The following is a 141,385-nucleotide window of genomic DNA, read 5'->3' as shown; positions in this document are numbered from 1 at the left end:
CATTGTTATCCTTTCAGGTTCTCCTGAAGAAGCTTGAGTCAGCCAAGCCTACAAGAGGCATAAGGCGGTCAGAGCAGCTGGCAGACTACCAGCGACACCTTGTCCTGAAAGCCATTTGTGGCCAGTCTGTGTGTCCACCACAAAGACAAGGAGCTGTACGTGCAAGACGCCCTCCGGTAGGTGATATACACTTGCACAATTTTAAACAGTTGATGTACCCTAAACACTTTAACGATATGGTGATCAGAAAACCTTATTTTATATGCACCACAGAATTATGACCAAGATGTTCCTGCTGATCCCTGCATCTAATATTTTAGATATGTCAAATGTATTAGTAAACTGGTGGCAGAAAGACATGGTTTCATTATTTCTCAAATATTGTATGAACTTTCTGGTCACGTTAGAAAGAGTTAGAATGTAATCAGAAAATATCTTTTTTTGAAACCAGGAGGTTCCAGATGTTGCAGTTCTGCCAGCCACCACCTCCAGAGAAGTTTCCTCCACCAATGACATACAGCAAGACATCCAAGTCTAATAAAGTGATGGCAGCCAAACCCGCCTGGTGTTGAAAACATCTGTTTTCACATGAATAATGCAGTAGAAACTAGTTTTTATATAATGAAAAAGACGTACACTCCTTCAACGACTACCACCCGGTTGCACTCATCCCCATCCTGATGAAGTGCTTTGAGCAGCTAAGTCATGAGTCACGTCAACTCCCTCCTCACCTACTCTGGACCCCTACCAGTTTTCATATCGGACCAACCGCTGCACCAATAATGCAGTCTCAATCAATCAGGTTTTATTTATATAGCGCTTAATCACGGCAACAGACATTTCAAAGCACTTTAACAGACAGAGAAACCCAACTGAACCCTAAGCATAAGCGACAGTGACGGGGAAAAGCTGGCAGACTACCAGCGACACCTTGTTCTGAAAGCCATTTGTGGCCAGTCTGTGTGTCCACCACAAAGACAAGGAGCTGTACGTGCAAGACACTCCCGGGTACGTGATATACACTTGCACAATTTTTAAACAGTTGATGATGCGTGGGTTCTCTCCGGGTTTTCTGGCTTCCTCGCACCTCCAAAAGCATGTACTGTACTTCAGGTTGATTGGCTGGTCCCAAATTGCCCGTAGGAGTGAGTGTGTGTGTGTGCATGGTTGTCTGTCTTTGTGTGTGGCTCCGCGGTGCACTGGGGTCATGCCCAGAGTGTCCCCCGTCTCACGCCTTATGCCAGCTGAGATAGGCTCCAATTCCCCGTGACCCGCTACGGCGGATAAAGCAGCAGAAAATGAATGAATGAATGAATGAATGAATGTACCCTAAACAATTTACGATATGACAATCAGAAAACCTCTTTTTATATATACCACAGAATTATGACCAAGATGTTCCTGTTGATGCCTGCATCTAATATACTGTATTAGATATGTCAAATGTATTAGTAAACTGGTAGCAGAAAGACATGGTTTCATCATTTCTCAAATATTGCATGAACTTTCTGGTCACATTACAAAGAGTTAGAATGTAATCAGAAAATATCATTTTTTGACACTAGGAGGTTCCAGATGTTGCAGTTCTGCCAGCCACCACCTCCAGAGAAATTTCTTCCACATGTGACATACAGCAAGTCATCCAGCCCCGAGAGACTGATAGGCCTCTATGGCATGGCACTTGCAATCCCGAAGGCCCTCGATAATTGCCTCATCAGCAGGACCCCTCTGAGCGACAGACTGTTGTTGACCCACTTTTTCCACCAACACGGCAAGATGTCAGTAATTGTTGCCTATGCCTCCACTGATGTCACTGATGAGGATGTGAAGGATGCCTTCTTTGACCAACTCCACCAGGCTGTTGGCCAAGCCCCACCACACGACATCCCCTTTATTCTCACTGACACCAATGCCACTCTTTCCAGCAGTGATCGGTCCACAGGCTCACCTGCACAACTTTTGCTGACAGGCTCACAAACAACGATGGTCTCCGCCTTTTCCTTCTCTGCCACCACAACAACCTCTGTGTTGCTGACACCTGATTTCCCCGGAAACTGATCCATCACTGGACATGGTACAGCCCAGATGGCAGAACCAGGAAAGTCCTGGACAACATCATCTCACAACGCTGGAAGTGGTTTAACACCAACTGCTGTGTGTACAGAGGAGCAGAGCTTGGTAACACTGACCACCGCCTGCCGGTGGCCCAGCTTAAGTTACAGCTGTGAGCCAACCAGCACACCAAGACTCAACCTCGCCTGGACTCCTGGCTACTCAATCCGCTGCACCTTTGATGCTCTGGCCACTGACAAAGAGACAGACTGGCAGACTGTCAAGGGTACCGGCGAGTGAGCCTCCAGCGCAATGTAGCCATAGCTGAAGACAGCTATGGCCACATAGCTGTCCTCAGAAGCTGAACACCTAGAGTCCGCTGAACACCTAGAGTCCGCAAGCAGAAGCTGAACACCTAGAGTCCGCGGCCAATAGCAACGACATGAGCTGTGTCTTCACCCTGCTGCGCCAAGCCCCTAATGGCACTGATGGCAGCATCATAGCAACTGAAGCAAACTGCCTCGCGCGCTGGAAAGACCTATCACACCCGAGGAAATCAGAGCCGCTGTGAAAAAAATTAACAACAGGAAAGCCCCCGAAATCGATGCAGTAACAGCTGAGATGCTAAAATTTGATGTTGATAGTATTATTAAGTGGCTCACCCACACGTTTAACCATGTATGTGAGACAGAGAGGTTTCCCAGCGACCTACCGTTCTGGAAACGCAAGGGTGACAGGCTAGTCTGCAGCACCAACAGACGCATTACAATTCTCTCCTTGTTGCTCACCCAGCTCTCCCAGCCATCAGAAGCTGCTGCTGTCTCCAGCAGGCTGGCTTCATGCCTAACCACTCCACAACAGATGGTATCTCCGCCCTCCGTTCGCCTGCTCATAAAGAAGACCTATGAATTCATATAAAGATCGCCATCTATACATTGGGTTCATAGATCTGAAGGCTGCCTTTGACACCATCTGCCATACCTCACTCTGGAGTATCCTACAGACCCTCAGAGCACCACTCAAGATCTTTACCCTGCTCAAGCTGCTCTACAGCAACGCACAGAGCTGTCCATATCAACGGCAGAGACTCCAAGTAGTTTTCCATCTCCAGTGGGGTTCGCCAGGGCTGCATGGCTGCTCCTGACCTTTTCAACTGCATCGTTGACCATCTGATGCCCAGTGTCTGAGTGAGTCCCCGGAATGTCCCTCGGCAACTACCACCTGACTGATCTGGAGTATGCTCAAGACCCCATCCTGCTCAGCACACCCTACAGCCAGCTGAGAGACACTCTGGGCATATATAGTGAAGAGTCAGAGAAGCTTGACCTCCAAGTGAGCTGGACCAAAACCAAGTTTATGCATGTCGGTGACGGACCAGATCCACCTCCCTTGCAGCTCAGTAATGACATTGTAGAGCCTGTCAAGAGCTTTGTGTATCTGGGGTCCATAGTGACACACAATGGGGACCTTAAACCAGAGATTTTCCGCAGAAGAGCCTGGCAGCATCAGCTATACATTCTCACTGGAAACCATCTAGCGACACCAGACCATCTCTTGCAAGACGAAGATCCAAATTTACAACTCTGCTTTACTTTCCATCCTGCTCTATGACTTGGAAACATGGCCCTTCAACAAGATCCTGACTTTCAGTATAGATGGCTTTGATAGCAGGGCTCTCAGAACTATCGAAAACATCAAGTGGTCCCAGCGGGTTTCTAACAAAGTGCTTAGAGCCTGCACGTGCCAACCCAGAGCATTTTCCCAGGCTGCGCAACGTCGCACCCGCTGGTTTGGCCATGTCCTCCACCTTCCTGATCATCCAACAAGAGCCATTCTTCAGTTTGACCCGAAGACCCCAGACTGGAAACGACCTCGAGGCAAGCCCCGCACCCGATGGCTCGATCATCATTTCAGGCAACCTCCAACAACAGGGAGTCGCTGTGGAACAGCTGGCACAAGACCGCCAGCGCTGGACAAAACTGTCTCATCTGGTTGGACCAATGCACGGGGACTGGACGCCCCGTCCCGCAAGAGCCTTACTGACTGACTGACTGACTGACTGACTGACTGACTGACTAATGATAGAGTACTGTTCATAGACTTCAGTTCAGAATTTAACACCACCATCCCCCAGCAGCTCATCCACAAACTGGACCAGCTTCGACTCAACACCTCACTGTGCAGCTGGCTGCTGGACTTCCTGACAGGGAGACCACAGGCAGTACGGATCAGCAACAAGACATTGAGCACCATCATCCTGAACATGGGGCCCCCCCAAGGATGCGTGCTGAGCTCCTTACTCGTCACCCTGCTGACCCAGAGTCACGCAGCTCTAAGCTGTTCATTTAGTTTACGGATGACACAACTGTGGTGGGTCACACATTACAGGAGTGAGGTGAGCAACTTGGCAAGGTGGTGCAGAACCAACAACTTCTCATTGATCGTGTAAAAGACTAAGGAGATCATTGTTGACTTCAGGAGAGAAAACACAGCACGCTCCTCTCAACATCAATGCTGTGAAGAGGATGAGCAGCAAAAAGTTTCTGGGTGTGTGCATCTCAAAGGATCCATACTGGACCAAAAACACAGCATCACCGGTCAAGAATGTGCATGCAACAACGTCTCTAATTCCTGCGTTAACTGACAAGGGCCATCATATCTACATTTTACAGAGGCATTATCGAGAGCATCCTGACCAGTAACATCGCAGTGTGATACGACTCTTGTGCCTCCTCCTGTCACAGGCCCTCCAGCGTGTCATGATAACGGCGGAAAGGATTGTCTGTTTGTCTCTCCCCTCCCTCCAGGACATCTACATCACCCATTCAATCGCAAAGCACTAAGCATTGCGGGTGACCACACACACCTGTCCCACAACCTCTTCACCCTACAGCCTTCATGGAGGATACTGAAGAGTATAAGGACCAGGACCAGCCGGCTGTGCAACAGCTTCTTCCACTACTCTGTCAGTAAGCGACACACTCTACCCTGAAGGTGGCAGGGAGGCTCTCCCCTCCCTGCCACCTTTACCCCCCCCTTCCCCCGCATTCACAAACTATGGTGTGAAACATCAAACAAATTGTCTGTCACTATGCCAATTAGTGTTTACTTCACATGCTATTTGCAGTCTCGTCTGCTGTTTACACTAAAACACTCAGGCTCCAAAGAAATAGCCTCCTTTGTGCAATTATGTAAATAAGGGCTAAATTAGGGCTGTTGTTTTTTTCTTATTTTGTTCACTATGTAAATCATAACTAGGGGCAACCCAGGGAAATTCCACGATAAAACAATATCAGACTACATACCAAACATGAAAACAATTGTATTGGTATTATAAACCAAGCCCACCCAATGTAGTCAAAAATAAATGTGGTGATGTAACAACTTTGTGTTTGCAAATCATGTATTGCGCTGGGCGGGCATTTCGAAGCCGCAGATGAATGTTAGCAGTTAGGAGAAAGAAAGCTAACTAATCATGAAATTGGGAAAGAAGCTGTCATTTTGAAAAGTGACGTCTGTGCGGAACAACACGCAGACGAATGCATGCGTCTGTCCCGCTTGACAGCTGTCGGTCTCGTGACAGGTTACCAGCCATTACCCCTAAATTAAGCACCCACAACTGCGCCAGTGTTCTGGATTAAAGTCAAGGCAGATTCTCCTGAGATTGCCAAAAAAGTATCGAAAACCCTGCTGCCGTTTGCGACCTCCTGTCTTTGTGGAGCGGGATTTTCTGCAAAGAAAACCAAACTGCGAAGTAGACCGGACGTCTGGAAGACCGGAACACACTTTAGGTGTCATTGTCTCCCCTTACCCCCAGATCAGCAGTCCCAAACCACTAATTATCATCATTGTAATTATTATTATTTGATTTACTTGTTCACCCTCTTATTGGAAATGATCAGTATTTCTCCTACGTTGAATGTACTGATTGGAAGTCACTATATTTCAAAGTAAACCTCATCAGGGGCTTGGCCAGGTGTCCCAGAAACACCGCACTTGGCACTGATGAGGGAGGTCGGGGCATCCGGGAGCAGTGCCAGCGGCTCAGAGGCAGGGTCATAGAGTGGTATACAATATAAACAATAGATTTGAGCTGCGGCCATAAATATATATTAGAAATGTTTGTGTTCTACATGCAAACAGTTATCAGATAAAACTGGCTGTTCGTCCAGCCAACTGCATACTTTTATGTAGAATTTTCGTCTTATCTCTGCTCTCAATAAAGCACATCTAGCTCACAACAAACACTGCAGTTGGTACAAATACTGCAGTGACATGTGGTCACTGCAGTACGGCCTCACCTGCCATCATAAAAGAAAAAAATGAAAAATGGACAAAATGAATTAAATGGTTATATTTATCCAGAGATGTGTATTATAAAGTTATTTTCCATTTAACGTCACCAATTTTAGGCTATTTTTATTCAATATCGCTGAATTTTCACATTTACCAGTGAAATACTGAGTAGAGACCTGCGGTGAGGCACCAGCCAGCTGAGCCTCACCATGGATTGATCAATGGCCCCACTAGCTGTGTTGGCATTCTATAGTGAGCCCGTAATGCTATCTTTCTATATGTTGCTATTAAAATGTCGCTATAAACTAAATTTCCATAATTTAGCTAATGTATAAAATGTACAGTGTTTTTTTGTCAACAACTGGATCTGTGTAACGTCTTTCATGAGTTGAGCAGTCCTGAAACCACTTGGAAAAGGCATTAAGTGAGACACATAGTTCCCTAGCCTCATGGTAGGGGGCGCTGGTGATCCCAAGGATTTGGCCAAGGAGTCTTCTTCCTCGGCCGTAGAAGAAGTGACAGTAAACTATAATCTATCAGCGAGTCAAGTACAGCCATTCATTTGTTTTCCGCCTGCCTTGCTTTACAATAAAAGTGGAGGATTACATATCTCAACTCAAGATGTTTTTGATGCTTTCGTTCAGAAGGAGAGGTGCATGGCCTTCATTTATAAGAAAACGTAACATAAGCAAACGTGTATGAAACAACACAACGTTTTTTTAATCAAATGTGCTAATTGTGTGTTAGTTTGTATGTGTAAATAATTCTGCTCTGAGACTTTAAAAATGACCTGCTGCTAATTAAATGGTGAATAAGCTAAACAGGTTCATATTTTTGTAAATGTAATTATGATGAAATCAGTGCCTCACCAGCCATGAACTTCACCGCACGTCACTGAAATACTGTAATAACCTTTAAGGTTATTACAGTATTGGCTTCTACCCGTCAACCCTTTTTTTCTTTTCGGATGTTGTTGCTGATGTCTCAACACTGATAAAAGTAAAATCTGTTGTAATAACATGTCTGGAAAGAAGAAAATAAACTGAACTGAAAGGTGCCTGTTGTATTATGGAGGTAGCAGTACCTCAGTAAACTAGGTCTAGGCTGGGAACTGGAGGGTGGCGAGTTCAAGGCCCGTGTGGACTAAAAAACATTAGCATATTGGCATCTAGACAATTATTACAGGCTGTTATATAATAATAGCCAATTAGATAGCAATTTATGGCAGCGCTGTAATATATAGTCAAATGACACAGCTCACCAAAAATTGTGTTTTTCATTAGCTCCTGCATTGATTACACCCATCTTCATGTAGAATGTCAAATGTTGCGAGTAAAGTACAGCTAAATTATACTCCTCATTTTTCTCTGTAAGATTTTAAAGGATCCCTCTGTACTGACCCTTCTGTCAGTCCATTATAGAAAAATATGTCCTTCTCGCCAACTAGAAAAGAATGTTCTGAGGTACGTTTCCATTTGTAATTGGCATTTTACAATCCAAGGAATTTCATTTATATGTCACTTCTAGAGCTAAATATTTAATTTAGAATACAAACTGACAAACTGCAATATCAAGTGATGTATGCTTAAATAAATATCCTAACTTATTAGTGGTTATATACTATGGGGAGCAGTTTCTTTGTCACAATAAATCCCTATTTGTCATACTGCCTATTTTCTCAATATATACTGTATATTTTTATTTTAGCTCTAGTGTGCATATTTTTACTTGGACTGTCTCTAAACGCCGTAGAAGCTACAATACTGTCAAACTGCTCAGAAGCAAAGTTAGTCTTTATTACGTCCACACCCAAAGAAAAACTTGATGCATAACATTTAGAAACACAGACATTTTTGTTAGCGGACTACCCTTATAATTTACCTGTGCATTCATTTCTAGTCAAATTACTCACAATATTAAACAAATACTTTTAACTAACATCAAATGTTACGATAAATGATGAAATAGTGGGAATTTAGGTAAAATTCTTGATTTTTTTCAAATAGATGGACGGATGGATGTTTAACTTCATTTTTTAGGATAGAGTTCGTGGCCTTTGACCTTAGTTTTTGTTGTTACGCTCGTGTGACGTTGTCGTCGTTGTCAGGAAGTGACGTTGTATGGTTACAGCGCAGCAAGTCTGCTCACGGCAGCTGGGCTAGCTGTCGCCAACTAAAAGACAATGTTCTGACGTAAGTTTATATTTGATTCTTTTTCTCAACAGACCCATCTTTTCCTAAGTCATGCATACGTGTGTGTTTATGAAAACCTGTTTGTCGTGCGACCCTTCACCATGTTATAACATCCGTGCTCAACGGCGAAAGCTCTGTAATACAATCTTAAAATCTGACATGTTATGCTAGGCTATTAAACCGAATAGGCTTCACCTGGGAGTTTGTTGACCAATATCGTCGAATAACAAGAACAAACAAAACGCGATACTTTTTAAGCACATAGAAAATAAAATAAATGATTGGTGTTTTTTTTTTTTGTTGGAAGACATCCCAAACATGCGCATCACAACGAAAACAGTCGGTGGTTAGTGACAATTGACATGGGATGCTGGCACCAGTGTCAGGTTTATGACAGACAGCTCTACTTTGAACGAGACGTGGAAAATCGAAGCTGATTCATGACCCTTTTAACCTTTTGTAATCAGTGCTGGGAGGACACTGCATTTACCATGGATGCACTGAGGAAGCCTAAAATTGTTTTCATGTTGCTTTTTTCCCCTAGGTAGCTAAAACATGGAATACATACTAAAGTCACTTTGTATTTTCTTTGCTCACATTTTCTGGGTAAAGCCAGACTTTAGGTACATAGAATAAATCATTAGTTACTTGTGATGTTGTGTAAATGTGATGATTTCACTCAAATGAAAAAAAAAACAACGCTCATCTGTATAATTCTTGAAACAGTAATCTGTCCTGTGTTATACTGCCTTATAGATTCAGTGTGTTGTAGAAGACAGCCATGCTCAACCCCAGTGATCTAGAAGGCGAAGTGGATCATTCTTTTTTTGACAGTGACTGTGATGATAAAAGCCCCAGCAAAGATGGAAACAAAACATTGGAGAAAGGCCTTGAAGCCGATAAGGACAGTCTGCCAGCACAGGAAGAGCTACAGACCGAAAATACAGAAAGCATATGTACCCCAAGGACGGAGGCGACAAAGATGATGTCATCTAAGCGTGATAATAGCAAAGGAAAAACAAAAGACAATTTGCAAAAGGAAAACGATTCAGGCAGGGCATCCAGTGCATCGTGTGTCATCTCTACTTTAGAGCAAGTCAGCTATAATTACTCCACATATGAAGAGAACTGTAATTTGAACACACAAAGATCTAATGAGACAACTTTGGCTTTTCTGGCTCAGGTCAGCAAGGGATATGATCAAGAAGCAAATAGTCCAAATGAGTCTGAAGGAGAATTATCGTCCAGTCCAAAACATTCTTGTGCAAATTCGAGAAAAAGGATATCTTCAAAAAAATATAGAAGAAATCGGTGCACCTGGAGCCCATCTTCGACTTCAAGTGAAACTAGCATTGACGCAAAGTCAGAGAGGTCCTGTGGCAGCAGCAACAAGAGAGGAACTGTGGACTCCTCATCCCTTCTCTTGGCCACCAATTCTTATGTTTCAACAAGTGTGAGAACGACCCAAGTGGACTCAGAGTCAGATGACTCGGTGACAGACGTGAGCTCACTCTGCTCTCCTGATTCCAGCCTGCTCCTGTACTTGAACCCAAACTTCTCAGACGATGAAGGAAGCCTGAAAGATCAGCAGAAAGAGAGTGTGCCCTCTAGTGGTCTAAGTGACCTACGTCAAGACGAGGACTTGTCTCAAGAAGTAGATAAGTGTGAGCAAGCTTGTGCCTTTTTATTGTCTGTGATTGTTGCTATGCCCTTTGATTTATGCCTGTGTTTCCTAAACTGTTTGACTCAAGACCTTTTAACACTAAGAATTTTGTACATGGAAAAAGCATTGCGAGTTTATCCCTATTGTGGAAATGTGTTTTGTACAGTTGTACAGAAACACAGGTTAGAAGTAAGTATTGGATAAAGTTCAGTATTTAGTGTTTTATATAATACTGTTGAAGGGGTGTCACCTCTTGAAATGCATCCTGTGCCGTGTAAAGGATAGATTTGAGTGAGCTAGGTTTATTAAAGTTATTTGTTTTTTATTCTTTACTGCTTGGTCTGCATTGACTTACTTTTAAACATTGCAGACATTTAACTTAGTTCCAAACTCACCAAGCTGAGAAGTTCTAAGTTATTCACACCTAAATTTTAACCCCCATCCCAATATTAATGAAACAGAGGAAGAACCAAAGTTCACTCCATAATGCATTCATCACTGTAAACATCAAGCCATATTTGAGATCCTTAAGCAAATGTCTATTTTATCTGTCAGGTTCCTTGATATCAGAGAGTCTGCCTGGAGATAAACTGGTTTATTATGGAGGACGAAACAGGAAGAACTACTCGTTCAAGAATAATGAGGTCCGAACCATCGATCAAGAAAATCATCGACTTCTTCGGGAGCTTTCACGTATCCATGCAGGGTCCAGACAAGGAAGTGCAATGGGGAAGAAAACCTGCCAGGCCAGTAACACACAGCGCCTCTCTCACAATGCAATCAACAGACAGCGGGAACAGAGACGCATCGAGAGGGATAACCTGGTGAGTTGTGGTTCGTAACTCCGCAAACATGCATTTCTGAATAAAACACTTTTGTATTAAATACCTTAGACATTGGTGTAAAATTTTTATTTTTACTTTTTTTATATTTATAAGCAAATCAAATAGTTTCAAACCCATGATTGCTGTAATGTTACGATAAATTCTTAGCAGTATTTCCTCTCCTGTAGTGTAGATTTATTAAAGAATACAAGTTTTCATGGTTATAGTTAGTTGGTATTGGACCAAGAATGTCTCCCCTGAAAGTGCACATGGATGGACTTGGACAGATGGCAGCAGGTGGTCTTGTTGGACCAGTGTCAGAGTGACGTTAAAGGATAGGTTGGGATATCTGGCTTTAACCTCTCACCCTATATATTAACTGACCACTTGATGAAGGAAACAGAGAGCTTGATTGGTAGCACTGATTAAAAATGGTTCAGGAAATTACAATTGACTGCCAGTAATGTGTTACAAATGAATTTTGCTCTTCCTATTAATGTCACCTAATGTCATTAATGTCATTAATGTTTCTTTTTCGCTACGATCGTGCACAAAATCCTTTATGAATTAAACTGTTTGGGCTACTTTCAGGACAGACTGTTCTCCCTCTTGACTCCATCTTCTATGCTGTCAGGAGTGCTTTTCTTTGCTTTCTCTATTCTTAGTGTGAAGTAACTGAATCTGCATGTGAGCAGGATATCCACCACACATGTAAGATACCCCATTTGTCCTGTGCAAGCAGCACGAGTGCAGTGGATTTCAAAATTAGCCATTTGCAAATTTAGTATTCATTTTCAATTAAAGATGTACTGCTATTGTAAAGGGCAGAAATGTCTTCAAAGCCCTTTCTAATCCATGTATTGGAAAAGCAATAAATTATTGGTTTGACCACAAATAGAGGTCAACAGTGCCTTTTTATTACCCCAGCAGGGTGTGACATTCAGTAGAAGAATCTGTTGACTGCAGCTCATTCTGCCTGTTTTATTGCATCATGTAAACTCCACTAAGAAATTTCGGCACAGCATGCATATAGACATGTGATATCCTGCTCTTTGCAATTTTTTTTCTCTTGTATAATCTGGCAAACTGTACTTGCTTCATAATTGTATAGTTGTGCTTTTTGGTATTTTGTATTCATTAATAGTGTTAAATCCAAAAATATGATTTAATATAGTATTTAAAGTAGCTGAATTTGTCTGGAACATTCTTTGTAAATAATACACCTCTGTTTTATCAAGTAAAATGTTTTCACACACGTTTTTAAAGGGAAAGCTTTTGGCAGTGACCTCACACAGTGAAAGCACACGTTTCTGATGTGTCATATACAGGAAAGTTGGCTTTCAAGTTAAATTTCTAACCATTTCCCACCACGCTAACATTTCGATGTTATCCTTTCAGGCTCTCCTGAAGAAGCTTGAGTCAGCCAAGCCTACAAAAGGCTTAAAGCGCTCAGAGCAGCTGGCAGACTACCAGCGACACGTTGCCCTGAAAGCCATTTGTACCCCACCTGTGTGTCCACCACAACGAAGGGGAGCTGTATGTTCAAGACGCACTCCGGTAGGTGATATACACTTGCACATATTTAAACAGATGATGTACTCTAAACACTTTTACGATATGGCGATCAGAAAACCTGCTTTTTTTTATACAGAGGAAAATAATTATGACCAAATGCTCCTGCTAATGTCCAATTCTAATATTTTACGTATCTCAAATGTATTAGTAAACTGGTGGCAGAAAGACATGGTTTCATAATTTCACAATTTCTTAAATTTTACTTAAACTTTCTGGTCACATTGGGAAGTGTTGGAATTCATTCATTCATTTTCTGCCGCCTTATCCGCCGTAGCGGGTGACGGGGAGCTGGAGCCTATCTCAGCTGGCGTAGGGCGTGAGGCGAGAGACACTGGCACGACGCCAGTGCACCGCGGAGCAAGTGTTGGAATATAATCAGAAAATATATTTTGTTGCTGCCAGCAGGTTCCAGGTGTTGCAGTTCTGCCAGCCACACCTCCAGAGAAATTGACTCATGGCAAGACATCCAAGTCTAAGAAACTGAGTGCAGTCCAACCAGCCTGGTGCTGAAAACATTGCTGTCATGAACCACGCAGTAGGAACTAGTTTTTATATGATGAAAAATAAATATTAGAAATGTTTTTGTTCTGTACATGTCAATAGTTATCAGATAAAACTGGACGTTCAACCGGCCAATTGCATGCTTTTATATAAAACTGAAATTTTTGTCTCATCTCCGCTGTCAATAAAGTACTTCTACCCAAAAACAAAAGCGGATGCTGCAGTAATACTGTAATAACCTTTAAGGTGGTACTTGTATTAGCTTAGTCCACTAGGTCTTGGGCTGTACACCCATATACATACAGTATATGCATGTGAAAAAATGTATCAGTAACATGAGTGGAAGTGATCTGAGCCTTTGTTACACAGTGGTCAATATAACAATATATACATTCAGATTGCAACTACCAGATGTTGTCTTCCAATTCAAAGATTGTTCATTTATGTTGAAATGAACTGGAATATTGAAATTACAGCGGAATTCCCTTTATCTAAAGCAGTTTTAGGGTCATGTTGCTCTACATGTTAGGTCATTGTTGCAATATTCTGAATTTCTGGGGCTTAGAAATAAATATGGCTACTGACAATTACAGGAGAGATGCATCCAGAAGATGACACCCTTACACTAATACAGTGTTTTTATTCTTTATAAAATAATGTGTGACATGTGATGTGTGGTTCAGAGTGGTCACAGCATAACAACACATGCGCCTCGGCAACTGTTATACAAAAGAATAGGTGCATACAGAATGAAACGTAAAGCCTTAGCATCATCACAGCATTGCCTCTACCTTTAGATACGTTGTCAGTAGGGTAAATACAGATTGCTGAGAAGGCATGGTAACCTACATGCCCAAATTGCAATTCACCACAAGCAGTTTATTTTGATAAAAGTATTCATACTCAAAGAGAAGGCTGTACTTAAGGACTGAGATGAAATAGTTTATTATGTGAACTTCTTGATCTCATCGTAGAGCACCAACACAAAGGCTCCACCCATTCCTCTGATCACGTTGGACCAAGCGCCCTTGAAGAAGGCTTTTGGTCCCTCGTCTTTGAGAATTTTCTTCCAGCAGTCGATTGTACCCTTGTACATGATGTCAGCTGAAAATAGAAACATTGGTGGCAATAAGTAATGCCCATGAACGTATGCGTAAAATGTATGATTGGGCCACACAAAATCAAATTTTTGTGCAAACATGACGTCAGTGACGCTCACCTCCTTTACGTCCAGACTGCATCATCATACGACGTCTGACAGTGTCGAAGGGGTAGGAGACAATTCCAGCTGCGGCGGTGACAGTCTGGGCAATCATCCAGGTGATGACGATGTGCGTGTTCTTGGGGTCTGGCAGCATACCTGTTCGAGGCAAGAATTAAATTACGCGCCAAACAAATACAGAGAAAACGTAATCACTTTCAAAAGTCAGTTGAAACAGACGTGCGCACCTTTGGCTGTGTCGAAGCACCCGAAGTAGGCCGCTCGATAGATGATAATACCCTGCACTGACACGTTGAAACCGAGATAAAGACCCTTGAGACCATCAGTTTTGAAAATCTTGCTAATGCAGTTTCCAAGACCGGTGAATTCTCTCTCTGCTGCGCCTTTGCCGATGTCAGCAGCGAGTCTCGTCCTGGCGAAATCGAGTGGGTAGACGAAGCAGAGCGAAGTCGCACCGGCGGCACCGCCAGACGCCAGATTACCAGCGAAGTAACGCCAGAACTGTGTTTTTTGATCCACACCACCAAGGAAGATCCTCTTGTACTTGTCTTTGAAGGCGAAGTTGAGGGCTTGGGTGGGAAAGTAACGAATCACGTTGGCCAGGTTGCCTCTCCAGAAGGAAATAAAACCCTGCTCCTTTGGAATTCGAACCACACAGTCAATTATTCCCTTGTACTGTGTCTCTGCGGTGATCTGTTTGCTTGCATGTTGTACCTAGAAACAACAATAATAATTAAAGTTAATTAAAAATAAATGAACTGTGTGATTGCTTATGTGATCAAACACTGACAGAATAAACTTGTGTATTTCAGTTTTATTTTACTATATTCCATTTTATTGCGCGTGTGTTGGGTTTTTTCTGGCCAGACACGACTGTGTAGTTGTGTTGTGTTGTGCGCAAAGTGATCTACATGCACTCTTGCCACTTGAGAATCTGCTGTGGATTGGATTACGCGCTTCCAGTTAAAATTAGCCTTTGGGTTGCACTTACATTTTCTATGCTCATGTGTTCTACTGGTAAATAATCAAAGAAACACCCCTATAGTTCAAAAACTAAAACGGATAATAGGATGGCCAGTCGCCGTTGCCAACATCAGCAACATTTCAAAGTCCGGTGCGTAATCCATCATTGACGCAAAGCTTCTCACTTACCTCTTGACATTACGCGTCAGACCACGTGAAGTCAGAAAGGGCAGCACAACACTCAGTCTAAAACCTGGGCAATTCTTCTCTTCACAGAGTTCCAGATGAATATTTCATGGTTTGGTACATCGAAATCAAACACTTTTACGCACATGCACTTTGCGCACTAAACCATGGGCGTACAGTCATACTTTTGGCAACAATTTTGTTCATTTTACCTGCAGCAACAGCTTGACTCTCTCAATGGGAGCAACAGCTGTTTTTGAGATGGCAGCGGCAACACCGCCAGCCAGAAAATCCTTCAAGAAACTAACCACTCCTTCAGCCATGGCAGGATTCTTCCTCTACAAATGAGACCTCAACCGCTCCAAACCTCAGTGAGATCTTCAGGGAAGTCCAACGCCCCTTCAAGAGGACGTGTACCCCCCTTCTCTCCTAATATATCTGTACCATTCATCGCGAGAATTTTGAGTGATGGATTTGCACTTTGGCAAACAGAAAAGCGGAGCTGAATAAATATGAGAGGTTGAAGTTCAAGACGTGCGCCATGTTCCTGAGTGGGCCAAGCCGGGGACGTTTAAAGGACACAGCAATTTAAGAAGGTTCCACTGCAACTGTTATAATAATGATACATGTATTTATAAATTAATCGACTCTTGACCATTGTCCTGATACCTCCAGCACTCAATAACGATTCAAACAAATCTTGAGGCAAGTTTTTAAAAAAAAGATCACAGAAATCCTAAATTTGAGGAAATAAAGTTATATACAGTAAAGTTTAAACTGAATCAATCTTATTATTTAATATTTAATATTTTTTTCTATAGATTACAAACAAATAAAACATCTGAGGTTCAAGTACAATAAACACAAATAAACAAAACACGGTGATGTCCCTTCACTTGTTATGTATTAGACTTTGAGATGACTAAAACCTACTTTAATTTAGGCCTATTTTCATTAGACCAAGGGATGACACGTTTAGTTCAAATACCTAATGTCGATTCTTAGTGAGGGGGCAGGGAATCGGGATTTTTTTCCCCCCCAGATAGTAGAATAAGAAAAAAGCACATCCAGTGAAATTATCAACCTGTTATTTTTTGTTTTATCTCCCACTATTCCTACACTTCACTACATTCAATTTGCACCTGCTGAAAATACACATGGAGTCTTTGGTGGTGCAAGAGGAAGAAAGACACAAACGTTCCTTTCAATTTAGGTGAACGCCAGCGGTACGAATAGCGATATCACGTTATTGTATTTTATTGTGGAAAATAAAACCGGACACGTTATTCTGACTGGCTTGACGAGCTGAATATGATCCAAAAAAACAATAAAATGGTACCAACAGTACAATGATCTTAAATATTGCCTTTGACAGACGAACTGAATTAATTTGGAATGTCCATTTAAAAAAACCGAAATAGAATTCGTGAAGTTCTTCCATGGCTTCACAGCTTCGCTCCTATATTACAGCTCTTAACGACTTGGTGGCGCTGTTTAACTATTGGTTCTTTGGACTTTGAAACCGTTTTCTAAAATACGAGTATTATTATTATTATTATTATTATTATTATTATTATTATTATTATTATTATTATTATTATTATTATTATTATTATTATTATTATTATTATTATTATTATTATTATTATTATTATTATTATTATTATTATTATTATTATTATTATTATTATTAATTATCAGATTACATGCAGACTGAAGACGGTTCTTTCCCGTCTCTCTGCTGCTACATTGTACTTCTTCTAATAGTCACAGGGTGGCACTAGAGAGCTGTCTTACATGAGAGGTCATCGTCAGCATCCCCTGAGGGCAAACGTGGTACCAAGTGAAACAGGTGCTTTTCCTCATTCACCCTTTACTCCACTTACAACAATACAAATAATGCACCACTTTACTTGCTCCCATCAGGGAGATATTCTTTAGTAGCCCCCAGCGGCCATGTCAGAGGTCAGGCTCAGCTGCTAGGGTGGAACTTTAGGAGGTGGTTAAGGATTCAACATCTTGTTCACTTCAACATTCCAGTTGCGCAGATGCTTGCGGAGACAAGGGCTTGCACCTGCCTTAGGCACGCACTAATCTTCTTTTTTTTTCTAAGACACATTTACTCATATCATGTCAGAGCGGAGTTCCATTTCTAGAACATCATCACAGCTGTCCTTATTGCATGAATTTTGTGAAGGACTATTTTTTTGCGCACTATCATTTGAAGGATTTTGTTTCATTCACTCACATGTAACTGTCCAAAGATTGAAACAAGCTTCATGGTTAAAGGAGAATTGATAGAGACTGTTGGCCTGCACATCATCTGAACCCACCTGTATTATACCAGAATAAATCTTTAATGCCACATTTATTTCTGTTGAAACTGTTTTCATGTTTTCTTTAAAAGTGATCCAGCAAAACTTGTTTCTCGGTAACCTCGGATTGAGGGAGGGGCTGCAGAGGGAATGAGGGCCTGGATTTGCATTTTGAATATGCAGAGCTGCAGGTGTCAGACAGTTAGACCATCCGCCACATACATAAACATGCGTACACAAAGCTGTTATGTACAGATCTAACACAGATGCAGTCACAGATTTTATACTTTAGGAGCAACTTTGACAGCATGTTTTTCTCCTTCTGATCCCCTACTGATTTAGACCTCAGACTTTAGACCAGCAGAGACTCAAACACAATACAGATTATGAATGTCAGACAGGGTTAAAACCACAGATATTAGGGTCAAAACTCACCAGCATGGGACCACTAGTGGCTTATGACTGCTGCATATGATTTAGACTGTTTTTCAGGTGAAACCATACTCTTCTATGAACTCAGAAATGGTGAAAGTGTTAATATACAGATTTTGCAGATTTGCACTGATGCAGTACAACTCTAGAAGGGCAGCAAAGTATATTACAGTCATCATGTTTAATTCTTCAGATTTTTTTTTCTTTTCTTTTTTTGCTTTGGAATACAGAAGAAGACTGTGTTAAACTGTTTCAGTGTATCTGTTAAAGGCTTAGTTAAAAGTTGATATCATTATTTGGAGATTATTTCATTGTCACCAATCACAATTAAGTAAAATAAACAGTTTTCCCATTGAGGACATTTTATATATATATATTCTGTTCAGCATATTACTGTATATATGTATATACAGGATATATGTATAAACAGTATATATACAGTATGTATATACAGTGTGTGTATATATACATACATACATATATATGGTGTGTAGATATATGTATGTATGTATGTATATACAGTATGTATACAGTACATACACTGAAACAGTTAAACGCAGTCTTCCTCAGTATTCCATGTATATATTTGTTCACTGTTGGGTTTTTTTAGTGGGTTTTTTTAGTTTTTATAGGGACTATTTTCACACTTTCTGCTCTAGTGAGTGGTCATAGTGGCAGCACGGTCAATGTGGGACTGATTAAAAATAAACCACTGCTCCTTTACATTTATTTTAAGAAGTTTCAGATTGCTATTGACTTATTTTTTTTGTCAAAAATAAACATTTAAAATATTCTGCATCATTGCTCAGCCTCACGACTTTCCAGTTTAGACACAAATTTAGTCCAATCCTCTTTTCTCAAATCCTGCAGGCTTAGATGCACACTGGGTTCTTCTGAGCTTATTTAGAAACTGACATCTCCAGGGCTCCAGGGCAAGAAGGTTATTTAAGTGTTTCACGTCTGCTCTTTGGTGTCTTTGCTGGTTGTTTGCATTCACATTTACAAGACTGATAAAGACAATGTGTGTCTTTCTGTAAGAGAGATAGAGAGAGGCAGACAGACACAGAGAGAGATGAGCGAGAGAGAGAAACACGCAGCTGATGTTTCCTACCCATAGGGCAGTGCCCATGGCCGAGCAGCGCGCGCCCGCACACACACACACACACACACACACACACACACGCACACACACACAAACACTGACACAGAGATTGAGGAGAAATCCCCATGAACAATAAGGAAGACCTGGAGACACACAGTCAGTGGGGGACAAAGAGATGGACATGGTGGGGGTGGAGAAAGACACTGAGCATGGGGGAGACAGGAAGAAAAAAGGAAAAAAGAGGCTCATGAGAAACAAGGGTGGGGTGAGAATGATGACAGGGAGTGCAAGTATCACGAGTCGTTCTGGTGCCGAGGTAGAAAGGTGGAGACAGAGACAGGATGAATGTGAAGAGTAGGAAGCTGGAAGGGTGAAACAGACCTGAACTCTACAGCTGTTGCACATGCAACAGTTTTCTTGTCATGGTTAAAAAATATTTAGTAACATTTTCCAAAAGTTCAACACAGTATAACCATGAAGCATTCAGGTGGTGATACCATGAGATCATTTACAATCCTCAAATTAATTTTCATAAAATAATTAATGAAATTGACAAAATAGCAAAAACAAAATGCTGGGCCAACCAAAATAACCACAGACATGGAATCCACCCAGCCCACGTAGGGCCCTGGACTGGGCAAAACATTAGTTGAAATGGGGTTTCAAAGATAGGGCTAATAAATCCAACACAGACAGAAACAAGGCAGTTAGAGAATGCAACACCCCTGAATTCAAAATTTTACCCTGACTGACTATCATAATGGTCGCAGTAATGATTTCTTAATTATATTGCCATCTTTTTCCAAAGGTGAAGGCCATCATCACATTTTTGTGGCTCTGGCTTCCTGAAAATGTTGATTTTTGTTTTGTGATTACATCTTATCAGGTTTCAGAGATGTGTACCTAAAAAGGTATAAAAGTGAAAATTTTACCATGACCTAGTTTTTCAAGGTCAAGGTTGTGATCTAATTTTCATCCCCTTTCCTCCCTGAATACAAAGCCTTTTGTTTTGTCTTTATATCTTATCTGGTTCCTGATATATGTGCAAAAAAAATGTACAAAAGTTGAGATTTGACCTTAACTTAGTTTTGTCACGGTCAAGGTCATCATCTCATTTTCATCCCCTTTGATGCACGAGTAACGTGCTTTTTCTTTCATCTTTCTATCTGCAATGGTTATGAAGATATTTGGTGGACAGACGGACTGACGGATGAATGGACAAACACATAAACACTGAAAATTACAATACATCACCACTTCGCGGATGTGATGGCTAAAGATGAACCAGTCTTCCTCAGTCCTTAAGTTTTTTGGGGGTTTTTACCAGTGATAAAATTTATAACTGTTTACTGCCATCCAAACAAGAGGATGAGTATATTTTGTATATCTAATATATTCTTACATTTAAATATTTAATGTATGACTGCATCTGTCATTGGTGTATGAAAATAATGTGTACCATGATATAGAAAAGGGAAGTCTTTACATGTGTTCAGCTTTTGGTGTTGAGGTTGTGTTTATTCTCCATTTGGGGCAGAGAAGCAGCAGTGCATGTGAACGTTTCACAGATTAAGGTCCCTAAATTGGATAAATTAGACAAAGCAAACTTTGCTCACACTCCATATTCAGGCTTTAGGAAGGATCTAGGATGGGAATAACTGGGATTAGTCTACATAGAAGACAGAGAGACATTATTTGTCAGTGTGACGTGAAGTCTGCATTTATTATTTCTTTGTTTTGTTGTTCCAACCCACTTACTTACTTTTTTTTTGTTTGTTTATTTTGGTCCTCTGTCACCTATTGATTAAGAATTCATTAAATACTTCCCCGCTGTGGATATGTCATTGCTTTATAAATCCAGAATGGTTCAGAGTCATTGTTCCATTATGCATTTTTATAATTGTTTTTTTTAACAATAGTTTTTTCTATAGACTTAAAAATTTAAATAGAACACACATCAGTTTGTTTAATTTGCATTACTAAATGAAGCATTGAGGTTTAGGCGGAAAATAATTATGGCGTATCTTCAGGATCTAAACAATCTGCATTGATGTAAATGCAGCAGTAAGAGTTTTTACCACAATGTGAAGCCACAACAATTTCTTTTCTTTCTTCTATTTCATTCCCATTTACTGACAACACTTCTATTTTCTTTGCACCAAAGTGCAGAAAACCTTCAATGGAAGCGTTCATTACTTCCTCACAATAAAAGAATTCCACTCAGGCTGGTGGTTATTGATGACAAACTAATCAATTCAGAGTAGAAATGTACTTGTAAGCACCCTTGAGAGGATGGACCCACTCATGTAAGTCTATGAACTTCATTCATCCATTCTTCATCCTCATCCAAATGACAACAACCTCTTCAACTCTGATTTCCACTCAAGATGGATTCTGGACCCACTTAACAGCCCTCAGCACCAAATTAGTGGGATAATTTTAAATACAGCATAATCCATCTGAGATTACTATGTGATGAAGAAGACGTTAATTTATGTGTTAACTGATACACATGGAAGTGTAGGGCTTTTATCATGATTATTACACTGTACGATTGTTGCTCTTTCTTTTACGTTAATCTTGTATTCAGAGTACAATATTTCAAACTATAGGGAATAAGCTTTTAATGATTTCCTGACAAATATTTTAAATAATATCTAAAATAGGAGTGATTTCAGCATGATGCGAAACCATGCTGTGATTGGAAGCTACAGATGTAACAGAAACAGATCAATAAGAACAAAGTCAATCTTCATTTTAAAAAAAATTACATCATGACTTCATTACATCATTTAAATCTATGAATATTTCTTTCATTAATATTTATTTATTTGGAGGTGCTTCAGGCAAACCCTGGAAATAATTACAATTCTGAGTAATTCAAAGAGCACAGCACAAATACAAATTATTTTTTGGTTTTGACCTTCTGCTCCTTTTTTTCTTTTCATTGTAAATTTAATAGCTGTAGATTTTGAACTCTTGCTTAAACTAAAGGAGCATTTTTTGGATATCACTTTTTGGCCAGTTGAGATGTCATTTTATTAATTTGAGGTGTGGATAATGAGAATAAAGATTAAATTGGCAAATTTTCAGGTTATTGAGGAACTTTTAACAATTACCCTTGATTTAATTGAGCACTCCATGGTAAAATATTATTTATAAAACAGCATATGATTTTGTTTTTCAGATATTTTTGCCAGAAGAAAGATGAATGAAACCTAAACTAAATATTTTTCCTTTTCTATCATTACGCATTTGTCCAGCTAGCTCATTTCAGTCCTAAAACATCCTCTAAATGTCACACTCATTTACCCTAGTGACTCTTTTGAAACACAGTTTAATATTATCTGAAAACCTTAAAAGTAGATTATCTGGAGAAAGAAAAAAAGCACATTTGATAAATCAATTTGTTCTGATGTGTGTGTCTGCATTAGTATGTGTGTGCATTGGTGTGTGCTGTTCTTGCATGTTGGTGCGCCTGACAATGCATCACTGACCCTTTGATAGAGGGATAAGTCGCTGCATGTGTGTCCATCTTGATTTGATGACCTGTGAGAGGGCTGATTGACCTTGCGACCTTTCTGTGTGGGGCAACACTCTCCGCTGTCTGGAGCAGCAGTCATAGGGTTAATGAGCAATGGATGCCGGGGCATGCTGGGCCTTGGCTAAGTGACCGGGCCGGATGACCACCCTCTGCTCTGACCTTACTTCTCTCTACGGCCATCGCCTAAACATCCCCTCCTCCACAACAGCCCAACACCCACATTTCTTCACCCTCCCCACCTCAGAGGGACGCTGGGCTCAAACTCAGGTTTGTGCAGCTGCTGCATGACTTTAGAACATAAAAATACTCATCCCAACATATTTAGCATATATAAATACACACTAATGCAACAGTGTTTTATTTCACTTAAAACACAGGCTTCTGTGACACAATAATAAGAGACTACCGCCAAACAAATTTTGACTTTACTTTCGATTTCTTACCCTTTTAGGTCTCCTTTAATGCTGCAAATGAAAACCTAATTTATAGTTGCTGTCATAATATAGTGTGCAGTAAGATATTCAGATATTAACAAGGCTTTACATATTTATTTTAACAGTATTCACATGAAAAAAAATTCACGCGAGTGCTTGTTTTTATAAGAACAAATCAGAAGTGAAGTGAACTGTGTGTACAGCAGTGATTTTGCTGTTTGACAAATCATCAGGTTTTTATATTTTTGTTTAAACTATTAGTTTGAACCTTGTACAATGAAAAGAAGTAAAAATGTCCTTATATATAGTCATATATTCTTGTTAATTGAATTGCTGAATTGTCGCTTACAATAAATAGTGGACAGAAGTTGCACCTTTTTGATATAATAATGATCGATAAATCTTTGGCTGCTCAGCAAAAACTGATTTTGGGTTCAATTTAGCTGTTTGGTGCTGATGTTGGCATAGTTGGGGGTGGGTGGGGGCAGCCAGCAATGACCATTCACAGGATGAGATGTTTCCTTCAAGAGCACTTATTTACTTAATTTGGAAATAAGACTTTTTCCACTTATTTTAAAGCAGTCAGGTCTGTGCAAATCTAAAATAAATGTCGCAAATACTTTTAAACATGAGTATTTTATGTATGACTGATAACGATCATTTAACTTTTACGAAGGTTGAAAATATAAATGAAAAAAATGTGAACAAAATGTCTTTTTTGGAACTTCAAAAAGTAAATTTTACAAGTCTCTTATAATCCAAACAGCACCGTCACATATAATATATGACTCATATCAGGCAGCAGCTGAATGCAGCCCATCCCAGTGTGGACTTATGTTAAAGTTAACAGGGTAATGAATTTTAAACTGCTATAGTAACAGCTCTCAGACATGTGGTTTTAGTGTGTGAGCATGGGTGAGTGGGTGGGACAGTGTGTGTGTGTGGTTGGGATTTACCGTTGTGTCTGTGTCTATGTATTTTCTATCAGTGCAGGGGGATATGTGCATAAATGGGGGTGGGGGCTGAGAGTCAGCCTCTGTCTACGTGTGAGTGTATGAGCAGGGGATAAAGACCTAGCAAACTAGCCTGGCTTAGTTGACAGGTGACAAGGGTTGTTCTGAATGGGGATTTTGTAATACCAACAGTGAGGAAAAAGCTGGGGTACCAAGGGACTCCTGAAAAGAGAGAAAGAGAACTTTTCTTTCGCAGTGACGGAGGAGAGAAAAGGCCTTAAGGCTTGGAGGGACTTAGGGATCCCACTAATCAAACTGCTCCACCGTCTAGCGCACTCATTTTTATTCAAAACGTAGAAATGCAAAATCATTCCAATCGGATTGATCCCTGTGTCAGTGCCTGTGTGGTATTTTCATTCTCTTCTTTCCGCAGTGTCCTCAACTTTGACATATCAGTCAAGCAAAGACAGAGCTGTTACAAAGAGTCCTGAGCCAGAAGCAGACTCATGGTTAAGAAGTGGCTTTTTAAATGTTGTTTGTAAATTTGCATGAATTAACAGACACTCTGGAAACAAACTGTTCCAAATAGCTTAGCCTGAAAAAAAAAAAAGAGAAGATTTTCCTGAATGTTTTTGACCCCTGGCCTCAGTGTAATACTTTTTGTGTGACTTGCATCATTTGTGGAATTAATGAAACAGTACAGTGTGTGCATGAGCATGCATAAAATGCATGTCATATGAGAATATTTTATCAATACAGATAATTCATTACAAAAAATAAAATACCTCTTGAGGATATGTATGACTTACAAAATCAGTTTCACAAACCATTATATTTACAGGTTTTGTTTTCTGTCCCATAAATAAAAGCTGGACCAAAGACAACCCATCAGAGAACATTCAGATAGTTTTAAATGTCTTTACTCCTGTAATAAAATGAGCCCAATCTGAGACTATTTCCTTATGTAGGTTGTGTGTAAAGGTTGGTTGAATATTTCTTTGCATTGTGCTACAAATACAAGAGGATGGACACACCGATTGCAGATCGCCCATCCCTTCAAACTTTCAAACTCATTCATTGTCTCAGTTTCAACCAATTGTGTGTGTGTGTGTGTGTGTGTGTGTGTGTGTGTGTGTGTGTGTGTGTGTGTGTGTGTGTGTGTGTGTGTGTGTGTGTGTGTGTGTGTGTGTGTGTGTGTGTGCGTGTGCGTGTGTCTTTAAGTGTGTTAAATCCAGCCTCTCTGCCTCCTCATCGTCAAAACTTGCTACAATTTATTTTAGGCCATAAAAAAATAAACATTTGTTGAAGATCTTTCTTAAAGTTCATTCAGTTTTTTTTTCCACACGGTCAGTTTACTTCTCATATAATGTGTCTTCATGTGTTTTTAATACAAACCCTGCATTACAGGGTTCAAGGTTCACCATGCAACATAAATATGTGCTGATTGCATTATGAAAAATGAAAGAACAAGACGTCCATGATTTGGGCTTGGTCGAAAAGTCTTGATGATAAACCATCTTTCATTGCATCTTTGTTTTTACTCAGACAGGGACGTGATGGATTGTGTTCTCATTATTACAGTATCTTATTGGGAATAACTGCCTTCGTTTGCCACTTAATATTAGACATCATGTTGTCAGTAAGCTACTACTGATCTACCGAATGTATCCTGTATTCAACTATAACAAACATGTTAACACAAGTACTGAAACACTAAATGGACTTCTACTTAAATACCAACTTTAGTGTGACTGACCAGTCAGGACATTTTACAACCCATTCACAAATGTAGGCTATCAAAGTGGGAGTGATGAGCATTTATAGAATCACACCAACACCAAAGCAGTGGGTTGGGGACGGAGCCAACGACCTCCCAACAGGTGGATAATAGAAGCATAATGATGTTATTCAATGCAGGATGTTTTACTGATAACTCTCTTCTAAAAAATGATATTCTCTTAAAATGCAATGATTGTGTGTTATTTTTCCCAGATGCATTGCAGTCACTGTATGAAATCTCAGAAAACTGCTGTTCAGATTTCACTGCAGATACCAAAGTTTCACAGCAAAAAAGTAACAACAGTGAATGAATCATTATTATTAATTATATAAATTAACCGGACTTGTCAACTTTATTCTTTTAGGTCCCATGCCGTCATACACATGCAAATATCATAATTTTTCTAAAATTGGAATTATTTTTTAGTCGCTTCTGGTCTCAATAAAATCTAGTGTGTAAACTCACACAGTATGCTCTTGTGTTTCTAGGCAGATAATAACATAATTAACAATGCAGCATACACTAACTCTCTTGAGTGTATTCCCCTCAGTAACTTAACTAACATCTGAGTGGATTAGTGGCTGCAGAGAAATTGGTAATTGCGTTTGAAAGAGACACATTTTTAGGGTTAAACACCCCTGCTGTGACCCAAACTGTCCAACGAGAACATTTACCCTTACAAAGTGTGACCTGCACCCCCCCTCCCCAACCCCACCTCCACTTCAACACACCCACCATGTTGCCTTGTAGGAATAAATGGAGGAGCACTGACTAAACTCCACCACCATCCGAGATTAAATCATGAAATCATTCAGTATTTGTGTGGTCTTCCCCGGCTATAAGGAGAAAGGATGGACCGGGTATAGACAGAGAGGAGGGTTCCAGCATCGAGCCAGTGTGTGGGAACCACATAGGGAGAAATCCCCAGCTGATCCTGTCCAAGACACTTTGTTTTTTTCCCCTCCGTTCCAACCCTTTCCCTCCCTCCCTTTCTTTACATCCATTTTTGGGTTTTCATTTTTATTCATAGGGTGGTTGGGGTGAAGGGAAGGGTGTCAAGAAACCAGGGGGCAGTGTGTGTGTGTGTGTGTGTGTGTGTGTGTGTGTGTGTGTGTGTGTGTGTGTGTGTGTGTGTGTGTGTGTGTGTGTGTGTGTGTGTGTGTGTGTGTGTGTGTGTGTGTGTGTGTGTGTGTGTGTGTGTGTGTGTGTGTGTGTAGGAGGAAGGGATTGTTAGTCGTCCGATGCCCGTGGATATAGGTGCAGGCCTCAGACCAGGCCTGCCAACAATAGCCACAGTGTTGTTTGGGTAGTTGCGTCCAGGACTCTTGGACATTCTTCCCATGTCAGTATAATCACTACTGGGAGGTAGCTCCATTACGGATTACCATATCATTAATAGTATCCATGACTTTTGTTCAAAGGCTACTTGTGTAATGTTGCCTTGTGGATGACGACTAATCCTCTGAGCTGCAGCTGTAGGAAAGAAGAGAGATAGATCCCACCATCAGTCTCTCTCTCTCTACCTCATACACACACACACACACATATATACTCGCTGAATTCTCCATACATGCAAACACATATAGACACATCGCTCTGTCCAGGCCCACGGGGATCAGGCCTCTGAAAGAGAGATACAAACAACAGTCAAATACAAAGTTCCCTCCATAGAGAAAAGAAACATCCATTCTACACTTCCCAACTGATCCCCTCCTTAAAGCCAAAGACCATACCCCCTCCTCCCCCTTTTCTCTCCTCATCTCCTCCTCCGTCGCTGGCTCTCGTCCTCCCATTAAAGCCCCCACTTTTTAGCACAGCCCTCTTCTCAGATGGTGGGCCAGATTAGGAGGGGAACAATAACAGTTTTCAATGTAAAATGTGCATTTTGTTAGCCATTTTTCTCTCGTCTCTTGTCTTGCGGTGGGGAGAGAAAAGGGAAGAGTAAGCAGCCATTCAGAAAGTTATCTTTGGGTATCCTCTCACAAATGATGTCTCTTCTGTGGATCCATTAATCCTTCGATATTCTCATTGTAATACTGGAACTTTGCTGGACTGAGACTTCTCTTGACATTTCAGAGACACGGATATATTATTTCACATTTAATTTCATTCATTGATTAGAATGAGTCAAATTAAATGAAATTCATTCTTTTATCAGACAACTCCTTAAAATCTTGAAATAAATCCCATGTCTGTTATCTCTCTGTGTCTGGAAGCTTTCTAAAAGTTCTTTGGAGTCATTGATTAATTTAACAATGACACAATAAAATGTGAGTGTTTTTGTGTGTATATATATATATATATATATATATATATATATATATATATATATATATATATATATATATATATATATATACACACTGTATATATACTGTATATATACTGTATATATACTGTGTATATATATATATATATATATATATATATATACTGTATATACTGTATATACTGTATATACTGTATATACAGGATATTAGTTAAGGGGGTTCCTATTATGAAAAACACATTTTTCAGGTCTCTACATAAACACAGTGCTCCTCCCTAACACTACCAACTCCTAGACTCTGGAAAACAGCGGGTCCTGTATCGACTGTAATGTCTGAAACGTGTCCAGGAGTCCACAAATGTCCTGATTATTTTCTTGCCCATCACGGCTTAAAGACGGGAGTGATTGACAGAGTGATTGACATATCCTGAGCCCGTCTGCTAGAGAACACCCCCCGCTCTCCGGACAAGGGCGTGTTCAATTAGCTGTGACGTGTGATATGACCAAATCACACGTCACGTATTCATTCAATAGGCTGAATGAATATGCACAATAACTGTTGATAGGAGGGTAACAGGAACAAGTAAGTTCTTAATATAACAAAATATTTTGTCAATCAAATGAATTTTACATCAACACCACGCAATAAATCTGTTTAATCAACATTACTCTTTGTTGGGTGTGAAGAATTTACAATGTAAGTTCATTTTAAAATCAAGTGTTTGCAATTTTCTACATCAGAATCTTTTAATTTTGATGTAGAAAAATGTTTTTGACAAAGGAGATTTTTTTGTACTTCACAGTAAAAAAGAAACACGTAAACACATGCATGTTAAAATATAGCACTAATAAAAAAAATTACAAAAAAAATAATTCATTAGTAACACTCTCTTTTTGTTCAACAACCCAAATCCTGGAGTCTGGTCTCGATAATAAAGTTGTGCAGCTTTAAATAAAATGCACATGCTAAGGCGTTGCGTGGTGAATCTTGTCTGACAGCGATGTGTGTCTCATTTGATGAAATGACTTGTGAACCATGGGTTTTATTCCACAGTCTGTGTTGTGCTGCAGCATGCTCTTGGTGTCAGACACGAGAGTCCTGCTGTGAAGGTCAATCTGAGGTCAGTGTGGTTAAAACCGCTTCGGCCACCACCAGGACGGCCCAGTCAGTGTTTAGAACCTGCAAAGCCAAAGGAAACTCTAAAAATGAATGAAACAGTTTCTTGTTTTTCAGATGTTTTCTTATGGGTGTTTCCTCTATTTAGCTGTGCTATATCTTTATTTATCCTAAAGTTTCCCACAAAAAACATAATTTCTTTCTGTTCAATTTAATGCCTTTAATCACCCTGTCAGCATTCATAGAAAAAAAGTATTCGCACGTTCTCATTCAGTTTGAATAAATGTGGGACGACTCAATATGAAGTCTTCCACCCTACCAGCTGCCAGTCTCACTCTTGCTTTATTTTTTTCTCTGGATTGGTTACTCAGATCATGACCTCAGAGGATGACCTGTGGAGCCCCTAACTGGCCCTGTTGGCTCTGGATGCAGCTCAACACACAGGAGCGGCCGTCTTCTGCCCGGACAAAAGGTTAAACACACCGCGCTCAACCCTCATGAGCCCAGCCAAGCGCACGGGGAGCACATTATAACCTCTGGGTTGTATTTACCCTTTCTTTCTGGCCCTGCAAAGAGTCAACTGGGGCGTCAAGTTTGTCAGGTGCCTCAACAGTGATCGTCGGACCACATCACATGTCACACCCCCCTTTCAGACTACCAAAGAGCTGCAAGTTGGATTCTCCCAATTCACAGTGTCAGTTTTCATATTCTCTGTTCGTCACTGAAGCGTTATGTTTGATTTCTGGCACGAAAAAACTGGCCGCAGTGCAACCTAAAGGCATGTTCAAAGAAGCCTCCACATTTGAATGCATGCTTCACGAGCACGAGAGTGATTGAAGCTGAAAGGCAGGCTCTCCTCTTTGAATCCCAAGAGGGGAATTCCAGTGATGCTGGAAATCTTGAGCTCCTTCAGCAGAATAGATGAAAAAGAGGCGTGTGCGTCATTCAGGGAACTGAGAAGTAAAGTGACAACAGAAATGAGTGCTGTTTGCAGGATAGTTGAATTATTTCCAGATAAAAGTTTTGCTTTTAGTCAAAGTAAAAATGAGAGAGAAAACAGAAGGTGTTTTAGTGAGCTCATTATATAAGGGGTGGTTCACCCAAATTTAAACCATGCATTTGTTTTCAGAATAAAATCACATATACTTCTATATAACTGTGGTAAAGGAAAACTCTATATACTTTAGTTACTGTAACAATGTCACAGTGCAAAGTATTGTTACTCTATTATCAATAAAATTTAATACAGTAAAAGTAAAGCTGTATTATCAGCAGAATATACTAATAAAGAGTAGATAGAAAGGACGGTTTTAAAGTTCTCACACCAGAATATTTTTTGTAAATTACATTCAATGTACTGCTGATTTTCTTGTTTCTTCTTTGTCTTTGTCAAGATAATACACAAAGAAATGGAAAATATAGTGAAAAGAGAAAAGATAATCAGTTTGGTGATGCATCAAATGGAAATAATACATCTATGGATGAACATAAAACAGTACATTTAATCATTTCAGATAATAACGATGCTGTAATATGTCATCCATTGCGGTCATATTTGTCACAATATTTTCTCCAACAAGAGCTTTTTGTGGGCAAAATAATTCTTTATAAAGATTTTCGTTTAAAAATCACTGGTTGTTCAGACAAACAATTTTAGTTAAATACATCATATAGCAGACAAACACTGATATTTGAGAAGTGAAATGAAGTTTATGGGAATTACAGAACGTTTGCAATAGTTATTTAAACAAAAGCAGGCAGTTGCATAAATTTGGGCCCCTTTGTTGTTTTATTGATTTGAATGCCTTTAGCACTAATTACTGGGACACAATATTTGTTTGGTAAGCTCATTTACCCTTAACCTACATACACTGGTGAAGCTATTCATGACAAAGGGCATTTAAGGTGGCCAACTGCAAGTTGATCTCTTCTTTGCATCTTCTCTAGAAAATGGTAACATGGGAGACCTGAAACAACTGTCAAATGACCTGAAACCAAAGATTGTTCAACATCATGGTTTAGGGGAAGGACAAGCAACTCACTGAGGGATGTCAGCTGTCAGTTTCCACTGTGGGGAACGTAGTGAGGAATGGGAAGACCACAGGCAAGATTCTAGTTAAGGCCCAGAGTGGCAGATTAGAAGAGTTGAAGGATAAGGAAAACAGTCAAACTCAACCCATAATACAGGAATGGCGCCCAACAGCCAACAATTCTATGTAGTTCATGAGAACAGGACAAGACCTCCATGTTTCATCTACTGTATCATCCCTGTCAGCTCAAAATTTGGAAGCCCTCAGTGGAAACTTTGTTATTTGGGATCGCAGCCAAGTTTCACTGTAGCCCATCCTGCTTGTCTCCATCTTGTTATCCAACCATCTCTCATGGTCTGTGACAATTGTCAGAAAACACAGCCTTTATTATCTACTCTTCATACTCATCCGTTGTCTCCTCCACTCTTTTCTTTGAAAAAAGAGTGAAAAACAAGAGAAAGATAAGAGAGATATACGTAGTAACAAAGTTACTAAATGTAAAAAGCACTGGAGCCAACCACATCAACGTAGTGTGTAGCAGGTGTTGACAGAGGCAGCACATTAACATTTAATGTCCAGCCCAGACAAACAGCTCATTTCATCACTGAACTCATTTCCTCAGTTTTCAACAACTCAAATTCAGGACCACAGATTATCTTGGAGAATTACATGTCAAATATAATGTAACTGGACATCTGGCAGCACGTGTGAAATTAATTTTAAAAAGTATAATATGGGACCTTGAAAAAAAATTGTAAGACATGAGCCTGATGAGTGTTGAATGAGATATTGTGTACTGAAATGATGCCTTTAGAATAAAATGGAGTCATTTCTGTTCTCAATTTTTCTAAATATAAATGACACATTTGGTTAATTCTCTACATTAAGATTTCTTTAACATATTCTTCAAAATCTGAATAATTTATTGATGTAGTCAAATTTTATGCCATTAATCTTGAACAAAAAAGCCTTGAATCATAAATTATGCTACTCTATTGGAGATGTCTTGTGAAATTACTCACACATCGTTATTTGCCTCCACAACACACAAACTCCTTTTATAAACACACACAGGAACAGGAATGTATGGTGCTCTTTGTCTAACTACCATGAAAAATTACCTGATTTATCTCGAGCACTTTCCGATGTCACACTGTCTGTACTCGTGACAAAAGTGTCCCTTGTTGTGATACACCAGATAACCACTCTCATGACACTCACACCACCAATCTAAAACACGCTCTCTCAACCTTTTGTCCCCAAAAAACAAAGACCTGCTCTTTCTCTTGGCAAATGATGCCTTAATTGTGCAAGTTAACAAGCTTGCTATTTTTTCCCATGAATAACAAAGAGTTTGTACCCAGTTTGCTTCTTTTTGTTTGTTGATTTATTTTTTCCTTCTTTAATTCTGAACTTTTTTGTGTCATTGCACGCTTGTTAGACTGTTCCCATGGTGCCTTCTGCTTCCATATTTCTCAGATTGCCTTAGTGCACACAAGATAAAGTAAAACAACAGGAAAAGACAAAGAGCGAGAAATCCCAGAGTGTAACTGAAATGATTGGTCCACAGTGGGATGTGCTGTACTGTATTCATCATGTTTTCATTTATGTCTGAAATGTCTTTGACCCTTCTCTGCTCTTGCTTCCCTGCTTTTTTTTTTTTTAAACAGTGCCTCTTTTATCGCTCTATTCATTTTTTGGCTCCGATATCTCAGTCCTAAATGGCGGTAGTGTTGAATGGGACATCTCCACGGATTTGCATAATCTGTTGGCATTTGCTGGTGAGCACATGGAGGGTCGTGCCAACTTCAAAAAGGTGAAGCCCTCATCCCCTGGCAGGGGACAGAAGAGACTTTAAAAAAATAAAACATGCATGGCAAAAATCATGGTTTTATTTAGGCTGAATGACCAAATAAAATCTTTGGCTAAAAAGTCGGGCAATAATTCTCTCAAGTTCATGTTCAGAAATATCAACCTTTCTCCATGAAGCGCACACCATCAGATCAGATACTCTTCTCTGTCTCCTCAGTGGTCTCATCATTATCTCTCTCAAACGATCAAAAGCCATTGATATGTTTCTTTCTCTCCTCCTAACAGACTCCATTCATGTCTGCTCTCCTCTTACAGTGCCAATCATTCTTCAGACATCACTGGTGCCAAGGCAGTAGGATGGCTGCCTCTCTCTGATGGGAAACTGTTGCTCATGTGCTGCGTTGGCTGCCAAGTTTTGGCATTACTGGTAAGAGGAGGGGAAGGAGGAGGGGTGGAGGACAGGGGGTGAGGGGGGGGTGTACAGAAAGGGGGCCCTTTCAACCCCTGAGATAGTGCTATTTGTTGTGGGAATGATCTTCATTGCTTTACCCCCTTTTATGAGCACTCCTTCCATCTCTCACTGTTTCTTTCAGTCCTTCCTTCTTTCTCTCTTCATCTCCCTTCACCCCCCCCTCCCTCCCTCTGTTCTCTGTCTCTCGTCTTTTCATGCCGGAGATCAGACGACCATCATGAGGTGACCCGGCAGAGATCCGATGCCACCGGAGGACTTTGATTACCAACCAGCACTGACTGTTGAATTTCTCACAGCTTGTGTGTGGAGGCTACTTGTTTGGCTACTGTCCCAAAGCCCCCCCCCCCCCCCCCCCAACGCACACACACAAACTATACCAAGATAAAGATAAATTTTGCCGTTGAACTTTTAGCAGCTTAGCTAAACCTGACTTTATTGCTCAAATGGGCGAAGACACCAAAACAGAAAAAATCACTCACACGTATGGATCTTTTATTTTGTTTAAAAGTATATGAAGTAAAGAATGTTGGGACTCTTAGTCAAGAATTTAACCAGGTTACAGTTTCTCCTTGTTCTCAGCACACACTAAACAAAATCCACATGATGTCTTTCATATTTTACAAATGGACAACAATCAGCATCATTCATTCATGCATCTTTCTTCAAATCTGGGTCAGGGATTACTTTATTTATTTATTTAATATTTATTCTCTGGAGCCTGACAAAGGGCGAAGGCTGGGTTCACCTTGTTTATCACAGGGCCAGATAAATAAATTAATAACCATATTTCCCACAAAGTTCTTAAAATGAATCAAAGTCTCTTCATGGGTTGTGACTGTTGTGGTGGGTTTTTTTGTGATTTTTGTCGAAGTTAAAAATCTTCATCTCATCAAACGATTTCTTCAGCAAATGATTCCGATAAAACATTGTTAACATTTCATGAGGGACAATCACTAGAGATAGATGGGTAAGAATTTGAATCTGTTTTGGATAGATAAATTGTTTCAAGTATTGTGTCATGTGAAAATCTGTCTCTTAAAAATGAAAATTGGAGAGAGGGGGGGGGTCATCAAAACATCATCTTATTATTTGAGAAATTATCATAAATGTATGTCTGGGGAACCTGATGATATTTTATTTTTAAGCTTTTAACAATTGATATGACAGTGTACCGATGGTTTTCTGTGTCCAAAATACTAATTTTCCCAGTTATAAGAGAACGATACAGTCTTCCCCAGAAAGTTTGAAAGTAGTTCTTCCAATAAATCAATTTCATAAGATGCAATATAATGACATGAGCTAATGTGAGAGGAGATGAGATAACAACAATTAAACATATAATGTAATTATATTGGGATAAAAAATCATTGAAAAGGTTCATTTTTAACAAAGGTATTTCACATTTGTTTTTGCTTTTTTTACTTCTGATATTTTTGTATTTTAAGTTAGAGCTTTTACTTGTATTTTTATATTGTGATACTAAGAGAAGGAAACAAAGAAAACGTATTTTGATCAATAAAACAAAAGTACAACTTTCTTTTTTTTTGGTTTCAGTTAACAATGACATCTTAACATCACCATCATTCATTTATTCCTTCATTCATTCATCCATTCATTTACTTCTGACAGTCTCTGTTTCTTGATGTTCGCTGACTTGTAACTGTGATTGATAATATTTTTAAAGATTGGACAGACTGAAAGACAAATATTCCCACATTGAAGCTTTACCAATGTGGCTCAGGTTACATAACAAAGAATGGTTTGAAGTCCTTCCTTTATTTATCCATGAACAATTTATTATTATTCATATGAGTTTCAGCAGCTAAATCTTTATCATTGGGCTGAGATTGTGTCTTTTCTCCTCAAGAAAGTCAGGATTTAAACCAATGGGGCCTGTAGAGATCTAAGTATTCCTTTAAATCTGTTTTTCTTTCATCATACTGTCTCCATCGCTGTTTCCATCCGTACGGACATTGTTTTTCATTCATTCCATCTGTGCTGTTTGTGCTTGTCTTTTCAGTCAACCGATGGCAATGTTGGTTTATCCAACGGGGGATTAATATGGGTTCATCCATGCATGTGTCATCAGCTCATCTGCCAGGACAGCATTCTTCCATCCATCATATCTTCCTAAACAGGCCCGTCTACATAAGACACCTTATTTTCTTTCAAATGTAGAGGTGTATTTTCCTTAGATGACACTGGAGAATCAGAGGGATGCGTTCAGCTGCACCTTATCAAGGAAAGTTTGAAGAAAAGATGTTTTCTTGAACTCCACTCAGAGAAACTTTGATTTCATGGTGCTGATTATTTTTCTTAGCAATCACTCAAGGATAAAACACAAGAACGGAGAGATTGTTCTCCTTTCAGATGCGCCACAATGGTTCTCCTTGGTGAGGAACACCACAAGGAGCCCCCTCCTCCCCTCTCTTTTTGAAACTTCTCTTTTTCCAATCCAACACTATACATCTTACATAAAGAAGAACAGAAGGTGCCTTGAAGCATTTTAATGCATTTATTGTAACTTTGTGGTTCACGTATTACAGACTCATGTTTCACAAAAAGCAACTCCCTTTTCATCTGAAGACCTTCTTATTCTATGAAAGGTATCAGGAACTGTTCCCAATATGGCTGTCACTTAAAAAAGGAGGAAAGGTTTAACAGGCTTAACGGGTCCTAGATCTGTCAGACTGAACATAATACTACATTCTGTGTTTCAAGAAAGAAATAAACCAGTGTAAACTTTATTTCCCTGTCTGTTTATGATATTCCCTCATCCTTCACAATACTTCATTCAAGCTTTATACTGGAGAAATACTGATTTTTACACAAAAAATGACTTATTTTTCGATCAATTTTTTTTAATTATTTGTAATTTAATTTTATTATTATTATTATTATTATTATTACTTTATTTTGATTTTCCCCTGAAGGAAAGAATGAATGAATGAAATTGTGCACTTTCACTGATGTCTATATGGAATTGACCATTGTTTTATCTTAGGTCCAAACAGGGTTTTGTATTCAGTGACAGATTTGAATTTTAAAGAAGGGGGAATGTTTGGTGCATTAATGGTTTTGTTAACTGCTGCTTTGCTTAAGTCGAGAGCGGGTGGTGCAGGAGAAATTGGGCTCATGTGATGCTCCTTGCACCCACCTGTCATGGAACCTGCACACCACCCAATAAATAAGTTGATGGACAACCTATTTATTGGGTGGAATATAGTTGTACATTGAAATTAGTAATCCTTTTGGAGATTTGGGCCAGATTTCAGCACATTCACACTTTATATCCTCGACACATTATTAATTAGAATTTTTAGGACTAAATCCTAAATAATTGAATATTTATTTTTTCCCCCTCAAAGCTGCATATTGAGATGTTTCTCTGAGGACTTCAATTAACACAGAGGGTATAGTAGAACTACCCTTATTTGCTGGTCTATAGATGTATGCATTAGGAAAGTAACGTTTAGACGGAACTCAAGTGATGACAAAACTTTTAGACAGAAATCATTATTTACAACATGTAGAAAGTTTATTTTTATGATTCACAAATATATAAATAAAAATAAAAACAATTCTATTATATTGCGTGTTGCGCGCTGTGCAAACTAAACGTGTTTGGGTGTGTGTGACCGATGAAGTTGAAATAGTGGTGATCGAGTCCCTGCACCGGTGACAAGTATCCTCCGTGCTGCTGTGTGTGCGCAGAGAGAGGCACCGTTGGGTACGACATGCTCTGGCTGCGGGCCGAACTGTGCCACGAGAAATGCCCCGGTGGGCTCTGCTGGTATACTGTGTCAGATGGACTGTGGCTTTGGTGTTCCGGGGAGGAGTGGAGCTGGCTGAGGTAGTCACATGGTTCTGGAATCGTGCCGACGGAACCGAACACAGGCTCAGTCACCGCACGGGACTTGGACTGTAAGAAGGCGAGGATCCGTGCGTATTTTATGTCTTTGGTTTCAGCCCGGTCCTCTGTGGTGAGGTAGTGCACCAGGTTCTTCATACATTCGTGATATCCGTAGTGGAAATAGTTTGCAAACTCAGCCAACAGTTCACCTGGAATGAATCAAAATAAGCAGCTATCACAACTCTGCCGAGACCAAATCATATCAAAAAACTGGCGCACCATGTTTGTGGTCATGCGCGTAAAGCTGGAATTGCATAATGACGATGTTCAACTAAAAACTAAATGACCAACACTTATACCTAATCACCAGTAGTGAAAGTGTCATACGACGTGTGAGGAGAAATATGTCTTTTGAATGCGTAATGTGCCAAAACTCTGAACTGTTGCTCACCCTTTTCTCTCCCACGGGGAAAATCTGCTGAGTGGAGCGCTCGCAGGTATTGAACTGTCATTTCCAAAATTTCAGCTTTCTCCAATTTTCCAGAGTTCTAGCAAAATATCAATAAATCCATCCTTATAAATTGTTTACACGCAAATATTTGTTAACAATATTATTTTTTATGTTTTTATATAATAAACACAAATAAGCGTTTATTGTTACATAAAAACCTTAGTATTTATTAAATATATATGACACAATATATTGCGAATTAAACCGTACCTGTTTTGCCAGGGCCATTGGTACAGTTTTTCCTAACTCGTTGAGACATCGGTTGATGCGGTCCCTCCTTCGTTTTTCAATGACTTTATGAGAGATGGGAGTTTTCTGTGGAAGCAAAGGTAGAGAAAAAATGAGCATAAAATGATTCTATACAATGCTGAACCTTTAATAGAGGTTTAAATTGTCTAAAAACAAACGACACGTGAGAAAGTTGTTCATGCGATCGACCCTAAGAGTTTTGCGCGCAGCGCGCTGAACTGGTCCAGAGCGCGCGGTGGGCATCTGCGCTCCGGGCAATTTTTTTTAATACTGTGGCCTGTCTGAAAAATTCTGAAATATCATTTACCAACTATAACATACTAGAAATGTTTTGAAACATAATATTTAGATTACAGTTTCAAAAAAGTTCTCTTTATGTCATATATTTTTATATTTGATTAATAGTGCAGCGCAGTTATTCTGCAGTGCTTGCCACAGAGATGGTGGGCAAGAGATTTGTCTTCCACAATCATCAAACTACCTCCAAGTTGTAGTTCCATAATATTCAGTATAAGTAATGAGATACAAAACTTCAAAAAAAGAAGAAAAATAAAGATGTAAAAATTGATTATTCCTTGTTATTCCAGTGCGTAAGAGTCCGTACCTTCCTGTCTTTCAGTTTGGATGCCATCGATTACTTTCTGTCCTATTCGGTGAAAAAGAAAACGGTTCAGCTGGAATTTGAAGCGATGTGTTGCTCTGGTTGGAGGTGAGGCAGAATGGGATATGAGAGGAAATCTGGTCCTTATATTGGGATCATCCAAGAGACTCTGGTATTCATGTTGTAAATTATTCCATGGGATTAGAGCCATGCAATGGGTAAATGTGTGCATTTAGGATCAGTTAAAGAAATCGCAAAAATCTAAAGCCATGGGCTAGCAGGGGGGCAAACCTGCTTTGTTAATCCACGTGGCTGTTTAAGAGACACGTGATTACTTTCGGAATATTATTTGCATAGTAACTACGCAGGCGGGAAATAAGAAGTGAGCGTTGGGATCGCCTGATCCCGCGAGGCGCGCTGTGCGCACTGAAAACAAAGCCGGCGAAAAAAGAAACCTCCATTCTTCCAGCTCGCGTTTCTCACACGATCGCCTGTTTACAAATCCCAGCAAGCGATTTTAACTCTCATCCAAGCCCGGCCAGAGTTTTAAGGCCTGTCCAGTATCATTAGAGTAATTAAGTAAGCCTTTAATAGGCTGTTCCGCCAAGTTCAAGGGAGATCTTTTGGAGACGGAGTCCCCCCGTTTGTTCCCGGCGTTTCTCACACGACTTGGTGACACGTCCATCTTTTATGAGAGATGGCAAGCTTTTTGTTTACATTCTTTATTTTGTTGGAGTCCTCGGCAGGTGTGTGATTAGCCCTGGCACACGAGCGTCGTCTGCGTCAGGGCCAGCGTCTCCAGCAGCCTCTGGCACACGAGGGTTACCCACCACTGGAGGCTCTTTGGAGAGGCTCAATTTGTATCCTATTATCCTATAAGAAAATGTCTATTCAGTGGAATGAATAGTTTCATTGGCCTAAATTTTAATAATGCTGTGAAAGAAAGGGAGAAATAAAGAAGAATGCAGCTGGTGTGAACGCGCATTATTCCCCGTCACCTGCAAGATGGGTAGCCTGGAGACCCCTATTCATTTGCCTAATTTCGGTCAACTTAACAAACTTTGAGAGAAATTATACTGCCATTGTTATGAAGGGTGAAGCTTTCTGATCGAATTAACAGCATGTTTTGATCCGGTAAATGTCATTAGAAAGAAAGAAACAATCGCGTTTAAAGGGGCCTGGGTAATGCGCCAAGTGGAGACGCCAAAGCGCAACTGCACAAAGGATGCTAGTAAATGCCACAGGGGACTTTTGTACCCTCACATTGCTCAAGTTTTTCCCCTCAGACAAAGGGCATTATTTTATACTTGAATACATTTCATACAACAATTGGCTGTTTTCTTCAAACATATTTTCACAGCAAGGTTAACAACAGGTTTATTGTGTGCGCTCCTCACAGATTCAGACGGCTCTCATGCGCCAAAACAGTTTGCTTCGACTGTTTTGTTTTGTTTTTTTCACTGACAGCGTTTTAATCTCGAAACTTTCTCCGTGCTTGGATATATTTGATCCTGTGAGTGATGTCGAAGAATAAAAAGCAGCGGAGATCACGAAAGAAAAGCTCACAAGACACATGAGGCGTTTGGAGAGTTTTTAGAGCACCATGGAGAGAAAAGCGCAAGCGAGCTGGACGGGGGCATAAAATCCAATTACTTGACTGTGAAGTTTTAACATCTTTTATGTGTTTGTCTTTTGAAATATGGAGAGACTTTTGTTTTGTTGATTTTTCTTCCTTCAAATAACTGAATTAAATACTTTTCTTTTTTTTGTTGAACGACTTTGTGTCGTGTTACATTGAGGCTCAGCGATGCGTCAAAACTTATTGTACGATAATGTGACGTGAAAGTTGTAATCGGGACATAAAATATTATGTTAAATGGTCATGTTTTTAAACCAAAACTTTTTGTCAATGTTTATGGGCTACATGATTTAAACATTTGTCAAAGCGTAAACGCGCACGTTTCGTAAAATGGTACGGTTACTGCATTGGTTTAAAAAATTGTAGCCACGCCGTTCCTGATATGTACACCGAAATATAAATTACATTATATCTCCGCTGGAGATAGAAATATTCATAATCTTTGCACAAATGTAAAAATATTAGTGTTTGCATTACTGTATTTATTGCTTCTACGCAGCTCTTCTTTGCATTGATCAGATTGTTATTAATACGCACTAATATACAGTATATGACAGAATTAATAAGTCGTTGCTCTGTACTAAAATAGGCTGACCTTTAAAAAAGACCTAATTGATGTAATACAATATGTAATTGATAAAACTGATAAATTCTAAATCATATAGAAGTTTAAAAACGACGACATCACTTCCGTGATAGTATGTTGGAACACGAAATATTAGAGATTAGGCTTCACTAACACTTATTAATTAAAACCGCGATAAGGATCATATATTTACAGTAAGTTTTTTTAATTATTTTTTTTTACTCATTACTCCCTTTGACTTATATCTGCTCTTTCATAAACTGTTCATACTGATACGTCTTCAGGTCACCAGGTACCTGTATGTCAAAAACCAACAAACAAAAAACCAGGTAATCAGTTTTGCTTGTCATAAGATGCCATTTGTCCTGCAGCACAAATTACAGAAATATTCACCTGCAAATAATCATGATCCACTGCAAGTAGAAATTACCGAGTGCAATGAGTCACGTGACCTGTCTCATACACTCTCTCGCACTAACAAAATGCAGATAATTTAAGAATATGGCCATGGACTGCATCCTGATTCTGCTGTTTAAATACAGACATAGGTGACTTCTCTTTTTGTTTGTACTCTGCTGCCACCACTAAACGGGAGAATGTGAACAAACCTCCAGCCTAGTTTGTGGCAGCAGCTCGGTGTGAAGCAGCAGCAGCCTGTGTGAACTCACTGAGTGCTGCTTGTGGCAGCGTGTGTTGTTAAGCGCTGGGCTCTGACCCGTGGTGACCTTTGAGGGTTCCCAGCACAATCCTTTGGTTTGGTGCGCCATCCTCAGTCTGAACTGCAGTAGTTCACGCGAAACGCTGCGGGTCATTTGGAGAAGTGGCTCATACATGACTGGGAGAATATATTTTGTTGTAACATTTACTTCTAATCATTAGAATCGACATTGCAATATGCATTATTATCATTATTATTACTATTATTATTGTTATTGTTATTATTATCATTATTATTGTTCTTATTCTTAATCTTATTCTTATTCTTATTCTTATTCTTATTCTTATTCTTATTCTTATTCTTATTCTTATTATTCTTATTATTATTATTGTTGTTGTTGTTATAACTACTATTATTATTATTATTATTATTATCATTATCATTATTGTTATTATTATTATCATTATCATCATTATTATTATTATTATTATTATTATTATTATTATTATTATTATTATTATTATTATTATTATTATTATTATTATTGCAAATGCTTTGTTCAATACAAATTTTAACAAGTAGTAATTGACATTTGTAGCAATTAGCATTAGCCAAGTACTACTTTCAGGGTACCCTGACCTACCCTGAAAGTAGGTCAGGGTAAGTCACGGGAAGTTGCAGTCTCTGACTGCCTTGTTAGGTTTTGGAATTAGAGTAATAAAACCTTGACTGATACTTGCTGGAAGAATAACCTTTTCAATACTCTCTGAATACCTAGAACAGAAAAGATACTAGAAGATCAGTAAAAGTTTTATAGAATTCTGTAACCAAACATTCCATGTCTGGATTTTTTTTTTAAGAAGAGCAAAGGATTTAATAACCTCCCCTTCAGTAAGAGGGCTGTCAAAATTAAGTATATACAGAATTAATAAATTAAGCAGCAGTATCTGCATTGTAATTTGAATTACATAGTTTGCTAAAATTCACAATAAAAATGAGAGATGGTTTTGGCATCATCAGTGACAGTTCCATTAATGTTTAGCTGATGGATGTCTTTTGCCTTAGATCTGCACATTTCTAAGAGGAAGCAATACTCGGAGTTGTGATATCCCTCTTCTATCCATCTTTTCCTTAAGAAAATTCCTTCCGCTTTTTGATGGCAATTGTCATCAAGTTTCAATTGAACGTATCTAAGCTATAATTAATCCTCCTCTGATACCTATTTTGGTGGTAGCTGATATATTGAAGAGATTTGAGCAACTAGTTTTTCTTCTTCTGATGTCTTTTATTTAGCCATTTTAGCCCCACATTATCGTAAAAATTTGCTTGTTTCATATTTAAAAGGTTTTCAATAAACAAAAAAAGAAGTTTCTCTATTGCCCTTCCCCCAAAATGACTTTATCAAGCGTTTAATTACAGATTTAATTGTAAGATGTTCTAAAACGGAACTATTTAATTGCCAATATATTTTTCTTCTTCTTCTTTTCCTTTCAGCTTTTCCCTTCAGGGGTCGCCACAGCGAATCAATTGCTTCCATCTAACCCTGTCTTCTGCATCCTCTTCTCTCACACCAACTACCTTCATGTCCTCTTTCACTATAAACCTCCTCTTTGGTCTTCCTCTGGAAGTTCAAAACTCAGCCTCATTCTACCAATATATTCACTATCTCTCCTCTGGACATGTCCAAACCATCTCAGTCTGGCCCCTTCTGACTTTATCTCCAAAACCTCTAACATGTGCTGTCCCTCTGATGTACTCATTCCTGATCCTATCCATCCTGGTCACTCCCAGAGAGAACCTCAGCATCTTCATCTCTGCTACTTCCAGCTCTGTCTCCTGTCTTTTCCTCAGTGACACTGTCTCTGGACCAAACAACATCGCTGGTCTCACCACAGTTTTGTACACCTTTCCTTTCATTTTAGCTGAAACTCTTCTATCACACATCACACCTGACACTTTTCTCCACCCGTTCCATCCTGTCTGTACACGCTTCTTCACCTCTTTTCCACACTCTCCATTGCTCTGGACTGTTGACCCTAAGTACTTGAAATCCTCCACCTTCTTGATCTCGTCTCCCTGTAACCTCACTCTTCCACTTGGGTCCCTCTCATTCACACACATGTACTCTGTCTTACTGCAGCTAACCTTCATTCCTCTCCTTTCCAGGACAAACCTCCACCTCTCTAGCTTCTCCTCCATCTGTTCCCTGCTCTCACTACAGATCCCAATGTCATCTGCAAGCATCATAGTCCATGGAGATTCCTGTCTAACCTTGTCTGTCAGCCTGTCCATCACCATAGCGAACAAGAAGGGGCTCAGAGCTGATCCCTGATGAAGTCCCACCTCCACCTTGAACTCCTCTGTCACACCTACAGCACACCTCACCACTGTCTTACAGTCCTCATACATGTCCTGCACCACTCTAACATACTTCTCTGCCACTCCAGACTTCCTCATACAATATCACAGTTCCTCTCTGGGCACCCTGTCATAAGCTTTCTCCAGATCTACAAAAACAAAAATGCAGCTCCCTCTGGCCTTCTCTGTACTTCTCTATCAACATCCTCAAAGCAAATACTGCATCTATAGTTCTCTTTTTGGCATGAAACCACACTGCTGCTCACAAATGTTCACTACTGCCCTTAGTCTAGCTTCCACTACTCTCTCCCATAACTTCATTGTATGGCTCATCAGGATTATTCCTCTGTAGTTGCCACAACTCTGCACATCTCCCTTGTTCTTAAAAATGGACACCAGCCCACTTCTCCATTCCTCAGGCATCTTCTCACTATCTAAGATCCTGTTGAACAACCCAGTCAGAAACTCTACTGCCACCTCTCCTAGACACTTCCATACCTCTACAGGTATATAATCAGGACCAACTGCCTTTCCACTCTTCATCCTCTTCAATGCCCTCCTCACTTCATCCTGGCTAATCTTTTCTACCTCCTGTTCTCTCTCATTTTTCATGTTCATCAACTCTTCAAAGTACTCTTTCCATCTTCCCATTACACCACTGGCACCTGTCAATAGACTTCCTTAATCACCCTAACCTGCTTCGCGTCCTTCCCCTCTCTGTCTCTCTGTCTTGCCAACCTGTATAGATCAGTCTCTCCCTCTTACTGTCCAACCTAGCATACAAGTCATCATAAGCCCCTTGTTTGGCCTTTGCTACCTCTACCTTCACCTTACGCTGCATCTCCCTGTACTCCTGTCTACTCTCCTCAGTCCTCTCAGTGTTCCACTTCTTAGCTAACCTCTTTTTCTGTATACACTCCTGTATCTCCTCATTCCACCACCAAGTCTCTTTATTTACCGTACTTTCCTTCCAGATGACACACCAAGTACTCACCTACCTGTCTCCCTGATCAAATTAGCTGTAGTTTTCCAGTCATCTGGAAGCACCTCCTGGCCACCCAGAGCCTGTCTTATCTCCTTCCTGAAAGTCATGCAACACTCTTCCTTTTTCAGCTTCCACCATTTCGTCTTCTGCTCTGCCTTTTCCCTCTTCATCTTCCTCACCACCAGAGTCTTCCTACACACCACCATCCTATGCTGTTTGGCTACACTCTCGCCTACCACTGCTTTGCAGTCACTGATCTCCTTCAGATTACACCGTCTACACAAAATGTAGTCTACCTGTGTACTCCTACCACCACTCTTATAGGTCACCCTATGTTCCTGCCTCTTCTGGAAGTTAGTATTCACTATAGCCATTTCCACCCTTTTTGCAAAGTCAACTACCACTGTCCTTCTGCGTTCCTCTCCTGGGTACCAAACCTGCCCATCACCTCCTCATCACCTCTGTTTCCTGCACCAACATGTCCATTGAAGTCTGTACCAATGACAACTCTCTCACTTCTAGGTATGCTCTGCATCACTTCATCAAAGTCCAGCCAGAATTTTCTCCTTCTCCTCCAGCTCACATCCTACCTGTGGAGAATACCCACTAACAACGTTGAGCATCACACCTTCGATTTCTAGCTTCAGACTCATCACTCTATCTGACACTCTTTTTACCTCCAGGACATTCCTAACAAACTCCTCCTTCAAGATAACTCCTACTCCATTTCTCTTCCCATCTACACCATGATAGAACAACTTGAACCCTGCTCCTAAACTTCTAGCCTTGCTACCTTTCCACCTGGTCTCCTGGACACACAGTATGTCTACCTTCCTTCTCTGCATCATGTCAACCAACTCTCTACCTTTTCCTGTTATAGTTCCAACATTCAACGTCCCTACTCTCAATCCTATACTCTTGGCGCTCCTCTTCTCTCTTCCTACGAATACACTTTCCTCCTCTCCTTCTTCAACCAACTGTAGTCCAATTTCCACCGGCACCCTGTAGATCAACAGCGCTGATGGCGGTCATTGTTAACCCGGGCCCCGACCGATCTGGTATGGAAGTCATAGGTTTGATTCGCATGTTTGATTTGGCAAAATCAAACATGCGAATCATTTTACGCCGGATGCCCTTCCTGACGCAACCCTCTGTATTTATCCGGACTGGGGACTGGCACAATAAGACACTGGCTTGTGTCCTCTTGTGGCTACATTTTTAATTGCCAGTATGTAGATCTGTTATTATTAGATGCAGATAGCTGCAATTTTACATAAATTGCTTGATGATTAGTATGTGATGTAGTAAGGTTATTGACTGATAAGGTGCCCTCTGGAATGTTATTAGAGGTTAACCAGAAACTTTCTTGAGCCTGAACAGTTACTCCAAGTACAAGATAAATCATTGGGATATTTTTCAAATACCGGTATATCATTTTCTGGCTTGGTATTGCAAACATTCATTCATTCATTGTCAATACCCACTTTGTCTGCTGTCCCGAGTCGCGGGGTGCTGGAGCCTATCCCAGCTGCCTGGGGTGTGATGCATGGTACACTGTGGGCGCAACACCAGTGCACCACGGAGCCTATTGTAACTATATATACAGTAATCCCTCGCTTGTTTGCGTTTCAAGATGCACGGCCTCACTACATCGCGGATTTTTTGTGGATAGTCTTGTGATACTCTACGCGCATGCTATTGGCTCATAGCATCCTTGTGTGCACCGTGTTCCGAGACTCACGGAATGCAGCGCACTTCCGTGAAACACAAATGTGTTTTTTAAAGTCTATAAGAGTGTGGGAAAAGGTAATACAGATATAAGGTGGTTTAATATCGGTATAGGAAGGGTTCATAAATGCTTAAATTATTATTATTATTATTATTATTAAATAAAATACTTTGTCGCAATATCGCAGAACTTTTTTTGAATGGTCCTGAAATAAATGATCCGTGACTAACGAGGGATTACTGTGTTAATAATAAAGATGGAGTGATTTTATTCAAGTAATAGAAAAATATGATGCCCCTTTCAAAGTTGTGACCACAGACAACCTCTCTGAACCATGAGAATACCAGGAATCATTCCCCCATGGGAACTTCCAGAAGTTTACATTAGCAGCTACAAAATGGCTTTATTGAAGAAAGAAAAAAACAACAACAAACAAGCCAACCCCCCCCCCCCCCCCCTCAGAAATCACATTTAAATTGTTTTTGCATATAAGAACCAAGCTTACAAATTTGTCTCAAGCCCTAGCGTTGAGGGAAACAATGGTAAATGACATAACTACACAATAAACTTGAAACAGAACAAATGAGAATTTTTTTCGCATTTGCTAAAGTAAGAAGACCACTTAAGTGATCTCCTTCGGGATCGCGCATTAATAAATTAGGTAAAGTTTTGGTAAAAACAAACTAATCAGTATTAAGGCTGAAGGAATAATTTAGGTGCTTAGCTTATATATAAGATAAAGTGTTGAAGAAAAAAAAACCCCCAAGAACCTCTTTTTCCCCCCTCCTTTTTGTTAACAACAATTAACAACAGAAACAGTGAACTAGTGCAAGTCAAGTTTTGACGTTCTGCCACTATACTGTCAATAATGCCCTCTGCTGGTATAATTGGGAGCTTCAATGGTGTGTCGGCATGAAATATAATGTACTAGAGATAATGAGCCACAGGGAAACTTGAGACTACACTGGTGCACATATTCTTAATTTAATAAAAATATTCATACAAGTATCAAAAACAGATAATGAGAAAAATTCTCCTTTAAACTGACTTCTTTGTGGAAGCTTTACATGTGGGTTCTGTTGCCTATTGGGATAGGATCGCTGTGCACGCACACACAGCAGTTTCTCTCTGTTCCGCTAGAGTGGTTCTTTCTTGTTTTTTACTACCTAAGGGTCTGAGAGGACTGTAATTTCATTTGTGCTGTATGTTGTGCATATATGGAACGTTTGACAATAAAGTTGACTATGACATGTATGAAGACGAGGATCAAAGTTAGTCAAAGTCTGCTTTATTGTCAGTTCCGCTACATCCATCCATCCTTCTTTCTTTGTCTTTCTATGCTTCTAGAATTTATTACTACTGTTAAATCAGTCTCTGTCTGCACGATACTGCCACTGTCTTTGTGCTTCTGTTCGACAGGTGGGCACACGGATGGAAGACAGGAAATCCAAAGATATCTCTCTCTCTCTCTCTCTTACTTGATCTATCTCTTCAAATATCTTCAGATGTGATTAAGATTAAGTAAAAGTCCATTGATTGATTGATTGATCCACATACAGAGAACTGAAATTGCATTTCTGTCTAACGCTAAGACATAAAACACTAATAGCTAAAAATTTAACATGTTCGTCCATTTGTTAGTCAAATATCTTTGCGATTGTTGCAGATTGAACAGAAAACAGACTGCTGGGGCGGCATCGAGGATGAAAATGAGATGATGAACTTGTCCTTGAGAAAAGTAGGTCAAGGTCTAATTTCATTTTTTTACACTCAGGAAGATAATGTAGCCGCAAGAGGACAGAAGCAAGTGTCTTATTGTGCCAGTCCCAAGCTCGGATTAATACAGAGGGTTGTGTCAGGAAGGGCATCCGACGTAAAACTTTTGCCAAATCAAACATGCGAATCAAACCTATGACCTATACCGGATCGGTCGAGGCCCGGGTTAACAGTGTCCGAGAGGATCGGTCGAGGCCCGGGTTAACAGTGTCCGAGAGGAGGAAAGTGTGTTCGTAGGATGGATATAGTGAAAGAGGACATGAAGGTAGTTGGTGTGAGAGAAGAGGAGGCAGGAGACAGGCTTAGGTAGAGGCCATTGATTCGCTGTGGCGACCCCTGAAGGGAAAAGCCAAAAGGACAGGAAGAAGAAGAAGAAGTACACTCAGGAAGATAGAAAGACAAGGGAAAAAGACCAGTGTGAGTAAGACAATTAGATCAAAGCCAGTGCTTTGATCTACCCCTCACACCAGCTTTGATTTATTCGCGGGATGTCGCAATCTCTGACTGCCTTGTTGCAGTAATATCACAGAAGATAAATTGGATTAAATAATTAATAACAGTTCTATTTTGAACTAGACAAAGATTTTAAGATTTCTGTGTTGTAGCCAAAGGTAAACAATAAAATTTAAATAAGGGCCATTTCAATCAGCACTTTGCAAATTCATTAGAAAAGTGGTTTATCAAAAAAAGGCTAATTATGATTGTGACTCTACTAACTTAAAATCTCAATTGTGAAATCAATGTTTTGAAGGTTTTTGAAAATTAGAATGATTTTAGCATAACTTAAACAATCCTCCCATAATGCATGCAGAAGGTAATTGCCTGATTTGATCAACGCTTCAGAAACAGCTCTAAAAACAATTTAATTTTGACAGTTTTACCTTACTTAACAAAATCACATTGATATTCTATTCTATTCTATTTTATTCCAGAGCTGGGTTCAGGATCAGAACCGGTACCAGTGCCAAAGCTGGTGCCAGTACCAGTTCTAGTATCAGATCTACCTGCTGAGAGGTTGTGTCAGCTGTTAAAGGGTTGTGGCAACTGCTGAGGCACCTGCCGGCACATGTCACTTTTTGAGGTGGGACCTCAGGCGACAGCCCCACACCGAAAGGACACGCTACAGAGTGTTGATGGCACCTGCTGGTTCATGTCTGGGCCAGGACCTCAAGTGGCATCAGATAACACTGGATGGCCACGACACCTGCCGACATCTGCTGAGGTGTCACGCACCACCACCAGAAAGTGACCTTAACGTGAGTGACAGATCAGGAGAGATTCTTCTGCACCTCAAATCTAATAAAGAAGACTGTGTCTTTAAAGAGACAGTAAAGTTCATTTGAGGTGACATATATGTTATTCATCATTATGAAAAATAAAAGAAAATATGTGTAGCATCATCCCTGTGGTCAGAAAAGCTTAAAATCTGCCCCGCAGCAGCTTCCGCATTCACTGGTCACGTGGGCGTCATACGTCATAGCTTGACAGCCATAAGAAATAGTACAAGCCACGTCATGATTAACTCCATGAAATATCATGGTTACCTGCGTGGTGAACGGTTGTGTCAACAGAACATCAAGAAAACACAAAGATGACTAATAAAGATGACTGGTCACTGGTCACGTGGGCGTCATACGTCATAGCTTGACAACCATAAGAAACAGTACGAGCCACGTCGTGATTAACTCCATGAAATATCATGGTTACCTACGTGGTGAACGGTTGTGTCAACAGAACATCAAGAAAACACAAAGATGACTAATGAAGATGACTGTGTCTTTAAGACTTCCCTTGATTCATTTATTCACGTGATTGATCGATCGTCAATTTCCTGTAACTTTTTTTGAAACTATCTTTAATAATAATTTTTTTATTAACACATCATCCCCTTCCTCCTCCAGCTGAGTGTGTCTGTCATCTATTTGTCCTTTGTGCTGTCACCCATGTTCTGCGTGTTATTCTGTGGCTCCAGGTTGATGGTTGGTTGATGGTCCGTTCCCCGGTCAGCGGGGAACGGAGTTGGAAACTATTTATCTTATTATATACAGTAATTTAAACATTTATGACCCTCCCCATACCGATATTAAACCACCTTCTATCTGTATTAACTTTTCCCACACTCTTATCGACTGTTTAAAGCACTTTTTTGTCTCACCTAAGTCCGAGACCCACGGAACCGAGCGCACTTCCGGATGCCGTCAGCCAATAGAATGTGCGTACGGTATCACGTGACTGCCTACCAGAAATTCACGATGAGGTTAAGTCACGAGCGTTAATGTATGAACGCGTGAGGGTGCACTATATACTTTAAATGATCCCCGTAGGGAAATTGTTCTTTCCACTCTTCGTCTTTTTTTTTATTGTCACACACATGTATAGATGTACAGGTCCCTGCTTACATGCACACACTCAGGGGGGCCTGAGGGCATGCAAATAGAGAGAGGGTGATGGTAGGGCATGGGGCAGCTTCTTCGTGATGCGGCCAAGGAGCAGGTTGTTGGTGGACGGTGCCTTGCTCAGGGGCACCTCGGCAGTCCTCTGGAGCCTCTCCAGCTGCCAGTTCACACTCCTACATTTTTGGTCCACATGGGTCTTGAGCCCTTGAACCGTCCAGTCCCCAGCCCAAGACTTATTGGACCGAGCTACTGCTTAGTGGACCGACCTACTGCCGCCCCATCCCCACAAAATCCCAAACGTAACTGTATTAAACTGTGTTCACCGAAATCTGAAGAATCACACAAAAAAGCAAAAAAACAGAATGAATAAATGTTCAAAAACGCCACACTCTCCTAACTTCCTCTTCGAATCTCCCAAACGTAACCGTGATTAAACCATATTAAATAAAAATAAAAGTGTGTATAAATATACAAAAAAAGCAACAACAAAAAATCCTAATTAATAAACGCGCAAAGACACTACACTCTCCTCACCTCTCAGATCAAAGGCAGAAGCCGAGTCCTGACGCTTCACATTGACCAATCACAACGCTCCTTTCAAACGTTCCCTACAGTGACCCGTTTGTCCGCTCCTGATTGGCTGAGAGCCGCACCATCTGAACCAACGCATTACCCTCTGTTGCTGCTGGATGATCCACATTCAGGTCTTCGTCTTTGGGTCCGCTGGAGGCTGACAGGTCGGTGGAACGTTATGTTATGGTCTTCCGGAGCTGAAGTGTAAATTACCATCATGTTGTACGTGACAACGGAATTTATGGTGCTTTATGATCTGTGCGTGGTGCTTTCACGATCCCTCTGTAAAAAGTATATATTCGCTTTGTTGTCTAAAAATAGACCGCAGTCACGCTGCATTTTTAGCCATTTCCGAAGCATATCTTTATTTCCGTGAATCTAGTCGTGTTCGTTTGGACCTGTGTTACGTCCTTATTCTATTGTTATTACTAATGCTCATCTCATAGTCAGTCGCTATTGCTGACAGACCTGCATTTGTGTGACGTTTATCCCCAGAAATAAACTCAGACGGACACGTAGCATGCTGGTTGATTAAAGAGAGAGCGGAGTCATTATTTCGGTTCAACTTTTTTGCATCATTTACTGGCGCCATGCAAACTTAACTGTTGATACAACTGCGGTTTGTGAGTCGATAAATAAGAATGAGAATAGAAAATAAGAACAATATAGAAAATATCCTTTCCAGTCAATTTGTGTGTGTGACCTGCTAGTCAAACACTACAGCTGTAGGAAGACCCCAGCTGTTAAAGGCTGGACTCCACGCCATGTGTTGTGTTCACTGGGCTGGACTTCCGGACAGAATGAAGCGATAACATCAAGTCTTCCGATGTGTTTGACGGCGATCATGAGGTTTAGATTCCTCAATCCAGGCAGGAGTGTTATTATTGTGGCATCATGGACATGGCAGGAGTCAATCCAGAGGTTTTTAACCTTTTAACCCCCCCCCACCCCACCCCCTGCGCGTCCACTAATATAGATTTTAAGTTTTGAGTCATTCTAGACCACTAATATTTTTCTCTACAAGGGCTTGGTGTCTACATACTTACATAATGTTGGTATACGCAGAAAAGTGTTCAATGTTTATAAAAGTCAAACATTTCAAAAATTGGTAATTGTATTTACCATGCTGCTAAACATGATGACCACGAATGTGGACAGAGGGTCTCTCATTTTTTTCTCATTTTTATTTTTGCACGCAGGAAAAATGCCATTCCGTTCTGGCACACAAATACTTTTGTACATCATTACACAATTGTAACTTTATTGTGTTCTCATTTGTTTTTTCGAGCCCAAATAGGAAAGAGAAATTAAAAATGCATGCCATGCAAGAGTTCGGTTCTTCGGAGGTTAAATTAATGATAGAAACTTTTGTTTATCAAAAGAATCATTTTTGAAGGGTGTTCTTAATGTTTTCTGCGAATCAACAGGCAAGAACTACTTCATCCATTGATGTTTTCAAGTACAGTATTGGATAAATGAGAATATTTTAAGACCATTTTCCAAAGAAATTTCCACCCTCTTATAAACGCATGAATATGGTCACACAACGCAGTTATTCATGTGTTCCTGGTATTGGAGGCTTTTAATGTCAATGACTTGTCATACCAGATTTTCTTCCGTTGTTTATTTATTCCATCAAGAAAAGATCCAGGATCAAACCCCACGTCAACGAGGAGCTGATTTGGGTTGGATCATGAGGAGGAAAAAAGGGGTCCTATTGAAAACACTGATATCCTGATTTTCCAGGTTTTATCAGCTTTGCAAGGGGTCCAGACTACTCTCTCCAGTCTTCATGCTAAGCTAAGCTAAGTTGTCTGCTGACTGTTGCGTGTGATGCACGGACTGATTTTTTTTCCGTGTAATTCTTGGCCGGGAAACACATAAATAGTCACTGAAAATTCTTCCTTGTTGCAACATGTGATGATGTTGAGAGAGGACGCAGAGATATTAGGAAGTCCAGGTTGGTTGCTCTTCTACTTGTTGGAGCCAGCATTTACAGTATGGATGAAAAAGATTTTTGTTTTGTTTTTTACATAGAGTGTAAAGTTCAGCAGTGCGTTGAGTTCTGATTAGTGCATGTCGGTGCCAACTTCCTTTCAAAGGAATCTATGGAATGTAAGTGTTGATTGTTGCCCTCCCTGTTCAATATCATTTCTAAAACACACCATGTTGTCACATGAATAGTTGGACCACAGAAATGCAGTGATGGCCAAACAGCTGCAAGCATTCAAGTCATGTGATTTCTGGGGGAGGGGTATTTTTGCTTTGCCTTTTTAAGAAAAAAATCAGCTTTATGAGAGGAAACTGTCATCGCTTCGTTTTGGTCGGGGAGAAATGTCTGCATGTTTTGAGGATGTTGACCAGTAAACATTTACATAACAGTGAAGGGTGGTTCCGTCACTAAGTTTTTAACTCCGGGTAATATTTCCCTGTAGAGATGTATGGCGTATCTTTGTTTGAAAGAAAAACAAGACACCTTTAAGTTTTATTTACCATCCAGCTATACGAGTATCACTTCATGGTCCTTCCCCTGTCGGGAATGTGTCCTCATGCTTTCCTAGTGTCTGTGACCTTTGTTCCAATTCACCAATCCCGTCCTCCACCTTGTCTTCCATGTGTACTTCCCCTCTCTGTGACCATGTGACTAGGCTCATCACAGAGGTCAGGACCTTCAGTTGTCTTGTGCAAGATCAGGCTTTGTGTCCTAAAACCGTAGTCCAGTGTGACCGCGGCCAGGCAAAGGGTCAAAGCGGATAGAAGACATTACACTGATGTTACACAAGCTTCCACAGCCATTCATTATTAATCATCAGTGGCCTTTGGGTGTCGTCATGGTGCATCCTGTTGGATTCAGAATTATTATATTCACTCATCCTTCTGTTTGACTTACTGCCCTCTGGCGCTAATGGCCTGTTTCTAAACCGGATCGATCATCAATTAAATATTTATGTGAACAAGAAGATACAATCAGTGTCATTAATTTCAGATGTTAATATCTTGTATTTTTAGGACAGGATCAATAGTTAATTTGTAACACCTTTTTATCTTTAGGTTTTTATAAATATGAAGAAGTTTGACTTTTAGGCTGCAGTGGGGTGTGGATAGGGGTGGTTGTCTGAACCTTCTGATGTGAATCTTACACCACTGATCATTCACTGGACACTGAATGGAACGTCGATGTCACCACCATAGTGGAAAGGACAGAAATGGGAGCTACATAACAAACCTTCACCTTTATCAAGGTGAAAATGTCAAGATCCGACTGCTGCATTTACACAAACAGAACCGTCTACGTTTCTTTGTGAGTAACCTGGACAGGCTAATGAATGCATCACACGTTAGAGCACACCTTTTTACATCCCGCCTCATGGCAGTGATGTATTGTAATTGTCAGTGCGCATGTGTTCGTCTGTTCGTCCGTTAGTACGTCCACCAAATATCTTCGCATCCGTTGCAGATAGAAAGATGAAACAAAAAGTGCATTACTCTGGCGGCAAAGGGGATGAAAATGAGATGATGGCCATGACCTTGAGACAAGTAGGTCACGGTCAGATTTCAACTTTTGTACACACAGGAACCAAATAGGATAGAAAAACAAGGATGAACGCCAGTGTAAGGTCGTAGACCAAAGATAGAGCTTTGATCTATCTATGCACTAGTTTTGACCATAGATTAAAGCTGAAAGGTCAAAGCTATGCACTTGACAGGGACTACTTTCAGGGTACCTTGACCTGCATTTGGAATGTTGCAGTCTCTGTCTGCCTTGTCTATCCTGACATTTTTTTTCACGTATCTCTGGAACCGGATAGGATAGAAAGACGAAACAAAAGCAGTTTTATTCAGGGAGGCAAGGGGATGAAAATTAGATCACAACCGTGACCTTGAAAAACTAGGGAAACACTGAAGGAAAACAAATTGATCCTCAGCTAGTTATCTGATCAGAATGAGATAAAGCAACATTTGCTTCCCCTCTGTGTTTGAATCCCCCGGCAATAAGGTGGTAATAATGAGCTTAAATTTGAACTGAACTCACAGGCTGGATCTCAGGATCGCACTGCTTTTTGTTATGCGTTTGTCTTCACCTTACTGACGTGGCTGTTAGTTGCTGCTAACAAACCTGAGTGTTCTGTTGTGTGTCAGATAAACCTGTTGCCCCCCCTCCCCCACCTCTTTCTGTCAGGGTGTGGGGTGACTGGCCAGCCAGCTCTGCCATTGGCTTGTCATCTTCCCAGGCCAAGTATGGAGAGTAGAGGAAGTGGTAGAGACATTGCCCTTTTCCCTTTTTCCTTGAACATCTCTCAGCCAAGCAGGTCTACTGTGGCGTTTTGTTGCCGCTGGCCGTTTGATCGCAGCAATGATTACATTTGTAAAAACTCAAAGTAAACATGATCAGCTAATGTAATAGTTTTTCATTTGATTTGTTACAATAATCCGGATAGATCAGAACCATGTAAAATGTTTTACAACTAAAATATGTGTTTAAAATAATTTCCCAACGAAAATGTTGATTGAAATTTTTATTTATTCTTAATGTCTCGCTTCTCAAATGTTAGAATTTTTTGCATTTCTTCTCGTATAACAAAAAATTGAACCTACAGAATTCTCCTGAAGACATGTCTCACATTTTATACAATATTTCATAGACATTTGATTATTTAAATAAAATAAGTGAGTCATGCAAAATAATTATTATTACGTCAAAGTTCTGTTTTAAGTAAAAATATTACGGTGACTAATTTGAAATCACATTGACAGTGTCAGTGAACCTCGTTCTGAAGATTAAAAATTGGTGTGGCATTAACGTCAGGTATTTAATTGACCAAATTAAAGGAATACTGAAATTACTTTGACATTATTACTTGATCAAAGTCCAGCTAATATCAGCAAAACTGTCCTACTGTGTTTAGACCTACTGACACTGTCTTGTAATGTAATTGCATGGACACTCAAAGAATTTACAGACCTGACTCCCAAAAAGTTAGGATGCAAAACATGTAAAACATCAATAAAAACAGAATACAGCTAAAAAGCCCAAACAAAATAAAATGTATGACAATCCTAAACAAATATGATTGGATTCGTACACATTCTACACACCATAATCTCAAGTTAGCATCTCTGCCTCCGTGATGAGTCCAGGTTTCCTCAGGCCTAAGTCTTCTCTCCAATCTCACCTTTCGTTTCACGAAACGCCTGTTTTTCACTAACACGTCTTCTTCCTTCTGTTTCAAGAGGAGAATGAAACGTGATCTTCTAATGACCTAAATGTTCCCACATAATTTTTTTTTCTTTGTGTTGCTGCAGTTTTCTGACGCCCACAAAATGTCTAAGTAATGCTCTAGAAAGCCTTGGACCGGAAGGCATCCAGTCCTTCTGTGCAGTATTTTGGTGCTTCATTTTATGATTAATGCCAGTTATCCTCTAAAATCACTCACATTTGAAATGCTGGTTCAGTTTGTTTGAACTGTATGTCGTAGAGTTGGCATTCATTCTAATTGCTAATGGATTCATTTGCTCTGTCAATGTTGGGATATCAATAAGAAATAACAGGAGTTGTCCACATTTATGTTATCTGAAATCCAAACGCCTTCCATTGATCGATGTGTAATCCTTTCCCTTGAATGCTCAGCAACACCCAAATGCACGCTGTGTCCAGATAAGGCCTAAAACGTGGCCTTATCAGTATTAAATAAACATGGCTGGAAAAATTCTTGCATCACTGTAGCGAATGCTCAGTTGATGTCCTGTGATCATTCACATGTATGTTTGTGCACCAGTGCCCCATTCTCATCACGATGGACGTGCCTGAAAATGAATGGAACTTTTGATTTTGAGGCTGGCGTACGCTAGCAACGTCTCACACGTGTCTGTGTTTGAAGGGGGCGTGTCTCTGCTATTCATAGTTGTGACACGACCTCTGAGGTCTATTAGAGGTTAGTGTGCGTCCTTCTCATAGCAACTGCTGCAGCCAAAGCTCTTCCACATAAACTCTGCCTCTCTGGACAGCCTTTGTCTTTCCTCACCGACAAACGTTTGGATTGTGAGTATGGACTTTTAGCAGTTAGTGCTTTGAATGAGACTTGAACTTTGTTAAATTTGTCCTGGTGAGGTCAAGCAAACCATTGTTGGTCTGTTATTGTTACTGGTAACACCTGTACAACTTTGTTTTTTTGGGGGGATTTAAGGATAGTTTTTAATCATTTGAATACAAATTTGGTGAATCAATGCTCAGACTCAACAGCTTTAATGAATCTCGCTGTTCTCCATTGTGTTAATAATATATTATCTTCTTCAGTCTCGTCAGATTTACCATTTTATAGAAAAATGGTCACGTGCCCAATGTATTTTTTTTAATACATGACTTTGCCCCAGTTGGCAAAGGTTCTGTATCATGAGCTCAGTGTTAATAATAGAAGTAGGTGATAAGTCAATTATTACCTCTATGGTGGTAGTTCCACCTCCCTCTCTTTCTTAGTGCTGCCTTAACCCAAGGCTTGTTGCGTTAAAAAACAAAGAGCAGTTGTTCCCCAAATCTTTTGTCAGCATTGGCCCAATTAGTGCTGTCATGGTGGGGAATCTTTTTTCTCCTGTGCCAAGAACAGAAATGGTCTCTTCCCGGGTTGTACACCCCTGTAGCAAACTAGGGACCAGAACGTTACCTCTAAGCTCTGGATGACCTTCTGTAAGAGTAATTTCAACCCCATCCCATCTTGTCTAACATGGTCTTACAGCTAACTAACATATTTAGTGTAGGTCGTGGTGAAACAGGCTTTTCCTCTTCAGAATGGAGTGTGCTGGTCTGACTGGACACTTCCGGATGTACCACAGGATGTGTACCTAAAAAGATGAAGGATTTCCCCCCTAAAAGAAACTCCATCTCTACACAGAATGTGGAGTCTAACCTGAGCGCCCCCATGGCAACCCTGAAGTCAACGGTCAGGTTTCTGAGAAGCTGAATTGGCTAGACTGATGAGGACTTATGCAGAAGCTAGGATGTGAATTTGTACAAAGATGCGCAGTGTAGCCATCCTGAAAAGAAAAATTTATTTTAATACTATGAAAGGAAGAAGTACTTTTAAAAAAGATTTTTGACACAACTATCCTCAACCTGAAGTTTACATTTAAAACCACTGACGTTCTTACCCTTTCCTTTCTGATTCCAGTAAAGTCCATTTTTATGTCCCCATCCATACGTTTACTCTTATACATCCTTAGTTACATCCATGCATAAATGAGAATATTCTGTCCATATCTCTTCAAACATGGCTGGACAGAATCCAACCATATTTCACACTGTATTTGTCTGGGCCTAAAGATGTCATAATTAGTTTTTGAACTTTTAAAATGTTTTTAGGCTTTTATTTGACTCTTTTCAGGGTATGATTTATCCGCATCAGCCAGTAGTGTGGTTTTCTCTGTCCTCAGACACAGATATTGTAAAGTCTAAAATCTCCATGTTCAACCAGTCTACCACACAAGGAGGTGTATTGATTTTTTTCTTTTACAGATTGTATTTATTTTGACTCTGACTACAGCTTGGTGTTTGCATGGAATCTCATTTTCTCTGTCGGATGTTTGTTCTTCATAACTTTTAGGACGGTTCTGCTTGTTCATCTTCAGATTTTGACTTGTGTGTTGTTGAACTCCTACTTTAAAAAAAAAAACTTTAGAATTTAGGATCCACATGTAATTACATTTCACTCTCCGAGGTGGCATTTAATTCAGTTTAAATCAGAAGGTCTGGCTTTAAATGGATTGGTGTTTTAACATTGTAAAGAGAAAACCATATACAGTGGTACCTCTACTTCCAAAATTAATTGGTTCCGGAAGAAATTACGTAAGTAGAAAATTACGTAAGTGGAGACACGTTTTCCATGTAAATGCCCTAATCTGTTCCAAGGCCACAAAAATTCAGACATAAATGTTTTATAAAGCATAAAAATGCATCAAAACATGTAACAAATACATGTTATGATTAGATTATTACACAATAAATACTAGTTGTGCATAATGTAAAAAACAAAGAATAGAGTAAAGGATAATACTGATGGTCATTTTACCTTTTAATTGCTGTCCCCATTGTTTTTTGCCCTTTGGTTTATGCGCTCCTATCTCACGATGCCGAACAAAAGAGTGAATTCCATCCTCCTTTAGAACTCCTCCAACCACCCACGCGATGCCTTAAACTCCTTAAACTTCCTTTTGTTTTAATAATGTGGTGATTGTAGATGCATTATGGCCATATTCTTTGGCGAGATCAACCAAACGCATCCCTTTTTCATGCTCTTCTATTATCTCTTGCTTTGTATGGACAAAAAAACTCTTTACTTCGTCTTTTCTTTTCCTCTTTTCTCTGTCACTTTCTTGGGGTCCATTGCAAATACGTACTCAAAAAGTTATTATATTTGCGCAAAACTATCAGATTACCTCATGGGTCGAGTGCCGAATGCCGAGACACTCCATAAGCACGTTCTAGCTCCACACAGAGGTGGAGTGGCATCCCTCTTAGCCAATGGGATGCCAGGAAGATACGTAATAGCCAATGGCAGAGCAGCTATGAGAATGTTGCATTCAGGAACCTGTAGGAGATTCGCCGATACTGTGTTTTTATTCGAGTATCAGCCGATACGGTGTTTTTACATTACGTAAGTCGAAATTTCTTTCGTAAGTAGAGGTAATATTGTCCTGCTGAGAAATTTTGTAAGTAGAAAATTTCCTAAGTAGAGACACTCGTAAGTAGAGGTATCACTGTAATGGGAAAAACTTGGTTATTTCCTAATCATCCCACTCAGAAAACTTCACTTCAATTTGATGTCAGCCTTGCAGCTTTCAGTTTGGTGAGTGTTTACAGGGTCATTGTGCTGATGTGTCTGCTGGCCTGAGATATGAAACATTTACACGTAGTCATATTTCCTTCCTGTGTCTTTGTTGCACAGCTCTAGAGAAGCAAGACACTTCCTTTTGTGTCATTCAGCATCACGTTTCTCAGCTGTTTGGGTTTAGCTTGTTGAACATTTCAGATCCTTTGAGTTTTACATTTTAATATAAAAATAACTCAGTATTGAAGAACGTGTAAGAAGGATGCAGTCATATGGTGAACCTGGTGTGTTTGTTCATGAATTTGTAGTGTTTGCTCTCAGTGATTCTCTTTAATGATTAGCTATGTACTGTATATATATGTATATACTGTATGTTATGTAATAGCAGCGAGTTTATGCTCTACTTAACTGATGAAATGAGATTCATTGACAACTATCATGGTAGGGCCTTTAAAGGCTTAGTGGTGAGACTATGTCAGGTTTGTTTTTATTGTTTAAATGATTTTGTACTGCAAACAGTTAATAGATGTGGAAGGAAGCAACAGCATGACCAATATGATATAATACATGATTGTAAGTGTGGATCTATCACCCTGTGTGTTTGTTTGGTTTCATGCTGTTTAATCTCATGGCAGACATGATTACACACTGTATGGATATCACAATGATTCTTTCATTCCCTGTAGGGTCACTGCAGAACAGTCATGCAGGCTCAGGAAGTCCTGAGACAGCTGTGGATTCCCGAGCTGGATGAACTGCGGCAGTATGTCCGCGGATTGCCCACCAGCGCTTTAATGGGCATGGGTGCCTTCGCAGCCATCACCACCTACTGGTTTGCTTTCCGGCCAAAAGCCCTCAAAGGACCCTTTGACCTCGGCATGCAATCAGTGGAAATATCAGTAGGTTTTTTCTTCCCTTTTCTCAATTATGAGGATTTGGAATGTTCTCAGTTAATTCATGGAATTTGGAACCTCACAACATAGATGGAAACTGTGTTTCTGTCGATGCAGTGTCTGTTAGTGCCGTGTGGTAGAGGAATAACTGAAAGCTGTAATCCAAAGGGAAGTCAGACAGCATGTCTCATTCAGCAAGAATGTTAATGGAATCCATCCAGAAATTTAAATTGCAGCTGTTAGTGACTTCATAACTTGGTCACTCTTCTGCTTCTAAAATGTGAAATGTGTTTCTTCTCTGTCTTGAATTAAAGCTGTTTATTTTCGGCTTATTAACATGAACTGCAAAAAACAGGGTTTGTTAGAAAGAGAAAAACGTGCGTATTTAGATTCACAAATTATTTTATTCTAAAAATTTTAGTGTAACATTATCTCTACACCTCACTAGGTGGCGTTGTGGGACTCAGCTGTTAAAATATCACAGACACTATTATCCTAAATGCACAAATACTACAAATTACATTTGACTTCTCTGTCTTCTCATGTGTTTGGTCTGTGTTGGTCATAATGTTTTTATTCCAGGGTAGTGAACGTGCCAGAAGGTCCATCCTGAATGACAGCGACGAGCCAATAACGCACTATTACAGCGATGCACAGACCATGTATGAAGTGTTCCAAAGAGGACTCAGAGTGTCAAGTGAGTTTTATGCTTGTATCACTTCTATAAGTGAATTCAAGCGATCCCTTGGTGTCATCCTTGCTAATAAAGCAAAGTGAAGTTGGGTAATGTGTGTGGTATGAACACACAAAGGTTTCAGTGTGGCTAAAAATTATCTTCAATATTTTTTTGCAGATGACGGACCTTGTCTTGGGTCGAGGAAGCCAAACCAGCCGTACGAGTGGCAGTCTTACAGTGAGGTGAGGTGTGGGACAAGGACAAGGATTTATAATATTTTATAAGATTTATGTATTTATAAGATTTATTTATTTATAATTTATTTATTTATAAGATTTATAATATTCTACTTGTTCACAACTTTTATTTGATGTTTTTCACAGGTGGCAGAAAGAGCAGAGAACATCGGCTCTGCCCTCCTTCACAGAGGACACTCTCATACAGGAAATAAGTTTATAGGCATTTTTTCCCAGAACAGGCCAGAGGTAAAAGATTATGTTTTGTTTTTCTGCTGTTCAATACTTTTTTGTTGCGCTGTGAAAGTTAATTCATAACTTAAGGCATAATTCAGAATTCTCATGCTCTAACAAAAAGAGTGGCAAATGAAAATACTTTCTTGTTAGATAAAGTTCCCATAAGAAGGTTTTGTTTTGTTTTTTAATCTCCGCCTAGAAGAGTGTTTTGAAGTATATTTCACTTTGCATTTGTGTTCGGCAGAGGTCACAAATCTTAAAATTTCTGTTTCAACGTGTTTTACAGACGATGGATACAAAGGTTCACTGTGATATTTGCCACGGTCTGAATTGAAATTAACTGCTGTTTGGAGAAAGTCATTCTGCATGTATTAGTCAGAGAGGTTCATTTATTCAGAAATGCCTTCGTGACACTCGCACGTACACACACACACACACACTGCAGGAAGTTGCACAGTATGACCAACAATCACCGCTGAAGGGGTCATTGAAGGTAACTGTAGTGGTTTGAGGGTGAGGCGAGTGCAGAGAGTGGGGCAGCTTTTAAGTGCAGGTTATTCCCATCTCTAACCATTAGTTTTTTCTATTTGCAATGACTTTCTTTTTTAATATTACAGTGATTAACTCTTCCCTGCTTTGTTTTTAGAACAATGGTTTGACATATAATTAAACAGATTATCCTAAACTGAACGTGTCTGTTCATTCTTCCTGAGCTACAGTCTATCTGAACTGAGCTGTTCCCCACAGGAAGAACGTTGAGGTGGTTTAAGCTTCAGAAAAAGCCAGCATGTTGCAGCGTGTTGCTGCTGTCATTATGTTATGTTTTGGTTATGATGTAATGGTGGAATTTCCAGCATTTGATTATTTCTATCTCCATATTCTGTCTCTCAGTGGACCATTTCAGAGCTGGCCTGCTACACATACTCCCTGGTGGCAGTTCCGCTGTACGACACACTCGGCAAAGAGGCCATCGGCTTCATTATTGACAAAGGTACACAAACGTTCTTCAAACACTTACACACATTTGACCACCTGTAATATTACTGTGCACAGATTTGATTTTGCTGCCATCTATTTTTCTAGCTGACATCTCCACTGTGATCTGCGATGTGCCTGAAAAGGCTCGGATGATTTTGGACCATGCCGGTGGAAGACAGTCCAAAGTAAAGACTATTGTGCTGGTGGAGGAATTCGATACCGAACTGGTGACTCATGGACGGGAGGTGGACATTGAGATTATGAGCTTACAGGAGTTTGAGGTGAAGACAATCTTATCTTCTAAGTTAATGATATCAGTTGTTCAGAAAAATTCTGACTTTCTGAGTATACTTTCAACATCAGTAGATGTTGCGCTGTTCAATGGCATTCTGTGTATTAAGCATGATCATTATTCCCACTTTTATTGTTCCAGTCTTTGGGGAAAGCAAACCACCAGGAACCACTGGTGAGTAGTTAAGAAACATGTGAGCAGAACTGTAGATTTACACGACACAAAGTCTGAATTTTATCATTTTTTAAAATCTTATTTATTTGCTTTAATCATCAGACATGTGATTTTGAGAGGAAAATTTAATTCGCACTGTACTGAACCACTTTTCTAAAACAGTAGCATCATCTTCTCAGTCTTCTTTGTCTAATGTCTACTTGTGATCTACTTACAGCCTCCTAAACCAGAGGACCTTGCCATTGTTTGCTTTACATCTGGAACCACAGGTGATCACATGACCCGGTACAATTTATCCATTTTGATTAAAAAATTTTTTTTTAAATCTCTTCTAATTCTGATCCTCCTTTCAGGACACCCAAAAGGGGCAATGCTGAGTCACAGAAGTATAATCGCCAACACTGCAGCTTTTATTAAAATAACCCAGGTAAGCAAGTCATGTAAGTCATGTGAGATGTAACTTTCATTTGTTCCAAGGATGAAAAACAGTAATTACTCACTTGTTTGATTCTGCCTTCTGGTAGGAGGATTATTTTTTTATGTACTTACTAAAATCTCTCTGACAGCTTAAGTACCTGATAAACTTTGTGACCTTTGTTGCCCTGGACTCCCCAAAAACACATGTTCCCCTGTTTTCTTGGTGGATGTTGTGTGGAGTCATTTATGAAGTGTGTGAGATGACAGATGTGATGGATTAACTTATCTAATGGTTAACACTCATTGAATATCACAGTTAAGACAGTAAATTACAATATTCATTGTCCTGTTTTCTTGGTAGAACCAATGCATGAATGAATTAACGCATTTTTATGTTGGTACTACAATTATAAGACAGTAACTCTAAAATATTTTTTAAAAATGGAAATAACTGCATAAATTTCAGGAAATGCATCGTCACACTTTTTTTAAACCATACCTTTGACATCAATCGTTCCACCTCCAGACTTTTACATGAATGAGATGAAACATTCATGCCTGAACCAGAGCAACTCAAACCTAAAAGGCCTTCCTCTCTCAGGTTGACCCCCTTCATATGTGCCTGTTTGTCTTGCCACTGCCCCCCCCCCACCCTTCTGTGTTTGTGCCTCCTCCCCCCTCCCTTCCATCTATACGCTGTCATCCAGGCCACCCTGAAGCCCAGCCATAAAGACGTACTCATCTCCTACCTCCCATTGGCCCACATGTTTGAGAGGGTGGTGGAGGTATAGTAGGCTATGCTTGACCTGCATCCATGCATGTGTTTTGCGTGTCCTCCACAGGTACACTGCATGCTGAACGTCCATGACATTCATGTATCCTATCTCCCTCTAGCTCACATGTTTGAGAGGGTTGTACAGGTATGTATCTGACTTGTTTCCCTTCAGATGTACTGCACAATGAAATTACATGCCCACAGTTAAGTATATTTATTGAAAGTATAGTTGTAGTCATGTGATCCTTTTTAAAAAATCATGCTGGAATTCAGAATTTTATGTTATATTATTGTAGTACGAGTAGGAGTTGTTTATAGATTTTAACAGCACCGCTCCTCCGCCATTAGCTTTTAGCAACATGTGGCATGCTAATGGCATGTTGCTATTTCCTTCTAACGTTTCACCTTCAGGGCTGGGTGTCAATCAGTGGAAAACTATTAAAATCTGGCACTGATTTTGTTTATTTTTTTATGTATTCCAGCTGAATTTCCTTGAAGCTCAATTCAACACTGATGTTTTGCATGAAACTGCATTATTTTTGCTAAATTTCAAAAATGTTTTACATAAAAATGTATCCTCAGGAATAAGCCAAGAATTATTGATGTTAGAACTCAGGTACTGAAAAGAGTTTTGATGCCCAGCCGTCTGCAGCTTTAAGAAAACAACTTGTGCTTGTGTTGTCATGAAGTGACTCCAAAAATGCTTTTTTTGGAGTAACTTTTGGAGTAACCAATATGGGTTACACAGTGAGTTTGTCTCTGATACCAGTTCATAATGTACACAAGTACGAATCAGATGTTCTCTTTCCATCAGTCCGTCATTCTCATCCACGGAGCTCGGATCGGTTATTTCCAAGGAGACATTCGATGTTTGATGGACGATCTGAAAACCCTGCGTCCGACAGTCTTTCCTGTGGTCCCACGCCTCCTCAACCGCATGTTTGATAAGGTCCGACAAGGAATATGTTATTTATCTAACGTTAAAGCGGAAAAAAAATTCAAGAGAAGAGATGTTGGACTGTGTGGCTGTGTTTAGATTTTACTCGATGAGTAAATAAAGCCCGTTTTTTTTTTTTTTTTTTACTGTTTCACATAAAGTGCTGTGTCTCAAATCTCCACAGATATTTAGTCAAGCCGACACGCCGCTGAAGAAGTGGCTGCTCAACTTTGCTTTTAGAAGGAAGGAGGCGGAGCTTAAGAATGGTGTGGTCACAAAAACCACCATGTGGGACACGCTCATCTTCAAAAAAGTTCAGGTACATATTTCACACGGCAGATTGTTTTCAATCAACTCAACAAAGTTTTGTCCTCCTCTCAATCTTGGAATAAGGCCTGGTCTTTGGTTGTCATGCGTATTCTGGAGAAAATCCCATTTTTTAAATGTTCCTGGACTTTTCCAGTCCTCTTGATTTAGTTTCGCACTTTGCAGGCAAGCCTGGGCGGTCGTGTGAGACTGATCATAACGGGAGCGGCTCCGGTGTCGGCCACCGTCCTGACGTTTCTCCGAGCAGCGCTGGGCTGTCAGGTGAGCCTCATTCTGACGCCCATCTCGTTGACCAGTAACTTAACTGTCACTAAAAAACATGCCCACATTCCAGTTTTACGAAGGCTATGGCCAGACTGAATGTACAGCTGGGTGCACCATGTCCATGCCCGGGGACTGGAGCGCAGGTAAAACCTACGACCCCCACTTGTGTGTTACAATGTGAAAAAGTTTCACCATTCATTTCTTGAAGCATGAAACTGATGACTGTTGTCTGCTTTAAGGTCATGTTGGCCCTCCCCTGCCCTGCAACGCTGTCAAACTGGTGGATGTGGCGGAGATGAACTACTTTGCAGCCAATGGGGAGGGAGAGGTGAGGAGAAGCTTCAAACATGCAGTGTTAGGAAATGTATGAAATGCAGGCCTCTGACATACCTCCTCTTAGAAACAACCAGATGTCTGTGTTTTCTGTGAATAGTAGCTGCAGGCCTGGCAGCAGATTCACTAAAAAACTCATATCCTAAGGTTGTGTGATTAATTGTCATAAAATGTTGGTCAAGTTTAACCTGATGGTGCCACTCATCGAAATGTTCATCTCAGATTACCAAAACAATGCCATCAAATGTCTTTCCTGTTCCTCCAGGTGTGTGTCAAAGGACCAAATGTTTTCCAGGGATACTTGAAAGATCCGGAGAAAACGGCTGAAGCCATCGATCAGGATGGATGGCTGCACACGGGAGACATTGGGAAATGGCTTCCCGTAAGAAAGAACGACACTATTGATCTTTACAACCCCATCTCCCATGTTTAGGGTGTTGCTATCTAAGTGTGTGTGCAATTTGTTGCAGACTAAAGTAAACTTATTCACCCAGCAGGTTGATATGATTAGGATATCACAAATATATTATGGGTTTAACTTTGGACAAAGCCTGACGAAATTAATAGGGACTACTGTGGAGACATATGAACTCTGTTTTATATTTTTATTATAGTAGCAGTGGGTAGATTTTATTGTATTTGCATGAGTTTCAGTGTTGAATAAGCTTAAATATTCAAAGTCAAGGTTGAAATTGTTTGTATTGCTATTTCTAAATTTCTGTCTTTTGTCTTTTGCATTTTGCAGAACGGAACTCTGAAGCTCACCGACAGAAAGAAGCACATTTTTAAGCTGGCGCAAGGAGAATACATTGCTCCTGATAAAATAGAAAATACCTATAATCTCAGTCAGCCAGTGGCCCAGATATTTGTTCATGGTGACAGTTTACAGGTAAACGTTTAACGTGAACGTTAATCCCAGATGTTGTCATGGTGAAATAGTTTGATTGATGAGGTTAATCTTCCCGTTTTCCTGTGTGGCATTTTTCAGGCATGCCTGGTGGGGATCGTGGTACCAGATCCAGACTTTTTACCCATTTGGATCAAGAAAAAAGGGATTGAAGGGACCTACTCTGAACTGTGCAAGAATAAGGTGAGATTTACAACTGTCAGTGGTCCAAACATAAAACCGTATTTGCTCTCGTGTGCTAACATTTTTCTGTGTACAGGACGTGAAGAATGCCATCCTGGAGGACATGCTGAGGCTAGGCAAAGAGGCAGGACTCAAGTCTTTTGAGCAGGTAATTTTTGCCCAACTTTGGACACTTGATAATTGAAGGGATGGAAAAGAAATCTCCACGTGATGGGAAATAGCTTTACATATTCATTTTCTATAAACCTAACCCTTCATGCTTGAACTCATTGATTCTTTCCTCTATGCAGGTGAAAGACATTGCGTTGCACCCCGAGTTGTTCTCTGTCCAGAACGGCCTGCTGACTCCCACCTTGAAGGCCAAGAGGGCGGAGCTTCAGAAGCACTTCAGAGAGCAAATCAATGAACTATATTCCAAAATCAAACTCTAAACTATGATTGAGGGTAACTGAAGGGAAGGTGACAATCATTTAGACCACTCTGCCAGAACAAAAATCACCCTGCAACTGTCTTCGCTGTCACTCCTAATTTTCACACATGGAAATTGGTAATTTCTCTTGTTAAAAAAAACAACTCCTGATTGTACAAAGTTTTTAAAAACCCATTGGTACATAAGTGCACATTTTAGAGTGGTCTTTTATTAGTGACAGATCAAAAGCTCACCTGTGTAATATGTATGTTCTGAGTGTCATGCTCTGTTGTTCTAATTCCACGTGTTCCTGACGCTTTTGGATTCAAAATGATTCGATAAAGCTGTTTTGTTTCAAATGTTGATGTTTGAAATGGTGTTTATATTGTTTCTTTTTGTCCTTTTACATTGCATGGAAAAAACTGAATATTCTCATCCTTTCAAATGTAAGCGATAAAGGTGATTATAGGATCAAGCCACATATTGCATCAGTTTTCACGCTAAATATTTGGTTGTCAGTACATCAACACCATCAACAGTTAAACAGACAAGAGTTGAAAACTTTTATTAGGACAAAAAGACAGTTTTGTGCTTAAGTTATAAGTACAGGGTTTTTGTTAACTGTACTAAATAAATCTTTCTCCAAAACGTTTGTTTGTGGTTAAAGTGCATCAATTTATCTTTACAGCAATGTAGTTGAAAGCATATTTAGGATATGTATTTTTTTCAACAACATTTTAAGCATATAAAAACTTTATTAGTATTTATTATATATATGTAAATTATATATATTTATCTTCAACTTTGGGTGCTAAATGCAACAGTGTAGTCGGAATCAACAAACAGTTGATTCCAACTACAGTACACTGTGTTACAAGTGACTTGTTGCTTGTTTCATTCCTTTCAGAAATGCTGAATATGTGCTCGTGTTAGTTACAAAATTATAGTTTTTTTGCAGTGCAGCTTGTCCAAAATAACACAATGCTGACACCTACTGGGGATCAAAGTCAGTCATACATTTGAGAAGAAGCTGATCGGAGATTTCCTCGCTGTTGTGTTCAAAATCATCAAGGCTCTCTAAAAAGTCTTTGTCATTCTGCCGGTCTCCCCACACATCAGTGGATTCCTCCTCTGGGCTCATTTTGCTCAGTGGGGCCTGGTTCGGAACCTGACTGGGTGCAATGTTTCCAACCTCATCCATTAAGTAAGCCTGGTCTTCATCATCCTGCCAGACAACAGAAAAATTGGGGGTAAAACACATCAAGCAGAATTTCCTGGCAGATTTGCCAAAATGCTAATTAATGTGAACCAAACTAACCAGTGTGATGATGTAACTGACACAGAGCTCTTGGGGCAGTGGGTAACCTGCAGAAATAGGAATAACAATCACAGTCATGTATCAGATAAAGCCTGGACCTGATTTCTGTGCATTGCTCCTAAGGTAACGGCGTACTGGAGGATCTGAAGGTCTTGCATTCTGGATCGTGACACTTCTGGTACCACAATTCATCTTTCAGATCCACAATGATCCTGAACACAAGGATAAAACCAAATCAAAAAAGTGGACAGAGAAGATATGTGAATAAAATATCTCTTATGTACATCATGTACGCAAACATACATGATGTTGTTGCTTTTATGAAACCTTCCCACATTTTCACACCAGCGGTATTTTGCAATGTCATAGACGAGCAGCTGTTCAGCAGCAAAGTAGTTCCATCGTCTGATGCCTGTTGGAGCAAATGGCAGTGCTGAACTCACACTACTATTTCAATCAGCCTTGTGTGGAACTAATCCAATTTAATTCAGCAGCCCTGCAATAAATCTTAAATTTATGTAGATTATTATTCATAGTTTTGTTGAAACTCCGACAGCAATCTAAAACTACAGTCTTCAAAGTCAGGGTCTCACTGAAACAGCAAAACCTGAACTTCCTGCTGAATTTAAGTATCAATCTCAATTGACAACTGAGACTACTGTGTATCATCTACTGATTTGCAAATCAATAAAATTAAGATTGAAATCTATTGTTATCAGTCTGCCATTTAACTTAAAACTAAAAAAAACAACACAATAAATGTAATATCAATTCCGCACACGATTGGTCACCAATACATGCATTTCTGCAAAAGCTGATCTCCCATCATCCCCCAACACTTACTTCCATCTATTCCATCCTTTTTAATCAAACTTAATACAAAGGTGTCCACTTCTTGATGTGGGGAGGCCAGGCATCCAGAAAGTGAGTCTGTCAGCGATTGATGGGGCAACATTAACAATTATATTGACACATGGATTTATTTACACAATTTATTTACACAAAACATTTAACACATATGAATACTTAAAGAAGTAAAGAGAGGAGCCAATGTCACCTGGATCTGTGGCTGATCCCTGAGGGCAATGAGGGCCTGATGTTTTAGCTGTCTTTGCTTCTGGTATGTCCCAGGTCAGAATTCTCTGGCCTGTGAAACTAATCACAGAAATAACCTTTTTGTTTCATGATGACAATACCTTCAGCACACACAAAAAAGCAATGATATTCTTTGTACCTCAAATTACAGACTAAAGAAGCCAGGAAAATGCTTTCCTCTGCAGACAAGCCTTTCTCAGATTTGGGTGTAAACGTGTTGTCTTCTGCCACCGTGAATGCAGCGTTCTTTCCCACTTTTGATGATTTGTAGAGGCGGAAATTTCTGTTCTTGGTGTAAACACCTGTTTTTGCATATTATAACCACAATTATTAACATACATGCATACACAATACAAAACAATGTATTTTACAAAAGCAAGTGGTGATGAACTTTGTATGTAAGGCAAGAATCTGCATGTGTAATATAAAGACAGAACAGGACACACACACACAGACACAGACACACACACACATTTTTGGTTCCTCTTACCAAGATCAACAAAGAGACAGTCTTTGCCATCCTTGTTTTTCACCTGGAGGAAACTGAGATCTTGCTCTTCTAGTTTCCGTCTCTTGGTCTTTAGAATCTCGTCCATCTCGGATGACTTTGCTGTTTCCTCCACAGAACTAGATTCTGATCTGCTGCACATTAAGAAACACAGGGTGTAATGACTGCAGAAATATACAAATATTTCTTTACCGGTGTCTGAAGAACAAACCGTGTTTCATTATTTCCTTTGTTCAAATCCACAACAACATTAAGGCCACTCCCACTTTTGGATGCACTCAAGACTGGTTGAAGAATTGCATGGATAAACCTACCTAAGAGAAAATGAAAACAAATTAAATTAACTTAAATATAAATCAAATGTTTTTGTTGCCTCCACACAATACAGAACATACCTAAATGTATATTATCTTTGAAAACAGCATTTTGGAGATTGAAGATGAGATGTCGACTGAACTTCTCTTCTGTGCTGGAGTCAAGATTCAGAACACTTTTTGTGGTACATTCAACTCCATAAATTTCCATCAGCTTGTCACAAACATACTGTAAAAACACACACAAATAAATATACTGGATGTCCTACACCTCACCCCAAATGAAGTACAAACGGCTTCAGTCTAGAAGAGTACAGCTCTATGAACAGTTAAGATAACGTGCAGAGCCCTCAACTCCGACGCTTCTGGCAGAGAACCTGAACTTGAAAATAACACAGATACCAGACTACAAGGGTGAGAAGGACATTTCATAGGAAAAAATACAGTGTGACATAATAAGACCCTACCTGGATGAGTGAAAACACCATAGTTTTGCCATCAGCTCCTTTGTTTGATGGCTTGTGGAACTCTAAGTCAAAGTAAAGCTTACAGACAGAGCCTTCTGGTATCACTTCGTAGCAGTGCATCAACGACTGTGAATACGTCCTGATAACAATAATGAGAAAAAACAGCACCACTGCACATTCCATATGTTTTCCAGACACATGAAATAATTTTGCAAAGCACAGCAGACCTTACCTATAGTAATGCCACAGCTCAGTGTAACTGGTAACCAAGTAGATCCTTTGACCCAGGGGGGATTTTTCTTTTTCAAGTGCAAAAACATGCACATTCTAGGGAAAGAGAGGAAGACATTTTCCTTTACACTCCTTCAATGAAACACCTTGACGGGATAGTCTAACATCACCAGGCTTGTCTTACCTCTTTGCAGCTCTGGGAAAAACTGATTGCCGTACTTTGACGAGGGAAGACCTTCCAGACTGATGAAGGCTGGCACGGCCACAGGCGAGGTTTGTATTGTGAGGTCAGGGGATTCGACTGGAATGACTGAGCAAGCTGCTCAACCCTCTTCAGTCGGTCTCCCCACTTCCTCATCATCATATGCTTATAAACTCTTATATGCAACCTCTTTTGGACTTGTTGCTCATTTAATCTCCTCCAAACAGTGGAGCATCCTGAAGAAAGAACACTTTAAACTATATTAAAGTAGTATTTAAATCATTTAGCCTACCTTCACTGTCTGATTAATATAACATTGCAATTCAGCAGCAACAAAAACTAAAACTTCCGGTATATTCATACACATGAATCAACATCTCTGTCAAACCTTAAGGAAAAAACCTCATGTTGAAAAACTCGAAGCTGTATACAGTATATGGCCAGAATATTTTAATACTGTTCAATAAATGGCAATTATTGAGTGAAAACAACAAAATTTCGTATTTATATATTGCGAGATAACGTGGCTACAGCTGGAAAAAATAGGACGGTAAAATGTTTTTGCAGGTAATAGCTCAATAAGTCTTTAATGTAATAAAAACAACTAACTGAGTAGCTGTCTTCTTTCCTCTTTGGCGCGTCTGGAACAGGAAACACAGCTATATCCGGTCACGTGACTGAGTCTTCTTCGTTGGTGTGTGCAGACGGGTTGCGTTCTCAAAACATACGGTACCGCCCCCTGCTGGAATAGCATTATCCGCATTTGTCCTATCTAGTTCTATCTCTCTTTAAAATATCATAATGAAAGAATGACGTTCATATCCTGCCCGTCTCGTTGTGGAATTAGAAACCTGAATCCGCCCAACAGCTCCTGAACATCCTGTCCAATAATTTCCATAATATTAGAAACTTTTTTGAAACAACTATTTGTGTTTTCCCAGATTTCTCATCATCTTAGCAGTAAAGTTAATTACCACAACCAGAAATCACAAGTCTTGCAAAATCGACACTCATCCTACCCTCGCCTCTGAAACTCATCTTTTCCAGCTGTTATCTTGTGTTGACTCTAATATCTGCAGTCTGCTCACATTCTTCTTTCAGGATGTCATCCACACACATCTCATTTCCATGTTTACCATAAACCCCATATACCCTGTAGATGTATCACTGAGCAATGTCTTCATTTATGACAGGTTGCCTTAATAATCTTCAGCCTTGGTCAACGCACAAAGCTTAGTAACAGGCATGCAATCTTTAATCATGTATTTTTTTCTTTTGCATGAAAGTCTCGCACACCAATTATTCTTTGACATGAATTTCTATATTTGTTTGATTCAAGTATATAAATACCAGAAAAAGGAGTTCCAAGCTATTTAAATATGTGTAATTATCTTTTTTGTGTGTTTGGCCCATTTTTTGTCGTTAAAACCATACTTGATTAGACTTATAACTGCCAAAAGATTTGTATAACTATCCCAGAAATTGTAAACTGACCCTAAACTGCAGCATGACACGGCTTGGATTTAATGAGGAAGGGAGGAAGTAAAGCAAGCCTTCCACTTCCTCCTGTTTATAGTGAACAGTTATCAGTACTCAGCAAATCTGAAAGTCCGCATGTTCATACTGTTGTAAGGAAGGAAGAGGAGGTCCAGCAAGTGGAACGCAGTCTTGGAAAAATAAGTACAGTATTAGGTATTCATAGGTCCAATCTCAAGAGAACGCCAGTGTCACATAATTTTTTTTGGTCCTTATTTTTATCATTTTTGAGATTACATTCAAAGGTTCCAAATTACATTTACTGCACATTACTTAAGCTACAGCTGAAGCTAGTTCACATGTAAAGCATCAGAAATCTTAAAGTCAAAATGTATTTCAGTGCACTGCTTACATGTAAATGTGGCAGCAGGGGAAGCTGAACTTCATGGATCATTTAACCTGAGGAGAAAATAGATCATTTGAAATAAATAGGTCTAAACTACTTACATTTATCTGATTAAAAACTATAATTTTCTTCAACTAAGCAGCAAGTGTTTTCTGCAGTAGCTCAGTAGCTCTAGCTGAACAAATAGTAGGAATCCCTATGGTATCTAATTTCCTTCCACAGGAAAGGAAAAGGAGTTTCTAGCTGAGATAATGTTTTCCACCTCCCACCGATAGCGTTCTGATCACACAGCCAAAGCTTTATAGACTTGGACTTGATACTTGAAGTCGCCTTGGAAATAAATCTTCCTTACTTCAGGTATGTGCCTTTAAATATTTTCAGTGTTTGAAATGTTCATTTATTTACATCCATCTCACCAAAATCCACTGAGAAACAAACAAACAAGTATCGGTTCACAGATGGTGTAAACTAAGTCTATCCCATTTCTAGGGTGTGTGAAAGGCTTGTCTGGTCCTGCAGTGCTCTGCAGTCCTTTACTTTGATTCCTTTTTTTTTTGCAGAGAGAAAACAAAAGCAACTCTTTAAGATGTGGGGTAAAGGGAATCTGCTTCTTGTTGCAAGCATTTCAGTGGCGCTCTTTTGCAAAGTAAGCATTATTTGTCCAACAAAATCCATCCAGTATCTGTTGTGATTAGATAAAAGTAAACAGCATTTAAATCCTACGTTCTATATTTTCAATCCTAAATGAATTTAAGGTGACTGTAGGACGTGTAATACCACTGGACATGGCGATGGATGCTGTAGACGACATTTACCATGGATGCCGTGAACAGGCTTTGGAGAAGTTTATCCATTCGGGCCTATTGAAACAAGAGTTGAATCACAGTGAGGCATTCAAAAATGCTTGGATTCAGAAGGATCAGTGTTCCAAGATATTACCTGGGAAAGCAAAGGAACATACTGCTGCATTACAGGCATATTCCAATGGGGGTGAAGATTTTATCAAAACCTTTAACAATGCAGTGAAGTCGTTGGGCACAAACGAGAGCATCTATGAAAACTACTTTCATTTCAAGTCTTTTCACTTCCTGCTCATGGACTCAATGATGATGCTGCCTCCAGACAAGTGCAAGACAATGTATGTTGTCCACGAAGAATCGTATACAGCAAAAAAGGGCTCAAAAGTGAGATTTGGAACATTTTTCAAGGTTCATTCAAGCGAGAGTGTGCTGTCGGACTACGACTTGGACGGACAAGTCGTTTTTAACATCACATCATGTTTCTTTGTCAACCTGGGTGATAACATTTGCACAAACGAGGATGCAGTACTCTTATCTCCGGCCGAGATATTCACTGTGGAGGATGTGCGCAAAGTATCTGATGCAGAGGGAACTGAATATACGGAGATCATTTTAAAACATTCAGACGTGGAGAGCTCACACAACTGTTACATTTTCTCAAGGTAAGTCAGACGTTAGTATGTCTACATAATTATGACAATTAATGAGGAAAAAGATAAAATGAATAAAATCCCACAAAACCTTCAGTAATTCCTTGAAATTTGAAATAATTGTCTGACAGTGAAAAGCAAAGATTGTAAAGGTTTTTCTCACTTCCATTATAAATGTACTTTATCCTGACAGTCCTAAATTATGGTCAAATTGTTCACCGTAGCTTGTTATTATTCTACTATAATAATTCTACTATAATAACAAGCTATGGTGAACAATTTGTTTACTTTATCTGGAAATTTTTTTTTCTAATCCAAAGGGGACTTTTTCGGGACTTTTTCCATTTGTTATCTTTTTGTAAAGCTTCCCTTACCTGAAGCAGAAACGGAGTGTTAAAAAAAAGTTTAATCTCTCAGAAGTTACTGAAATACTGAGAGTTCACTGTAACAAACACCAATAGGAAGAGGATATAGTTTGATGACATTGTCTTTGCCCCCTCCCCTCTCTCCATCCTTCCAGGTCTCCAGCTGGTGTCTCCTCCCAGTGGCTTGCGATGATGCTTATGGCATTGTTACTTTTTTCCAGTAGCTGTTGATCAAATCTTAATCAGACTGATCAGAGCCTTACTGCACACCAAATACATCTGCCAATTATAATGCTGCATACTTTTGTACATGGCTGCGAAAAATATCACTGTGTGTAAATATACACTATATATAACACATATATCACAATCTTAAATAACTGTACTCTTTTTTTCTGTAAGTAATCAGCAAAACACACATTGATGCCAATATTTTTGCTGTGGAGCATGTGTAGTTGCTGGTTGATGTCTCAGCCCCTAAGAGTTCTCTAGAATAAAGCACATTCAGACGTTTCTGTTCATTTTTGGATGCCCTAGTTTTAACCTTGCATTTTAAGTTTCTTACAGTTCATGCAAACTCTCAGAAAGGCTTCAGTCAGGATTCAGACCCTGAGCCATTTCTGGATTTGACCCAGCCTGATCAAATCCAACACATTTGATCAGAATGAGATGACTGACTGTGCCATTGTACTGCTGTATGCTGCTGTAGGCCACAGTAGGCTGCTGTCCTACAATTAAGTGTATTCTGATGTAATTTGTATCACTCTGCCAAAATTAATGGTGAGGAAGTAGTTGATCTCACAAGACAATGTGAACTTTTATTCTACTTAATTCCACATCATGATACCACAATTAAACACAGCAAATATTTAATGTGTGTCAGTGTGTTTGAATCTGCACTCAAATAATAAAATATGATTAAACTAACTTACTATCATGGAAAAAAAATCAGTGTAAAAACCAAAAAGTCCCAAATGTAAGAAGGCAGCCAGAGACACCTCTGAATTCAAAATTTTACCCTGACTTACTTTCAGCAATGAATTTTATGGTGTACTATCGAGTATTTGGCTTTTCATGTCATGTTTGTAACATGACCACTGCTAGAGGTACACTGTAGCAGACAGACTTTGCACCCAAAAGGATACAAACGTGGTAAGTTGACATTGATCTAGTTTTCCAAAGGTAAAGGTCATCATCACATTATTGTGCCTCTGGCTTCCTGAAAATGTTGGGGTTTTTTGTGATTATATCTCATCAGGTTTCAGAGATGTGTACCTATAAAGGTGTAAAAGTTAAGATTTGATCTTGACCTAGTTTTTCAAGGTAAAGGTTGTGGTCTAATTTTCATCCCCTTGCCTCTCTGAATATAACGCCTTTTGTTTCGTCTTTCAATCTTATGCGGTTCCTGAGATATGTGCAAAAAAATGTACTTTTTCTTCTCCTTTCAGCTTTTCCCTTCAGGGGTCGCCACAGCAAATCAGTTTCCTCCATCTAACCCTGTCTTCTGCATCCTCTTCTCTCACACCAACTACCTTCATGTCCTCTTTCACTACATCTATAAACCTCCTCTTTGGTCTTCCTCTAGGCCTCCTGCCTGGCAGTTCAAAACCCAGCATCCTTCTACCAATATATTCACTATCTCTCCTCTGGACATGTCCAAACCATCTCAGTCTCGCCTCTCTGACTTCATCTCCAAAACCTCTAACATGTGCTGTCCCTCTGATGTACTCATTCCTGATCCTATCCATCCTGGTCACTCCCAGAGAAAACCTCAGCATCTTCATCTCTGCTACCTCCAGCTCTGTCTCCTGTCTTTTCCTCAGTGACACTGTCTCTAGACCAAACAACATCGCTGGTCTCACCACAGTTTTGTACACCTTTCCTTTCATTTTAGCTGAAACTCTTCTATCACACATCACACCTGACACTTTCCTCCACCCGTTCCATCCTGCCTGTACACGCTTCTTCACCTCTTTTCCAGACTCTCCATTGCTCTGGACTGTTGACCCTAAGTACTTAAAATCCTCCACCTTCTTGATCTCTTCTCCCTGTAACCTCACTCTTCCACTTGGGTCCCTCTCATTCACACACATGTACTCTGTCTTACTGCGGCTAACCTTCATTCCTCTCCTGTCCAGGATAAACTTCCACCTCTCCAGCTTCTCCTCCACCTGTTCCCTGCTCTCACTACAGATCACAATGTCATCTGCAAACATCATAGTCCATGGAGATTCCTGTCTAACCTCGTCTGTCAGCCTGTCCATCACCATAGCGAACAAGAAGGGGCTCAGAGCTGATCCCTGATGGAGTTCCACCTCCACCTTGAACTCCTCTGTCACACCTACAGCACACCTCACCACTGTCACCACAGTCCTCATACATGTCCTGCCCATTGTATGGCTCATCAGGATTATTCCTCTGTAGTTGCCACAACTCTGCACATCTCCTTAGTTCTTAAAAATGGGCACCAGCACACTTCTCCTCCATTCCTCAGGCATCTTCTCACTATCTAAGATCCTGTTGAACAACCCAGTCAGAAACTCTACTGCCACCTCTCCTAGACACTTCCATACATCCAGTTATATCATCAGGACCGACTGCCTTTTCACAATTACAATACATCAAGGCTTCACTGGATGTAACAAATCAGAAAGCATCAAGCACTTGTGGATTTACATTTTGTCATGATCATTTAATATTTGTGTCACTATAATAAAGGATTCGGGTAATTATCTCTGCTGTTGTAATGTTTAATTACACTGAAAACATATCTACCAGAACAGCATTTAGTCCAATAAATATATTATTGAGTTATATAATAGCACAGAGTGTAACATGAAAAAAAATTACAAAATAGAAAAAGCAGCTTAAAGTATTTTGCCTGTGAGGCTGGTCAAGTATCATGTGCAAAATAATAACATTATGTAAGGACATCACAATAGGAAAGACTTGGAGCTCAGTGGTGCAACAGTCACAGCTTGTGTATGTTGGTTTTAATACGAGTAATTGAAAAATTGGGCGCACCGAACGTCTCAAACACAAAACCGAAAGGTTAAAGATAAATGAAAATAAGTTACAAACAAGTAACAAAATAAAACAGAGAATTAAAATATCCTCAAAAAATCCATAAACATAACCTTCTAGCAATGTGGACTAATACCTCACACCAGTTAAACAGTGTTAAAATTTACTTAACATTATGAAACTTGTATATTTCTGGAAAAAAACATATTACTGGTATTATCCTTACTGCAGGCCACATAAAAAACTTCTTTTTGGGTTGTCCTGTTGGGGGGTCACCACAGTGTGTGCAACAGTTTTTAGATGAATGCTCATATTTGTTTGGCTAAGTTTTTACGCTGGATGCCCTTCCTGCTGCAACCTTCTGCATTTATCCAGGCTTGGTACTGGCTTACAGTTGACACTGACTTGTGCTCTTGTAGGGCTGCAGATGCCAGGGATTGAACCCAAACAGCATACATGCAAGGCATGCGCTCTGCTACTCAGTTACATCTCTCGCTCCTGCAGGCAACGGTTTTCGAAATATAGTTCTTATTAAATTCAAAATGAATTTAATTTATTAAATAATAATTTATTATTTTCTACTTCAGCATCTTCACTCACAGTGCATGTTTTTTTTAATCCTCCTTTGTTTTCTACCTTGAGGGAAAATTCCTTGGTCCTTATATATAATCTCACTTGGCAAAAATGTTTGTGTTGTGTGTGTGTGTGTGTGTGTGTGTGTGTGTGTGCGTGCGTGCGTGTTATATTTACCACCTCAGCTGATGAAAATTGGCTCATGCATCTTATGCTGATTTTTCTTTCTTTTTTTTAAACAACTAATTCACTTTATTATCGGGGTCAGAGTTTTTTGCTGACCTATTTCCACGTGAACGAGTGCTCTTGTCCTTGCTGAGGATGCTGGTGTCAACCCGCGAGAGGGTGCACATGCTACTCTGGTGACCCGGTCGATGTCTTGTATTTTGGAGCTCCAGCTCACCGTAGCTCGAGATCCGGACGAAAGGACAACAGCGGAAAAACTTCTTGAAGCCGAGCCGGAACCTGCATCCGAATTAAATCATACATTAGATGTACCGTAGCGACGGGGGAAAAAAGAGAGACAGAGAGAACTGTTCACCCACCTGCTGTTGAGGCAGCAGTAGATGATGGGGTTGTACATGGTGGAGCTCATTGCCAGCCACAGCACTGAGAGGTAAACCTGCTGGATGTACTTCCACTTGCTCAGTCGCTTGTTGAGACCCGTCACTATGAAGTAAATATGATAGGGTAGCCAGCAGAGGGCAAAAGTTACCACGACGATAATCATCATCTTCACTACCTGAAAGGAACAGAAAAGAAATAAAGCATTTATTAGCAGCCTTCCAATCTAATTCATAAATGTTACCATCGAGCAAAGGTCTGTTTTCTAACACGATGAAGGGCATTGCTGCATTCATGAGTTTTAAGAGGCCAAGACTGAATATACTGTATGTATGTATAGGTTTCTATTTGGTTTTTGCACACACACTTGATGTATCATCAATGTATCACCAGGTCCCACATCTCCACAAAGTTTCAATGAAATTTGGTCAAAGGTTTATGATTCATTCTGCTGACAACATGAGAAACATCATGCTTAATTTGGAAGTCAGTACTGTATATTTACACCCTGAAGACTGCTTTAAAAACATTCAGATTTTGACCAGAAAATAATATGGATAGAAAGGTTCAAATATAATTGCCTTAATGGGGATATAATCTAAAATTAAAACAGAAAATATGCAGAATGTCAGACCCTAAATAATGAGATAGAAAGGTCCGGTCAGATGACGTTATGTGATAGGTGCTGTTTGTTTGTTGTTTGGTTTTCCTCTGTGTTTTTTTTAAGCAGGATTATTCAAAAAAATGAAATGGGTTATAATGAAATTTATAGAAATGTGAGCCCTGGGGAGAAGAACAGCAGATTAGACTGTGAGGCTTATCTGGTGAGAGATATGGATCCAGGATACATATTTCTCTCACCAGATAAAGCCTGGAGTTCTTGCAGGAAAAAATGTTTTTGTGTCGACCCGTTCAGCAATATATGAGAGTGGGTTATGGTATTGCCATAGAACAATTTCTAAATTTGCTTGGTAGAGGCATTTGGTTCTCCTAGTTCCCCCCTTTTAATATAAATTATATTATATTAGATAATGATATATAACAATTTAATTTGCCGTTTTTCACCAAGAATTGAGGAAGCAGATGAATCACATAAAGAACAATTTTTGAGTAGTGAAAATGCAAATACGTCATCAAATAAATATAAATTCATGAATATCTGTGCTGGATTTTGTTTAAATGTGTTGTTTAGATATAAATATCAGTTTATGTGACAGAAAATCCTGATTTTGAAGACATACACTTTGTGTCCGTCTGAGGTATCTTATTTATTTTCTTTATCTTGGATTGCTTTGCTGTTTTGTTTCCATGGGTTTGGCTGCTTTATAAAGGAGAAAGGTTAGAGATGACGCACCAAACCCAGCAGGTTCCAGGTAGAGTGAATGAGAGAGCAGCACAAACCTCATCAGTGCATTACAGTACTAAACAGTGCTGTGGTGGGGGCGGGGGTGTGGGGGGTGGGCAGGGTGCTATAATGCCATCAACAGACACTCATCTGTTGGACGGAAATGAGAGGGGCTTCGTCTAAGCTCCTCCACCAGATGGGATCTTGTCGCTGTCAGCATGTGAATCAGAACCGACATTGTCTTTTCGTTGTGTTTCCTGACACTTGGTGTGTTTTCCCTCACTTTCATCCCTCTTACTTCAGTTGTGTCAATAATCTGACAATCTTTCGTTTGTGAAACACACTATGAGGAATTAAGGGCCAAACTTGCAGCTGTGGCTCCGTCTTTCTGTCGGATAAATGTGTTGGTCACGACAAAAATAATTCCAATTATTGGTCTAAAAGGAGATATTTTTGTTATTTTCACTCTGAAGCTTACCTGTTTATATGTACTCATTTTCACAAACTTGTTTTTATTTTAGACATGGCCAAACATGGTTGAATATTAACAAATTAGAAGAACATGTGCATCCTTTATGTTTTTTATTTTATCCTTATCACAGAATACTTCCACAGTCTAATACTTGCGCTGTCTCTGTGAATAACTTGACGTGACAACCTGCAGTAATTGCGGTGTTAACTAGGATGTCTACATTTCTGATCATTAATCTGTTATAATAGACGTGAGTCATGACAGCTGTGATGACCTCAATCCCTGCTTAAGCCAAACCTCACAGTGGTGGCTGCAAAACGAACTTTGTATTTTAGCTGGCAATGATATATTATACGACTTCGTGACACCTTTCACTGACGTGCAAGCAGCCTGACCTGACTGCATCTGTTTAAAGGCAATCACAAGAGTTCAAGTTCAGATACAACAGCGACGCAGCCAGTTGACTTCTTCTGTAAACACTCCTGGGCTCTGATCCAAGCAATTGTTCACCCAATTATTTCCATGATAAGATTTGGCTTTGATTTCAGGGTGGTGTCTTTGTTTGTGTCTTCATTTTCGGTAGTGGTTGAAACTTTTGTCTTGACAAGCCTTTCCAGCTGTCACCCAACTGAACCCTTTTTATCCAAATGTTGTATTTTTCTTTCCAATTAAAGACGTTCAATGAACAGATGTTTCCAGACAAGCGGCTTTTAGCGTCAAGTCAGCACATCCCAACATGTTTAACGTACTCTTAATTCTTAATGAGGATCCCAAATAGTCCATTAGTCTGGAGTCCACACAAACATCCATAAGAGACTAGTTCAACAATATAAATATCAGGAAAAAAGTTATTTATGATATATATATATATATATATATGAAATCACAAATAATATTAGTCTGAGATAACAACAGGAAGTGTGTGGTGTCTACCTTTCTTTTAGCCCTGAGCTGTCCGTGATAGTTATGAGTTGAGTCTCCTGGGATCTCTCCTCCCCACAGCGTCACTCCCACGATGGTGTAAGTGATGGCCATCACCCCTAAAGGCAGCACGTAGACCAGAACCGTCACTATGATGTGATACCTGCAACGATTGAAGCACAAAACCCATTTTAATCGGCGAGACATTTGAGACGGAAGCCATGTGACCAAGGCGAGCATCTTGTGTCAAAAGTGACTCAGAGACAGAATCTGGTAACTTTCCAAATTAAAACATTATTTGGAATCATACAATAAATTTAAAAAAACCAATGTATTACGTATTCTTTCCGTGTGGCCCAGTACCAACTGACCCACTGACTGGTACCAGTCCGCTGCCTGGGGGGTTGAGTCTAAAAGTAAGTTACATTACAGTATGTATATCATTTCATTTAGATGTTTTTATATCCTGTAATTGTATCTGGTAAGTCTTAGGCAGTGGTACTTTCATATTTAGAGTAGTAATGACATTTAAATGACCTCACATGGGCATTATATTTTGAAATTTAATAGATAGATAGATAGATAGATAGATAGATAGATAGATAGATAGATAGATAGATAGATAGATAGATAGATAGATAGATAGATAGATAGATAGATAGATAGATAGATAGATAGATAGATAGATAGATAGATAGATAGATAGATAGATAGATAGATAGATAGATAGATACTTTATTAATCCCGGAGGAAATTGTACATATCCAGTGCTCAGGCATTACATAATGAATAAATACTGGATTAAACACCAGGAGAAAAAGAAACACTGACATCACAGGACATACCACAAGACATACACTACACTAACAGACACATGCAGCACTAACAGGACTTACAGTATATACTAAACTATAAATAAAATATAAACACTATAAAATTAAAATATAAACAGTATAAAATAAAAAATCTAACTGTATTAAATTAAAATATTAACAGTATAAAATTAAAATATAAACAGTATAAAAATAAATTAAAATATAAACAGTATAAAATCAAAATATAAACAGTGTAAAATTAATATATAAACAGTATTAAATTAAATTAAATCCATTTAACCCCGTGCTGACCTCGCCACCCCCCCCCCCCGTTCCTCCTGAGAGAGTCATTGTACCCCCTGATGGCACGGGGCACGAAGGAGGACCTCAGCCTCTCTGTGGAGGCGCTGTGTGACAGCAGTCTGCCGCTGAAGGTGCTTCTCTGCTGGGAGAAGGTGGTGTGCAGGGGGTGGCTGGTGTTGTTCATGATGGCCCTGAATTTAGACATGGTCCTGCTCCCCAGAACTGTCTCCACAGAGTCCAGGCTCAGCCCGACCACTGAGCCCGCTCTGCGGATGAGTCTGTTAAGATGGTCCATATCTCTTTTCCTGGCCCCCCCACCCCAACACACGATGGCGTGTGACAGCACCGTGGAGACTACGGACTGATAGAACATGAAAAGGAGCTCAGGGCAGATGTTGAAGGAGGCCAGCCTCCTTAGGAAGTGCATCCCGCTCTGCCCCTTCTTAAATAACAACTTAACAATTGAACGTATGAACAACCTTTCTGAACCAATTGTTTTTATAGGTTGAGGACGACCTCTACACTAACAGAAAAACACAATCACACCATGCAGACATTTATTAACTTCAATTTTGACATAAGCAATTAGGGATCAGTTAGTGTCAGCGTGTCGGTGACCTCACATGAACGGGTCCCTGGCCATGCGAGGCCAGGCCACGTAGCAGAGCGTCCTGCGAGGCAGAGTCCGGGTGGTGGAGAAGTAGCAGAGGGGGAAGGCCAGAACCACGGCCAGACTCCAGATACAGACGATGACCCTCAGCGTGGCTTTTGCAGACAGGCGGGGCTTCAAGGGGTGGATGATGGCCATGTACCTGGAAGGTCAGAGGTCATGCGTCTGTGAAATTTGTTGAAGCTAAATTCACTAAAATCAAAGACAAGCTCGAAGCTGCTTGAAAGAACGTGTCAATAATTGTAAAATGCAGCACTGACAATCATCAATATTACTTTTCAAAAATAAAGTTAAAATTGTTTTAAAGGTTGTTTTTTTACATGTTAAAAGAATGTTTCAATTTTCCAGTTTTGTAACTGAATACTAGAAGACTGCAGAAAAATAATGAATGGGGTTCATTTATTTATTGTCTGCCCAATCAAATCTTTGCAGGAGACCTGATTCAATTCAATTTTCGATTTATAAATGTCTTAAAAGTAAAAAAAAACAACAACAACACATCAACAAAAGGGAACTGACGGAAACATCCTGAGATGATTGATTAGTTATAATATGATCCCTCAGTAGCAGTAAGTCTCCTGCACACAGTCACCTGTCGATGGATATTGCGGTCATGGAGTAGATGCTGGCGAACACGGCGGTCACGGGGAAGAAGTTGTGGAACCTGCAGTAGACGTCTCCAAAGTACCACTCTCCGTGGGCCGCGTAGATGAAGTTGATGAGCGTGTTGAAGGCGGCCATCGACACATCAGAGAAAGCCAAGTTTAACAAGAAATAATTGGTGACAGTTCTCATCCGTTTGTGCGCCAGAATGATCCAAACCACGATCAAGTTTCCGAAAAGCGCCACAGCCAGCACGGTGCTGTAAGCCACCGACCACAGCGCGATGCGCCACGCAGGCTGCACGAATTTGTTCGTCAGATTAGCAGTTATGTTGGACTCATCCCGTCCAGAGGCCATTCCTCGAGTGTCTTCACACAGGATCTGCTTCAGTCTGCGGCTGAATGGCGGCTTAAATCGGTTTGGCACCTCTGTGCGCTACCGAGTGCTGACATGTGACCAGTGAGACGCACCGCGGTCCTGATGCTGCGCGCTCTGGAGAATAAAGCCTTACACACTCAATGGATCAGGCTTTCCTCGAACAGAAAAGCAGACAAATTTATGAATGGCTGCCGAGATGGTAGGAGCAGGCGATATGGACTATTCTAAAACATTCTTAACTGCCTTTTTCCATCTGGAGAACATTGGTAAAATCAGGCATATTTTAAAATGGAATGATGAAATTAATCCACGCTTTTATCACATCCAGACTAGACCACTCTAACTCAATTTTCTCAGGCTGCCCCAAAAAGTCAGTGAAGACACTTCAACTAATCCAGGCCTTCTGGTGGTTCCTAGAATCTACAACAACAGGTCAGGGGCTAGAGCCTTTAGTCATCAAGTCCTGTCTGTTGCGGAACCACCTCCCTACCTCGGTTTGGGAGGCAGTTAGGGGCTAGAGCCTTAGGCTGCTCAGTTCTTTTTCTGTAGGGCTACACTGCTGGAGACTCATCAAGAAACACTGTAAAAGCGCTTTGAAATGTCTGTTGATGTAATTAAGTGCTTTACAAGTAAAAGCTAATTGATCTATTGTTTTATTTATGTATGTATTGATTGATTGATTGGTAATGATTACACAGTAACTTTGGCATGTTTAACTAGTTTTTGCTTATACATTTCCCATCTGTGGAGAAATTATTCAAATTCTTTAATTCAGTAAAAAACAGAAATTCATATTGTGAAGATGGATTTATGACGTCTAAACCTCGCACTAAAATCTAGTTACTTTTGATTCAGATATTTAACATTGACTTTAAAAGGGCCTCAAGGTAATATTTAAGCAAGGCGGTGTGGATGAGACAAGGATGAAGCAAAAAGGTAGAAGAAAAAGAAAGAAGAAACGTACTTTAATTATCCTCATGGGGGAAAGTATGTCTCTTCTGGAGGAACTTGTACCTGAAAAGAATTCAGTGTCTGTTGTTTGGGCAAATGTTGGCTTCAAGGAAGACGACACATTATTGATGATAATCAGGATAAAAGTTTGAAATGATCTTGAAGGTTAAAAAGTCTGTTTGCCATTAGCCAGAGGTTGCCTGTTCTGGGCCACTCCCTGCCTCAAATGTCAGTATTCTAACCCCTCCTAAACATACCCCAGTCCCCATACTCAAAAGGTCAGAAGCTAATCAGGAGCAGCTCATAATACCATCAGCTGAACTTGAATTTTATATTTTCATGAATAATTGAGCCAATATTAAGTCACGGGGGAGGCAGCAGCAGGAAAGGAGAACATGCTGTCTGATCTCTGTGTAATAAGATAACATTTGATCTTTTGATTTGAGTGATGCAAATAATAGTGCCATTGACTGACAAGAGGAGTTTGATTCAGCGCAGTCCAGTCAGTACTATCCTGGGGAGAATGGTAAACCTGTTCACTTTGCATTCCCAACAACATTGTCTGTGGCACGGATGGCTGTCAGATGATGAAAAAATAAATAAATAAAGCAATGGGAAAACTTTGGTCGGGAGGACTGTTTCTTTGCAGCATCCAGTCTTTCATACCTCTCACATGTTCAGCCTTAATACTACGATTTGGAAATTCAGCTGAAAACTTGTGTAACATGGTAAACTACACTACAAACACTGACCTGTAACCTAATGTGTGTGTGTGTGTGTGTGTGTGTGTGTGTGTGTGTGTGTGTGTGTGTGTGTGTGTGTGTGTGTGTGTGTGTGTGTGTGTGTGTGTGTGTGTGTGTGTGTGTGTGTGTGTGTGTGTGTGTGCGTGCGTGTGTGTGTGTGCGATAGATATGCAGGTTTTTCTGGATTTGTTGTGGTGTCTGTAGTTCAACACTGCTGTTCCTCTGCATGCAGGCTGGGTTCCATATGCGTTGCAGCCTGAAGGCTGGGTTGAGCCTTCAAACAGCTGAGGGCGGGCTTTGTTTTGGTGAAGGTGTGGATAACGCCGCAGTCAGCAGACAAATGAAGAAGGACTGGAATCACTCAGCTTGGCCCACACAACCGTGGCCCTGATGTGGAAATCTTCTCGGCTTTAGTAGTCCTCTTACGCTGCTCTGACCCCTCAATCCATGCAAATACAGTATAAGAACAAAAGGTGCTTGTAAGTAAAACCTCTAAACTAGCAGCCCAGAGAACTCCTGGTTTTCCAAAGGAAAAGTGCAACAAAAGGTAAACTTTTCTATTGTGCCATTATAATTGCAAGGCTTTATAATAGGTTAGGGTCATTTAAATATGTCTCTTCTGCTATCTGGTTTTGTAGGTTTTATATAGGGTTGGGGGGTTTTTTCACAAGTTTTCGGAGCTTATTTTGTTTTTTGAATTGAAGAAGGTGAAATCCAAAAGCTTTAATTGAACTAATATAGATAAGGAGAGGATGAAAGACTGAGAGACAGCGAATAAGAGAAGCAGCTTAACGTCAGGTGACTGATCCGACAGGATAACGTGTCTAAACGGAGCTCTGCAGAGAGCGATGGATGAGAAAGGGCTGAATGGGGAAAGACATTAAAGACAGTACAGCTTTCAGCTATCAGGTCTTCTTCTCTGGAATGACTTTGGGGCAGACCCCCGTCAACCGGTTGGGGGGTCTGAGGGCAGAAAGAGTTACTCAGTACAGACTGTAAAGCCTTCACAGGCAAATTGTCATTTGTGACTTTGGACTAGACAAACAGAAAAAGAAAAACAATGACTGAAATCTGGTCATGTCAAATTGCTGGAATTTTTAAATATATTTTGTACATGGAGTTTTTTGAGTTTCTACACATTTATTCTATTTTGAAGGTTTTTATTTTTTAAAATGTGGTTTGATAAAGTTATCTGATGTTGAAAAACACAGTTTCATTGTCAAACAACTCAAACAACCTGATGTGTGTATATTTGAGGACACATCAATGTAAAAAAAAAGAAGAAAAAAAAGGCCTGTACAGAATTATTCAACGTTATAAACCAGATGAATTGTTTTGTCTTTAAGGATTTGAGTTTTGGATTTTATAAATGGTCACTTTAAAAAAAAAAAAAAAGTTTTAAAAGCTGTCTCTTTTTGTTAAGTTATGCCCTAAACAAACAAAATATCCCAGGAGACAAACTAAAAGTTAACATAAATGTCTTTTTTTTTTTTAAAAACAACAACAAAAAACCAACCTACGTGGCATGCATTTGCACACTTAAATGTTATAAAAGTGCAACTAAAAAGTAAAAAGTAACACTAAGTACTTTCAGGTGTTTGACCATTATGGAGCTGCATTACTGATTCAGTGATATATGAAAATGCCTGCAAGGGGCACAAGTTGCACCAGAAGAGTCATATAATGTTAATCTGTACATGGAAGAAGAGGCTGTCTAGTCACTTGAAATTTGAGCTGATGTTCTTCAGCCCAAGAGGAGGGAGAAAAACATACAAGGAAGTAGAGGAAGTAGGCGGCCCGACGAGATCGTAGCAGACTGTTGTTGTATGAGGTCTGGTTTGTGTGCATTCAGTCTGAGCACGTGACAAATTAGTGGCTCTGACTGGAAAACTCTTAAGCCCGTACAGCTTTGCTTGTAGTTCGATTAACGGCGTGTTTGTGTTCTGGTGCAGCCTCCCTTTATGTTCAAAGGTCAGTGAAACTCACTGTTTCACAGAAAGGTAAGAAACACACATGAGATCATTCTACCTCGCATACACTGTGCTTTAATGATCACTGTTGATGCTCATACACATTCATTACAACTGCTTGTCTGACTTTAGTAGCGTTGTGTAAAGTCATTTAGCTTGTATGGCAGAATTAAACGCACAACAGTTAACCCTAAGTGCTCTACAGGCATAGCAGGGAAGGCCAAACAGCATGCGTCCCTTTAAAATACTAAATCAAGTATGCAGTTAATAAATACAATAAAACAATGAAAAAAGGAGGGCACAAAAATGTCTTCAGGGCAAACTGACTATTGTGCTCCATGATTTGATATGGGAAGGGAGGAGCTGTTTTGTTGTGGACCTTGAAACAGAGTAAGTGGATGACAGATCGGAGACACATCGAGGGACTTGACCATTTAAAATAAACGGTAAAACTTTGACGCTCAAATAGAAGTTAAGTGCTAATACTTTTTGGTGCTGGTGTCTTGGTGCCACCGTCAGCTGTTCGGAGTTTTGCAGCAGCACTCTGTACTACCTGGCGTCTGTTTAAATCCTATAGGTTGAAGCCTGTGTAAAGTTGTTCCTTCAACAAGACAAATCTGAACCGAACTGGTTGAGTGACATATTTCATTTTACTTTTGATTCATGCTTGTTTTAGCTTGTGTTCTATGATATGTGTATGTTGTTAACCCTTTAGAAGCAACGTGCTGCATCTGAGACATGTTAAATGATGACATTTCGATTATATCATGCGTTTCACTCCTGATGTATCAGGAGTTGTACATTCAGAGATCCAGGGAAAAAATAAAGTATAACAGCCTAAAGTATAACAGGAACAATCTTTTTTGTAAACTTAATGAACACCCTCACACACACCCATGAGTTATTTTTTAGTAGCATTCTACCTCATCCAACTCTTAAATATTACAGATGTCTAAAAGTGTAGTGTCACTGAAGCGTTTTGGAAATGAAAATTGAGCACATATGTATTAAGCTGAGAAGAATTCTTACTGGAATGAGAAAAGTACCAATGAAGCGAAAACGTTTTACCATAAACTTTTTACTTCAGCAACCACGTTTGCTGCATGAGCAGATGTGTGATCCCTGTGCTGACCTCAGTGCTGACCTCAGTAGGTGAGCCGGGTTCAGGGAGCTGAAATCTGATGCCAAAAAAAGAGAAGTGTGTATTTGTCTTTCAAGCAGCTGCATCAGTTTGGAAACATAACAACCAGACTCAGCATCTAGCTCTGGAACTGTTTCACCTTAGGGGGAAGTTGCACAGCTGCAGGTGGAAACGCTACAGCAAATGGTTAAAAACTGATAATGCTATCAAAACAACAGATGACTGACATTTTTTTTTTTTTTTTTTTTGGTCATGCATATTCAATCATGAACTTCATATTATGGTGACAAAGTAAATAATGGAAAATGAACTTCATATCTGTCAGGGATATTCATGATGATGAGAAACAGGTTTTAGCTGCTTATCTGTGAGTTGCGTTTAAAGTCAACACATTTTGACAAAGTTTAACTCGGTGTCTACTACGTTTTCCTCTACAGGGGTCAGTCATTGGCAGACTATATAAAAGGTTAAACCTGGTGGTACATTCCAACCTCATCATAGTCATAGTAATAGTAATAGTAATAGTCAACTATATTGTAAAATGTACCATTTATACACAACATACAGCACAGATGAAATTACCGTCATGCTACCTTCAAAGTATTTTTAACAGAAAACAGGGAGAGAAAAAAAGACACAAAAAATTTTTTTATGAAAAGTTTTTCTTTCTGTTTCTACAGATGGAGCATGTGTTTTTCCCACCATTGACCCGTGTCGCCATATGTGGTGGCACCCATGGAAACGAGATGTCAGGCGTGTATTTAGTGAGAGAACTGCTGAAAAAGAACCCAGATCAGGATGGATCCCTTTCTGTAACCCCCGTCGTATCGAATCCACGAGCCATTGAAGTTTGCAGAAGATACATAGACAAAGATCTCAATCGCTCTTTTGTAGACTCATGGTTGAGGTAAGAAATGTTTTAAAACAATTAAACTGCATTTTAATATTTAAAAAAAGTGTGTATGTATATCTGGGAAAACTTTTATTTTATTGTTTTATTATCTGTTCTTTCTTCCAGTGCCCCCATAACAAACTCTACCCCCTATGAGGAGAGGCGGGCCCAGGAGCTGAATGCTCAGCTGGGGCCCAGAGGAAGTCCAGAGGCTATGGATTTCATCTGTGACCTCCACAACACCACTGCCAATATGGGCATGTGTGTCATCACGACAAGACGCGACTGGATCAACCTGCACATTTTCAAATACATACAGGTTCTGGTTATCATTTAATAATTCTTTTCTGGGATTTAAGTACTAGTATGTTTTCTTTATAAAGACAATTTTATTTACTTTTTTTTGTTATTACTGAGTTGTGCATGTTCTTTGCTCTCCATACTATGTAATTATGGTAGTAAATTTGGTTTTCAGAGTAAGATGTCTTCGGTGCCTGTGAGAGCAATTGTCTCCAATATCCCCACTTCTGAGGTTTCCTTCTTGGATTCTGTGTCCAAACACGGATATGGTAAGTGTCAGTGTACGCATGAAGGTGAAGAATTTTAAATTGTTACTATAATGATTAAAAAAGTAAAATATTGGAACTGTTTCCCTTCTTCTTCACAGCGTTAGAAATTGGTCCTCAACCCACCGGTGTGCTCAGAGCTGAGATCTATAATACAATGAAAGAGGGAGTGGATCTCACATTAGAATGGCTTCAGGCATTCAATTCAGGTAATAACTTCTGATATCATCCAAGTTATTGATAACAACCTCATGAATAATCACTCTGTAGATCTAGTCTGAACACCTGCCATAAAAGATTTTACAATAATATGGTTTCACTTTTTGGCATCCAGAGATGGAAGGAAAGTATTGGGGGGGTTTTCTCAGATGTACTTGTAAATGATTTTTCTTCCTCAATCTCAAAATCACAGAGTAGCACACCGGAAAATGTCATTATCCAGCCTAAATCTTTCAATAGATCAAGAATAACACTAGCAATGACAACAGACATGCTTTGTCCAGGGTTTTTTTTTCAAACTTAAAATGATTGCTGACTGCCTCCATGAGTACCGTTACTCACACTATCCTGTGCTGCTAGGAACTACATTTGAAGGAGGTGAAATAGAAGTGTACATGAAGGCGAAGGCCATAGATTACCCGAGGGATCCTGCAACAAATGAAATCACTGCTGCCATACACCCACACCTGCAGGTATGACACAATCATGGAAGAATACATGCATACATAAGCTTACATTTATATTTGCTATATTTTAATAACTTTCTTTTAAAAATGAGACATGTAATATATGAAAATATGTTTAACCTATAGATCCTCTTAGTTTTATGGAGCTTTATATTCAATCTCAGCTCAGTACTTTGATGTCTGACCAGGAAAGTCACTGTTTTGAAGATTAAATTTATATAATAAATCTAAATTTACATCCACAAAGCTGTAAAATAAAAAAAACTGCTCTGGAAACATGGCATCAAATCTTTCCTGGTTCATAATGATGATGATAATGATAATGAGCCGTCTTTCTCTTTCTCCAGGATAATGACTTCAGACTTCTCCGACCAGGCGACCCCATCTTCCAGACATTTGTTGGGGAATCTGTGATGTACGAGGGGGAAGAACTCTACCCTTACTTTATAAATGAATGTGCATACTATGAAAAGAAGATTGCTTTCATGTTATCTAGGAAGACCACAGTGACCCTCCCGTCCATTAGCGTGAAGAGGGACTGAGTACAGAGGAGGAATGACACCCTGTTCCTGTCGCGATGCTCTAAAAGAACCACTGAAAGCATACTAAAATGTTTTAAGCCTCTCAAAGGAGCAGATAGACAAACTTGGGCAAATAACATCACACATGATTATTAATATTAAAACAATGTAAAAAAACTGGATCACTGTAAATTGATGGTGTTTTAGCTCAGCTTGGATCTTTATGAGGCTGTAAGACTTTACAATGTGTTTAAATGCTCACAAAAGAAACAAGATGTGATTGTATACTTAATTTAAACTTGACTAAATAATTATTAGTATTATAAACTGACACTCACTAAACATTTTGTGTTATGTGGAAACATTCTACATTGTTGCATTAAACAATTTGAAGTGATATATTATTTTATCAACGCAAACAGCTGATTAATATTTTTCCAATGAATTCATGCATTAATTTTGCTTCTGACTGTAAAATACATCTGTACATCGAGCTGAATGAAAACAGGACATGTTTACAACCCTAAGCTACATGCTATATTGAAATGTGTGGTCTTGCTGATCTGGCTCATATCAAACCACCTCCCCCGCAAAATTAGGATTTTTTTGGAGGGGAGGTTCCATTTATCCTGGGTTACGTTTAAATGCAGTATGGATTTTTTCCAACACAACTGCACCAAAGTCACTTTTTGATAGACTGACAATGCATTTCAAATTTGATTGTAAAAGTTCTCACAAAAAAACATTTACAGAAGAAGGAAAATGTAAAATTTATTAATACGGTAACAAGTACAGTGTGCTTCAGAACACATACATTTAGAAAAACCAGAGCGCACACATTTACAACAAGTAACAAAACATTGTGACAAAAATATCACAATTTACATCTGGTACCAAGAGCTGAATCAGTTTGACACAAAAAAATATTTCACTTTCCACACAAATTTAAAGTGTAAACATGTGGATTCATGAAGAGTTTCACTTACAACTGAGAAATTTTGAAATTCATTTAAAAAAAAAAAAACCCTCTTAAATGTCGATGATCGTCAACAAATTAAAGAAACAGATAAATGACTCCGGATTTGATGAACATTTTCACTATCTTGGATCAATTAAGCTTCACTATAACAAATATATAGTGGCAGAAGTATAGTGTATTGGAGTTAAAACACTTGAAGCCAAATGTTACACGGTCACAGGTTCACATAAGTGGCATCAAATCAATTAAGTTTTTTTTTTCTTCTCTTACATGAACTGTTAATAAACATCAGATCAGTAAGGGTGGGGACAACGGACAAAAGTGGTTCTATTTTTAGTGAAAACTTTCACTGGCATGTAGTCAACACACAGTACAAACTGAAAGAAAGCATTACCACAGATTACACAACAGTCTGCTTAAAAGGCATGCGCAGCAGCAGCGCCATATTTAACTTGTACAAAATAGAACGAAAACAAAACAAACAAAAAAACAATCATAAAGAATAGACTTCTTTAATATTTTTCATGCGTTGATAGATCCACCCAAACTTTGATAACTGCATGTCATAAATTTGTGGTTTATAACCTGGATGTCATTTAAGGACAGAGTGGTGAGTAGCTGACAAGAAGGCATTTAAGTATGGCACATCAACAAAATGAACATCAGACATAAGTCATCCATACTAATTCCTGTTTATATACATATAAAGGCATGCTTTAAGTAAGATAGAGATTATATACGATAAAAACACATACACACACACAACTTAAAGATATCACACTCATATTTTGTACTCATGATCACTTGCAAACTATTTTAGTCAATTCCTGCCTTTGAATCTGTGACACAATGTTGTGTCTTTTATTAAAATATTTGTTGCAGAGGAAGTCAAACATTACCTCCTGTACAATCGGTTAAATTCATATTGCTTTTTTCTCAGAATCTAGTTAGTTTTTAAAAAACTCTTCCGACCACTTAGCTTCTCTTAGGCCATTTGCAGCAACCATCTCTCTTCAGGCTACTCTGTAAGCGTTGATCCGGGTGTAATTTTTGCGGTGACTCCTGGCCGCCCACAGGAATAAAGCAGCTGCCATCATCTGCAAAGGGAAGGAAATGAGGGCAAGGTAAAGGGACCAGCCCAATGTGCTCTCTACCCCATCTGGTGGACGGGTGTGCTGGTGGAGTAAATCAACACCCGCTAGGAAACAGCAGACGGTGCCCAATGAGCACAGACCTGATGAGGAAACACACAAACATAAACATTTAAGCTCTTTTCTATAAAGAAATTATGATATAAATAGACTGCGTGAATTTCTTACCAGCAAGTAGATGGAGCACCCCCACGCCCAAAGTGGGCATGAAGCTGCGGCACTGGCAGGCACATACTCCAACAAGGCAGCTGAGAAACACCAAAGCCAGAGACACCAAGGGCAGGAGGAACTGGCACCTCCACAAGTCTTCCCAGGGAGAAAACATTATTATTCTATAATGTACGGAATCCATGTCTGTCTATCAGAAAAAAATGTTAATATGATGTACGTCTACTTAACTAACTTCTTAATACATTTAGAATAAAAAGGCCACAATGTTCTGAGCAGCAGCAGGGAAGCAGCTAAAGGGCTACGACCACAACTAATGGGGACGTATGGCAACAATTCAACAAAGAATGACAAATGTGTGCGGAAACAACAAAGCCAAATTGTTGAAGTGGAAAAAAAAACTAAAAACCTGATACAGCAACAAGACCATCATCATCTCCACTTTGGCTTCTTTTTATTTACTGAGCACATTCTCCTCCTCCTCTACTGTCGCCGTATTTGTTGTTGATGAACTTTCTGATGTTTCACAGCCACAACATTTGACACAAACTAATTGGTTTTTGTACATAAAGTATACGGAGTATACATGTGGGCTATTAATGAGCCTTCACTGTTGCCGCTGCATGTTAGATATGATGTTACTGTCATGAATGGAGACTTGTTCAAAACTGTTTCAAGCTGAGCACAAAAACCATTGCTTGAATTCAAAGATAGCAGAGGAACATTGAAACAAGAGCAAGATGGTCATAACAAACTGAACAAACAATCATTTCGCAACACAAATTGTATTTGGTTGGTTAATCTCCAGGTCATACTTTGGTATTGGATGATAAATACCACTGCTGATTGAGGATTTTACATATTCCAATTAAAATGCTCTGTCAGTGTTCAGTGGCCGCTAACATCTGTGACCTGTGATAGTGACCTTCCAAATGTGATACAATGAGTTAAAACTGAAGAGGGATGAATCAAAAACATGGATGAAGGTTAGACTCACATGTTCTCAGCAGATCTTCTTCACCGTTATGGTTTTGAGGATACTTGTACTTTGGACTGAACTGCTGAGGTAGAGTGATGCTCACACATTCAGTCTCCATTTTTGGATCTAGAATAAAAAGAGCACAAATTCAACTGCTCAGCCATTGTCTACCAATAAACAGGATGTGATGTCAAATTGGGAATCATAAAGATAACAGTTCACCACAACACAACTGACTTTTGTTAATCATCAGACAGGATGAGTAAATCTGGAATCACATCCAGCATGTGGATGAATCTGCACGGACATATAATAATCTATCACCCACTTATCTGCGCTGCCTTAGTTTCTATGATCATGAGACCACATTAAACTTCACCACTACTGCCCTTGGAAATCTAAATTAAGCCTTAAATTGTGTACTGATTAAAATTTACCTTTGCTGTTCAATGATTACCTGAAAGCCTAGTGAGACTCAGAATGTTAAACAACACAGGTTAATCATTGTAATATTTAATGGCTGGTTAAGAACAGAAATCAGAGTGGTGGCGATCTGGCAGGCATCATGTGTCTCTAAGTTCCTAATCACTAAGTTCTGTTCAAGAAAACGAAATGCCACCGCCAAGTTGTCAAATCTGAGTCGCAGACTTTTCTTCATTTTAATCAGGGTATTGCATGCTCACAAATGCATGCACACACAATTGTTAAGGTCCTATTAAGTTATATGTATACCTTCTTGTTAAGACAATTTTAAGTAATTTTATATGCATTTATAAATTTGAAATGCAGTACTTTAATGCATTCAATGAGTTTCACTCATACTTACAAGTTTCCTCATTTAAGAGACCTTTCCTATTTCCTTTTTGTGAACTACTATTGCAGAGATTGTAACTGTTCTTGTTTGATAACTTGATTAATCATCAGATTCATCAATAGAATAACTGACCTTCCACAAAGTTTCATTCAATTTGGGTATTTTCCCCCCAAATCTTGCTAACATAAAAAACATAATCCCTAATAAATCATTAAAGGCAGAGACCTATCCTTGATTTATCAAACAAATGTGTGATTGAAGCAGCGTCTGGGACAGCGGCGGTCCTACCGGGCTCCTTGTACCACAGCGACTGGCTGGGCACCACGATGCACCTCCACCACAGCCCCAGAGTTCCATTCAGGCGGAACATGGCATTGGTGTAAGTCCAATCATACTCTCCACTGACGAATTCATCTCTGAGCTCGGAGGCGTTGATCCCCTCATATTTAACCGGTGGACTGTTGTACTGGTACCAGTGTTGAGTTCCCACTGCCACGGACAGGTACACGGCGGCCAGCAGGCTGAGCACCGACCCAATGACCAGCGCTGTGGCGTAGCGGTTGTCTACCATGTCTACCAGCTGCTCTTACAGCCTGCATATAGAACAACAAACTGTTCAAACATTCCCATTTCCAGATCATTCTAATCCATAGTAATGTGTGTAACAGCACCACAGGGGTGTTGACCACTGGATTACTGGATCCCATGTGAGCAAAGCCGGAAGCATAGAGGCGCGTTCGGTCCCCAAGCATTAAAACCGCAAAAACAGAGACTGACGTTCAAAGGTCCTTAATTTACCGTGCTCCGTGAGCGTGTCTAAATTATTACTTATCATAGCAGAGGACAAAAGTTAGATGTTAGCTACTCACGACTGATAGTTTAATTTACGACAAAATGCAGGCTTCTCCACTGTGGGACAGCAAGCATCCTTCGAACACAATGTTATTCAGCTACAACCGGAAATAGAAATATCCACATTTAATCGACAAATACACGTTAAATATTTGTAATTACCGCATTGCTTGTCCAGGCTGAATGAAAGGTACCTGGCGTTATTTCTTCTTGTTTTTGTTTTTGTTTATCTCCCTCTCAGGTTATCTATTACAGTGTCCACAAACTCACTTCCGCCTCCTCCTCCTCCTTCTTCTTCTTCTTCTTCACGAAAAATAAAGGTGAGTGTTATGTTAAGTGCTGCCCCCTCTCGTATGGAGGTTGGATTAAACGTTTCGTGTTTTTCTGTTTCTGTGGTTCTATCAGTGTAACAATATCACAAAAAAGAATTTTGTGAAATGTTCTGCTTTCTCCAACCCTAAACCTTTATTATAATCTTTGTTAAAAACAGAAAATATTCAGCTATATTAGCTGCCACATAAAGACCACTTAAGGTTCAAATAAAGACTAAAAAACATTACCACACACACACACACACACACACACACACCTCGACTGTAAGTAAAAGACTCAGTTTCCTAACAGCTGCTGTATTTGCTTCAATCACACACTTTTTTACTGAGATGACAATGACTGGTTTAGATGAAGAAATGAAATCTGGCTTGAACAGGATAAGTTTTTTATTTTATTTTATTATGCATATGCTTTACACATATTAAATCTGACAAATTCAAAATGTAATCAATATTCCTTCAAAATCAATATAAATTACATATCAGTCTCTCACAAAAAAAATGTAGTTGATATAATTCATATCAAATTTCCCTGATGTATTTTTTACCATAAAAATGAACATTCAGGCTGATATGTTTCAGCATACCTTCAATCCCTTTCTGAAGAGGAAAAAAATATGTTTGAATGGAAATACCATGTAGAGTCAGTGAGGTAGAGATACCCACATGAAAAATCATTGACTTCATCGGTGAACGCAAGTGCTAATTTGGGTATAGACATTAGAAAGGGCAGTCAATCAGTTTTTGTCAGCAGTTCCCTTGTATTCACAACAAATCTTCTTTGTTGAAGAGTCTCCTGTACTGTTTGTGGTCAAACTGGACCGTTGCATTCAGGACAGGGGCTGAAATAAACTCCACACTACACGACCCTGAGCTGCAAGGAGCCTCCTCCAACTCCAGGACCGTCACATTGTTGGGTGCAGCTGTGCTGAGGATGTTGGCTGGAACAAAAAGTGTGACTTGAGGCCCTCGGCTTGGCCAGTAACGCCCCACGTTGATGCTGTTGATCCAAACTTGGCCCTAATTTGAACAGGAAAAAAAATGAACGGACTGATTCTGTCTAGAAGACTTTGGGATTTAGGACCACATCTTTCATGTTCTTATAGTTGAAGTAGTGCTGCAGAATCAAATACATTAATACTTAATTCTTAGAACTGATCATAACTTTAGCTTGTAATATGTCAGTCAAGCTTCCATCCCAAAGAAATTAATGAACAATCAAAGTTTTTTCCTGATGTTCCACGCATGTAAACACAATCGTAATTGTATTTAAATGTGCCATGTGTGTGACATGCCTTCCTCCATTCAGGCAGTTTAATGTAGGTGTCTTGAGGGAGGTCCGGGATGCCATCAGGGATGATGAAGCTTCCCTGGTAGAAGGTTGGAAGGGAGAGAGCGGCAGGCTGAGGCTCCTGCTGAGGCTCCTGTGTTGGTGTTGTTTCGCTCAGAAGTCCTTCACTGATAGCTTCATCGATACTGAGGCTGTACATGGTCCAGCCGCAGAGCGTGTCAGTCCCCAAAGTCATGTTGGACACCAGACCCTGTACAGTGGAGAAAGAAAAAGGCGAGAAAAGGAAGGGCTGAAATCAAGGATGTAGTAAGTTATTTATCACTTTTCAAATCAACTCAAGTTTTTACAATATATAAAATGCAAATACAAAGTTAAATCCAATATAATGATAGGTCAGTTTTCATCAAAAAATACATCCGTACTTTAAAATTTAGCAAGAAAACAAAAAAACCTTGAAGTCATTAATGTATTTTCCATAGTTGATCCGGCCCATATTCTCCACCAGTATGTCCAACTGACTGCCAGCTTTCCCAGTCACGTTGATTGTCAAAACCTTGTTCCGTTCAAGAATCCCTACAGCCACCTGGAGAAGTCGGGATCATTTCGGCATATTTTCATTTCATTTCTGATAAAAGCAGCTTTGTTTTAGATAGAAATCCCCTGAAACCCTTGATTCTACATTTACTTCATTTCTATTTGCCCACAAACAAATGTATTTAAAGTATCTCACATGTATAAGATCCTTACTACATTAAAACCATTTTTAAAAAAATCTTAATTTTCCAGAACAAAATATAACACGACAATACAATACTTTTTTGTACTACCATAATAATGAATCTGAAAATGTTTCAATGGAAACATTTTTTCCAACAAAAGCAAAGTAAGCTCAAGTTTAACAGGTCCTGACAACAAACTAGGGAACTGCTGAGGGACACATTTCGGATAGGAAACGGTCAGACTCACCCCATCCACAGACACGTATGCTCTGTCGTGAACGCCGTTCAGCGGAGACGACAATGGGGTTGGTTTGCTGCAGTCAAAAGGCAGAGCAGTCCTGTACAGCACAAAGCCAAAGGCCTGCAGGGCAAACAGGACAGATGTTTATTTCAACAAAAGATAGAAAGTTTGGACCCAAGACCATTTCTTAAAAACCTGCGTGCAAAATTAAGAGATTCTCTGCAGGCAAACAAGCAAAGAAACTGAAAGTAATAAAACTAACAAACATTATGGGATACCTGGTTGAGTTCAATGAAAGTCTGAGGATACATGCTTGTCACGGGGCCGGAGAACGAGAGGTTTTCCAAGGCATCAGATACCGTCTGCAGCTGTAGAAGCAGAGATACTTTAAAGATTTACTCGTGTTAAAATCAAACAATAGCAGCAAATCATCAAACAGTGAGTTCAGAACAACTCCGTACCTTTTTCAGCACAACTGTCCCGTAAGCGTACTTTGGAGTCGTTGGTGGTATAGGTCCGTCTGGTATCTTACGATACTGACGTGAAAAGGTGGACATATTAGAACAGGTGAAATTTACCGCACATATTACACAAGTGTCATTTAAAAGTGAGACGACAGGCACGCTCACAAATTTGATCACGTCTCGAATGGCAAAGTACTTCTCCGTGAGGTCTCCTGCTTCTGTGAGCGGAGCGTCGTAATCGTAGCTTGTGGGTTGTGGGCCATATGGTGAATTAGCACCTGAGTGATGAAACCAGTAGGAAGACATTGTGTTTCTTTCATTGGGCTAAAATAAACATACGGTTTATGAACGGCGTTCACTCTGCACTCACCATTCCAGTACCCAAAGTTTGTCCCTCCTATGAACATATACCTGTGTAGAGTGACATGACAGTAGCTTTACACAACACAGCTAGTGTCACACAGACCAACATAGTTTCATCTTCATCAGTGTGTCTCATAGACATCCGTAAACTTACAGGTTGACGTTCGCTCCCATGGCCAGGATCTCATTGAGGGACTTCGCCACCAAGGCGGTCGGAACGACAGAGTGATGGGATCCCCAGTGGTCCAGCCAGCCAGTGTAAAACTCAGAGTTTACCTGTTAATGCAAGAGGAAACTCCGTGAGCGAATACGACAAGTCCAGTCACAAAGTGCAATAGTTATGAGTTAAAACTGGCCAGCGGTCCGTGAGGTTCGGCCTGTCTCTGGGCGTCAAAGGCAGCAGTCACATTTCCACCTGACAAAACAAAGATGAGCTCACATGTATCTGGCACACAACAAAGCTTTTGTGTGGCTATCATCAATATGTTCAAACTGGTCACCTGACACCTACCAGCTCCAAAGTCAACAGTGGCGTAGAGACCTTGCAGCGAGCCACACTTGAGGTAGCCGACAGCGGCTCCATCGGTGGTGAAGAGCACCACATCATCGCCCAGATGGGAACGGAACTGCTTGCTCAGGTGACGCAAGTAGTTGTAGTCACAGGCAAAATAGCTACCGTATTCATTCTCCACCTACCAAATGTAGGAATGACAGCAGGGAGGTGTTACTACCTTTAGAGAGTTAAATGTTATAATGATGCACAACAACAAATGCGAAACAGCAGAAAGAGGATTTCCGTTTCTCACCTGTACGGTGATGATAGGACCCCCGTTCTGGTAGAGAAATGGCTTCATCATTGGCAGTAACTTCCCCATCCACTTGTCTACTGCTGCGATGTAATCTGATACACACAACACAAACACACAACCTGACGTGTTGGATGGACTGAGACTGTCTAAGTGTCACGCATCCTGTTTGATTCTCACCTGGATCTGAAGAACGGAGTATGATGTCTTCCTTTTTGAGAAGCCAGGCAGGCAGACCACCCTGGTTGAAAGGATAGATCAAACCAGGGCATCCCATATTAAAACAACCATGCGAAGTTCAGCTAAAGTAATACTGCATCTAAAATCTACGTCTGATCTCTTTGCCTCTTTAGATTTGATGAGCAGGGATTGCGGACAGTTACAAAAGGTTCCAGCAGTATCTGGGAGACTGTGGACAAGGACGGCTGCACTCACCATATCCCATTCTGCACATATGTAGGGTCCAGGTCTGAGGATGACCAGTAAACCAATGTCTTTGGCCAGCTGAAGGAAATGCTCCAGATCCCTGTCTCCACTGAAGCTGTACCGGCCAGGAGACTCCTCATGGTAGTTCCAGGGGATGTACCTTCAACATGAATGAATAGTCAGGGTTATCCAGACACACACCAACGCTATTCATTTGTGTAGGATGTGTGTAGCGTTATGGAGACATGGCTGTTCCGTTGCGGATGGTCGGTCCAAGCCTTCTCTTGCTCTTATTTACTTATTTAAATAAAGTAAGTAAATAATTGCGCATTATTTTGATTGGCCTTTTATTTTATTTTCCATCTTACTGTCAAAAGGCCCAATCTAGAACCTCTAACCATTCCTGGAAAGGCCTCAAAATTTAATCTCTGGTTCTTTGGCCCAGGATCCACCCCCACACATAATTCCACCAAAGTTTATTGAAAACTTTTCAGCTTTGAATGACACAGCAAACCAGAAATAAATGAAGTATAGAGCAGGTGACCCCTTGGGTCGACTTACGTCTGGATGGCATTCAGCCCTGCCATGTACATCTTCAGGAGTCGATCTTTCCAGTAGACTCTGGGGATTCTGCTGTAATGGATGCTTCCTGAAATATAACGGAACACTTCCCCATCTTTCCTAAAACAGTCAGTCTTGTAGTCGATGCTGAATGTTGGTGACCCGAGCTGCAAACCAACACATCATATGACTTTGAGCTGCCTTTATGGGGACAGATTTTTGGTTTATCAGGTACCATAATGTCTGGTAAATGTTTGTTTTAAATGGCACTGGCCTGACATGTCAGCTGACTTTGGGACGGGTACTCAGATATCTTACCTAAACTTAACGCAACAAAATCATGACTTAATTTAAAAAAACAACAACAACACCCATTATATTCAATATCATAAAGATTGCATTGACACTCACATTGAATATTTTTACAAGAAAAAACAGGTATATTTCCCTAAATCTTAATAACTGTAAATATAAGAGCTCATAAAAGTTAAACAAAATGAGCAGGTTTTAATCAATCCATTTGAATTGGAGTTATTAGGCTAAGGCTACAGCGGATGCAGGATCAGCTCCATCGATGTCTGGAACAGAATAATAATAATAATAATAATGATAAAAGCTTTAGAAAGTCAAACTGATATTCTACTTACTGAATGTTTGATTGCCAACAGGAGCAGAAACACGCTTCCTACTTTAAGCAGATACATGACCCGTCCTCATGCGAGGTCCTGTCCGGTCTGAGGGGCACAACTTGTGTTCTTCTTCAAGTACTTCTCTCTTGTACGCGCATGGTGTTTTGAATGAGCGGAATCAGGAGTTACGGAAGTGAAGTCATGTGATTCACCACTTATAAAGTAACGGCGCCCTGTGAGCAGCAGGGGGCAGTGTTGTCCTTGGCGTCAGTGTGATAGTCAGAGGAATTCTCCTCCAGACCAGCAGGGGGCGGAGTGTGCTTCCGTCACCCGTAGAAGCGGAAGTAAAACGTCCACAACACGGGCTCCCATCACACGTGGGTGTTTTCACGAGCTCGAGTAATGTTTTATAGTTATATCTAATCAAAAAAGATGTCAAAAAGACAGAAAAGTGTGTCACAGCTGGGTCCCGCAGTGGGACACGGGGAGGCGGAGGTCCCGGAGCCAGCGCCTGAGACCAGGACGCGGAGCGGTCGAAAGGTGCGTCCTCCTGCCGCGATGCAACACCCGGTAAGGACCCCCGTTCGGAGAACAAGGAGCTCAGTCCTCCTGGAGATACCGGCGCTGGAGATACCGGCGGTGGAGATACCGGCGGTGGAGATACCGGCGCTGGAGATACCGGCGCTGGAGATACCGGCGGTGGAGATACCGGCGGTGGAGATACCGGCGGTGGAGGACAACAACCAGGAGGTGACAAAGGTTGTGTCCGGGGAGAAGCTGGACGCGTCTGCCGGATCGGAACCGGATGACAGCACGGAGCCCGCCGGTGAGCCGAGAGCCGTGGAGGCCGTCACTACAGCAGAGGTAACGGTGTCCTCCGGGACCGAGACCGTCATCAAGAAGCCTCGGTTGGAGTCGAGTGTGAAGCAGAAGCCGGGGATTCCTTTAGGGAAACCCAAATCGGGTAGAGTGTGGAAGAACCGGAACAAGCAGAGGTGATGTTGATCACTTTGTTGTTTATTGTTGTTGTTGACAACTGTGTGGCCGCTGATCTAAACCGGTGATCTAAACTTTCAGGTTCTCTGCGTTGGTGAGAGATAAACCGTTGTGTTCCTCATGGGAGAAGAAGATGGAGAGCAAGCGGGAGAAGGAGCTGGTGAAACGCTTTTCTTTGCAACTCAAAGAGGAAAAATCCAGACAGAAAGAGGTGCAGTACATTGAAGCTGCGTTGATTTAATGCTTATAAAATGAAAGTATTTTCACATTTTAAATTAAACATATGTTTCTTGGTTTTTGTAGGAAAAGAGGAAAAGGAGAGAAGAAAACGTGAAACGGCGTGCAGAAAATGAAAGGAAAGCAGAGATCGTCCAAGTGGTATGTCACGTAAATTTATAGGAGCACCACACCATGACGCACTATTTCTAGTTTTGCACATCATTTTAAATGAGATAAGAGAATTAATTGAATTCTGAATGTTTCATTTTTTAGTCAGCTGCTCTGATGCTTATGCCTGTTAGAAGAGGGATTCGTCTCCGAGTACAGACGATAGTCTAGACCTGCTCCTCTGGAACATGCTATTAAACCAACTTTGATGTCATGCAGCACTGTGCAGATGAAAACACACTTTGTAGTGCTGTTGGGTAGTTGACCTTTAATATTCTTCTGTCTTATGTCACAGATCAAGAACACAGCAAAGATCAAGAGGATGAAGAAGAAACAACTAAGGAAAATCGAGAAGCGAGACACGCTGGCTCTGATGCAAAAGTCCCACAAGCAAAATGTAAAAACCAAAGGGAACAAAAGTAATAAAGTTTCCCAAGAGTTCACATAAATACTGTCGGATAATAAAAAGTATTTACTCAGTACGTGTGTTATGTTTTGACGACAAAAAAGACATTTCTGTGAAATGATTGATTTACACTTGAACCCAATAAAGGCCTTTTAAACAGAAGTATTAATTTTAAACCAGTAAAGATAGCATAAAGCATGATTAGTGTGTTTGCTGCAAGTCTCCGCACTAGAGTTGTATCAAAAGAGGGTCCCGTGTATTTGTTACTGTGTGTTCTAAAGACCCAGTTTGACTTTCAAACCACGTCTAAGTTTTACATGTCCTTTTTCAGAAGTTTCATACTATACTTGGTGATGAGTTTCATTTCCTTATAGTTTTGCCCCACATATATAGAGATGTAATCAGTCAGCTATATGTACCAGATCATAATACGTGCAGTGACACATTGAGGCCAGTGGTTGTCATAGTAGGATCAGAGGACGCTGGGGTTTCCCACCATCCTCAGGTTGAACATTTCATTGATATGAAAGTTTTAGTCAAGGGTCTTTATTATATAATTTTTGTACCAAAGCATCTAATAGCAAAGTCCTGGCAAATCAGGGCCCGTTGTCGTATTTCATGAAGCCACAGCATCATTCATAATTCATAGTTTAACCTGAGTCACCCTGTGTATGTATACTACCATGTAACATGAGTCAGTTCCTTATTTGTTTGGATATTTGTTTTCTCGTTGAGAATAAATATTCCAATAATAATAAAAATAAATAATTAACAGGCATTGCAGGTAAAAGTTAATATCATCCAAAATATTTTTAGAACAATTTTAAGACAGTTTTTTGTTAATGCTTGTTTGAAGCGTGTGTTGCCTCAGCTGTCCAGAAGTTGTGAACAGTTTCATGAAAACTTGTCTTGAGCCAAAGAACACTTGACTGCATATCTATGAAAGGAAGAGGACTAATGGACTCTTTTCTCAAACATCATGGCATAATAACACATAACCACACTACTACTGACATGTAGCTGAGCTCATTCACATCTGTGAAGGATAAGTAGATTTGGGTCAATAATTACGAACAAGCCTATTTTTGTTGATAACACAAGACTCCAAATTCTTGCACCAGGTTTCCGGGGCCAAGAAATTAGTTGATCTGAATTAATTTAGCATGAGGCGGATTCAACTACAGTGACGTCATTGTCTCCTGAGAAAAAGAGGTTTTTAATTAGAGTCTCTATCATTTGCCGTCATGTTGGAGTGCAGAGGTGCTCAAAGACTGTCACATGATGAAACTGAATGACTTCTAATGTAATGTTATTATTCAACAGTGGTACACTTTTATTCCAGCCTCCAACAGCATTGAGGTGTGGTGACACACAACCTTGTAATGCAGCTCAAATGAAAGCATCACGGGACATTAAGTATATTTGGAGAGCCTGGTGCAGACAAAGACACCTCACCTTCATCCTCATGCCACACACTTTGAAGGCCATTTATTTGAAAGCAGCTTACACTGAAATAATTGACACTTGTCTCGTACACACTGCTTTCTTTGTGTCATCCAGCAAAACTTCTATTTGAGTTTGTCACAAACTATTTGCTTTGTAAGTCTATAGAGGTGCAGTAGAATGAAAAAAATCCTGCTATAAACAAAGCAACTTGTTATGGTGAGGTGACCGATGTGGAAGGAATGAACATCCTTCATGTATATTTATGGCTGGGGTTCCTTCACATCGTTTTTCATTTCTGTCCTTCCACGTATAAAAGCAGGGATCTGAAGGTGAACTAATGAAAAAGTTCAACAAGAGAGAGAGAGAGACGGAGAGAGAAAGAAAAATCACATTTTCAGAATCTTAAACCCACAATAAGTCTCTACATTCACAATCTGTAAGTACGATCTTTATTTCCTTTGATATGAATGAAACTGTTATTAAGATATTTGGATTCATTTTTTTAGTTTTCATGATTTTTTATTAATTCATTTTTAAAGACCTTTTTACTAGACATTAAAAGAAATGAACTGGTTTTGTTGAAAACATTTCAATTTTTATCTTTTTGATAAAACAGAAATTTAACTAAGCCTCTTTTTTTGTACATTTAGACACAACAGACCTTCAACATGCTTCTGAGAATTCTGGTACTACTCCTGATCATCGGTGAGTTTTTCTTAGGGATTTCCTGCCATTAAAAAAAAAAAAAAAATCCAACTCTGCCTGATGTTTGTGTTTCATTTGTTTATTAATAGCATCATCAAATGGTCAGGACAGAAATTCTACAAACACAAACTCCACAGACGCAACGACCGTTGCTGCTGGAACAACCGTAGCAAACGCCACCAGCTCTGCTGCTGCTGTAACACTTGGAGGAAACATGTACATGAGCAGCCTGGCGTTGTGTTACTTCAGCATCATCCTCTACAAGATACTGTTTAGAGTGTAACTTGTTTCTTCTGTCTGTCTATGTAGAACACGGTTGTTTGTTCCATCTTATTTTCACTGAACACAGTTTTGCCACTTCCAATATAAATTTACTGAATAATCATGTCGTGCAGCACCTGTGTTGATGGGTTTTGCAAACCTACATGATCCAGTGTGTTAAAATGCTACAAACAGTTGGTGGAACCCACAGCTTTGTGTCCATCATTATGTCTGATAGCATGATGCGTCAAAAAGGTCATAAAGAGACATCAGTGAAGTCTTTTGGCGACGTGGCTCTTGATTTGATTTTGAGGCAAACCAGATCAATGTGCAGACTTGGGAAATATTTGTCACTTTCATCAATGTGAGTAAGAGCGCTTCCCAATGCCTTGTAATTACTTGTTTTTGGATGGATATTAATTCCACTGTGATTAGAGAAACTTTCATTTATCTCCTCAAGGCTTCAGCCTATCCTGCCTCTGCTTGTTTCCTTTCATGCTATGATTGTGCTTGATTTGTATATGTTTAAACTGGTATATAACAAATAAACTTTGTAAATCATAATTATTTTGTATCTATTGACTTATTATGGATTTAGACTAGATGTGCCTTTGCTTAAGGTTATAAAATACATTGAAATAGAATGAGGACACAGACAAACATGACCCTCTGTGTTTGCTGTGCACAAAAGTTTTTGTAATCGTTTCTCACATTCAGGTCAAAATCATTTCCTCCTAAAACACAAATTTCCCCACTGTGGGACAATAAAGGATTATCTTATCTTACAATAGAATAAATTAATGGTGCTACACATCCCATGTCCCCCCTCATGCACCAGTGTACCAAGGGAAATAATATAGGGAAACTATTCTAACATCCATTTTAATCCTGTACATTTTATATATATATATATATATATATATATATATATATATATATATATATACACACACACACACACACATATCTCAAATGACATAGAAATCTCAAAACCCTGAAATGCTGAAGAATGAAAGACAAAAAGGAAATAAAGTTGAAGCCAACTCTTGAAAAAAAGCCTCATTTTCTACTTTCGAATATAAAATACGTCCTAACAGCAAACTCTGTTTTACAGACATATTTTATTTATCTGTGTAAAAAATGTTATAAAATACTGCTATTTCATCCCTGCACAAAAATTGCTGTATACCCTATTACACAACTTCAGGTCAGACTACATAAATCAGTCAAGAACTCACCAGTCATGAGAATTAGGATCTTAATGGCTGTGAAAGTACCTGGAAAGTCACAGCATGCGTGTGTGTGTGGGGGGGGGGTAGTAGTGTCAGTGACCCTCTTGTGACACAGAACAAATGACAAACAGAAGGAATGTTAGCTCACAATGGGGAATGAATGAACATTTGTTGCACACGCCTCACCCTTTGTAAATCCAGAATATTCCTGCTGTAGAGCTGAGGTGTCATTCTGAAGTCTAGTTCACCCAAATACACCATCACTTAAAGCAGGATGATGCACTGAATAATAATAGATGCTTCTTGTTCTGTTTTATCAATCTATATATAATCTCCAGACATGACATGATTCTTATTGCAGGTTAACTCTCAAGTTGCAGCCTTTTGAAGGACCGTGATACCAACTAATATTTTACTGAGGATCAGTCATGATACATCCCATCACTTTGTGAGACCAGAGAGGAAATGACAACCCAGTCATCAGATGGCTGCAAAGCACACAAGTAAGATTTTTGACCACAAGATGGGGCAATTCAGTCAATATAGATGTCTATGGTCAGTTTGATATGCCCCATGTTATATATAGATAAATGTCAGGAAACTTCTGAACTCGGTTTTGAACAAAAATATTTTATGGCATGCATAAATAGAAATATTTTGCCTTAAATATTGTATATATGTGTTAACTTTCATTTATTCTGACATTAATTGCAAAAGAAATAAAATAACCAACACACATCTTTCCAAAATTTGGATATTTTATTTACAGTTCAAGTCAACATGCAACATTTTCTTAAAATTAATAAACATGAAATTAGCAAAAAACGAGAAAAAGAAACAAAATGCATATTGTTTTCTTCAAAATAGCAATATACAAAAATAGAGCTTACAAATACTGTACAGCAATTGACTCCAAAAATATTCTGCTGCAGAATTCTTAGTTTTACAAACAATGTCTGTGAGAGTCCACAAACATAATCATCATTTAACAAGAAGATGTGTGAGGGTCGGGGAGAAGGTGTTCAGGTACGCCGGGAGGGTTTGTGTGGACGAAGAATCGGGGGCAGGGAGGTTACCGTGGAGTTGGGGAGGGCACGACTACAAGAGCTACAGAGGAATAAATAACACCAAACAAACAAGACACTTCACTTCAGGGAGGCAGTGATAGAGGCTGAAAATCCTGGTCACTAAAACCAACCTGGGAAATATAATGAAATCCCTCATTATTTTTATTGTTTGTTAAATAAGACTTTTATATTCTGTGTGAATATCATCATCAAACATCGAGCCCTGAGGGGAGAACTACGAACAGCTTTCTGACGCCATCATTCAGAAGCTTTCTACTTTAAATTTTTAATGTGATGCAGTGCTCCTGAACATTCCACCTGATCGTGTCTGTTCTAGTTTATATGTGGAGAGTTAACTCGGAAGCAGCGCTGATATCAACAATAACTTCACTTCTGGAAGATATTTATCAATACATTCACAACTGACTTCATTGTATTTTGGCCATAAATTAGTCAGAGACTGCCATCTCTGTTGTTTTTTGAAAACCAGTGTTTCTGTTCTGTTGTTGTTGGCTGGGACTTTGGTGAAAACAATACATTTTAATTGGCACTGATTTCAGTGGGGTTTAGATGGCACACGGAGTTTGTGTGTGAAAGCAAGATTTTAAACATGGCTAAATAGCAGAAAGTGTTACTCTGCCATTTAGTTAAAGATAATTTTGTGTACCTTATGTACAGCGCAACAAATATCCACCTAGATTAAATGATATCAGTGGCAACTTCGCTACCCAAAAAAACTTTCTTTCACATGAACTACGCTTTGTCTCGTCTCTTGACCCTAAGATTCTGTGACTGTTCACAGAAACAAAGCTTTAAGACTTGCGCTAATAGCACCAAGCTATAAAATATGTCATCTTCTGGTGACAGCTGCAGAAATCCTCTGAGGGGACAAATGGTTCATTGAAACAGCCAAAGATGAGGAAGACCAAAAAGGAACAAAACGCTGACACAACATTATTAAGAAGGCCCTTATGTTGTTAATTTACATAGAAGAAATCCAAAACGTCGTCACTAATGACCTGTGGAAAAAAAAAACTTAAAAGAAAATAAAAGAAAAAATAAATAAATATATTAATGCACAGAAAGTTTTTTTTAAGAAGATGACTGCAATACCCCCCAGAGGCAGCAAGAACAGCAGTAATCAACAATGTGCAGGATTATCAGAGGACAACACTGGAGCCAGGAATCAAGTCCAAGAGTTCAATTTAAGGCTGAATCAGTGGGGCATGCTCCGCAGGCCATCAGGGCAAGGGGCAAGGGGCAGGGGGCAGGGAACTTCCATCAACCATTAATTTGGTCAAAGTTCAGCAGCAAGCTGGAAAGTCTGCAAATAATCAGCCCCCCTGTCCCAGATGAAGAAGAGGCAGGAAAAGCAGCGCTCCACAAGCCTAGCCTAACCTTCAACCCAGACTACAATCAGGAGAGAAATCTAATTAAGTGACCAACCTCCTGTGGAAAAAGTAAAAAAAATAAAAATTTTTAAAAAAATTCAGGGACAACCAGGGGACACCAGGGCCAAAAGCAGAAGGTGGGTTTATCTGGGATGCCAGATGTCACCACTGAGCCCCCTGGAGGTTTTGACACGTCAGTGAGGAGCGGGGGCAGTTTGATGACCGTATGAAACCTCTGGAGAAGCACAACATCAACTTTTAAAACTATTGTACACATGTTTTGGCTTCCTGTGTTAGAGAATAACAATCATTTTTTTACCACTTGTTCCGCTTATGGCGAGTCGTGGGGGTTGCTGGAGCCTAACACAGCTGACTCGCGGGTGAGCGTTGGGGGACACTCCAAGCATGACGCCAGTGCATTGTGTAGTCACATGGAAGACAAGCGACTTACGCACACACTCACACATGTGGACATTTTGGAACTGATCAATTCACCCTAAGGTGTATATTTTGGTGATTGTTTTGTGTTCACGGCCGGGTGTGTGTTTTTCTTCCTTGTTTTTTTGTGGCTTACACGTTGTCATTTTTCTCACAATGGTGGAACAAGCCCGAGGAAGTGACCTCTCAGTCGCGACCTGGACTATAGACTGTTACGTGCAGGGTTGCTGTGTTAGGGTGGACTGTTGAAAAAAATTTTGTGGACTGCCCTACTGCTGGGGAAACTGGGGAATTATGTTCCTGACTTGTGTGAATGTTTAATAATATGGGTAACGCATAATGCATGTGTGGTGCCGATTGTTTATTATTATTTCCAATATCATCCTGTTGAAAGAACATAGCTTTCATTCCAGAAAAGAATCCCTTGAGCGTATTGACAACACATCAGAGTAACATCAAGTTGTTATAGTATTATGACACCGTCCTTCTGTGAGGCGACAGTGCTACCAACTGCACCACCGTGCCACCCTGGAGAATAACATCTACCTGGTTATTCTGTGTTCACAAATGCCCAAATCAGGATAGAGATTTGTTTAAATTTCAAGTATAATCGCAAAAACTATTTCTGTTAGATTTTATTTTGGATGGATTTTTTTTTGTTGCATTCCTAAAGCCTTTAATAGTTTGTTTACTCATTTAAATATTAAATAGGAATCACAGGTAGCACTAGACCTCATTGAAAAAAATTAACTAAATGCTTTCTAATGAACTCCATTGTGTGAGTCCTGACAGCTAGGCTCATCTTATTTTTTTTTACAGTATAACTATTTATTTGTTTACATTTGAATTTCAGATCTTTAAAAGGTGGTGTGGAATAACATTAGAGATCACAAGTAAAAGACTACAGCTTATCCATCTGATACTCTTGAGGCACAGCTTTTTTGCCACTATTTTAGATCATCATATGTACCTATATTTTATCCACTAAATGTAGATAACAGACAAAACCCCCCACAAATACTAACAGGGCTGATATTGTGTGTGTTACACAAAAGGCACCCTGTCCCACACAAACCGAGGGAGAGGTGAACAGACCAGAATACTGCAGCACAACAGTAGAGCTCCCCAGTCGGTACTGTGTCTATGAAAGAAAACCGCTTCATTACAACCTGCTGACCACAGACCATATAATAGCCCAAGTGGTGGTGGTGTGTGGGGGGGTATGCATGTACCTCTCCCCACCCCACTCTCTGTTCGCAAGAGTTCTACAAAGTAGTGTGCATCTTTAACAGCACTGGATGCAGCTGAGGGCAGTGATTGTGATGCAGGCGTCAGTCTGCTAACCTCTTCGGGCAACGCAGCTGTACCGAGAATAATAAATAAAAATATAAATGCGACTACCCTACAGGAATGGAAGCACTACAACTGCAACTGTGTGTGCAGCAAATGTAAAGGTGGAGCTAAAGAGCACAGAAGGCAAAACCCTGCTTCTTCCAGATCTCTTCCTGATTTGAACTTTGAAGTTATTTTACAACGGGATATGTGATGCTAGTGCAACATCAATATGAGTGCTCCAAATGAGTAGCTTTGTTTGGAGATGGAAGCCATTGTTGACAGTGAAATTTCTGCTCTGTTTAAAACACAAACAAACCTGACAGCAAAGTAATAATTATTGTAATATAAAACTAAAATGGTCATGCTACACTTTATGGATCTGTTGTTTAAAATTGCTTCCTTACTAACATTTGCCCTAAGTCCCGGTTAATTCACACTAATACTGATTTTGGATAAAACGGTGTTTGTGTTTCTGCTGGAGAGGATCTGAACTGTTTCTCTGAAAGTCTCAGTAATGTCAGGGATAACAGCATATTTATAGTTTGTGCATGTTTGACTCCACATAAAACAACGTGTTACTGTAAATCCTTCAATGGAAGCATCATTTTGTTCAATGTATGACCTTCTTTTGTTGACAACAACAACATGGAAAACAGTTACTTGTGATGAATGACACACAGGTGATGAGGGATCAGAATCTATGGAATTAATATACAAAATTCTGGTTTCAACACATTCAAAGGTTTCACATTAAATCAGACATTAAGTCTTGTGTTTTCCGTCTGCTTGGTTGATGAAGCATTTTTGAAATTTCCTGACAGGCATTGTTGTCCCTTTGAGATACACAATACTATTTGTTTGTTTAAAATCTAATTTGAAATTTATAAATATGAAAATTTGTACAATGAAGAGAAAGAGTAGTTAATGATAATTAGTCGAAGGACACAGATGCCCCCGCTACTGGCAAAACACTTGTGCTAATGTGGTTAGACCATAATCCCGTGTCACAGGTTAATATGAATAAGGTGACATGAAAATGGCCTACCTATAAATATGCTTAAAAATATAAAACCATAGCTTAAGAGCCTCTATGAAGCATGTGTGACATTTCAGTTCTGTCGAGCAGTTTTTGAGGAGATATAGCTAGACTACTACCATATGTACAGACAGACGGACAGGTAAGGGTCACCCTACGCACCTCAGAGACATAACGATATGACCTTGCTACTTCGCTCACAAGCAAATAAGTTTTGATTCCTAATAAAGTGCTTGTTAATTGTTATATTAGTATATTGTAGGTCTTGGCTTTTGTGTTTTTAGTTGGTTTCCCCCCCCCAAAAAAAGTGCTTTGGTTATGAGAGCGTTGTCAACCACTTCTAGGCCAAGAAAACTTCATCAACTTTTCTTCATTGTTCACGAAACTAAAAACGTTACAATAGTTGGTTATCGGTCAAAAACCGATGTCAGGAAATCCCTTTTTGTAAACCGGTGCAAGGACCCGAGGTGCAGATTCGCAGCTTCTGTCCACGTCTTTCCCCCAACGTCAGTTCCTCCATTTTGTCCACGGACTCATGCCAAAGTGTACCTGTACAGATGAGGATGGGTGAGGGGTGTCTGACTTTGGGGGTCACTGTGAGAGAAGGTTTGAGTCCGTTACACCACGTTTTCTATCCCGGGCAACGGCTGCTGTATCGGCTCGGGTGGTTCTGTGCTGCCGGCCTGCTGGGCAAGTTGTAACACAGGCATGTTGCACAGAGGACACACTTTCCTCACCTCCAGCCACTTAATGAGGCACCTGGAAGAGAGGAAAAGATATCATTCAGCCACTATTATAACATACTCTAATGTCTGCTTTGCAAGCTTGTTTGGAAGTGTAAGATGAAAGCATCATATTTAGTGGAAATACAGTTTATAAAAAAAAAAAACTACTGTAAGTGAGTTTAAAGCCACATGGTTTCCCCATGATGTCATCACAGTAACAGTAATAGTCCCATGATAGTTTGATTCTGAAAATACTGGCCATGCAACCAACTCTTTGATTTTGGATTTGTCCAGGAGTTTCGATAAAAGTGTGCAGCATGCGCATCAAACTTAAAACTGTTCTGTGTGTCAAGCATGAACGTCAAGTTTTTGAGGTTAATTTCTGGCAGATTAATGACTTGAAAGTTTAACGTTTACTCAGTCAATGTGAAAGGAGAGCATTCTGTTCACACTGAGAATTGACGTTAACTGGTTTCTTGGAAAGTCTGTTTACCGTAAACAGCATGGCTTCACGAAGACACACAGAAACACACAGACACACACTCCAAAAGACATGTTTATACAATGGATGCAGTATGCAGTGACCACTTTTTCTGCAAGTGAGAGGGATGTAGGCCAAAAGGAGGTGCCCTGCTGATATAAACAACTGGGTTGAAATGACCAGGGACTGGGAGGAGCTGTGGAATCACGTTGGATCCAGCAGTAGTTCATGCACATAAGACTTCAGTGTTGAGCTGGAAAATTGTAAACCACACATAGAATCATTTAAATATGTGCTATACTTTTTGGTCAGGCCACAAATGACTCTCTTAAATCTTCCTTAATGTTATCCAAATAAATAAGAGACGTGTGGGTATCTATTTTTTTGTTAATATTTGAGATGTGTTACCCTTTCAAAACAGTTTAGAAAATAATCTCAACCTTTATTGAGAGTTTCACTGAAAAGGACAAATTCCTTTTTGAATTCAGCCGTGCAATAACTCAATTTATTGCTTTTCCCAGATGACCAGGGCTTAAAGGCCAAAAAATACAGATGCATGAGAATGAGTCTTGCTTGAAGAAAATCTGGAAAGATCCATTTATCCTTGATCACTGTCTGTTTGGTGTGTTTTTGTTTGTGTGTCCATGAATGTAAACTCAATCTTATACTCACTTTCTATGAAAGGCATGCTTGCATGGACAGATCCCCAGCTCGTCTTTCTGTTTGAACTCCTCCAAGCACACCGCACATATCTGAAAGGGAAGCAGGGAGTTCAGATATGTGGTGAGGAAGACCATCGCTTTGGTGCCCTACATTTATGCCATAGTATAGTGTTATGTAATACTGTATATATTACATTCTTCAATATCTAGACTGTTGCTACTTTTCAAATGCAATGGCTTCATTACAGAGCAGCTCTACTTCCCTTCATTCTCCCTCTACTATGGATGCTAGTCCCTGAAGCGGAATTGAAATTAGTTTATGACCTCAGTTAAACTAATTCTAATCTTGTACAAACAGGAACATTTAAGTAGATGACACGTTCGAGATCATGATTAACTTAGCATGATTTGGCTTGGGGTTAGATTTTAGAGTGTACTGTACTGTTAAATTATTTATAATTGTGCTTAATTATAAACAAGACAGAAAAAGACAAGCAGGTAATGATAAAAATGATACAAATTATTGATATTATGGTGTTCTGTTAAATACACTGTTTATATAGGGCAGTTAAATGGGAATTGGACAAAACGGTTATGATGCACATGAAGCAACCCAAACTTGACTTGAATCCTCAGTTTTGCCCAGAGCCCCAAGGGCGCCATTAAAACTGGGTCATCCACCCAGGACAGTGAACATGTGACTGCATATTATTGTCGTTAAGCAAATACAGCTCGGCTGTCCCGTCACAGTGCGGGACAATTCCCAACTGCGAATCAATGGAACAGTGAGGATTGAAACGTTGAAGAAAATCTGTGTTTAGCTCCGTGTCAAACCACGAATGAAGGTGAATGGTCATTTCAAACATCTAAGAATGGTGCTTTACACACCAACAGTTGGCAGTGCTGGGATACAGCATTACATAACACCAGGGAAATGCTCACGACTAGACCTTTAGGTGTTAGTTTTCACATAAGAGTGTCACAGGTGCATTGACATTATGGCCTTAAAATAATACCACAATATTTCGGGTGATAATCTTGATGAATTAAAGGTTAGCAAAGTACAATTCGGACCTCCAGGTAACTGAAGAACCAAAGACTTGGAATTATAACTTGTGAACAAATTGAAGAGAACACATTGTGCTGGAAATAATTCCAAGACCATGCAGCATTAAAATCAGTATACCTCAGCTTTCGTCATTTCGAGTTAAGCCGTTCTGATCATGCAGAAAAAATAAAAATCAAGTTTGGGTCATTTTACTCAAATTTAAAGCGTTTTTTCTTCTTCTAATTTAATCCTTCAGAAGAAGAAAAAGACACGTGAAGGAACTCTTGATCAGTTTTTTTGAGCACATCCAACAACAACAGCCAGAGTCAGATGTTGATGTGGACGATCCTCAGCCATCTATGTCCAACATGTAAGCCGTCAAATTGAATGTACAGTTTCATTTAAAAAAAGAGTTTTTATGCACTGTTATAATCCCCGAAGGGAAATTAAGAACACACACTCTAGTTTTTTTGTTAGTAAATCACATACATGCATATTAGTGTGTACAGGCCTCCTGCAATACACACAACCACACACAGGGGGGCCTGTAGACATGCTAGCTGGCACCTCCCTCTGTCAGCTCACTTTCGGGTGGTTTTCTTTGGGAGGGAGCAGGAATCGAACCGCTGATCTCAGAACATTGGACGACCCGCTCTACCACTGAGCCACTGCCACCCCCACCCCCACCCCCCGCAAATGTGGAACGCTTCACAAACTTGCGTGTCATCCATATTGGTAAATTTCAAATAAATTAGTTTTTTTCTGATTGCAAAGTAATAACTCCTGAATTTGTTTCTATATCCTTAAAAAAGGATTTTATTTTACCATCCATGTATGATAGACAAGGCCAAATTGTATTCGTAAATTTTTTTTGTTCTGAACTATATTAAAAAAGAAAATTTGTTTGTAAACTTAAAATAGATTTGTATTAACCATATATATATATATATATATATAAAATAGAAAATGCATATATGATAGAAAATGCACTCATAAATAAAGAACAGTAGGGAATTGGGAATGCTTATTTTCGGTTTACTTGGAGACAAGTGAATTTGACATATATGTCATTTTTGGACTTACGTTGTGTCTCCTGGAACCAGTTGACGTGAGGTATACTAGCATATGAGTACAGTAGTGCTCGACTCGTAAGTTCATATTACACAAAAACATCACGTGTTCTCATCAGGTTATGATACAGAATCTTATGTAAAAGAAAAATGTTAATAACTGCTCAGAGGAGAGGCGCTCTTACCTCATGCAGATTTAGCTCTTTGACCTTTTCCTTCTGAATGACCTGAGAGGAATAATAATAGATGAAGGGGGATTAGTTACTGGTTTACATTCAACTTGTATAATAGTATAATAGTAACCAGCCACTGAAGACTGACCAATCAATAAAACTAGCATGGAATATTTCAACGGACAAAGACAGGAAATAAGTCATATAATAAGTCATTCGCTGTTTCAGATAAAAACCACAATTTTCAAATGAAAAAATAAATTTTTAATTCCCAAAATAACCCTTGCAACACCACAAATTCAGAGTGAGCCTAAAGTTAGCATGGTACTGTGGGAAAAAAAGCTAAACAAATGATAAAAGTTCATTAAAGACATTTCATTATTGGGTTGTACAAAATTTCATGTAAACACATTTGACAATTATTAATTTTTGCTTAGGAAAACAGAAAATGTCAGACATATCCATGAGACTCTGACAACCATTCTTCACTTCATTTGTGACGAGGAGAAATATGTTGCACTCTCTCAGTCAGTCTTCTATCGATATTTACCCAGGTCCAGGCGGATAGTCAATGATCACATAAACTTTATAAAAAAAGGTTTTACTAAGTTTGGTGAGGACATCAACGCTGAGGTTCTTCGCACTTCTCTCTATGCAGATGCGCGCCAAGAACAAAGAGTATTTCAGTAAACATCAGTGGCTGCTCCTGCCTGCCACTGTATAAAATTGCATGCTTACACGCCCCGTGTGTGTGTGTGTGTGTGTGTGTGTGTGTGTGTGTGTTAGTGTTTGTGCGCGTGCGTGCGTGTGTGTGTGCATGTGTGCGTGTACGCGTCACTGGATTGCTTACTTGTTTGTATGCATACAGCTCTTTGTGCGCCTGGTGTCGTAACCTGGGGGAGATGAAACAAGAGAAGATGTTTTGGCTAGTAAGTGAATTTTTCCAACTGGCACCATTAAATAGAGAAAAAGAAATTATACATTCTTAAAAAAAGTGACAAAAATGACACCTGGATTTATTTCCTTATTTAAATAGTTACCCTCTAACACTGTTTTCTAGCATGTCGTTGTCATTCAAAAAGGATAATAAATATTGAAACACCTTTTCACTTCATAGAAAATTTAATCATAAGTTGAGCTACATACTGTATGGGTGTAAAATATTGTTGCTATTATTATTATTAGTAGTAGCAGTAGTAGTAATTATAACTGACACATCTCAAAAAGAGACAGCGTAACAAAGACAGAGCAATTTAGTTTTGATTTTAAAAACAATACAACAAAAAACATGTTTTTGTGTTCTGTGCTACAGAAATGATCAAGCCCTAAACTTTTTCAAAAACTAACACAAGAATTGCAATATACAGTATTAAAATGTCACCAAAAAAACATATGATTAGACATTAAAGGCATTACTTGGTTTAATGTGACTAGGTTGTTCAGTCACATTAAAAAGATAAAACTCATCACAGCTAGAACCAATGTTTAACTCAAATATCGCTCTTGTAAAGTAAGTAAAAAAACAAAACCTATGCAACACAGAGTGAGGATGAAATACATAGAAAAAAGGGAAGAAAACAAGCGAGAAAAAAGAGGAATTTGTAGGTTTGTAAGATTTACCTCCATTAAAAGTAACCATAACCTCTCGCAGCAGAGTGAGAGGGATCTGTAAAACAAGCAACACAGTCTAGGAGAGAAACTGACATTTTGAAGGAAGTCAGCAGGGAAAGGTGCAGATCCTCCCATGGGAAAGGGATAGCTGGTCATAGATGTGTGTGTGTGGGGGGGGGGGTGTCATTGGAGACTGACGGGAAGAGCTCAGTGACCCTTGAGCACGAAGTCAAAGTAACCAAGAAGAATGACTTGAAAAAAAGTCCTCCAAAGTCTAGCTATCATTACCTTATCATGATCATTACACCAGCCTATGGGCAGCTAATAAAAGGCGTTAGCCATCATTGGAGTCAAGAATGTCTTAATGGTTTAGTCCCCCATGTCATTAGTCAGTTCACTGAACATTCATGAACGTGAAACACTGCTGCAATGACTAAACTAGAACCAAGGCAGTCACAGACTGCAACATCCCCTGACACCCCCGAATTCCAATTTTTACCCTGATCCACTTACATAGGTCGAAGATCAAAGATAGCTCTCTGACCTACTGTCATTGATCAAAGCACTAGCTTTGATCTATGGTCTTTAATCAAACTGGCCTTCTCCCTTGTCTTTCTATCTTATCCAGTTCCTGAGTGTACAAAAGTTGAAAGTTGACCTTGACCTAGTTTTCTCAAGGTCATCATCTCATTTTCATCCCTTTTGCCGCCCGATTAATATGCTTTTTGTTCCATCTCTCTATCTGCAACGGTTGCAAAGATATTTGGTGGACATACTAACGGACGGACAGACAGACGGACGAACACTGACAATAACAAACATCACTGCCTTGAAGCGTGATGTAACTAGGTTCCTTCACAGTCCACATTAGTAAACCTTTAGGCCATGTTAATGAATCCAGCGTCCGAGGCCTCGTGACCCTCTCATTCACATACCAACTTAGAATGGAAGTCACATTGCATATTTCACACTAATGTGTTTGTGGACTGGAGACTCATTGACAGTTGGTTGACAATTTTTGTGAGAGTCCGCCTTCTGTCAAGTCGTGTGTGAATGTTTATTTCCCTGGACAGATGACGCGTCACACATCCACTCTAATGTGAATTCCTTGCTCCCTTTCACTCTCCTGTCAACAGAAACAGCAGTGACTCTGCACTGACATTCAAGTAATGTTGGGGCATTGGCTGCATCTTCACGTGCCTTTAATAGAGAATAATTGCACTGATTTTACTGCCCAAACCTCAGTGAGTTTTCAGTGTTGAATCAATGTACTGCATCAATGTCAAGTGTGTCTTCACAGTTCGATGTGGAACTGGTCGAATGTCACTACTCGATGGTAAATAAACTGAGAAATGTAATGTTTGATGTTATTTCAGTTTGTTGCTGTCAAGAAACTCCCCACAACAACCATAGAAAGGAAAATCTGGTTATGCCAGTGCTACGTAACTTTAAAAAGATTAATTTAAATGATTATAAACAAGAAATTTAAATACCAAAATTAAATTCTAATCAGTAGAAAAAGCTTAATTTAGTGAGGAAATGTTAAGAACATTGAGGACTTCCTTTGAGGAATTACTTTCTGGAAAAAAACAAAAACATAATATTGTTTCTTTGATGACAAATGCTCTGCTCATAACATTGCTAGCTTGGCTGTCAGTACAACATCAATGTTTAGATTCAGATTAGAAATTCAGCAAATAACTTTAACTAAACTGCACTGACAAATTACACCTTTGTGTATGTTTATTAGCCAGACATATTTCTGAAAAAATACACTTCAGGTCAACCTCAACTGTGAGCAGTGATAATGCTACTTGACATTTCATTTACTTTTTTGATGCACATTTCAGAAAAAAACAATGTCTGGTTGTTGTCAGGTGGAGAACTAGCTTTCCTGACTGGCTTTCTCATAAATATATAAAGTAGTACATGAGAGCACTTTTGAACAAATTATTCATGAGTCAAAGAGACCTGAAATGTATTCTGATGCCTTGGGAGGTTTTCTAAAATTACAGCCTTGGTGACACAACATTGAGTTTTCATTGCAATCTAAGCCAGTCGTGATAACGACAGTTTCATTGCCAAATACAGCTATGACTGCTTTTTGCCAGTTTTTTAGACAATACAACAAATCTGAAAGCAACCAATATAAAAAAAACCGTAGTTGAATACAATTCAGTTGTGGCTCTACGGTCAACAGATATTATCACATGGTCTAATGAAAAACATAAACCATTCGGAATTTAAGACACCTGAATTTTAAACTTATTATCTGTTTCAAATGAAATAAACAATGATTTGCGTTTAAATTTGAATGTGTAAATCAAACCAGAATTAAATGCTTCAAAAACTGTTTCTTTAGGGTTGGGGCACACAAATAAATACTGTACTTGAATTTTCCTCCTGACTTTTCTGAATGTGGCTATAGATGGTGGCTATAGAACACCAGATTACTGACATGTTCCACTTTGTAAATAATCAGGGATGCCGAGCCGAAGAGACTTTCCAAAAAGACACATAAAAAAATGCACACAAATATAAATTAAAAACCTAAGTAAAATCCAACATTAAATGGTAAATGGATCTTACCTTATTAAATAGCAGCAGAAGAGGAGGCTGAGGATGAAGACAAAGATGGCCGTCCCAAACACGACAATGTAGATGTTAAGGGGAAGGTTTTGAAACCCTATATTTGGCATCCTGAAACTATAGTGCGGGAAATCGGAGCTCATGGATATTCTGGAGGAGAGAGAGACAAATAACACAGAAGACGTAAGTATTTCAATATAAAAAAGAAAATAAAAAAATAATTTCCCCAAATGGGAACTTGCAAGGTTATTTCTTCTTCTATTTCGACACTGTACAGACACTGTGTGGCTGAAAATATCTTGGACCAATAGCAGCAAAGCAGTAAATGATACAAACAATGTTGGGTACATCTTCACCAGTCTGTACACAGCTGACTGCAGTTCACAAAAATATTTCAGCGACCATATCTCTGTTGAAAATCTGTGACAGCAAAGTTTCTTTTTCTGGATAAAATCTAAATTATTAAATATAAATGGAGAGAGTCCACTCCACATGTGTGCATGTAGATGTAACACTTATTACTCAGCGCGCGCGCACACGCACGCACGCACACACACACACACACACACACACACGGGGCGTGTAAGCATGCAATTTTATACAGTGGCAGGCAGGAGCAGCTACCAGCTACTTTATGGTGCATTTTATGGGGTCCCTTGCTCAAGGGCAGATTGGCAGTGTTCAGGGAGTCCCCAGTCCCCTGGACGGCAGAAGCGTTCCAGGGCTTGTGCATCAAGGGCAAAACAACTGATCTTGATAAATTTAGCATGTGTGTTTCTCATTAAATTCAAACAGTTTTCAATTTCATTGATGTTAAATATTAATGTATTTATGTATATGGGAGCGGAATGATGCCACAGTAAGTCACAGCTAGAAGGTTCAGAGTTCAAGTCCTTTCTGTGTGGAGTATGTATGTTCTCCCCATGTCTGTGTGGGTTCTCTCTGGGTTTTCCAGATTCCTCCCACCTCTAAAACACATGAACTTTATTCCAAATTGCCCCTAGGTATGAATGTGTGTGAGTGGTGCTAAGTCTTCCATGTGGCTCCATGGTGCAACGGTGTCGCGCCCAAATTGTCCCCTGCATCTCGTCAGTAAGTCTGCTGAGATAGGTTCCAGTAACCAAATGAATGAATGAACATAAATTTCAAACAAATATTTGGAATACAACTGAGAAGAGGAATAGCTTCGTCCAACCAAAGCAGGAAGGAACCACCCTGCTCCCTTTTGGTAAAGATTTTTTTTAAATGGAATGTGAAAGCCAACAGATGGGTTTTTCTTCCGTAAAGCATCTACAAAAAAGCCAGAACACACTATTGGTCAAGTACTCTTACTCAGTTTACCAAAAGGCACATGACCAGACATGTCTACACCTACCCAGAAAGGAGGAGGAGGGGGAGGAGGATGGGACAGAAATAACTTTTGCCCATTCGGGAATCCAGTCTTGTGCCCCTCCCCTCTGCTTAACACTGCAAGCTTCATTCCTCTACCCTCCTATGGATAGTGGAAAGTTTTGTAGGTTCTACTGAGGCCATAAACAATCCTTTCCTGGTAATTATTTTTGCCACGTGCATACCGTAACAGACCAGAAATAGTCCTTTCTTAAAAAAAGAAAAAAAAAGAAAAAAAGGTGTAGAGTGAATAGCTATCAGTACGATTATGTAACATGACTGCAGCTTTAATAGTAATGCCTTGCAACAGTAAACACATTTAGCTTGTGCAATAAGAGACTTGGGGTAGTAAGGATTAGTGTCAACACATTTACAAGGACTTCACCCAAACAGCAACGTGCTGCTGAAAAATGAAGCTCATGTGCTGTAACAAAATCTGTAATTCAACCAATGACCACATGGGGCTGGCTCCAAATGTTATCAACTATTAACACCTGTGTTAAAATTTTCACATCAAAATTAAAAGAACCAACTTAGTTTTAAGTTGATAACATCTTTGCCACGAAAAAACATTTCAGTTGCAAATATTAGCAGGCAAAGAAGTAACATTAACAATGACAGTCATTTACATTACAATTAACGTTCTTCTCTCATCAGCTTCGAAACAAATTTGGCAAACAAAAGCTCTATGAAGCGCGTCATGGATATATTAAATTTAGACTTGGAGTTAACTGAACTCTTCTCTCCTTTCACATCCTTTGGTGTATTCTAATCAAGCAGTGGCCTGAAGTAGAGATGTGGACATCAGCCCAAGGACTGGTACAGTATATCACATACTGGTGCTGTATTTTCATGTTGTGTTCCTTACTGATTTGTAGCGGTTTTATCTGCGATCACTATGACATGCATGGATTATACTTGAGCTTAAAAAACTGTTAGAGAGAAACATAACTTATGTGGATGAACCCTACAACTCAATCAGGAAACAGCTAAGCTAATCACTCAGCCATGTTTGTAGGACTGGAATGGATGTTCATGCAAAACGTAGACAAATAATAGAACTATGTGGGTAGTTGTACTCACATTCCAGAGGAGAAAGACACATCATGTCCGGCTGGGGAGCGGAACACAGTGCCCTGGGTTACACTTCAAGTCAAAGTGAAACCAGTCAGCTCCACCCTCACCCAGTTCTGGATCAGTTAGGAACTACAAACAAGAGGATGCAAAACACACAGGCTCACCACCCAGACTGGCACACACCACACACCTCCAAAACACTGTGGGGCGTGGATAGTGTGAACAATAGCACTGACCCTACAGGATCACTCACTTCTCAAACTATGACCTATGATAGCTGGTGCAATTTAATAACACAATGCACCATTTTAGCTGTTGATTGCAGGAACTTTTAATGACTTAGATGTAATGAGGGAAGACATGAAGGTAGTTGGTGTGAGAGAAGAGGATTCAAAGGACAGGGCTAGATGGAGGAAATTGATTCGCTGTGGCGACCCCTGAAGGGAAAAGCCGAAAGGAAAAGAAGATAACCCATGAAATTATGCTAAAATGTTTTTTCCCGAATTTCAAGGCTACATTGTGACCTGAGTCACGTTTCTTGTCCTTCTCTGCAAACACAGACGAGACAACCTCGCTTTGCATGCTCAAAGAAAAAACAAAACATGCAAGCAACACACCTTTCCTGCAAACACACAAACCACAAAAACCCTCTGGCGAATGAACTGACAAGACACCAAGACTCTGACAATTGGTCTTCACATAAGACAATTAAGTAACCTTGAACAATTAAAAATAATTGTGTAACAATAGTTATTTTGTAATAATTATGTATCTGTCTAGATTAAAGAAAAAGAAAAATTGTTGAACTGGAGCAATCAGGGAAAAACTTTCTGTATTGATCTCTTACCCCAGTCATTCATGGCACATCTTGTCTTTGAAAGACTTTTCAGTGGGTTGCCACCTATTGTCTGACTTGTTTCGTAGCCCTTCTTTCCCCTCTTCATTAAAACTTAATGTCAAAACCTAGTCCTGTTTCTCTCTGACTTGAAACAGCAACAACAAACTCCTGCTGATTTTTTTGCCGTGTTGACATGCTGCAGCGCAACATGTCAAAACGGCAAGAATAATCTCTATTACTGATTCAAACAGGTCTTCAAACAAGGATGGCATCTTTCTAAAGGGTGAGTTAACTAGCTTCCGGGTTGGGTATGGGAACTTTAATATGTAATTGTTTCATACAAGCTTCTGAATAATTCCTTACTTCTATCTTCATTAAAAATCATCTATGATAATCATGAATACAATTGACTCCTTGGGGTTACAGACTGATGAGATGTCTTCTTAACATGTAGGGGAAAGCTACTAAAAGTCATGTAAAACTGCAACCCATGTGGAATTTATCATCTCTGCATTAATCGCATCGAATTTTGCACACAGCATATAATGGATGTATGACACAGCCCGATGCTGCAGTGGTGCCACGAAAAGCAACAGATTAACTCCTACACTGAGTTATATAAATGAGTTCCTATGCCCAAGGCAAACGAGACACCTGATGCATATTAGTCAGATATGATCAGACTGGATAACAGAGTTTTAAAAAAAGGATAATTTTAAGTACAATAAGTCTTTTGCTCCTAGGCTGTTCATTTCTGCTAAGAGAAACACGACAGTATCGAGATTCACCGACCAAGAGGATACTGGGTTCATGCAGGGATTTAGAAATCTGACCCCTTTGCGGTACACAACCCACATACCACAAAAACGTCATTTTACATGAGCCTCTTACATAATGATTCAACATGTGCTACTGAACTGCACCTGTGTGAGGATAAGAATTTCGCCACAGAAACTAATAATGCACACACAAGTTCCCCCATCATATAGTCAAACCTACCACTAAGCATAATCACACGCACGCACACGCACACACATACACACACACACACATACACACACACACACACACACACACACACACACACACACACACACACACACAAAGGCCTCATGTAAGCTCCTGAGAGGAAGTAGAAAAATACACATGTCGACCATGACATCATAAACCTAGTCTAGGCTAGGTCCCAAATTCCCTCTTCTTTGCTTATCGATCCAAAATGACTTTGTGTGAACATAAAACCAACTCATGGTTCCTGTCTCCCTTGGAAACTGAAAGGCCTATTCAAAACAAAAGCAAAACTGGAATGTTTCACTTGGTTTGAACCTAGTTTTGCAAAAAATGTGAGCGCTCAGTGTGGCGGTGCTGACCAAGCCATCTCCATTGCATACCAACTGAGGTAGAGACGCACACCAGTTACAAATGCAGTGTCATTGTGAATGCACCTCACAAAGAGGGTAATCCTGTGTGAGGACAAATAGCATTCAGAGTGAATGTGATGACTTAGCATGAAACCACGTCTTTTAGTTGGAAATGGTGGATGAGAATTGCATCCCAGTTTTTCTGCCACCATTTCCCTCAGACTTCACATGACCTCACCCTACTACATAACTGAAAACAACAATCTGCAAATTCCCTCATATTTAAAGACATGGGCATGAATAAGGGAATCACTGTGATGGAACACAAAATAAGTGTTTTCCTCAACTGTGGTGTGACAGATAAATACCAAGAAAAAATAAGATAAAGGCCAAGAAGAGAAACAAATGTGACCAACACACAGAAGTGAACATTTAAGTCCAGAAACAAATATATCATCGTTATATCATCAGCTCATGCTAAACATACTGAACATATTCAGGAATTATTTTCCTTCAAAGTCACTATCTTTTGTAAAGAGATCTCATGCTGTTGCCGAATTGTGACGCCATTTGACAATGTGGCCACATACCTGGTCCTTTTAAACAATATATATATATATATTTTATATACTCGAATGATCGAATTATAAATGATCAAATGATACATTTTCTGCATTGATCACCATACTAAATATTAAATTCCCCTTAAACAGCAACATGAAATCCTTTCCTCTGTTCTGGGGTTTCTTGTGATAGAACCAGGATGTCATTCACAGGATGCTGGCCAAATGTGAAGTGGAAATTTCCACTAGTAACTGCAGCTAGTCCAGGACTTTCACACCAGAAACATAATATGCCAGCAGCAGACACCAGAGCGTCAGAGGCAGAATGTAGCCGATCAAAATGCGTTGGCTGTGGTCCAAATTCCAAAGACCAAATTCATGTTGATGCTGAACAGTTTTGGGAAGTCATGGAAGCAGTGGCTGTTGACATATCCTACCACCCAAAAAGCTCACCACTTATTCATCTGATCCATCACCAGAAATCAACATGATGCCATCACATATCAAGCTATTTTTGGAGCTGTTTGGCAAATGTTAAGACTGTACATGGCTGCTTAAATACATATGGAGACACATTTTAGAATTCAAGCCTGTTTTTATTTTTTTTTGGTATGGAAGGACGATACTATTGAGGTTTGCTTAACCTCACTTCACCCCTCCACATCCCAATAAATGCATAGAGTTTGGTGCATTCTCAGTTTCATATTTACCTACCAGTGCTGCAGTTTGTATTTACCTGCTTGAATCAGTGTCATTCACTGCCATGCTAGTTTTGACTGTTTTAGTTTGCTACATCTTCACCAGGCCTCCTCTACATGCAGCTCAAATGTTGTTGTGAAAACACAGCAGACACAGGTGGAGCGAAACATTCACTGATCAACTATGTTGGCTTGTGCGTCTGTGTGATAGGTTGGGTTTGGAATTGAAGCCCAATTCCAAATTGGAACTGGTCCTAAACCTCGGATTCCACTGGGATAGCAAAAAGGAGTTTTATTTCGACTTCTAACTTGTTTATCGGTTCCTAAATAAAGTTCACACATGCTCACATTGAGGTTCAGTTTACAGGAAAGAATGGAGTATCTGTACTTTGTGCCATGCTCTGCAAACAGCCCTCAAAAAAGTGTTACAGCATCCTGAAGAGGAATGATGCATAGCTAGCATGATTAAACACTTTCACACGCACATGTGGTGTACACATCAGTGAATGTACCCTTGTCTGATGTGCACCGCCAGTCTGACTCACCTGCTGCAACCTCCTCAGTCAACCTGGGAGCAAAAGCCGGTAGAACCAGCAGCACAACTGTGGAAATTAAATGATGCCTGACTGAACAGCGAGACATTAAACAAGAACTACTTCACCAAATTGATATAGACTGTCATACTCAAATGCTCAAGTATTAATTTTTAATAAATCAATATCTCCAGGTAAACCTCGGCTTATGTCGTGTTAGTTACGTCCTTCTCAATTACACGTTGGTGATAAAAAATAAAAATCAAGTTCACACCATTTTCAATTTACGTCCAAATATTGGATTTTTAAAATCACTAGAAAAGTCTTAAAAGCACACAATATCATGCTACTGTACAATAAATCAGAATAAAAAGACATAATATCATATAATTAGGCCGTAGCAGCCACCGTCATGTGCAATGCGGAAAGAACAGCTGATGATGAGAGGTGACGTATAAGAGGGGAACTTTTTTCTGTACTATATTAAAAAAATAAAATTTGATTATTTGTAAGTTTAAAGTAAATTTATATTAAATATTGAAAATGCATTCATAAAAAAAAGTACAGTACAGAACTGGGAATAGTTATCTTCAATTTAGTCTGGAAAACAGTTCATTCGACTTACATCTATTTTCAAGTTATGTCGCAGAAATATGAATGAGCCAGTGTATCTGCACATATCGGGCATATTTGGTACGTATCCATACCACTGTATGAAATACACTACAAGAAACAAAAAATCTGAAGTCATAAAAGTGTCTTCGAACTGAAGGAAAAATTAAGTTAAGATGAAAATATGAGGAAATATTAAATGAAGGTGGATAACAATTAATTAATTTTTGTTTCTTTTTTATTTTCTATAGTTTATTAGCACCTTTGTCAGACATGTAGATCATGAGATGTTTTATCATCTTAATAAAGACTATACAAAATTATTACACACCAAATCACTAGTGAAAGTAGCAGATATTTCCTCATGAAATCCTGAGATATGCATGGCAAAAAGATTATTTATTTATTTTATTTCCACGTTGGGCCAGATTGTACAGTTAGGAGGTCACTCTAACCATAACTCCAGTTATGGAGACGTGGGAGGCCCAGAACTGAAGTGGAGCTGGCAAGGTCAACCTAATGTCATCTGCCGATAGGATTCCAGTGGCTGGATTTAGATGTATCATCCAAATTTTCTACATTTACAAACATGCATCCAACCTTGTGTGGGTGATTTCCAAACCAATTTAGTCATTTCTTTTCAGTACAACAATTGCTGTAAGTCACTTTGTTAACTGAGGCCAACGAACTTTTGCAAGTGTCGTGTCATATCAATCACTGGTCAGTTACTTTACTGCAAGTATCAGAAGCACATGGCTGTCATGAGTCACCTCTCATAGAGATTTCTGTCAAACTCTGACAGTGGAATAAAAATTGTATTATGAATCAACCCATCTATTCAATTTCTTTATGTGAAAAAAAGATATCTTTGAAAATATCAAATACTGAAAGATGTGGTTGACATTAAAATGATCTGTCCTGAAGATGTTATCATCAGTGAGAAAAGAGCCAGCTTGTCACACACACACACATACACACACACACACACACACACACACACACACACACACACACACACACACACACACACACACACACACACAAAAACAGTAACATAGAGTGGCATCGAAATGCCATCATCCACGAATGAACACAACAGTAACTAGCTACTTGAGATCTGACTGGAAATCAAATCAAATGAAAATGGGGTCAAACTGAAAGCATTTGGTTATGACTGTTTGTGCATTTGCTCTGTGACTCCCCCTCCCTCCGCTGACAGCCCATCGTTTCTCCGTGAACTCGGATAGCAACACAAGCTGACACAAACAAGGCAAACTGACAGACACAGCTGTCTCTCAGCACTCTCGTCCCCTTATAAGCGGCCCAGATATTTTCTGCATGGTTTTTCCATTTTCAGTGTTCCACATCACCATGGCAACTTCTGTCATTTGACTCTTATTTTTGCTTTCTTTTCTAGCTCAATTTCTATTTTTGTGAACTGGCAACTCTTGTCTGGTTTATCCAGTATCCAGACAAGCACTTCTTTGAATAGAGTGGTTAAGTACTTCTTTTGAACATAAACCAATTATTATTCAAGAATAATTATTAGTTATTTAACAGAAAAACATTCAAATTTTGTTCTTATGTTACGCCATGTATTTTCACAGCTACCCAACAAAATAAAAGGGGACCCTTGACCTGCAGTCTCCAGGGTCACAGTCACTATAAATAAAACCTGCAGTTATGTGAGAGTGAGTAGGTGAAGCCTGAAACATGAAGACAACATCAATACGAATGAGTTCTTCAGGTTATCAGACTCTAACCATGTGTAAATACACAAACTAACAGACAATTCAAAACAAGTATCAAGATCACAATCTACAACTGAACCAAATATTAATATTCAATTGTTAATCATTTAATGGACTGACTATATTATATATTTTAAATTACATGTTGAAATATGCAAGTCGTTCTAATCGACTTGCATATATTGGCCAGATCCCTGACACCTACCTGCAGGTATTTTTTCCCTTACAGAGGTGTTCTCTGCTGCCGAGCTGTCAAAATATTTCAATTGACAGCTCCAGGCTTCATTGCTGGAAAACCTACTGGTGCTGTGATTCTACTACCAAATGAAGTGCCATCTTGTTGTTGTGCATCAGCTTCACTTTTTCATCTTAATATTCCACATTAGTATGTGACCTCTGCAGGTACTGATGGGAGGTGATTGAAGTATTGATCATTACCCTTTCATATGCTGTAGCTGTCAAACCTGTATTCTCTTTGCTAAGAAAAAGAAATGTGGAATATGTTGAACAGGCTCTGTTAGTTTAAAGATGAAAATAAAACCACATTATGTGTTGAAAAAAACTACTTAAAAACAAAGCTTAACTCACAGTATAAAACTTAAACCCGCCCAAGAGCCAGTGGCAGGCAAAGATTTATACTCATGGTACAAAATTGTGTCTTGGGACGCTCGTGCCCCTGGACAGACACACACGCCTTTAAAGAGGAAGTTTTGCTAGTCATGGAGGTTTGGTGATAAAGGAATTCCAAGACACTGGTTGCTATATGATGTCATCGTGTTCAGTGTCACTAGCATGGTGAGGAAAAGCATTACCACAACTTTTTTTTCATTGGAAAAACACATGAAACTTGAAAACACCCATGACAATGAGTACAGCCATTGTCACAAAAAGTTTTCAGACCCTGTTACTGTAAGACAGGGTCAGTCTTTGAGCTCAGGCTGCGACGGAATGATTATCATTACATGGATATTATTATAGCAAATGAAGGAAACATATCCAACTTGTTCACTGATTTTCACCATTAAATATATCACAATCTGCATCACAAAACTACACTTTTAACTGTACTTAACTTTTTTGGGGGGTTCCATTGGATTAGGAGTACCTGTTATTGATTTTTAGTAACACCTCTGACGAGGTTTGAGTAAGGCTGAACGTATAATAAAATGTGACGTGAAACTTTGAGAACCACTTATTAGGAGAAATTGTCATTTGTACCAAGGAAAGTTTTCATTTTATTTTATACTGTCAATGCCCACCCAGCAGGTATTGAATATCTTGCACAAAACAAATCGGTGACCTCTATATTCAAGTAGCCAAACTACATACGCAGCTTTAACTTTCAGGTGTTCCCAACTGTTACAGCTGATGAGGTGCTCACAGAAGGTGGAAGAAAAGAATGTGTAGCACTGAAGGCTACTCCGTGGTGGTGTTGTGCATTGTCACTAAATGGTGGTACCGTCTAAAACAGAACAACCTCCGGAAAAGTTCTTGTAAAACAAGATCTACATCAAATCCTGCTTCATACAGATGATCTGTTCCGTTGCATTTCTGCCAATGTGTATATCACATAAATGAAAGCTGTTGGGTTTTTTTTAGATTTTATTACATCGTCAAACACTGATCAGACGCCAGCTAACCAGACACACATTGACATACTGACATAGGTAAACCTTAACCCTATTTAAAAAAAAAAAACCCTTGACAAACTAAGCGGGGTGATGATCTGGATTTTGGTAAGTTTGATGGAATACCAAAAACCCAGCAAAATCAGAATGTATTTGATGCCATTTCTCCATTGTATTTTCAGGTTTCCACACCTCACATTGTAAGACTGGTTTTGAATCAAGGAGGTTGGGTCAAGTATAGTTTAGTCAATGGTATCAATCTCCGGGTTTACCAAATTTGAACATTTGGTATATTCCATTAAGTGCAAGCACATTCAACACAGATCTCCAGTACTGTATCTTCTTCTCATTTCGGCTTTTCCCTTCATGGGTCGCCACAGCGAATCAATTGCCTCCATCTAACCCTGTCTTCTGCATCCTGTTTTCTCACACCAACTATCTTCATGTCCTCTTTCACTACATCCATAAACCTCCTTTCTGGTCTTCCTCTAGGCCTCCTGTCTGGCAGTTCAAAACTCAGCATCCTTCTACCAATATATTCACTCTCTCTCCTCTGGACATGTCCAAACCATCTCAGTCTGGTCTCTCTGACTTTATCTCCAAAATTTCTAACATGTGCTGTCCCTCTGATGTACTCATTCCTGATCCTATCCTTCCTGGTCACTCCCAAAGAGAACTTCAGCATCTTCATCTCTGCTACCTCCAGCTCTGTCTCCTGTCTTTTCCTCAGTGACACTGTCTCCAGACCAAACAACATCGCTGGTCTCACCACAATTTTGTACACCTTTCCTTTCATTTTAGCTGAAACTCTTCTATCACACATCACACCTGACACTTTCCTCCACCCGTTCCATCCTGCCTGTACACGCTTCTTCACCTCTTTTCCACACTCTCCATTGCTCTGGACTGTTGACCCTAAGTACTTAAAATCCTCCACCTTCTTGATCTCTTCTCCCTGTAACCTCACTCTTCCACTTGGGTCCCTCTCATTCACACACATGTACTCTGTCTTACTGCAGCTAACCTTCATTCCTCTCCTGTCCAGGACAAACCTCCACCTCTCCAGCTTCTCCTTCATCTGTTCCCTGCTCTCACTACAGATCACAATGTCATCTGCAAACATCATAGTCTGTGGAGATTCCTGCCTAACCTTGTCTGTCAACCTGTCCATCACCATAGCGAACAAGAAGAGGCTCAGAGCTGATCCCTGATGCAGACCCACCTCCACCTTGAACTCCTCTGTCACACCTACAGCACACCTCACCACTTTCTTACAGTCCTCATACGTGTCCTGCACTGCTCTCACATACTTCAGCTACTCCAGTACAATACCACGGAAACTATACGGTGAGGGAACTATTTGTGGGACTCTGTTGTTCCTGAAACACTAGTCTAATGCACATTACAATTTTACAGCTGACTATATGGTGTTCAGTATCACAACATAACGCATCGGATTCAGTGCATACAGCCCTGAAGCTGCAGCATTGTTCCTGCACAGACTGCTTTGACTTTTTACTCAAAGTTCAGTGAAGCCAAACAAAAGCAAATATCTGCACGATCCTTAACTAAAGAATCAGCATTTTTACTTCAGTTAAAGAACTGACAAATGCTGATTTTTTTTTTCCAATTGTAATATGAAATTTCTAGATCTGAAGCACAGAGAACAAATGAGATGATTACAGATGACCAAACACATAGAAGATTTGAATTTAAAAGCAATGAATTGTCCAGCAATCAATCATAACTAAAAATTATGATCCGTGGTTTAAAACCCCCCGACACTATTCAATTGATCAGCTATTTTCCTCTCAGGTTTTGTTTATGATAGCAGAATCACCCATTTCTGTTTACTATATTTTTTAATTCTTTGTGTCTCTGATTGTCCCCTCTGTCAAACGAGAGGAGCACCATCACTCCCTGCAATAGTGTGTTGATCTGATCCATGTTCCAGGTTTAAGGCTGCAACAAACAGCATAACAAGTGCGCACTGATCTTGAATACATAAACACATATCTTGTTAGCACTGTTTGTGCAGTGATAATTACGCATTGTTGAATACAAGTAATGTAATCTGCATTGTGACAGAACATCATGAACTACCCATGCCCGGGTATAACCTGCTGTAACATAAATATCTCATCAAGAAGCCACATTAAAATTTAATCAAATCTTCCATGGCCCCAAATCCAATCTGTGACCAAATTCCATAAAAATCTGTTGACAACTTTTGAAGATGTCTTGCATATAACAAGTGTTTTAATACACTTGACTTTGAGTCAGTCTATTAGAGCAAACATGAATGGTTCCACGAAGCCTTAACGATAACCAGGGCCAGCTAGCATCTCCGCGGCTAATCAATGACAGCTGAACGGGAGGTAACCGGGCGTGGGCTCGCTAAACTAAGGTTAACGCGTAGCGTCACGGGTGGACATTACAGATGATATTGACCTTTAATGTCATTTAAAAACACTTAAATGCGATCATGTCAACACAAAAACATTACCACGTTCCCTTAAAGTGTGTGTGTGTGTGTGTGTGTGTGACGTTACATAATGGTTCCCGTTAGCGCGCTACGGACCGGACGGCACAAGACCCCAAAACACAACATTTATCGGTTTGAGTTTCATCCCAAAATGTTACCGATAGAGATCCAAATAAACTCACCCACCACAGGTTCCCTCCGCTGCAGACTGGTGGCTGGTTCCTCTGGTTCAATCAGCGACCGCTCAATCCGAAGCGAATCCCGGGGACTGGCGACCAAACGCCAGCTCTTTACAACAGCGAGCCGCTGCTGCGGGGCGACCGCATCACACCCCACCGTCCGCCTGTGATGTGGACCACGGTCCCCTTCGGGGTGTCGGTGTGTGTGTGTGTGTGAGAGAGTACTGGAGGAAACTAGGGGTAACAAACGGTGATCGTTGTGAGTTAATGTGTGTCTCTGGCGAGAGAAGGAGGTTCCGACGGAATTCCTCGTCGTCTAAATCCCAAAGTGAGTCGTCGGCGGTGAGGGGTTGACCATCCGCACGTCTGCACGCCCGCTAACAGTAGTAGTTAGATCCCTCCTCCTCCGCGTCTCAGCGGGAACACCGCACAGTCACACTCTAATGCCTCGGGAGGGTTTGAGGACAGCTTGTACGGGAGAGGGGGCTGAAGGGGGCTGAAGGGGGCGGGGGCCAGAGGGATGCTGCGAGAGGGTGGAGATGTTGCACATGGTCACGTAGCCGACCGCAAGCGATCCAGAGCAATAGTGGCTCTAATGGGGACAAATAGGTGTTCCTCCCCGTGGATATAACTGAGAACCGCCGTCATCTCGTCTCTGTTGACTGTCAGAAATGTCAACAATCGTTTTGTTAAATTTGACGAAAAAATGAAATGAAAAAAAAAAAAATGAAAAAGCGTCATTGAAAATATTTTTTAAAATGTTATATTGCGTCACTATCCATCATAGGATCTCGATGCTGAGACACAAGCAGAAAACCTCAGCCGTTTTCCATCCAAGGCCTCCAGTTCTGAAATATCCCTCGGTTGGTGTGACTGGAACCCAGTCCTGGTCTAGTCCGTGTTATGCTTGGGTCTGTTGTACTGTTGGAATGTCCAAGTGACGCTCAGCCATGGAGTCCTCTTTGAAAATTAGGTTACCACCAAAAAAATGTAAAAATTAAGAAAGAATACGTCTATGAAGGTTGGAACAGCATTTTACAACATCTCACTTGCAATTATGTGCTCTTGGGAAGCTGTTCAGGGGATTGAAAAATGTACTTTTGAATAATTTGACACCGCATAAATCAGTAAAATTGCCATTTGAAACCGCTTGTAATAAGTAGAGAGTTTTCACTTGGTTATCTCTCCACCTATACAGTGGTACCTCTACTTACGAAATTAAATGGTTCCGGAAGATATTACGTAAGTAGAAAATTTCGTAGGTAGAAACGCGTTTTCCATGCCAATGCCATAATCCGTTCAAAGCCCCCAAAAATTCCAACATGAATGTTTTAGAAAGTATAAAAATGCCTCAAAACATGTAACAAATACATGTTACGATTAGATTGTTACACAATAAATGAGAGTTGTGCATAATGTAAAAAACGAACAATAGAGTAAAGAATAAAAATGATGGTCATTTACCTTTTAACTGCTGTCCTCATTGTTTTTTGCCCTCTTTGGTTCATGCGATCCTCGCCTCACCATGCAGAACAACAGAATGAATTTCAGTCCTCCTTTTGAACTTCTCCCACCACCCACGCAATGCCTTAAACTCCTTAAACTTCCTTTTGTTTTAATAACGTGGTGATTGTAGATGCATTACGACCATATTCTTTGGCGAGATCAACCAAACGCATCCCTTTTTCATGATATTTTTTTTCAGAACTCTTTTCTCCGTCACTTTCTTGGGGTCCATAGTGAATACTCAAAAAGTTAATATATTTGCGTAAAACTATCAGATTCAAAACACCTCACGGGTCGAGGGCAGAATGACGAGGACCCTACATAAACACCGATCTAGCTCCACACAGAGGTCCCTCTTAGCCAATGAGATGCCAGGAAGATACTAGGTAATAACCAATGGATGTATTTTTACCTTTCGTAAGTCGAAATTTCTTTCGTAACCAGAGGTAATATTTTGCTGATGAGAAGTTTCGTAAGTAGAACATTTCGTAAGTAGAGACATTCGTATGTAGAGGTACCACTGTATATTTGAATAAGTTCACTTCAAAAAGTGTCAAGCTGTCACCAGCTTCACTACCTGTCAATCAAGCGCCCAACTAATCACGGTGAATCTGTCAGAAGGAATCACGTAAACAATATTCAATCATTTTCTGCTGCCAGTGCACCGCAGAGCCACTCACAAAGACAGACAACCATGCACGCACACATTCACTCCTACGGGCAATTTGGGACCGGCCAATCAACCTGAAGCACGTGCTTTTTGCAGGTGGGAGGAAGCTGGAGATCCTGGAGAGAACCCACGCAGACACAGGGAGAGCATGCAAACTCCGCACAGAGTGGGACTTGAACCCGGAACCACCGTGTTGTGAGGCGACAGCGCTACACACTGCGCCACCGTGCCGCCCCACGTTAACAATATGGCGTAAGAAACACAGTAACTACACATGGACTTCCAAGTTAACATGATTTTAGAGGGTCATAACTGTTCCTACAATTTTCTTGTTTTTGAGCAGAAAATCCAAACAGCAGGAATGACACAGAAAACGGTAACGAATTCTGAGTGTAACTAGCTGGCTAGCACCAGCAGTCTGTCCAGCTATGGTTTCCGTTTTGAATGGGACGATCGATGTAGTATCCAAAATGCTCCTCGGGCATCTGATAAAAACGGTCTTTAAGTAACTACATACAGTTCTGTTTGTGTAGTCAGCTAACAGAACTATCACTTCTCTAAATTATCTTTTTCACTTGGTCTTTTGACAGGTGCCTTTGACAGGCGCCTTTCCCAATCTCACCATTAGTTAGCTTTCTTTCTCTGGGTAGCCTGCTAACATTCATCTATGGCTTTACAATGCCCACCCAGCACAATCCATGATTTGCCAACACAAAGTCGTTACATCACCATGTTGATTTTTGACTATGTTGGGTGCTCTTGGTTTATCATACCAATACATTTGTTTTCATATGTTTGGTATGAAGTCTGATATAATTTTTTTATTGTGGAATGTCCACGGGTTCCCGCTAATTGACATATAACCTTAACCTTAATTAACTAACATATATTAATATACAAAAGGAATGAATAACCTGTCTTCTAACAGTAGTTAGAAGTCCCAGTTTGGTAACATACACCTTTGGGGTTACATTCCTATTAATATTTAGCTGAGATGACAGATTATGACAGACTTTTTTTTTTTTCATGGGCTAGAATCCACTTTCCAGCTGATCCCATTTTGTGACATGCCTGAACATGTTCTCAGTTCATTATAGAGTGTGGCAAATGAGCATTCACAACTACAGGCAATTTAGAGTCACTGTTTCACCTATATTACACATTTATGAACCGTCGGAGGAGGCCAAAGTCACCCAAGAGAACCAAGTCAAATATGGGGAGAACATTAGATTCAACACACTTTAGCACTTGATTCCAAATTAGATTGAGCTTCATAGGAGTATCCTTTTTCAGCTCAAACTTAACAAGATTGCCACAGAGTAGTGTCAGCGCTGCTCTGGACTGGCACACTGCTCCCCAAGTATCAAACGTATCAAGCATTGATACGTTTTACAAAGAGACATTATTTATACTTGAAATGGTCATTCATGACCATTTGATATTTGTAATTAAATAAGATGTGACACACAATTGTCATTCATTCATTCTTTCATCTACCAAACAGTTTTATCCGGACAGTTTTAGCGGAGCCTATCCCATCTGTCTTAGGGCGTGAGGCGGGCCATCTTATTTAATTTGAATGTGTGATTCAATTTCATGACCTCCTCGGTGCTGATATGGAAATCTCAAGTCAGCTCAGTGTCAATGCTTTTGTATTGATCTTTTATTGCAGGGTGCACACATTATTAGCAGCCTAGCACAAACATTTAATTACAACCTTTTCCATAAAAAAATTTCATCATCCTCTGCATTTTAACATATGATTTTATCAAGATGATGATGTAGAACACTTGATCTCAAAAAACCTTTGACACGGTATTATACCAGTATAGGGGTAGGATTTTGGTGGAACTCATTGCCAACACACACACACGCACACACACACACACACGCACGCACGCACGCAAGCACACACACAAACACACACACACACACACACACACACACACACTTCATCATTTCTTTTTAAGAAATATGAATACCGTATCCAGGAAGCCACGCTTTGGCCTCCCACCCTGGCACTTCATTTCGTTTGAAACCAAAGGAGGAGCATGATCAGTTCCTCATTAACATCACTATGAGTGCATCTGAATGAGGTGCAAATGACAGGGCTGCATTGTGAGATGGCTTCAGAGTGGGAGGGCCATGTGATACTCCTGAATGGGCTGCCGGGGGTTGTCCGGGGGGGAAGGATGGCAACATCCACAAAAGCCCATTGAAGCATGGCAGACTAGCTACAAGACTGGCAATGGTCCTCCTTCCCCTCCTTGGAATGACAGGAGGAGGCTGTTGCTTGGTTCAGACTGAATGGAGGGATTGTATCAGAAAAAAATCGGAGAAAGAAGGTTTATTATCACCATGTTACACTTTCTTCAGTTTCTTGACAGCCATTATGTTCATTTCAACACATACCACTGTCTCCTGTGATAGAACATCTTTTTCACATAGTCTAGATAAATGGCAGTATTTTATTGTTTATTAAAACAAATCAAAGAATGACCAAACAATTAAAATGTAATTTAACAAGTTTAATGCAGAAGTAATGACTTAAAAACTTTTTTATATACAAGGGTCCACTGTTTTGTCACGTTGTTTCTGTGGAGCTCAAATTCAATGATAGTTTGTGTACACATAATGACTTATGAGTCAACATTATCAGTCGTTAATCAACAGATAATTATATGTTGTTTGACCGGTTTGTTTGCATCGTCATCATTGGTGACATAACTTGGTTACGCCTTAAAGTTATTTATAAACTGTTTGTGCATAAAAGAACAGAGAAAACG

General features: G+C 39.7%; 12 protein-coding genes across 22 annotated transcripts; 5 read left to right on the top strand and 7 right to left on the bottom strand.

Moving 5' to 3' along the window:
- Positions 1 to 8,463: 8,463 nt before the first annotated feature.
- cfap97 (cilia and flagella associated protein 97) lies at positions 8,464 to 13,881 on the top strand. 2 transcript variants are annotated; one of them, XM_068322463.1, is made up of 5 exons: positions 8,464 to 8,540; positions 9,297 to 10,204; positions 10,759 to 11,027; positions 12,426 to 12,584; positions 13,008 to 13,881. In XM_068322463.1, exons 2-5 carry the CDS (start codon positions 9,322 to 9,324, stop codon positions 13,110 to 13,112), a joined length of 1,416 nt encoding a protein of 471 aa, XP_068178564.1. In that variant the 5' UTR covers positions 8,464 to 8,540; positions 9,297 to 9,321; the 3' UTR covers positions 13,113 to 13,881. The 2 variants fall into 2 exon arrangements, with proteins under 2 accessions (XP_068178564.1, XP_068178563.1); XM_068322462.1 differs by having other exon boundaries at positions 13,005 to 13,881.
- A 143-nt stretch (positions 13,882 to 14,024) lies between these two features.
- Positions 14,025 to 15,898, bottom strand: slc25a4 (solute carrier family 25 member 4). Its single transcript, XM_068322464.1, has 4 exons — positions 15,687 to 15,898; positions 14,553 to 15,039; positions 14,323 to 14,463; positions 14,025 to 14,207 (listed from the first exon to the last, which is right to left on the bottom strand). Exons 1-4 carry the CDS (start codon positions 15,795 to 15,797, stop codon positions 14,050 to 14,052), a joined length of 897 nt encoding a protein of 298 aa, XP_068178565.1. The 5' UTR covers positions 15,798 to 15,898; the 3' UTR covers positions 14,025 to 14,049.
- A 21,422-nt stretch (positions 15,899 to 37,320) lies between these two features.
- helt (helt bHLH transcription factor) lies at positions 37,321 to 39,044 on the bottom strand. Its single transcript, XM_068322587.1, has 4 exons — positions 38,952 to 39,044; positions 38,309 to 38,413; positions 38,039 to 38,135; positions 37,321 to 37,796 (listed from the first exon to the last, which is right to left on the bottom strand). The coding sequence occupies exons 1-4, from the start codon at positions 38,976 to 38,978 to the stop codon at positions 37,321 to 37,323; spliced, it is 705 nt and encodes a 234-aa protein (XP_068178688.1). The 5' UTR covers positions 38,979 to 39,044.
- A 12,685-nt stretch (positions 39,045 to 51,729) lies between these two features.
- On the top strand, positions 51,730 to 69,157 carry acsl1a (acyl-CoA synthetase long chain family member 1a). 4 transcript variants are annotated; one of them, XM_068321033.1, is made up of 21 exons: positions 51,730 to 51,812; positions 61,154 to 61,366; positions 61,943 to 62,057; positions 62,214 to 62,278; positions 62,420 to 62,521; positions 63,401 to 63,500; positions 63,593 to 63,768; positions 63,921 to 63,953; positions 64,171 to 64,222; positions 64,307 to 64,380; positions 65,213 to 65,290; positions 65,960 to 66,094; positions 66,267 to 66,401; positions 66,575 to 66,670; positions 66,744 to 66,816; positions 66,913 to 67,001; positions 67,272 to 67,388; positions 67,752 to 67,895; positions 67,995 to 68,096; positions 68,173 to 68,244; positions 68,387 to 69,157. In XM_068321033.1, the coding sequence occupies exons 2-21, from the start codon at positions 61,172 to 61,174 to the stop codon at positions 68,525 to 68,527; spliced, it is 2,094 nt and encodes a 697-aa protein (XP_068177134.1). In that variant the 5' UTR covers positions 51,730 to 51,812; positions 61,154 to 61,171; the 3' UTR covers positions 68,528 to 69,157. The 4 variants fall into 4 exon arrangements, with proteins under 4 accessions (XP_068177134.1, XP_068177135.1, XP_068177137.1 ...); XM_068321034.1 differs by lacking the exon at positions 65,213 to 65,290 and adding an exon at positions 65,078 to 65,155; XM_068321036.1 differs by having other exon boundaries at positions 51,783 to 51,870.
- Positions 69,158 to 69,191: 34 nt separating this feature from the next.
- Positions 69,192 to 73,514, bottom strand: primpol (primase and polymerase (DNA-directed)). Of its 2 annotated transcripts, none has more exons than XM_068321037.1 (14): positions 73,250 to 73,514; positions 72,623 to 72,876; positions 72,440 to 72,534; positions 72,208 to 72,346; positions 71,822 to 71,969; positions 71,638 to 71,740; positions 71,409 to 71,560; positions 71,058 to 71,220; positions 70,881 to 70,978; positions 70,667 to 70,753; positions 70,127 to 70,235; positions 69,959 to 70,035; positions 69,824 to 69,870; positions 69,192 to 69,730 (listed from the first exon to the last, which is right to left on the bottom strand). In XM_068321037.1, the coding sequence occupies exons 1-14, from the start codon at positions 73,401 to 73,403 to the stop codon at positions 69,497 to 69,499; spliced, it is 1,860 nt and encodes a 619-aa protein (XP_068177138.1). In that variant the 5' UTR covers positions 73,404 to 73,514; the 3' UTR covers positions 69,192 to 69,496. The 2 variants fall into 2 exon arrangements, with proteins under 2 accessions (XP_068177138.1, XP_068177139.1); XM_068321038.1 differs by having other exon boundaries at positions 71,409 to 71,557.
- A 1,251-nt stretch (positions 73,515 to 74,765) lies between these two features.
- On the top strand, positions 74,766 to 77,210 carry si:ch211-145b13.6 (ecto-ADP-ribosyltransferase 5). The gene is made up of 4 exons (XM_068321727.1): positions 74,766 to 74,879; positions 75,083 to 75,168; positions 75,278 to 75,984; positions 76,493 to 77,210. The coding sequence occupies exons 2-4, from the start codon at positions 75,109 to 75,111 to the stop codon at positions 76,566 to 76,568; spliced, it is 843 nt and encodes a 280-aa protein (XP_068177828.1). The 5' UTR covers positions 74,766 to 74,879; positions 75,083 to 75,108; the 3' UTR covers positions 76,569 to 77,210.
- A 2,966-nt stretch (positions 77,211 to 80,176) lies between these two features.
- Positions 80,177 to 85,984, bottom strand: tacr3l (tachykinin receptor 3-like). Its single transcript, XM_068320878.1, has 5 exons — positions 85,617 to 85,984; positions 84,978 to 85,166; positions 83,249 to 83,399; positions 80,480 to 80,676; positions 80,177 to 80,399 (listed from the first exon to the last, which is right to left on the bottom strand). The coding sequence occupies exons 1-5, from the start codon at positions 85,982 to 85,984 to the stop codon at positions 80,177 to 80,179; spliced, it is 1,128 nt and encodes a 375-aa protein (XP_068176979.1).
- Positions 85,985 to 88,033: 2,049 nt separating this feature from the next.
- Positions 88,034 to 93,959, top strand: LOC137599763 (N-acyl-aromatic-L-amino acid amidohydrolase (carboxylate-forming) B-like). 3 transcript variants are annotated; one of them, XM_068320881.1, is made up of 7 exons: positions 88,034 to 88,246; positions 91,491 to 91,717; positions 91,829 to 92,021; positions 92,178 to 92,271; positions 92,370 to 92,477; positions 92,848 to 92,960; positions 93,302 to 93,957. In XM_068320881.1, exons 2-7 carry the CDS (start codon positions 91,491 to 91,493, stop codon positions 93,494 to 93,496), a joined length of 930 nt encoding a protein of 309 aa, XP_068176982.1. In that variant the 5' UTR covers positions 88,034 to 88,246; the 3' UTR covers positions 93,497 to 93,957. The 3 variants fall into 3 exon arrangements, with proteins under 3 accessions (XP_068176982.1, XP_068176981.1, XP_068176983.1); XM_068320880.1 differs by lacking the exon at positions 88,034 to 88,246 and adding an exon at positions 89,535 to 89,699 and having other exon boundaries at positions 93,302 to 93,956; XM_068320882.1 differs by lacking the exon at positions 88,034 to 88,246 and adding an exon at positions 89,584 to 89,670 and having other exon boundaries at positions 93,302 to 93,959.
- Positions 93,960 to 94,231: 272 nt separating this feature from the next.
- cldnd1b (claudin domain containing 1b) lies at positions 94,232 to 98,714 on the bottom strand. 2 transcript variants are annotated; one of them, XM_068320884.1, is made up of 5 exons: positions 98,581 to 98,714; positions 97,792 to 98,159; positions 96,771 to 96,878; positions 95,774 to 95,911; positions 94,232 to 95,688 (listed from the first exon to the last, which is right to left on the bottom strand). In XM_068320884.1, exons 2-5 carry the CDS (start codon positions 98,135 to 98,137, stop codon positions 95,468 to 95,470), a joined length of 813 nt encoding a protein of 270 aa, XP_068176985.1. In that variant the 5' UTR covers positions 98,138 to 98,159; positions 98,581 to 98,714; the 3' UTR covers positions 94,232 to 95,467. The 2 variants fall into 2 exon arrangements, with proteins under 2 accessions (XP_068176985.1, XP_068176986.1); XM_068320885.1 differs by having other exon boundaries at positions 97,855 to 98,159.
- A 417-nt stretch (positions 98,715 to 99,131) lies between these two features.
- glb1 (galactosidase, beta 1) lies at positions 99,132 to 104,427 on the bottom strand. Its single transcript, XM_068320877.1, has 16 exons — positions 104,269 to 104,427; positions 103,622 to 103,788; positions 103,070 to 103,220; positions 102,815 to 102,875; positions 102,635 to 102,729; positions 102,340 to 102,520; positions 102,185 to 102,243; positions 101,983 to 102,104; positions 101,836 to 101,876; positions 101,631 to 101,743; positions 101,463 to 101,537; positions 101,280 to 101,369; positions 101,008 to 101,121; positions 100,493 to 100,624; positions 100,046 to 100,291; positions 99,132 to 99,770 (listed from the first exon to the last, which is right to left on the bottom strand). Exons 1-16 carry the CDS (start codon positions 104,323 to 104,325, stop codon positions 99,516 to 99,518), a joined length of 1,959 nt encoding a protein of 652 aa, XP_068176978.1. The 5' UTR covers positions 104,326 to 104,427; the 3' UTR covers positions 99,132 to 99,515.
- Positions 104,428 to 104,586: 159 nt separating this feature from the next.
- Positions 104,587 to 106,113, top strand: ccdc86 (coiled-coil domain containing 86). Its single transcript, XM_068320883.1, has 4 exons — positions 104,587 to 105,245; positions 105,328 to 105,457; positions 105,550 to 105,624; positions 105,929 to 106,113. Exons 1-4 carry the CDS (start codon positions 104,683 to 104,685, stop codon positions 106,079 to 106,081), a joined length of 921 nt encoding a protein of 306 aa, XP_068176984.1. The 5' UTR covers positions 104,587 to 104,682; the 3' UTR covers positions 106,082 to 106,113.
- Positions 106,114 to 110,423: 4,310 nt separating this feature from the next.
- On the bottom strand, positions 110,424 to 136,861 carry rnf24 (ring finger protein 24). 3 transcript variants are annotated; one of them, XM_068321925.1, is made up of 7 exons: positions 136,427 to 136,861; positions 125,782 to 125,904; positions 123,310 to 123,459; positions 119,960 to 120,002; positions 119,122 to 119,163; positions 116,829 to 116,908; positions 110,424 to 115,709 (listed from the first exon to the last, which is right to left on the bottom strand). In XM_068321925.1, exons 3-7 carry the CDS (start codon positions 123,450 to 123,452, stop codon positions 115,568 to 115,570), a joined length of 450 nt encoding a protein of 149 aa, XP_068178026.1. In that variant the 5' UTR covers positions 123,453 to 123,459; positions 125,782 to 125,904; positions 136,427 to 136,861; the 3' UTR covers positions 110,424 to 115,567. The 3 variants fall into 3 exon arrangements, with proteins under 3 accessions (XP_068178026.1, XP_068178025.1, XP_068178027.1); XM_068321924.1 differs by lacking the exon at positions 125,782 to 125,904; XM_068321926.1 differs by lacking the exon at positions 125,782 to 125,904 and having other exon boundaries at positions 136,431 to 136,861.
- Positions 136,862 to 141,385: the final 4,524 nt, after the last annotated feature.

Source organism: Antennarius striatus, chromosome 8 (assembly GCF_040054535.1).
Source record: "Antennarius striatus isolate MH-2024 chromosome 8, ASM4005453v1, whole genome shotgun sequence".
Taxonomy (NCBI): Eukaryota; Metazoa; Chordata; class Actinopteri; order Lophiiformes; family Antennariidae; genus Antennarius; species Antennarius striatus.
This window is presented reverse-complemented; position numbering and strand designations above follow the sequence as displayed.

Coding starts and splice junctions, on each gene's coding strand:
- cfap97 (XM_068322462.1), top strand. CDS start 9,322: ATGCTCAACCCCAGTGATCTAGAAGGCGAAGTGGATCATTCTTTTTTT. Junction 10,205..10,758: donor GTCTCAAGAAGTAGATAAGT/GTGAGCAAGCTT, acceptor TTTATCTGTCAG/GTTCCTTGATATCAGAGAGT. Junction 12,585..13,004: donor TATGTTCAAGACGCACTCCG/GTAGGTGATATA, acceptor TGTTGCTGCCAG/CAGGTTCCAGGTGTTGCAGT.
- slc25a4 (XM_068322464.1), bottom strand. CDS start 15,797: ATGGCTGAAGGAGTGGTTAGTTTCTTGAAGGATTTTCTGGCTGGCGGT. Junction 15,040..15,686: donor GAGTCAAGCTGTTGCTGCAG/GTAAAATGAACA, acceptor TGTTGTTTCTAG/GTACAACATGCAAGCAAACA. Junction 14,208..14,322: donor GCAGTCTGGACGTAAAGGAG/GTGAGCGTCACT, acceptor TTCTATTTTCAG/CTGACATCATGTACAAGGGT.
- helt (XM_068322587.1), bottom strand. CDS start 38,978: ATGGCATCCAAACTGAAAGACAGGAAG. Junction 38,136..38,308: donor CAATGGCCCTGGCAAAACAG/GTACGGTTTAAT, acceptor ATATTTTGCTAG/AACTCTGGAAAATTGGAGAA. Junction 37,797..38,038: donor TCCCCGTGGGAGAGAAAAGG/GTGAGCAACAGT, acceptor GATTCATTCCAG/GTGAACTGTTGGCTGAGTTT.
- acsl1a (XM_068321033.1), top strand. CDS start 61,172: ATGCAGGCTCAGGAAGTCCTGAGACAGCTGTGGATTCCCGAGCTGGAT. Junction 64,223..64,306: donor CTTTACATCTGGAACCACAG/GTGATCACATGA, acceptor TCCTCCTTTCAG/GACACCCAAAAGGGGCAATG. Junction 66,671..66,743: donor GAGCAGCGCTGGGCTGTCAG/GTGAGCCTCATT, acceptor CCCACATTCCAG/TTTTACGAAGGCTATGGCCA.
- primpol (XM_068321037.1), bottom strand. CDS start 73,403: ATGCGGATAATGCTATTCCAGCAGGGGGCGGTACCGTATGTTTTGAGA. Junction 71,741..71,821: donor CAAAGATAATATACATTTAG/GTATGTTCTGTA, acceptor ATTTTCTCTTAG/GTAGGTTTATCCATGCAATT. Junction 69,731..69,823: donor TCAGTTACATCATCACACTG/GTTAGTTTGGTT, acceptor GTTGTCTGGCAG/GATGATGAAGACCAGGCTTA.
- si:ch211-145b13.6 (XM_068321727.1), top strand. CDS start 75,109: ATGTGGGGTAAAGGGAATCTGCTTCTTGTTGCAAGCATTTCAGTGGCG. Junction 75,169..75,277: donor CAGTGGCGCTCTTTTGCAAA/GTAAGCATTATT, acceptor AATGAATTTAAG/GTGACTGTAGGACGTGTAAT. Junction 75,985..76,492: donor AACTGTTACATTTTCTCAAG/GTAAGTCAGACG, acceptor CCATCCTTCCAG/GTCTCCAGCTGGTGTCTCCT.
- tacr3l (XM_068320878.1), bottom strand. CDS start 85,984: ATGGCCTCTGGACGGGATGAGTCCAACATAACTGCTAATCTGACGAAC. Junction 80,677..83,248: donor AGCTCAGGGCTAAAAGAAAG/GTAGACACCACA, acceptor TGTTCCTTTCAG/GTAGTGAAGATGATGATTAT. Junction 80,400..80,479: donor TACTGCTGCCTCAACAGCAG/GTGGGTGAACAG, acceptor ATTCGGATGCAG/GTTCCGGCTCGGCTTCAAGA.
- LOC137599763 (XM_068320882.1), top strand. CDS start 91,491: ATGGAGCATGTGTTTTTCCCACCATTGACCCGTGTCGCCATATGTGGT. Junction 91,718..91,828: donor TTTGTAGACTCATGGTTGAG/GTAAGAAATGTT, acceptor TCTTTCTTCCAG/TGCCCCCATAACAAACTCTA. Junction 92,272..92,369: donor TGTGTCCAAACACGGATATG/GTAAGTGTCAGT, acceptor TCTTCTTCACAG/CGTTAGAAATTGGTCCTCAA.
- cldnd1b (XM_068320884.1), bottom strand. CDS start 98,137: ATGGTAGACAACCGCTACGCCACAGCGCTGGTCATTGGGTCGGTGCTC. Junction 95,912..96,770: donor AGAAGATCTGCTGAGAACAT/GTGAGTCTAACC, acceptor CTCCCTGGGAAG/ACTTGTGGAGGTGCCAGTTC. Junction 95,689..95,773: donor GGTGCTCCATCTACTTGCTG/GTAAGAAATTCA, acceptor TTTCCTCATCAG/GTCTGTGCTCATTGGGCACC.
- glb1 (XM_068320877.1), bottom strand. CDS start 104,325: ATGTATCTGCTTAAAGTAGGAAGCGTGTTTCTGCTCCTGTTGGCAATC. Junction 101,744..101,835: donor AAACTTTGGGTACTGGAATG/GTGAGTGCAGAG, acceptor TTCATCACTCAG/GTGCTAATTCACCATATGGC. Junction 100,625..101,007: donor CATACGTGTCTGTGGATGGG/GTGAGTCTGACC, acceptor CGACTTCTCCAG/GTGGCTGTAGGGATTCTTGA.
- ccdc86 (XM_068320883.1), top strand. CDS start 104,683: ATGTCAAAAAGACAGAAAAGTGTGTCACAGCTGGGTCCCGCAGTGGGA. Junction 105,246..105,327: donor AAGAACCGGAACAAGCAGAG/GTGATGTTGATC, acceptor CTAAACTTTCAG/GTTCTCTGCGTTGGTGAGAG. Junction 105,458..105,549: donor AAAAATCCAGACAGAAAGAG/GTGCAGTACATT, acceptor TGGTTTTTGTAG/GAAAAGAGGAAAAGGAGAGA.
- rnf24 (XM_068321925.1), bottom strand. CDS start 123,452: ATGAGCTCCGATTTCCCGCACTATAGTTTCAGGATGCCAAATATAGGG. Junction 120,003..123,309: donor TTCTGCTGCTATTTAATAAG/GTAAGATCCATT, acceptor CATCTCCCCCAG/GTTACGACACCAGGCGCACA. Junction 119,164..119,959: donor AGCTGTATGCATACAAACAA/GTAAGCAATCCA, acceptor TATTCCTCTCAG/GTCATTCAGAAGGAAAAGGT.